At 46.4% G+C, this 144,179-nt stretch overlaps 2 long non-coding RNA genes across 5 annotated transcripts; one reads left to right on the plus strand and one right to left on the minus strand.

Moving 5' to 3' along the window:
* The first annotated feature begins 282 nt into the window (after positions 1–282).
* On the plus strand, positions 283–71,247 carry LOC135919447 (uncharacterized). 4 transcript variants are annotated; one of them, XR_011508750.1, is made up of 4 exons: positions 283–762; positions 11,785–11,852; positions 38,156–38,282; positions 39,336–39,458. It is a non-coding gene; the product is annotated as an uncharacterized lncRNA (long non-coding RNA). The 4 variants fall into 4 exon arrangements; XR_011508753.1 differs by lacking the exons at positions 38,156–38,282; positions 39,336–39,458 and adding an exon at positions 71,138–71,247; XR_011508751.1 differs by lacking the exons at positions 38,156–38,282; positions 39,336–39,458 and adding an exon at positions 56,407–56,560.
* A 48,232-nt stretch (positions 71,248–119,479) lies between these two features.
* LOC139049626 (uncharacterized) lies at positions 119,480–124,266 on the minus strand. Its single transcript, XR_011508438.1, has 2 exons — positions 120,673–124,266; positions 119,480–120,603 (listed from the first exon to the last, which is right to left on the minus strand). It is a non-coding gene; the product is annotated as an uncharacterized lncRNA (long non-coding RNA).
* Positions 124,267–144,179: the final 19,913 nt, after the last annotated feature.

Consider the following 144,179-nt stretch of genomic DNA (forward strand, 5'->3'; position numbering starts at 1 on the left):
ATTTATATGAACCCTACCTATATACACTGTAGTGAAGAAAGCATATCTGTCCTTGTTAAAGACAAGTCCATACTTTGTTATCGCTCTGCTGAAAGCCGCAAAAGCTTTTTTTGTGCTGTGTGCCAGTGCCTTAAGAAAGGGTTTTCGCATCAACTCCTCGCAGAAATCATCCTCCTCATTGTGTTTTTCGCAGTAACACGAAGTATAAGACATAAAAATGAAAACAATCGGTTCGTTTCCTTTGCAATGAACAGGTGCATAAAGCAGCAGGGTCAACATGGACATAGCGCGAAAGGTGGAGGCAAAAGACAAGTTTTCCGTTTTCTATCTATGCAGCATGCCCATTGCTCAAAAGTTGACATAGGCTTTCGCAAACACCAACCGTATCATATGCCGCGGCAACCTTCTCAAAGATGATAAACTTTTCAAGCTTCGTCGTTATGGCGACTTTAGCCACTTACACTTTTTTTCATTGTGCGATAGAAAACGAAGCTCCTACATTTGCTGACGCATTACCATTTCCTGGGCAAAGTCAAGGAAAATGTTGTTCTATGCAACATTTTCATTTCATGAATAATAGGCGGCAAAGGTCTAAGAAAACTAGACCGAAGCGAGGAATACATGGAGGCACCCGTGTGTCTGCAGAAGAAGTAAGACAATTGGCGGAAGCTCATAGAGTGCCTGGGGAAGTATATAAAATACTGCGAAGACACAGCCAGATCGTCGGTACAAATAGTGTCAATGATTTGGCTCTTCCACACGGTACGTAATTTGTTTTCTTTTTTCTAGCTGTTGCCACATCAATATTATCGATGTATTTGATAAGCTTGAACTGATAGACTACAAGGCTCAGTATTTAAGCACAGTCTTTTCTTTATTCAAAGCTCACAATAAATTTTGAAACATGCCTGTAACGATTATAGCACGCATCATATTCCTGTTACTTCAGTTCCCCCTTGAAAGCAATCAATAAACGTAGAGTGGAAGCTACCGAAATGACCGCAATCTGCCTAAATTATTCCACAATTGTGTTACACCATCCCCCTGTGATGTCACATTGTCCCTACATCAACGGAAATTGGCGTACCGTGGTCAGGTTTCCGTTGGAGCCAAGTGTCTCCTCGTCTTAATTCTTTTCGTCTTTTCGCCCCGATTATGAGCCACACATACATCGCAACACAATGCGTCAGCATAATAGGAAGTTCATCTGCATTCCATACGTGCCAGAAACCGCCGTGGCTGCTTAGTGGCTCTGATGTTGCTCGACTAAGAACGAGATACCGGGATCAAATTGCGGTCACGGTGGCCGAAATGCAAAAAAAAAACCGTAATACTTAGATTTAGCAGCGCGTTAAAATCTCCAGGTAGGCAAGATTAAATGCCGAGTGCACCACTAAGGCGTGGCTCATAATCCGATGGTGGTTTTAGCACGTAAAGCACCATAACTTTTTAAACAGATAACAGAAAATATTCTTTTACTACTTCCGTCCTAACCTCAAAGTAAAATATATATACATATAGTTTCCAAAAATACGTCCGCATTAAACGCACTGTCTACTTTGTATCTGTAGGGTGTTTTCGGGGCTCGGGAAAAGAAACAGAAAATTAGACGACGCTTAAGCTTCGCTTTTCAGAGTGAAACTGAATAGCATTCAAAAATCCCTGACTGCTTCTCACGCTTCCCGGCAACTATAGCTATGTAACCGTAATGTTTACTGGGAAACGCTGGTGGCGTATGGACGAAGGCGGGCTTTCTCGTGTAAACGCGGCGTCTTGCGTGGGTCGCGATGCGGCGAGGCGAGCGCGATTTAGAGGTGTTGCAAGGAATCGGGCACGCCGCTTTGTGGCCTTTGGGATTGTGGCGCGCCGGTACGCGCAAATCTCGGAGGTCATGGACGCTCTATGAATGGTAGGAACGCTGGAAAAGGGGTTTGTGTTTTCAATTCCCGCGTAACGGAGTCATGTTTTTTTCGCATATTCAAATTGCAAACCGGCGCTATCATCTCCGCAGGTTGTGTGTATAAGTCGTATATTACGATTTTTGTGACGCATTTTAGCTTGAGTAATGCAATTAATTCAGTGACTTCCTTGTGCTACATGGAGGATCTGCGTGGTTAGGTATGCGTGGTTCGCAATAATATTTCCCCAATTGCCAGAGGAAGAAGAAGAAGAAGGAGCACGGAACAAGCGTTTCTACCGACGCCCCTGCGTGTTCCACGTCGGGGACGTCCACCTCTCCTGCCATGGCGCCTACAGCGTCATGGCAGGAGAGGCGTCATGGCCCACGTCTTAGATGTTGTTGTCCCTACGGGGAATGGTCCCGAGACCGTCGTCGACGCGACGGCCTCAATAGTTGGCCCCTCTGAGGTCTACTGCGTTCAGCATATGGGAGGCCTCAACTTCCAAGTCACCGTCAAGAGCATGGCTTCCATGACTCTAATCGTCGATGCTGGCTGCCTTGTCATCGGTGGCGAGCGTTGTCCCGTCGTTCCCATTGGCCCGCAGGTAACCAACGTAACCTGCCTCTTTTTGCCGTCCTTCGTTCCGAACGAAGTCCTCGTCCAGGCACTATCACCATACGGCAAGGTTCTGTCTGTCAATGCTGGTCTCATGAGCGGACGACGTGGCGTGCTCACGGGCACACGCTTCGTGCGTATGGAAATGAGTGCCACAACCCCGGTCCCAAATTATCTGCGAGTCTCTGGCCATCGTGTGACGTTTGACTACCGCGGCTTGCAACGCGTGTGTCGTCGGTGCGGTTCCAGCGACCACTACCGTGCACAGTGCACCGCAGCGTTCTGTGGCCGTTGTGGCGTCCATGGCCACGAAAGCGACGGGTGTGACCGTCCTTGTCGGCGTTGCGGGGATAGTCACCCTACGGTCGCGTGCCCTGTGCGGCGTTCATACTCAGACGCTGCTACTGGAACCTTTCCCCCCTTACCGCCGGCGTCAGCTGCGGTTGCAACTGCGCGTGAGGCCATAACCAAAGAAATTGCACTGACACCGCAAGAACTAGCGTCAAGAAATGAAAAAGAAGAGGCATGCAGCTCGACAAGTCCCAGCGCGTCATGTTCGCCGGCCTCCTCTACTGAAAAAGAAGACCGTGACGTGGCGGATCGCAACACGCCATGTTCGCTGGCCTTCCAAGCAGCGAAGGACACGCGTGCTGTGGCCGAAAGCGCCTCCACTCCGGCTGCTACCATCACTCCTCCTGATCCCAGGAAAGTTTTGAACGCGGATAAAGCGCCTGACCCTGCGATCGCTGCAGTCGATGTACCCACGAAGTCTGCTGCGGCTTCATCCGCCTCAGTTGCATCTCCTACAGCGGCGCAGCCATTGCATCTGGGTGGGCCCCCGGCTGCCGAGGTTGTCGGCGACGATGAAATCAATCCCGCCGTCCTACCGTTACCGACATCATCCTCATCAGAAAACAGCTTCAGCCTCGGAGTTGATAGCAGCGTTGGACTGTCGCCAAGCCTGGATGAACTCGACATAAAAATGGCGGCCCCACGAGACGTAAAGCGCGCTCATGCGTCAGCCTCTGGCTCGGACGGCGGCCCCGATCGCCGTGCCGAGTTACAGCGGCCCAATAAACCTCGGCCTTCTTCGAGAGGGTCGAAGAAGTGACGCGTGGACTGCTTAACCCCTGGACTTGTTTCCGGGGCGCCGACTTGAACAACACGACCAGGTCAGTTTGCTGATACATTTAATTAATTATGGCTGACACCTTGAAGATTATTTCATTAAAGGCACAAGGGTTCCGAAGTCCTGTAAAACAAGCCGAAATTATCAGCGTGGCCCGCGCAAAACTGTGTGACATACTGTGTTTACAAGAGAGAGAAATAAACTTTATTTTGAGACCAGGCTTCTTGAGCCCAAAGGTGGGTGGCCTCCTCAGTCCAGGTAGCCATGGCTCGCTGCCGCCGCCCGAGCCCTGTTCACCAACCGCAGCTGGCTGTCAAGGTCTTGCGTCACCAGCAGAGCCTCCCACTGGTCTTTCGATTCTTCCTCCATATCCGCTTCTTCCTGGTTGTTATCGCTTGGTGGCGATGATGACGGTGGTACTTCGCGGTTATTTCTGCACTCCAGCACCATATGGCGCAAGGTGTTCGGCGTGTCCGGCGGGCAGAACTTGCAGTCTCGCCCGTAGATGCCCGGGTACATGGCGTGCAGCAGTGTTCCGTGTGGGTACGTTCCAGCCTGTAGTCTTCTCCAGGTTACCGCTTGGTCCCTACTCATCGTCTTATGCGCGGGCGGGTAGCGACGCCTCTGCTTCCTGTAGTGCGCCAAGATATCCGAGTACTTCTTAGATATGCGTTCTTCATCCTCTTCACAGTCGTCGGTACGCGTTCTCTGCGCGTCGGAGATGGCTCGGCGTGCATGATCTCGAGCCGCGGCGTGCGCCGCCTGGTTCCCCGTGAGAGACTCGTGCCCCGGTGTCCAGAGGATTTGTGCTGCTTCTATCTTGGTGGTGTTCAAGACCTGAAGCGCTGCCTTTCCACTCCTTCCGTTCATATACCTTCGGCATGCTTCTTGTGAGTCCGTCACCACGGTAACCATGGCCTTCTTGCACGTTGCGATGGCCAGGGCTATGCCCACCTCTTCCGCTGTGCTCGCGTCCTTGGCACGTATGGATGTGGCTGTAAGTTGTTCGCCCTTCTCGTCGACCACGCTGATTGCGAATCGGTCGTTGGTACTGTACGCAGCTGCATCTGTATATCTAACGTTTTCTTCTTTGCTGTTGGTGCGTTCCAGTATGCGCTTGAGCGCCTGTGTTCTCACCTGTCTCCTTTCCTTGTCGTACTCTGGATGCATGTTTCTGGGAATGGTACTTATGTGTAGCTTGTCTCTGATCTCGTGTGGGATACGCTGAGGTAGGTGCCTTTCATCCTCGACTTGGTAGCCCAGATCTTGCAGCAGGGCTCTTCCCGTCCTTGTCAGCTTTAGTCTCTCCAGTTGGTTGACGTTGTGCGCCTCCACGAGCTCTTCCCACGTGTTGTGGACTCCCATTTTGAGTAATTTCGCTGTGGACGTGGAGGGGGACAGGCCCAAGGCAATTTTGTATGATTTTATGATGAGGGCGTTTACTTTGTCTCGTTGACTGTTCTTCATGTCAACGTATGGGGTCCCGTACGTGACGATGCTCGTGAGCAGCGCTTGTGTCATTTTCGTGCAGTCTTCTTCCTTGAGTCCATGGCTTTTGCTCGTCACTCTTTTGATAAGGTGGGTTATTTGTTGCACTGTTCTTTGAATTTTTTCCAACTCTGCTCCCCCGGCCCCGTCCTTTTGAATCAGGAGTCCGAGGATGCGGAGCGTCGTAACATGCGGAATCATGATGCCTCCCACCTTTACTACCGGGTCTGGTATCTGCTGCGGTTGTCGGCCTCTTGTGCGCTTCCTTAGCACCAAGAGCTCCGATTTTTCAGGTGCGCACGTCAGTCCACATGCTTCCAGGTACTTTTCCGTAGTGTCAACCGCTTCTTGCAGAGCGTCTTGCTGTTGACCTGTCGACCCTCCCGTAGTCCAGATGGTGAGGTCGTCAGCAGATATTGCGTGACCAATCCCTTCTATTTGCTTCAGTTGCTTGGGTAGTGTGCTCATCGCCAGATTGAATAGCATCGGCGAAATGACGGAGCCTTGTGGCGTTCCCTTTCGCGGTATGTCGAATTTCTCAGAGCGTAAGTTGCCTATCCCCACTGTGGCTCTACGTGCTTTCAGAAAAGCTTTGATGTAATTATATACTTTTCACCGCAGTTATATACGTTGAGCTGCTGCAGTATGGCTTCGTGTGACACGTTGTCGAAAGCCCCTTTCACGTCAAGTGCGAGGATGGCTCTTTTGCTGTGCGTGTCAAGCTTGTCGATGACTTTTTCCTTAATTTGCAGCAACACGTCTTGCGCGGACAGGTGAGCTCGAAATCCGAACATAGTGCTTGGGACGTGTTCGTTGTCTTCGAGATAGTCGATCATGCGGTTGTGCACCATGTGCTCGTAGAGTTTTCCAGCACACGAGGTTAGGGATATAGGTCGAAGGTTCTGCACGCTGATGGGCTTGTTGGGTTTAGGTATCATGGTTACCTCGGCATGTTTCCATTCCGGTGGTACTTTACCTTGTTGCCAGCACTCGTTGATGTATTTTAAGAGCGCGTCTACAAAGGGTCCGTCAAGGTTCCGGAGTGTCTTGTTGTTTATTCTGTCGTACCCCGGCGCCGTGTTGCGGGTGAGCTTGCTCAAGGCCCTCTCGATTTCTGCTTCTGTGAAGGGCCGATCCAGTTCCATATTTGGCTTGCCTCGATACTCGTCGAAGTGCGAATCTACAGTTATGTTTCGCTCAGTACCAAGGAACTTCTCCTTCACTTCTCTGATAATGTCTTCCTCTTTCCCCGGGTGGTTGTGTATGAGTCGCTGCATTTTCTGTTTTGTGGCGTTCTTGTTCTCCTTCTTTGATAGGAGAGTCTTGAGCACCGCCCAAGTGCGCTTGCTGCTTAAGGTACCTTGAAGCTTGTTGCATGTTTCGCGCCAGTTCTTTCTTTCAAGTTGCTCAGAGTACTCTTGCGTTTCCTTGATCAGCTTAGAGATTCGAATTTTGAGTTTCCGGTTGCACTTGTTACGCTGCCAGCGTTTGGCGAGACCCCTCCGCGCCTCCCACAGGTGGAGTAAGTGCGGGTCGACCACGGGGGTGATTTGCGACAGCTGGATTGCCCTCGTATGCTTCTCGGCTCTTTCCACGACTCCTCTGATCCATATTGTTATGTCGTCTATCGTCGCATTAATGGCACTGTCATCTTTGCGAAAGGCCTGCCAGTCCGTGATCTTGGCTTTTCCTATCTTCATCGTTGCTTTGTGGTGCGGAATGATCGTTTGCACTATAAAATGGTCGCTACCAAGATTCTCGTCCATGCAGCTCCACTCATACTGTTTGAGTCCGTGTACGAATGTGAGGTCGGGGCTGGTGTTTCTAGATACACTGTTGCCGATGCGCGTGGGTGTCTGTGGGTCGTTGAGTAGCGTGAGGAGGTGTTGTTGGGCTACGTTGTGCACGTCTTCTCCTTTTTTCTTTGAGGCCGCATAACCGCAGGCCACATGGGGAGCATTAAAATCTCCAACGACTATCAGCCCGTTACCCTTGCTCAGCTTCTTCACCTCTCTCATAAGCTTGTCTAGATCCTTTAGGTGGTCCTTTGGTGGGCTGTACACGTTTAACACAAAGAGGCTTTGCTGCTGTTTTTTCTCGGGTACGATTTCGACGAGGGTGTGTTCGATGCGGTGTTGGATGTCGTGTCGTTGAGCGTTGATGGCTTTCTTGGTCAGGATTGCTGTCCTCGTTTTACCGTCAGTGACGTGAGTGAGGTAACCACTGACCTTGAAGTCTTCTGCTTCGGTTTCTTGTAAGGCTATAATGTCTGGGTCAAACTGCTTGCAGAATTGTACAAGGTTGCTACTCTTACTTCGAATAGAATGACAGTTCCATTGCCAAATTTGTTTACAAGAAACAAATTTTTTCACCATTGGACATGTCCTTACTTTCAAACGCACTTTTAACCTAGACTGTTTCTTCTCCTTCGCTACATCACGATCTAGCGGAGTTGGTATTATTATTTTCAACAGAGCTCTCTTGCGAGATCATCATGTCTTTTATGATGGGACTGGGTGAATATTGGCATTTGATTGTGTAATATTTCATTTAGGTTACGGATTTTGTGCATATATGGGTTCCGAAGTGCCTGCGCGGTTCTTAATGACCCGCGCAGGCCATTAAGTCCAATGATTTTTTCCGTGACCTGGACGTGCATTTCCTTGACGGCCGTCACGTGGTGCTCGTTGGCGATTTTAACTGCGTCTTAGACACGCGAGCAGATGTGCAGGGCCCGGGCTGGGGTCGCCCTGATTGGAACGCACGGGAGTTGCGTCGCCTCGTCCAGCATTTTTCGTTGCTAGATACATATCAACTTTCTCATGGTTCTTTATTTGCCTGGACCTGGCGACGCGGTGCGTCGTCAAGCAGGTTAGACCGTGCCTATGTGCCAAGCAGTTTAGCTCAGTATGTCACCCAATCTGATGTGATAACGTTACCTTCATCCCCTGTTTATATTTCCGATCACAAGCCAGTAATACTTGAAATTCGCTTCCCTGCTTCCTCATCAGTAAAACCCTGGCATCTGGACATGCGCGTTCTACATGACGCGCGCTCGCGCTCTTGTTTGTCACGAGTTTTGGGCGCCTCTGTTTCTAGATCTGACCGAGAGTCATGGGATGCGCTCAAGGTGCAGTGGCGTCTACACTGTTCAGTTGAAGGACGTGCACTCAGATGACTCAGATATCAGAGGAACTGGCGGATACTGCCACGAAGCTCCGCATCGCCCTTCGGGTCAATCAACTGACTCCGTTGATGCGGTCCTGGCAGCGTGAGCTACGGAGGCGTTTCCAACGCCTCATCGCGGCGTCGTCTTTGTCAGCTGCTGCTTGGCGATGCAGACGTAATCCGTGTGCGCACCCCGAAGTTCTGCGCTTTTCAAGAAACTCGCTTTTTAGACAGCCGAATGCATTTGGTTCTGCGGCCCCAAGAGCACTTCCTGTTACACCACCTCCTAAACGTGATTATTCGCTATTTGTAACGCATTTTGAAAACATGGCGCGTACGACCATGCAAATAGATTCTGGCTCTCAAGGACTTCATACTTTGCTTAGTGGGCTGCCTCAGGTTCCACCTGAGGTAGCTAACCGTCTTTGTGCACGACCATCAGCCGAGGAAGTGAAAGCAGCATTATCTTCTATGAAGCGTGGCTCGGCCCCAGGGCCGGACGGGTTACCCGTGGAGTTTTATCTAACGTTCTGGGAAGATATTGGTGCCACTTTCGTATCGGTTATCAGCCAATGCTTTGAGAACTTTGATTTCCCATTTAGTTTTCGGGACGGTCGTATTGTGCTGATACCTAAGAACGATCCGTCATCAGTTCGTCCAGAGGAATGGAGGCCAATGACGCTTCTCAACGTTGACTACAAAACCTTCACAGCTGTTCTCACCCGGCGCTTGAGAAGCCTGATGCCTTCCCTAATAGGACACCATCAGGCATGCTCAGTCCCTGGCAGAGTCTTTCGTTCGTTACTCGTGACATAATGACATACACGCTGACCAGGTCGGCACGTGGTCTCTTAGTTTCACTGGATCAAGAAAAGGCATTCGATCGCCTTGAACATAACTACATTTTTAATGTACTGACCTCGTTCGGCTTCTCGTCAAATTTTGTTGAACTTATTAGGAATACCTATTCAAATATCCGAAGTACATTGTTCCTTGATGGTCCAGAAAGTGCACCGATTCCCGTTACTCGTGGCGTTCGTCAAGGGTGCCCTCTATCCCCACTACTTTTTGTGCTAAGCCTTGAACCATTTCTGCGCTCAATAGTGAGAGACCCTTACGTATGCGGTCTCCCACTGCCTGGTAGCGGTGTTGTGAAGGTGACAGCCTTCGCCGATGACATCACATTATATCTCAGGAATGAAGATATCTTAACCCGTAGCCTTCGAATTTTGACTGAGTACGGAAATATTTCAGGTGCTGCGCTAAATGTTTCAAAATGTCGTTATTTGTTCATTGGTTCACCACAGACACGCCTAAGTCACCTTTTCCGTCTTCAAAAGAGCAATTCTCTTCGCATTTTAGGCCTTGACTACACCTCTAATGGCATATCAGACTCTGTGTGGCTCTCAATTCTTGAAGATGTAAGGCGAAATATTGAAGATGTTCAAGGTTATGATTTACCCCTATCAGAAAGAAGGTACTTAGCGCAGTCTGTATTTTGCGGCCGAGTGTGGTACGCTTGTCACATCGTATAGCCACCATTACGGGTTACTAGGTCCTTGCAATCCCTTCTTGGTGCCTTCTTCTGGTCGGGCCGTACAGAACTAGTCTGTCGGGCGGCGCTTGGGCAACCACGCTCTCGCGGTGGGTTCGCCTTCCCATCCGTGTCTGTCCGCTGCCGGCTGCTTGCTCTGCGATTTCTGCTCCGTCTGTTACAGCATGATCAGTGTCCAGCGCGTGAACTCGCTTGCTATTTCCTTGGCACGAAAATTCGCTACATGTTACTGGGCGTACACTTAAATCTCGGCCCACAAGTGTTAAACGCACCTACATTTTACTGTGCGGCCGTGGCATTTTATCGCCACATACAACAGGTATGTCCTGATGTCGACGTTCTCCAAAACCGCGTAGTAGATACTATGTCAGCCTTACTGCTTCCTCTAGTTCCCCCAGCGCGCCTCGCACGTTCCAATAATGTGTCGTGGGATGCGATAACGGCGTCATTTTTGCCTGGCCACCTACGCGACTTCATGTGGCGTCTAGGGTGGCAAGTGCTTTCAACTCGGGACAGGCTTGAGCGGTGGGGCGTTGTCCCATCTTCGCAGTGTCCCAATTGCCCCCTTCATGAATCCAATAAACACGTACTGCTGCAATGCGTCGTTGCCAGGATATTTTGGAGGGCCGTGCATACTGGATTTCGTGGGCTTTGAGGTAACCGCTTTATTACATCTGGTCGCTGCTCACGTGGCCGCTTCGCGCGACTTTTAATTGCTGCGGGGGCCTTCTGTCTATGGTGTAACCGGTGCGAGGCAGTTGCCATGGGACGTCGTCACCGCGCTCTGTTTCCATTTATGGGGAGGCTCTACTCTGAGCTACTGCCGTTTCTGTCGGAGGAGTTATCTTCTCCAAGGAAGAACGAGTTCCTTCGACAGTGGTCATGTCGCTTCCTGTCGGTGGCTGATGGACGCGTATGGCTGAATTTTCGTCGAGCCTGGTTCTTGTAGCCAGCACATCAGAATTATTCATTTAATGCACATAGAATGCTGGTGCCCGTGATTTCTGTGTGTGTGTCCTCTCGTATACATGATCATTTTTGTATATACACATCTCGTGCACATCACTTCAAAATTGTGTAAAGTGTTCTATCACATCATCATTGTATATAACCATTGTGTACACTCTATGTATTGAAAATTATTTTGTACATGTGGCATTTAGTCTATGTGTAACTGTGCCTTTTCGTGGGTATACGTGTTTATATGTTGGTGCGTGAGGACTCGGACACTACTTACGTTGACAACGCGCTGTGTTTCGTTTCTTACATGTTATCGTCCGGGTGGAATTGTGCCGTGATTATGACTCAGTGTTGGTATCGTCTCTTGTCGAAATAAACTTTTTCTAAACACGACGGATTTTGTGCGACCCTGGGCCCTTAACGCTATAACGTTAATATCATTTAATTTGGCCTGTATGATTTCGTACGCCACATATATAGTAATTGCTGTATTTTTTTTTGCGGCCTATGTACTGCCCGCGTACTAGTTAACTACTCTACCTTTCGTTCTCTCTCACTCTCTCTCTCTCTCTCTGTCTCTACTTTTCGAATGGGTTGATACAATGCTTTTATGAGAATTGTATATTGAGAAGCGCTCCCAAAATGATCAGGCCAGTTTTAAAATGTCGGCGACGAAAACAAACCTATTCAGCGTATGGTACATGATGGTGTCCGCGTACCTGACAAACAATGTTTTGCGGTAAAGTCTGAAAAGGTTTTTATAGGACAATTTCTAATGGATCTGATCACCAATCTCGCAGCTGCACTTTAACTCGTGTAGATACTGACGTTGTATCTCTTCCTGGCATGGTTGCTATGTTGCTGAATTCCAGAACAATATTATCCCCAGGACCAAATAACTTCCCAAACACATTCTTCAGCCACGTTGCAGACTTGATAGAGCGCTTTCTTGTGCATATTTTACGCAGGTCTTTAGTCTCCACCACTCCTCCTGGAGACTAGCGATCAGCGCGTGTTGTGCGGATGCTTCAGAAAGGTGAAGTAACTTTGATCAGAAATTGTGAGTTATTTTCCCTAACGTCATCCTGCTGCTAAGTTCTGGAGCATACCATAGCAAAGCAGAAACAAAATTCTTCGAACGTAAGCAATACCTTACAGTGGCACAAACTTGCTCTCTGAAGGGCATATCTAGCCGTAGTACAGTTACTCAGTTGGCTTCAGCCGTCCATAATTTTGCTAGCATTCTTGACAAAGCTAGTAAGATTGATGCTGCGTTCCTGGATTTTAGAAAAGCTTTTGATTTTGTTTGTCACACGACGTTATTTGAGAATCTTGAGAAGATCAGTTTTTCTGTCTGTCTAATTCGGTCTTACCATATTTAACGAAACTTAAACAGTTTACCAGTTTAAGCCATGTATTCTCTCATTATCTGCCATTTACTTCTGATGTTCTTCAAGGTAGCGCGCTAAATCATTTGTTAATTTGATTATGAGATAATAATCATATTGTAGATATAATTATTCACCCCATTCAAATCAAGTATGTTGGTGAGTGTGTTTAACTTAAAGAACTTGCGTACCATGAAGCTTAGGTGCTCTCATATTAATTCTAACCTTCAGAATATGCATACCGTTTCTAGCCACTAGAGTATGTTGCTTAATATTAACGAAACTGTTTACATGCATCTAAGCAGGAAAAAGTAAACTTTATTGTTTACTTGTATTCTTGCATTCAAGCAACTATCAGAAGCGGCGGAGTATAAATACCTTGGTGTTATCTAACACGTAACCTAGGGCCCTATAACGTAAAACTATTCCAATATGTTTTTATTCCAATCTCCTGACGTCAAACTTGCGTAACCGCCGACGCAAGCATCAGGCGGTCACCCGCAGGGTTCTCTGAACCGACCAATAAAACGCTTTCTTTATAGGCATATCATACTGACCGCAGATAAAGACGGGGACAGAGGGAGAGAACACGTAAACAGCACGGGCGGTAACTTTCAACTGTTTTATTCACGGCAGCCCGTGGGCTTATATAGGCATATAGAACATGCGCAGATCTCAGCAAACAAGAACACTCATCAGCCTAGCATGGCAACCACTTATCAAAAAAATATATTTCCGATTGAAACTACCTAATGAAGGTGTCACTAACACAGTCTTGGCCTTCCTTTTTTATGTGATAAGCCTCCATCAGTTCACGTGCAGTCTGGTCATGGCTTCTCCCCAGAATCTTTATCTTCTTAAAAAGATGTGCACAGCGACAGGCATTGCAGTGCGCAGGCAAGTGCGCCAATTCATCTTTCGTGAACTTTTGTTCATGTTCCTTGGCTCTATCATTCAGGCACCGTCTGGTAGTGGCTGGTAGTGGTACTGTCTGGTAGCGGTAGTGGTGTCTGGTAGTGGTACCGCCTGGTAGTGGTAGTGGCTGGTAGGCGGTCACTTTTGTTTACTTGAAAAACGAATAACATTGAATACACTGAGCGGCTTGTCTCACCTAATTGGCGGACAAGAGGCGAGGAGCACGCCAAAGTGGAAAGGGATTCGATGGGGCCGAGTGACTGCACTGAATATCGATAACCGGATGAAGAGAATGGTACCAGTGTCTGCGATTGGGCCAATTTCTCTTACTTAGCTTGCGGTGGCTGAAAGAAAATTGCGGCGGTATGCAACGGAAGCTTAAGAACGACACTAAAACGGATCGTCAGCAAATAATGGTTGGCAGAACGCGGTAGTAAACGTTCTGAAAGTGCTCGAAAACGTTACACAGCTGCGCAAAAGTTTTATTATACGCAAATAAGCCCATGCTCTCCGGCAGGTGTGAGTAGCCAGTGCCTCAGCAATCGGCGGCAGCCATCTTTTATGCTTTTCTGAACGGGGCAGCCAGCGGCTATTCAGAAAAAATTTCTGTTTTGTTCGGCATATTAATGCACGTTATCCGAGGCATATTAATGCACCTTAGCCTTAACCAATAGCCGAGGGCTAACAACGAAAAGGCGTCCAATCAGAAATAACTATTTTTCGTTTGCTCGGTCGAATCATACGTAATCGGTGTGTACACGTCATATCCGATTGCGAGCTATCGCAGTTTTCGTGACGTCGCGTGGCAGGCAGGTGAAGTGGGCGTGGCCCAAAATAAATTTTTACCAATTGCGGAGGGTTGATTGCAGAATTGGAATGGAAAAGTTTGGAATAGTTTTACGTTATAGCACTCGTAATCTGGAATAAGCGCATTTCTGCTATGTGCCCCTCCTCCCTCAGTATGCTTTTCCTGTTCAAACGAAACTAGATGATGCCTCCCCCCCACCCCCCAAAAAAAATGAACTTTTCAATTTCTGCTCTCTCATCAAGCCCGACGCAAGTATGCCGCAATTACCTGGGACACGCAAAGAAAACATTGTCTTAGAAAAAGTTGATTGAAAAGTTCGTTTTATATTATGTGTGCTGAATGAATTGTGGGGTTCAGCGGGCCAAAACCACGATTTGAACATGAGGAACCCCGTAGTGGTAGGATTCCGGAACAGCTTGAATCACCAGGGCTTCTTTAACATGTGCCTAAATCTAAGTACACGGGTGTTTTCGCGTTTCCCGCCACCAGAATGCGGCCGCCATGGCTGCGATTCGATCCGGAGACGTCGTGCTTAGCAGCCCAACACCATAGCCACTATGCCACCACGGCGTGTTCATACTATCTAAATATCGTTCAACTGACTCGATGACTAACTTATCAAACAAGGTATTTCAGCACTGAAATTCCGAAGCACAGTTCAACGGCTAAGGCTTCCTGATTAGGAATAATTAGCAGTCCCTTAAGAGGAAGCTTTAGCTTGGCCCCTACTTCAACACCGCTTATTCAAATGCATGCAAACCACCGAAATACTTTTCTGGCATAACCATTGATCAATTTAGCGAAATTTGCGGAATTTGAGAAATAAAGTTCAATGGTACGGACTGTGGGCAGCGAAATTTTGATTTGCGGCCTGAAAGTTTTCAGAAGAATTGTTATGCAATTTTGTTTTACAAAAATGGAAGCGGAAAGTTTAACATTTTTCCGTCTGCATCAAAAACAAATATCGCCAGTTTGTGGCTTGCAACCATCATAACATTCAAAGCGGATGAATTTGACAGATTAGTTTACATCTCATCTGAATTAGCTACAATGTTTTCAAATGTTTTGAAAGAGTACCACACATATACTACTGGTGGATTTGGAGAACATGTATATTACATCAGATTCGTCCGCATTAGATGTGCTATTAGATGTGATATACGGAATTGCGATATCATCTATTATTACTGAGCTAGCATTGACAAGTTATAAAGTTGTAAGTTTCGTTTTCTAAAAATGTATGAATTTGCCAATTTTTATCCTAAATACGATGGCCTAAATATTAAATCCATATCCAACAGTCACTACATTTTAACATTTTCTTTTGATTGCAAGAAACCTCATCACATTTAGTGAGTGATTGCCGAGCAAAGCAGTTTATCCTTTCCCATGTATTTTGATAGGAAAACCCACTCTAAAGCTTGCTCTTGATTCAAAAGGCGGCGGCACAAAAAGACAAGGACGGGGAAAATACGACAAGGAGGAACGTTGAACTGCCACCAACATGCTTGTGAACTGTTGCCGAATGTATATGTCCTGTCTGTGACACCGGTTATCATCTGCACATGCGTAAATATGCCAGCTCTCTCTGAAAGCGTGATGAAAGCCACGCTGAAACATCCCTCCTTAAGTGTAGAAATCAGAGATTCTGCAATCTCCCGTGTCGAACGCGTTTTACTCTTCTTGGTGACAAATGTGTTTTCAAGGTTGGGCAAACAGTCTTCGCAAGTCAGAAATTGACTTCCCAAAAAACCTTCAAAATGTTTTCCTTGACGCGCAATTTTTACGTTGTTTGCGTGGTCCCTTAACCTATCTTTAACAAATCTCCTAGTTTGGCAAGCGTACACTTTTCCGTACCCCATAAGAATTTGATACACTTGCGCATTTAACAAAAGACCGTCTCTGCTTTGTGCTGCAGTCAAGCTGCTAGGTTGCTGCTGGGTCAGTCAACCCGCAGAAGTTTGACAGCTTGTGGGAGGCAAGGAATTTGGCTTTAACGTCGTGACTGTGAGCCACCTTTTTGCAGAGTGTGCGTATCGCAGGTCCCTTCTATCTACGCTGTGGACGATCAGCTTGCCCCGTTTGCGAATTTGTGTAGGACGTTTTGAGAAGGCCATCCGCGACCGAAATGGGGAGGTGCTGAGTATTCCCGGCGCTCAGCAGCCTTTCGGCTTGATTATTGAACGCATCTGAGATACAGTTCGGGCAAGATTTGCCGAGAGGGTTCTTCAGGCACGTGGCAATTTTAACGACCTGAGAGTGGGCGGACATGAAAAGTGGAAGTGGTTGGTTGGCGCGCGGTCTATAGCAGTAGCAGACACCAACACATATCAACCGGAAGCACATATGTAAACATCTAATTTGGCCAGTGACTGGGAGTTCGTGAGTTAGGTAAAGCGGGCTCATTGCATCGTTGAACATAGCGAACACCTTTCTGCTTTCACATTCAGTGGCCTGCGCTTCACAATTCAAAACAACCACAAAATCATCGCCAAAGCGTTACACCTTAAGAACATTCTTGTCCGTGTGTAAAGCATGTAGGAGACGGTCGAAATGAGCAAGTACTTTATAAGGACTGGGGCAACGGAGGACCCAATGCATACATCCTTGTTTTGCAAGTGTGGTGTCCTTCAAACTGCGTGTACATTGATCGTGAATAAAACGTTAAGAGTTCAAGAAAACCAAGTACTGAGACCCCAGTTGCACTTTGGAAAGTCATGGAACCATATTTATCGATAGAATACTGATTCCTTTCAATGATGAGGTGATTAGGCAAGGACTAAAAGATATCTTTAATGGGTCAATTGAGAAAGCCGGAAAGCTCTTGTCAGTATTAGTGTTAAAAAATTATGTTACCTGTTTAGAGTCGCTTAAGATGAAATGGTCTTTTAGAGGTAAACCTGAAGATTTACGCGGCAGGAAAATAGCAAAAACGTGCTGCCATATTACAGATTCAGATGCAACCGTCCTTCTTGGTATATCAATCTTAAGCCTTTTCGCTCTAAAGAAGATCTTTTAAAACTTTTTGTGCTCTTATCGATCGCCTTCACAAGTTCAGAAAGGTTTACCCTGCGACACAGTTTCATTGCATGAGACTTCAGTTTGCTCAGAAATACCCAAGAGCGGGAATTGAACACAGAGGAGATGGCCCCTCTCGATTTCGATATAAAAATTACACAAGGTAAAAGAGCGAAGCAGCCCTCTTTCTCCACCGAGACAACGTGGAGAGACTCGTTGTGTAGAAAGGATGCTAGACGTCTAACAGGTGGGCGGATTCACAATTTTTGCAGCAGGTAAGGACATCAACACTTTGCAAGGCGGTCGCCTCGGTCGATGCGTGTCGCAACACCTGTCGCACAAAAGAAAGCTGTTCTAGCCTTGGCACCCTCGGCGGCATTGCAAACCTTGGCCCAAGGAGAAGGACGTGCGCATACGTCGGCTTGTAAAGTTACATCCCCTACGATGTGCACGGCGTGGCCCATGCTTACCCGGAGGAGACCAGAAGCTCAGTCTTCCCAGTACCTGTGGCCGGAGCAACTCCGCTGTTTGGTCGGCAAGAACGTAAAGGCACGCAGTTCACGTTGGTGGTAGGAAATGAGAGCCCTACGGCAGACTTGCATGCTTAATACATCTCGATACACACGTGCTTGTCGTCTCCATTGATATCGCAAGATGTTGACAACCCGCATTACATGACTGACGGATGGCGGGAGTCCAGCGAAGAACACGCTAACGTTCTTCAATTACTCGCTTGGCCCGGAGAGAGAAGGGAGTTCCCGAGCACCGCATATTGGCAACGCGATGCGTGAAATAGTAGCGCATAGGTCCGACAGACTACACGAAAAGAAAGAGCCCTTTGTTCAAGAAATAAAGTCGATTAATGTGGCAAATTGGGCGCGCTGGTACATATTTGAAAGGCGGCAGCGCAAAAAGACACGGACGGAGGCAAGATGACAACATCAGCGATGAACTTCCAACAATATGATTGTGAATGGTTCACCAATACAATGAACCCGTTGTTCGGACAGCACATATACATTCGTGAACCATTCAGATTGCCTGCCGACGCAGATCGGTCCTGCGCGCACGCTCCCACTCATAATCTGCCCCTAACTCGGGTGGTGTGGCTACTGTTATAGCTATTACTGTATTTTGTTTCTGGTTATGAGTTTTTCATGGAATGGTAATTTTATGTGTTTCTACTTTCGTATTGCATCAAGATTTTTATGTGCTTTTTACAACAAACGGCTTTGCGCATCGCAAACTGGCATCCGCCGCAGCAGGACAAAGCCGTTCATTCTTTTTCCGTTGTTACTTTAGGAGCTTGTAACAATGACTAGCTAGCCATGGAGATTTAGTGGCCTTAGGGGAACGCATGGGGCTAAAGGGAGCTGAGTTGAAGGCGTCATGGGATGAGGAGGAGACGCGAGTGTGAGAGAAATGGGCTGCGGAACGAGAATTTACTATGCAGCTACTATAATGGGAACGTGAAGCGAAGAGACGACTGTTTCAGCAGGACGTGCAAGCGCGAAAATGCGCTGCGGAACGAGACGTGAAAAGAAAGCTACGGGAATTTGAGGAACGGGTGTTTCAGTTGCGTCTCAATGACGCCGAGGCGGAAAGAGAACGTGCACTGAAAAAAGCTGAGTCCTACGCAAGCTCTGCTGAGCAAGCATTTGTTGCATGCTCCGAACGCCTTCAGTGTCTTTTGATAGAATTATGCGCCCTATAAGAGGGCAACAGAGAAGTGGGCAGTAAAGAGACCAGCGTAGGTTCTTACATGAACCTCATGCAGGCTGAAAATATATTTAGCTGCATGGCACAGGGAACTCTCAATGAAATTGAGGCACATGTTCACACCTGTGCTAGTAAAAGCACTTGTGATGAATAGGCAGAGATGCTTTCAGAAAGCCAGATGGACTGGGCAACAGTGCGCGTGAGCAGTGACCGCTAAGAGAGTTCGAACAGCAATGAGGTACGCATGCGAATCGGTGCGGATAAAATGACTTCGGATAAAGGTGCCTCTAAGAATGGTGACGGACTGGGCAAGGGTTCGCATAACCAATGGCCGTGAAGAATTCGAAGCGAGCCAGGAGAATGTCGCCCATTCTTCCGGTGTAGCACTGACACTGGAGATAAGTGAGTCATCGGAGTGGTCCTCAAACCTCCTGAGGTTTGAGGACCACTCAGATGGCTCATCTCAAGAAAGCGGGAGCTTGCCTGCCTGCGTCCATGAAGGCCACATAGGACATGATGGAAGGATGAGTACATATGTATTCGGTGAACAGAGTAGGACAAAATCAAAGGAAGAGGCCTGTGAATAACAATCCGAGTCGCATTACAAGTAAGCGCTAAGAGAGGACGGGCGCGTGCTGGGTCTGTGTAGATGCATGATGGAAAAAATTGATATATCGCATTGTTATTTCACTGAGGAACACAGCGGGGCCTTCTAACAGGGTAATATTATAAATGGCAGCAGAATAACGTTTCATTCCTGTTTGTCCAGTGGGGAGGCAGTTATGACTATTGATGCGTCACGTTTGAGAGGCGCCAGTTACGGTGACAGAGGCTGCAGAGTCGGGTGATTCATTCGCACAACACACTTACTCAGCTGACGAAAGTCATGGTTACCTCTAGGCTTCACTAGACATAAATCGGGATGCATGGAACGCTCAAACTCTAACCCGTTGCAACATGGTGAAGGAGATTGAACGGTTGAGCTTTTGACAGTGGCCCAGACGTGCATCTCTTTAGAGTCGTGGTAAAGCGGCTGTAGTAATGCCTTAAAAAAAGCAGGTCACACATGTCATCAATCTTGTCGGGGAAGAGATAACTTGAAATGGCTGGTACATAACCGGTTCTCATCTCGAGGTAATTGACCCTGGGCTGGACAGAATAGATTATAATGTATGGTACGTTTGCTTGAGCTTGTGAATTTCTTAGTGTTGTTTTGTGCACACGGGGAACTTTCTTGAAAACTTATAATGGTAATGTGCTGGACTTCCTCGCTCACAAGTCATAACTTTTTCATCAGAAAAACTTCTTCAAAAAGGGGCTTTTTTGATATGTGAAGCGCGCCAATATGGTGTCGCGGAAAGATAAGAAAAGAAGACAACGGCAAAGAATGTATATACGGAGGCGAGTCCAATACTGAAGGGAAGACGACGACGTCGAGGAGAGTAAAGCCCTAGTCACATAGTGCGATTTTGGGCGCCATCGGTCGTACGACCATTCGCATCGGCAGTCGCACTCAACGGCTAGCGTACGCGATGACACGTTCATGGGCGTGTTGAACTTGTGCGAAGACGGCACCGATTCTGTGGCCGCTGGCATCGGTGCGCACCTCTGTAGGGGCTGAAGGAGCGAAGTGTCCTAGAATCGGTGGGGTGGTGAGCATGGCGGTAAGGCGAGAAAAGGCGGTGGCCTGAAAGGATCCCCATGAAAACGGCACACTATCCTTCAGGAGATCTGTGAGAGGGCGTACTATGTTGGGAAAATTTTTAACCAAGCGGCGGAAGCAAGAGCAAACGCCCACAAAACTTCGTACATCTTTTGCGGACTGTGGAACAGGGAACCCTTTCACGGCGCAAATTTTCTCTGGGTCCAGTCGGATGCCAGTTGCAGTGACGACATGCCCAAGACAGCATTCTCACGATGGCTGAAACTGCATTTCTTGGAGTTGAGCTGTCAACCGGCCTTGTGAAAAACGGCAAGTACAGCTGAAAGGCGCTCAATCTGTGTACTGAATGAGGGCGAGAAAATGCATCATCTATGTAGCAGAGACCAGTCGAGCACTTGAACCCTTCGAGTAATGAGTGCATCATACGCTCAAAGGTAGCCGGAGCGTTGTATAGCCCAAAAGGCATAGCTTTTAAGTAGTAAAGACCATAAAGCATTATAAAGGCGGTCTTTTCATGATCTAGTAGGCTGCACAGCTGTTCAGTCTCGGCAGGAGTGAGATTCGGGGCGATCATTTTTCTAATGTCCTTGTCAGTACATTTGGCAGACCGGAAAGGCTCACAGGAAGCGTCGACAGGAAAAGTCTCAACGCAACTAACTTCTAAAGCACGGATTGTAGCCAGGGTGAGCTCTTTAGGCAGAATTCGCTTAGTGAGCCCGAAATTGACCACAGGGAGGTATGTGCGATTCTCTTTGATCCTCAGATTGTATGCGGGACAGTAACGCTGTGGGTGAGAACGATGGCAGTTATGGGAGCGAAGATGGAGTCACCATCGATAACTGGCACAGAAGTCGACATTTCGATGAATGTCAAGACCTGTGGTGGAACGTGAACAAAATCAGTCGCTCTTAGGCGAATTTCATGTGGTGTTGGAGTAACGTCCAGTAGCGGCAGGTCAAGACGCACAGTACTTGAGGAACAATCCATAAGCGCTGAATAGGTGGAGAGGAAGTCTAGGCCTAGGATGAGGTCATGGGGGCATTGGTAAAGTACAGTGAAAAGGACGATAGTACGGCGGCTGGAAATGCTCACACGTGCAGTACACATTCCGACAACGATCACCGTGCTACCGTCGGCGATTCGTACGAACCGAGTAACAGCAGGCGTAAAAAGTTTCCTTAAATGGAGGCGTAGGCGGCTGGTCATAATCGATATGTGCGCTCCGGTATCTATGAGGGCTATGACGGGTGTGCCATCAACTTGGGCGTCAAGGAGGTTATTTCTCGTAAACAGTGTCAAAGGAGGATTTTGCGGTGAAACCGACATTGCAGCACTACCTCGAGGTGCCACATTGCCTAGTTTTCCTGCTGGGACGGTCCGGTGTAGGTCGGCGACGGCGAGCGGTGAAGCTGGGGCGGACGTGGCTGGCGACGTTGAGGCGAGGGTGAACGAGCATAGCGGCGAGTCGAGGTAGTTGCGTCGGAAGCGTCGTTGAAGTGACTTGGTGAGGAACATCGAGGTGAACTTGAATTCTAGAAGGAGTTTCGAGGAGGCGACGGCCAACGGCTCCGGCATTGATGGCAAACGTGACCAATTTGGCCGCAGTAGAAACAAATCGGCCTGTCGTCAGGTGTGCGCCAGTCCGGTGGATTCCTGGTAGCGTAGGAATACCGGACACTGTGAGGTGGACGGCGATAGGACCGAGACATAGGAGCAGGGCGGGTGTCAGGGCGACTCAAGGAGCAGGCGCTGGGAAGACCCATATTAGCAATTTCCTGGCGAACCACGGACTGGATGAGCGATGTCACCGCAGTGGTGTTATTCCACGTCCTCTGTTGAGGTGAGGCAGGAAACGCTGCTCCGAGTTCGCGGCGTACAATTCTGGTCACGCTTTTGCTTGGTGGTGGATAGCTAGATTGGTCGGTGGGGTCGGTACAGGAAAAGGTCCCTGCAGTATTTGGAAACCGTGTAAACTGATTGTATATACGGCGACTCTTCGCCTGCTCGAAGCGGCAGAATTCCTTCATGATGGCGTCAACAGTCGACAAGTTTCTAAAGACCAGAAGGTTGAATGCGTTATCCGCGATGCCTTTGATAATGTGCCCAACCTTGTCCGCGTCCGCATGGACGTGTCGATTATATGACAGAGGGTTAGGAGATCATCAGTGTAAAAGACATACGTCTCGGTAGCAGTTTGGAAACGCGTGGCGAGTTGTTGCTTGGCGGCTAGTTGTCAACCGGTCGGATTGCCAAGGACATCGGACAGCTTTTCTTTGAACAAGTCCCAGCTGGTTAGCTCTCCCTCGTGTGTGTAAAACCACGTTCGCGGTGTTCCGTCGAGGTAGAACACAACATTGGCCAGCATTATAGTCGGATCCCACCTGCTTACCTTCCTGACGCGCTCACACATTTTCAACCATTCTTCAATGTCAACACCATCGAAGCCAGTGAACTTGCCGGGGTCTTGCGGCTGAGGTAGAGCAACGCACTGGGTATGCGTAGTCGGCATTGCAGCTGCAGATGCGGTGCCTTTCACTGGAAGCATGGGCTTAGGCTGGGTGAGACGTTTGCTGTGGAGCTGCGTGGCGAAGACGCGTACCCCACACGTCCATCAAATATAACGCGTAAAGAAGTATTTACGAGATGTATTTACAAGGCATATATAAACAGCAGCCGAGTATCCCGAGAGGCTGTTGCCACTTCGTGGTCTTTACCATCGACGACATTGTCCTGTTTTTCACCTTAACAACATACATGTATATCACTTTCGTTCTAATTTTTCTGAGCTCAGGTGCTGTAGGTCCCACCGTCTTTTGCCTGTTTCACATGATGCGATTTTCGTCGCACCGGAAGTGCGATTTCCGTCGTTTGCGATGAAAATCGCAGTCGCAGTGCCGACCCCCCGATTTTCGGCTGCGACCAACCGGTTGGTCGCACAGTCGCACCGTCGCACCGATCGCTGCGATTTTCCGTCGAAATTGCGCGGAGAGCTGCAAAGGAGCTATTTCGCTGGTTTGTTTTGGAAAATGGCGTCTCGATCGACAAGTGCAATCAATACGCGGAGACGTGGATCGTCGAATTCGGTACGTACGCGAAGGGAGAATAAAAAACTTGTACCGCAGATTGCATTCTCCGATTTCTATGCGTTTGTTGACACTCTGCACAGCAAATGAAGTGCATTTTCACGTTTGCTTCGTACGCCTTTGCGAGTTGTCAGTGCTAGGAGGTGTTCGATCCCCAGCAGACGACGAGGTCGCTACAATGTTTTGAGTAGCATGCAAAAATCGCGCTTACGGAGCAGCTTGAATTATTTCAACCTCGTCAAGGGCAAATGACAAGACAGCAAAGTACCCGAAGTTTCAACGTTGCGCTGAACGCGGTACCGTTCAGTTGCATTTTCTTGTCGGTTTTCAAGCACGAATTTCCCGATGCATCTTGAAAGCTTATCTTGCCTCTTATTAAATCTGACAGAGCAAAAGTGTAGGCTATCGTAATGAATTTGCTACGATAGCATTAAATCCGTGGCTTGAATAAAATATTACATGCACGTTTGGTTGCACCTCTTCGCTGGAGAATTTTTTTTTTCTTGCACAGAAACCAATAAACATTGACTATGTTGCGGACTTTGTATCCTTACTGCATCTGTATGAACACTTGCTCTGCAAGGTAACTAACTGCACAGCTAGTAGATTAAGTAAATACAGTGACAACGTACCCTCCTGCACAATTATGTAGAACTCGTGCAACAATGCGAAAAGCAGGCAAACGCCCTGTTCTTGTGTGGATAAAACAGTATAAAACGACACGCTGAAGAAAAGTAAATCTAAACTGTGCAGTGAAGTCAGCCAGTACAAGCAGTTCTTGCACGTTCACAGCTGATCAAGTGTGCAGAAACATTCATGCCTTACATGTTTCTAGTAAGTTTCTAATAAGTTTGTGATCACATATATTAGTGTGTAAACCCATATAACGATATCCGCTGCGATTACTATCTTTGTAAGTAATGAAATACCATGCTACTTGCAAGAACATATTTCACCTGAGGATTTTAGAACAAATTTCTGCATTTCAACTATACACAATATGTGGTTTATTCAATAAAAGAACACAAACTGGGCTTTTTTGCAATGACAAACTTATTCCAAACTTTACTTACATACAGGCAAGAAAAAAAATTATAGACAGAAATATTGTTCTTCAATTTGTTCACCTGCCACTGTGGCTATAGCATTCTGCTGCTAACACAAGGCGAGGGATTGATTTGCCAGCCATGGAAGTCGCATTTCGATGGGAGTCATAGGTGCGAAAAAAAGCTCTTGCACTTAGATTTAGTTCATCACCTTTTATTGAACCCTTACACTTCAAAATGCTATTGCACGGGGTCATGCTTATGCAAAATCTAACACCAATAGAAAGCAAAGCGCAGAATTGTAAAACAACCATCTTTCGTGATAATTCATGTGTGTAAATATTCATTGCATCAATATGTATTGTTCAACAGCACTGCACAAGTAAGCATGATCAGGTATAGCAAGTACTCTGTCAAGAAGCTGGTTATACAGATGTATAAATGTCAAGGCATGAATGGTCATACTACGTCGCACACATAGCACAAAGAAAACCTTTTTCAAGAGTTGTCCCTTCTGGCAGATATGAGTGGGCCATCAGCAGCAGAAACTTTATTGCAGGACATTGTGTAATACCGCTTATGAAAAAATGAACAGAGTGAAGAGGCTTTTAACCCTTTATTGACGAGTGTTGCCTACAGGCAACACACCAAAAAAGAATTTTTTTCTTGTCGAGTTTAAGTATCGAGTACGAAGTTCTAGCTAAATGTCTTCGGCCAACACTGAATGACAAGCAGCAAGCGTTGTTGGTTTAGAGCAGGAACACTGGACGAGGAAGAAGAAGTTTGGCACGTGACTCACTGTCTTGTGCAAGCAAGTTCAGAGGAGACAGGCCAATGCAACGTATGCAGCTGCATTGGTGTCGCACATCTGATGTAAAGCAAATGAAATGGGCACCTCTGGTTCACATATGATAAGAGCTGTCTATACAAATGGAAAATAAAGCTAGGTGGCTTCAATGGGGTGAAGCCCACTTCCAGTTTCCTGCCTGGGGTTTTCCCTCTATTGCTGAAAAATTTCTGCAAAATATTTTTTCTTTTTGTTGATTATACTTACTCTTGACGTGTTTTGCATATTTAGATAGAACAATAAACATGTTTTCTCGGTATTTATATGTCTCGTCATTAAAGGGTTAACAGCAGTACCTCATGCTGCTCTAATAAGAGGAACGATGTGCAAAAACATTTCTGGTAGAACACTTAAACTAACTTTCTGAAAGACAGAAAATTCCAGGTGAGAGTTGGAGGTACGTTTAGCCCACACACACCAACAACACGGGCATACTACAAGAAACACTACAGCCTATGGTGTATTACAGTCTGTGGGAAAGCTGTCTTATACAGAAATCAAAAATGATGCAACAAGCCCTCGACAACACTGCAGACTTTCTTGGCTAGTCTGGCCTCTCGCTTTCTGATAAGTCAGCTCATATCGACGTCAGAAAAAAAGAAATACTAGAATCAAGAACTACCCCAGATTGCACATAGTGATCCACATAGCTGGACAAATATGCCCGCAAGTCAACATCCACAAATCCTCAACTAGTGTAAGCCCATGACGGCAGAGCCAGCATGTGGGTGAAACAATTATGCAATGCCTGGACGCAACTTCCCCACCTGGTGAAAAGAATAATCTCGAAATAACGGGGGTGGGCGAGCGGATACTATAGAAAATCGCAGATGCTGTGCTTGTGTCCAAGGTATGGTACGGTATGAATTACCAACAGCACACAAAAAAGACAACTCCTCGAATACAGGCATCGGGTAGTAATAACAGGTCTTTCCAACTGTACCATGCTTGAAGACCTCTATGAGAAAGAGCTAACGAACAAGCACCTAGACAGAGTAGAGTTGCAGCCTGCAGCACAAATTCTTTGTCTCAAGAGCTCAGAACCTCGTCCCAAGATACTATGCCAGTTAGCATATGAGATGCAAACACCCCTCCCTTCAGGAAGGCAACCTCTGGAGTACGTGAAGTTGAAACACAACAGGCCCATACCATGAAATATGGGGACAAACAATTAGGCCAGGAGATTATATGCAGCTGCCAAACAAACACAGGAGGTTGCTAATCACGAAGATGCAAGCAAACATAAGGCACATATAGTACACTGATCTGGCAATAGCAGTGTAACAGTAGTATGACACTACATAAAACTAAACCCCATATAAGTGAGTACCATTTTAGGTCATCCTACACCTAGAAAAGCTGAACGGAAAGCAATCAAAGCAACACTTGTAATGCAGATTACACCCTGCACAACACCCTGCATGGATTCACCAGAAACTGTCTGGGCCTGCACATCACACAAGATTGTCAGGAAAATCAAGAGATTAACACGCGACTTGCCAGCACATGGCCAGAAATTAAATTAAAGGATACATAGCCATGCAGTTATTCCAGGACACAAGCGGGCTTATAAGCCTGACATAATAACTGAAAACTAGATGAGTTTGTGTGTATTCATTATTAACTAAAGTGCAACAGATAGACAACACACAAGAACGAAGCGCTCTGTGTGTTCACTTCGTTCCTGTCCATTGCATTTCTGTTGCAGTATAGTTAATGAATTCATAAGGCTGCACAGGAGAAGAATGATACCTCTGCCCAAGGGCCCGATCTCGCATCCAAATCCACACGTGTGCACACATACACACACAAATGTTGCAAGAGTGCATAGCATGGAGCAGTATCAACAGGATGACACTAGATATGGATGAGGACTAACTTTCAACTGAGGTTCATTTGTAAAAATGTGGCGAGTTGTAAAAGGGCGATGAGCAAAACGAGAACAAGGTGAAAGCAGGAGCCAACGTTTCGACAAGTGGACTTGTCTTCTTCAAAGTCCACGTGTGGAAACGTTGGCTCCTACTTTCACCTTGTTATCATGTTGCTCATCGTCTTGAATTTCCATCTCCTGCCTTCCCCGAATTTTCCCCAGAAAAAGAAAGACATCATTGAAGGATAGATAAAAATTGGTGCTTGATGCAGCCAAACATAAATAAATATGCTACAGAAAGAAAATAGAGAAAAATTCCAAGTGCAGGAAAAAATAATTACAATTGCCAATCCTGCATGCCAGCACCTTTCAAGAAACACTGTTGTTATTCCAATAGACAGACTGACAGTTTGCTTATGCAATGCAAGCACATTCTTCCAGTTCCATGCCATTGGGGAAAAAATGAGTTTCCTGGAAGGTAGCCACTTGCACACTTGGTCATCACTGTTTTTTTTCCGTGGACTTGTATATCTATACGTATTTTCCCCCTTTCCTGCTTTTATGTTTGGTTTCATCAAGCACTAGTCTTTATCAGGTTTTATTGCTGCACTACTTTGTGGTAACCTTTATAGATCACTGCACTTTCACAATAAACCTTTTAATTAGAAGTTAGCATACCCTGTTCTTACTGCTTCACACTGTAAATTCTTGCTACATTGGCCAAATAAAAGATTTTATAAGGTATCATGAGGGCTATTAAAGTGACTTGCTGCAGTCTAAAAAAAAAAACGAATAGCCTGGCTGCAAATGGCACCAAAGAACACATAGGACAAACAAGAAAACCGTGATGATCTAACAATCAAAAGTTTAATGTACACACCGAGGAAATGCTCGCTGACAAGCAATAGACTGAGCATACACAAAAAGGAGAAGCAAAAATTCATGTGCATTTCCTGACGGGAAATGCATCCATTTTTAGCGGGGGCCGTGATGTCAAGAATAACCCAGCATTTTTAGATCTACAGCTTCCGTAATTTCTCTAGGCAGCCGATCTGCACAGAATGCTAGCTTCTTTCTCTACGATGCACGCTCAGATGTGGAGAGTGCATTGTAGAGGAAGAAGCTAGCATTCTGTGGAGATCGGCTGCCTAGAGAAATTATGGATGCTGTAGATGCAAATACACTGGGAGAATCTTGTGTCAGCATGGCCGCTGTTACACTTTCAGAGATGGATGCGTTTCCTGTTGGGATTTGTATGGACACGCATCAGATCTTGCTTCTGCTTTTTGTGTAAATTCGATTTATTGCTTGTCGACCAGCATTTACTCGGCATGGTCAATAAACTTTCATTTGTTAGAACACCTCATGAGATTATCTTGGTATCTAGCAGAAAGGTGTTCATTCTTTTTAGAGTGAAGCTGTATATGCCTAGGCGAAACACTCATGGTCCGATCACAAGAACCCTAGCGTAGGGGTATGAGCCATTGTTTCGGGGGTTGTGAGCCATTGTTCGTCTTACATGAGGGACGGAGACATTTCTTGTTGGGTAGACATAGAAATTGCTTATGCATTTAACACAAACATTTATCTACGCATTATTCCAAGGAAGGGACACAGAGTGGGACGGGGTTAAGACAAGATCATGATGTCATAATTATCTTGCAGCAAAGGTGTGGCGGGCCAATGGCTACACCGATAGTGACGTCATTTCTCTCTAGCAGCAGAGCGCGCGTGCAGAAGTCTCTCTCAGACTTCCCTATAGGTTCAAAAATGTGTCCCTGTATTTAATTAAATGAAATGTGCAGCCCCGGTGTGTCACTTGGTAACTACAGTGCATAACTGAGTCATAAACATTATGATTAACGCATTACAAAACACAAATGCGTAACATAATTCAGAAAGACTTCGACGGACCACCTGGATTAACACAATGAACCGCTGCTCATTGCACTTTCGAAGGTGGTGATCTTGCAAAGTGCAATGTGCGGCATTCCAAATAAACAATGTGATAAACCGAAGCCAAACATGTGCATAACCTCATTAAGAAACACAGACATAACCAATAATATAGAAAGACTTTAATAAGCCATTGGAATTAACCCAGTGATAAAAACCGGGGCTGCACATTTCAGCTTCGCTGGTTTACCGTCTGTACAGGGTGCATGGGCAGTAACTTTTTCTGTTATTGTTTGTTAAGTATTGTATAATGTGCCAGTAAAACACGTTGGGCTAGTTGGTGCAATGTAGTGGTACTGCTTTTTTTTTGCTGTTTTTTTTCTTAATGTTGTGCCCTTCTTCCTTTTGTAACAACTTTTTTATTCCCCCTTGCATAATACTCCAACCTTGCAGCCTGCGAGGTATATAAATAAATAAGTACATAAGCACGTCATTCATTCATCTGCATACACCTCGCACCATTCCTTGCTCAACAAACGTCACTGTGTTGATGTCTCGCAGCATGCATCTACATTAACTGCCGTTTGCGTTTCGGTATGGTTTGTGAACAGTGTAATGCATAAAGATTACATGACATTAAGGTTGTGACCTATGCGGTGCATAAGCAAACCTTGCAAAAGATGACAAGTTGGATTGTTGAAAATAAGACAAATGGTATATATCGCAGTTACTTTAACAGCATTTAATTGACCACTTGACAAAAACTTCACTTCGCATAGATTCCAACACGTACACTGAATCTGCAGTTTTCTTTTTTGCTTATTAATGCAGTCGTTACTGCATGGCCACATTGTAGATTTGAAAACAAAGTGAAATAAATTTGTTTCTTGCAATATAACAATATGTGTAGATCACTGCGATTGTAACCCCAGAACTTAATACAAACATGCACACTATAGGACGCAGACAAATGTTCAGGACAAATTTCAGAATGTTTGCATTCTGATACATATGAAAGTGAACGGTTTCATTCCATGGCTGTCAATGAGAGGGAGAGAGAAAACTTAAAAGTGTTCGTGGAAGAAAAACGCACTGATAAGCTTAGACATATAGTCATTGCTTAACACTTTCGAAATGAATAATTATAGCTTGCTATCGACATTGAAGCAGCCATTCGACAGCAAGAAAAGGAATCAGTTTTTCCAGCTCTGAACATTGAATTGCAGGAAATGCATGCAGGCATAAAATTCTGACAATATAATGTATAGGAATACCAAATTGGAATAAATATTGAGGCTTGCATTTGTACTTTCTCTGGCTGAGCAATCTAGTTTGAAATGACTCCCATAAGCATGTCGTAACAATGTTGATCTAATATAGGTTAAATGCATGACTAGCTTAAGAAATCTGGACGATTGCTATAAATTACAGTGAAGAAACTATAATATCTAATAACATTAATAATATAATAATATTTATTTCCACAAAACAGGCTAACCGTGAGAGGCGTGCGAGGCTGAGCAGAAAGCTGAAAAATTCTACGGCAAGTGCGCCTGCCGTGGGCCTACGATCCTGCATTATGAATAGCGCGTATTGATATGGTCTTCTTGTTAGAAGTTTCGAGTATACTACCAGCGCGAGACACGGGACAACAAAGTGGACGAGAAGCGTGTCTTTTAGAATGCTATGTTACAACGTACAGGTTTCTACAAAAGTGACGGTAACTGCTCGAAACATTTGATGCGTCGGCTTTTGCGCCTTTAGAAATATTGAGAGGGGGCTCCCATATATATATTCACAGCGCAAGCACGGCGATGGACGAACCAGGCTAGCGCTAAGGTTGAATTTCACAACACAATTTTTATTCCACGTCGTAATCACACAGATCGTTTGAGGCTTCGTTCAGGGGCACACGCGGGCGTTCGGGTTGGTGCTTCTTGTTGCGTTTGGCGTAAGAATATGGCTAGGAGCAGGCACCACATATGCGCAATGACAGGCAATATACACGCATCATTTCTCTAGACGCTGACGCCGAGCACGGGTAGCGCGAGGATCTTGTTGGGCTGACACGACAACTTCGTGGCAGCCGAATTCCGAATACTGCATATACGGTGAGGGTAGCTATATGAACTTGTCGATAGGTCATCTTGCAGATTGTTGTAGCACAGGCAGAACAAAACGGTCATAGAAGGTAGATAAGGCAACACACACCGCTGAACCACCTACGAACAGTTGTTTACTGTTTACGTGCGCGATGTCGCACTGAACTACAGAAACCGCCGTCGCGCACCCCAAGACAAATCTTAACTAACGTTTTTAAATGAGTAAACGTACATATTATTTGCTTATAATCAAAAGAAGTCAATAATATTATAGTGTAAACGTTTTATTCACTACAATAAATGAATTATGCAGCGTGTGCCACGAAACCTGGCACTAAGCAACCCTGGGCGTCGCACCAGTCGCATTGTTAAAATCGCAATCATGTGAAATGAGCCCTCTAAAAATCGCATTGCGACGCGTGCGACAGCACCGATTTTCGTCGTTGCAGTCGCATCATGTGAAACAGGCTTTTCAGTTACTGCTTCGTCGCAATTTTCACGCAACATTTATGTACTTTGTACAGTGATACCCTGGTGGCATTTCATTAACATTTTACCTGCGCAATTGAGGTTATTCGTGTTTTTTACATGGATTTATTTCCGTGTTTCTCTATATTACCAATCTGGCTATCCAGTCGTTAGAGCCTTTTCTCATGCTTTATATGGCTATTTCTGGGCTACCCTATGCTGCAGGTGCAGGTGCAGAAATTAAATATTGAGCAGGGGAGATAAGCTGCATTCAGTACACAAGAGATCTACAAGTTTATTTTAGAAGAAATCAAACCTGGCTCGTCAGAAACAAATGATTCAGGTGTTTCTCATCATGTCCGACAACTTTCTAAATGATGGTATTTTATGTTGAGTGATGTTATTTTATAAAATAATTAGGGAACATGAAAATATATACATCTCGAGGACAAGAAGCTCAAACAAAAAGACAAGTCTACTTTGGTACGTCATTAGATTTTATTTCTGCTGAAAAATGTATGCTAAAGCTTCTACACATTTACGTGAAGTCATTCGTTTCCAGTCTATTTGTTATTGGGCCTTCTCACAGGCAGACGTAACTGTTATGCTGATGTGTTGTTGTTGCATCATTTTAATGTAATGTATTCAGAAGTTTTTGCGTGTTCACACACACCCAGCTTCAAGAGTTAATGTGTTCAAAGTCGTTACAAGGGTGTGCTTATGCCCTCTCTTTTGAGTCACTTTGCCTTCTAGCCATAAAGTTAAGTCACAAGGAAAGACTACGCTGATTCTTCTGGCTGAATTCAAATGTATAATTTTTTTTCAGATGTATTTACACTGGTAATAGTGCTGTAGCTATTGGCCTGTCTCAAGGTTGTATGCAGTTGTGCCTTATGTAATGTAATTATGTTTCATGTGCACGCATCTTTAGAGTAAATAAAGCTACATGAAATAGACAAGTCTCTCGTATTCTTTTGTTTGTGTTAGGGAAACTTTTGAGCGGGCACCGGGGCATGCAAGTATGAGTAGCAAAGCAATTTCAAAATGTCATGACTAAATATCCGCTAGACCAACGAAAAATCAATCATATTTTCATAATGAGTTTTGAAATCTCTGCAATCAGAAAAGGGCCACAATGTACTTTTGAATGTTGTAGCAATAATAACTGGTCAACAGAACTACCACAACGTCGTTTCAATGCGCCATCAATGTAAGCCAGCAACAATTCAACAAAACGAAGACTAGCTGCTTGAGCCCGATGAATGTTCAATGGTAACTTGTCAATTATTCAATATTGAGGCATACAATGGTGTTTCAATAAAATTTCAATGGCCAATATTCAAGAGCTTCCAACACTGAACCCAATGATATTCCAAATTATTCATGACTTTGAAATACAAAACTCAATATTGACCACTGGTATTTCACTGCCTTCACAATAATTTTTGCTAAAGTGCATAGTCTGGTGATCCCTTTGTTTCGTTGTTGCCAATGTGACGGTGCACTAGGTTACTCAGAGCAGCGGTTTCTAATTTAGGAGCTCTTCATTTGACCCGATATTTAGTTGTAAACCATCTCGCATGGCTTAATCAAATGAAAGAAATACCTTTATTTTGTACGGGACTCACTTCACAAAAGCTTTCTATTTTAGTTCGTTTGCACTTGTTAAACTATTTGATATTCGATTACAAGTTCAGAGGTACTTTCTTTTCCTTCGAATATTCGTATTTAATTGAATTTTATCACTCGGAGGTCCACACAATAAATTGTACTCATCTGAGGTATCGCGTCCAGCTTATGTCACACGATGTTTACCGAGTTGTGCTCTGTGGGATCATCTGCAGCAGCCGTAGCTAGGCTGCGCCCACTGCAGGGCAAAGGCCTCTCCCATACTTCTCCAACTACCCCGGTAGTTCGCCGGGCGGGTTCCGGAAGGGTAGCGATGCTTGCGAACAGGATGGCAAGAGGCCCGGTAGGGTGAAGCCCTAGTCGGTAAAGACGGCATCTCGACGGCCCGTCTTCAACTCCCGGTATAGTGGCCGATCTTCGCCCTTACATCGCTACCTCGAACTCTGGCCCTTATCCGCCAGCGCTTATAATTTTTCTGTTAACTTGGTCGATTTCTCTTTTCCTGATTGGCCCCTGGCAACTCCGTACACTTTGCCGAAGGAGTAATGTTCTTTTTTGTTTATATTTTAAGGTGCTCCACATTCTTGTGCTTTAGCGCGAGGCACATGGTGCGATGTTACGTGCGATCTGTCGTACGGCGTGTCGTGTGCGACTTGCCACATGCGGTGATTCGGGACATATGGTACGAATGAGCGAGCGGAGGGTAGCTCCACCAAGAACCGGTGCCCCAGCGAGGAAGTTCGGAATGCTGCGTAACATCGAACAGAAAGTGAAAGCAACTGCATTTGTACAGCTATCTTGTTTTAAACAAACAATGACAATATAAACAAATTCATTCGAGCACTGTAGACGCGTTTCCGCAAGGCCGCGTTAGCAGTATCGGCTCCGTTGACAGCCGCCGATGGCTAGGAGCCGGCAGGCATAGCTCGCTCAGCCATCGAATCCGACACCGGTAGCGCTTGTGACACGATCGCTTGCAGCTCGCATAACGAAGCGCCTATGTTAGTCGGCACAACGGGTACACATTTATGTCACGCTTAAAGCGCAGGATATTTTATTTCATTGGAGCCGACAGAAGCGAACGAGCATGCCAGGCGAGCTTGCGATCGCTTGGAGACCGTGTAGGCCTAGCTCGTCGGCCGTCTACCCGGGGCCGAGGGCCCTTGCGATGCGTCCGCAGCTAGTAATAAAGCGCCTAAATTCGTCAGCACAATCAATGCCTGAACATTTATGTTCCTCTTAAGAGCAAATCTGGTTAGTTTTCTCGGTGTTGTTAGTAGCGATGAGTACACACGCCAATCCGGCGAGCCGCTATTGCTAGCGCGTCTGCGCTGACCACGTCCAAGTAGAAATCACGCCAACGATTTATTATTTCGCACAACGTTTTATAACACGCACTTTTTAGAGGTCGCTGTAATCTAGAAGTTATTTCGTGTCAGAAACAAATTGTATCTTATTTATGTGCAGCCGTCAGCAGCGAAAGAGGCCGCCATTTCGACCAGCGAGAAAAAGACATGATCGGAGTAGTGAGGCGCCCGCTCGCCGGCCCCACACCTAAGGGTGTACCACGTGGCCATGACGTTCACGCTACCGGTGCTGTCATTGGCGAAATTATCCTGCCTAAGGTATACCGAACTTGATTTTTGTCAAAAATGAAAAATACCCGACCCTTGCAGGCTTCATACATCGCTTTTTGCGATGTTGACCACATATTCGGTGCCGCTGTTCTACACCCTTGGGTATTTGTGTTGAATGCTCAGTCGAACACTGGTCCTTCGCAAATGTGCCCGTGGCAGCGCGTAAACAGAGCCTCATTATCCCCATCGCAATTTCTCCCACTGCGGCACCACGCAGGCTAGTGCCGCTAGGCGTGGTCTCAGAGATTGCACCGGTGCAATCCCAGAGGCAAGGCATCCCTATGTGTGCCACGTGCGGCTCGAACACGACAAACACTGCTGACGTCGCAGCGTGCAATCTATTCAACCATGTCGCGGTGATGCAAACTGAAAGCGGAAACCAAACATCGTCACGTCGTAAACGCAAATGTGTCAGATGTTAAGGAGTCGCTTGTGTGGGATGCCGAAGTTTCTTTTGTAGTTTATCAAAATTACAGAGCGCGCTTGGTCGTGGATCGGTTCTGCCGCCCACAGTATCGTCCTCTTCTATGAAATGCTTGCGCGACATTGCGCATATTGCCTATTGCACATGTGCAAAGAAAAAGCACAGCACCAGTGTGTGGCCTCTTTGAGCTGCACCGATCCGAATTCGCGTTGCTTGCAGAAGCGAAATCAGCGCCGTTATCCTGTTTCGCCCGACCACAAGGACTGGGACGTGGCGCTGCCTTACGTCACGTTCACCTATAATTCATCACGGCATGATACTGCTGGGTATTCCCCCTTTTACTTACTCTTCGGTCGTGGCCCAGTATTAGCATTGGTTGCTTCCCTTCCCTTGATACATGATGAGTATGCCCGCGACGCCATCGTCCACGCTGACCATGCGCGCCAGCTTGCACGTACTCGTCTGTTGGGATCGCAGAAATCTCAACGACACGCTTACAATTGCCGCCATAAAGACAAATATTTTTCACCAGGCTCTCTCCTGCTACTTTGGGCCCCTTGCCGCTGAGTGAAGCTCTCCGAGAAACTCCTTCCGTGCTACAAAGGCCCTTACCCTGTTCTACGTCAAGTGACTAATGTCACGAGATAATCCCCGAGACCTCTATCATGCCACCCGGTTCCACATCACCTGACGTTGTACATGTCTCTCGGCTTAAGCCGCACCATGCTCTTACCGACGGCCCCGTCTCAAGCACCGGGACGCTGCTTTTTCTACAGAGGGTTGTGTTACGGTGAAACTGAGGTCAAGTTCGTCGATGGTAAAGACGACGAAGTGGCAACATTCTCTCGGGATTCTCGGCTGCTTTTTACATATGCTTGTCAATACATATTGTAAATAGTTCTGTACCCGTGACAATATTTATGTTGACGAGAAGTTGTTCTCCAATATGTACAAAAAGAACACATGCACTTACAGCACAAGAAGGTTCCCACCCCTGAAGAAAGCAGCGTCATGAGAACCGAGAACCGAAAAGTAGAGCTTGGTATGTTTGAAAACTACGAATGCCTGCATACCTACAAACAAACCTGTGGCATGTCATGCCTTGAATAGATGCCATTCCTAAATCTTGCACACAAATAAAGTTACCATCGCTGTCACTGGCTGCCTCATGGTACTCCTTAAAGTTTAGCTAGAAAAAATGCTCATCAATGTTAAAAACAAAGAGAACATGATACCCTATAGCGTTCTTCCAGAAATAAACAATGCACAGAACTTCTTATATAAATTCTACGGACACTTCGGCAATTTGGTGTACATTCATATTTGACAAACCACCCACACTGAGAAGGTCGAATTAAGGCAGGAACGCACATGAACGCTCATTCTTGTGGAAGGCTACAGTGCGAGAACCGACGGAGAAAACGGAGGCACACAAGGTACAAAGACACAGCTTGTACTTTGTGTGCCTTATTGGTCTCCGTCGGCTCTCGTGCTGTAGCATTCCACTATGCTCAACCAACAACCAACTAGTTACTCTACTCAACGCTAACCCAACTAGAAGTTTATTCGTGAATACAAAGATTTTAAACACACTGGCCAACTTCCCAAAGACAAATGCCATGCATGTGTGGCAGAAACTGTCCCGTACAACAAATAAAGGAACGAAAGACATGGCGAGTAGAATTAACACATACATCAAAAACAAAACAAAAAAGCCCAAGAAAACTGAAAGATTTTTTTTTTATAAGCGATAATACTTATTGAGAAATGCTGCCGCAACTCTTTCTCACTAAGGGTCCCAGAAATCTTGCTTCTGCATTTGTCTTCTTGATCAGTACATAATGCTTCCGTAATTCGTCCTATGTTCTGGTCTTTGCGATAAAACAATTGTTCTTTCTGCCCTTTAGAGTAGAAAAAAAAACATTTATTTTATCACAAAGGCCAGAACGCCAGAGGAATTACGGAAGCAATATTTACTGATCGCAAACGAAATAAATACATGACTACGTTATCTGTTGCTATTAGTAGGAAAGAGGTGCAGTTCTTAAAAGAGTATTCCTCGATGGTTAGAATAACTAATCGGACAAATTTATAAGTTTTAGTTTTTGACGCACGTTTCTTCCACATGATATGACCTTTCCTTTTTTTTTCTTGTATCACGTGGCTGTTTCTAAGGCACGCATGGCTTTTCATGTGTGCGAAGTTGACCAGTGTGATTAATGCCTTTGTCTTGAAGAGTAGACTTTTACTTGAGCCTGCGCTGGTGTGTGGTCCTAACTATTTGGTCGTCCTCCTCTGTTCGCGCTGCTGTTTCATGCACGCACGCATCACTTGGTTAGGCTGATAAACATCTTCATAAGAAAAATGAAATATCTCCTCTCTAAAGGTAGCCGTTCTTTTACAACTAAAATACAAAGCAAATGGAAAGCAAGCCTTCGCAGCGTCCGTGATGCAGTTGTTACACCACAGAGCAGCACAAACAATAGCTAAAAATCCCCACTTGTTGGAGATTGGCCACAGAAATGCGAGCTTCCTAGTGAATCAGCCTCATATCAACGGGTGTCTCTTGCACGGCGCCAAGCTGCTCTTGACGTAGGACACTTTGGCATCCGGACATTTGCTGCATGTGAACCCTGTGAGAAGAGAATACGTACAGAAAATGAGATTACGCAGAAAACACACTATACTGGCCAATAAATATTTGCCTCTCTTTACGAGGGCCATAGAAAAAAAGGAAGTAATGGTTCGCGATATCAAACGTTACCTAAGATACGCAGAAAAACGTTTGTTTCAGAACGGTGAAAAATATTCCCGGCTCTCTCGCAGAACTAAACACCACGCAACGGTGCGCAGCCGCTACCAAGGAAATATCTAATCTTTGGGTAGAGGTCCAGCAGCAGGAATGACCTAAAGAGACGCCGAGAACTATGCGAGCGTGACCGTGCCTTTACAAGTGAGAACCTTTATTGTTTCTTTGAAGTTTAGTATCCGCTCCCGCGTGTTTCCGATCATGCCGCGGGATGTGTACACGCCCTTGCGCGCATTGCGCGGTAGCGTCTGCGCAATGACCTAGCTTCATGCACGCGTCCTTCCTCGCCTCGTAAACGGTGCTCGACTACGGCGCTTATCTTGAGGTGCCAATGTGCCGACTGGCGATCCTTTCGCTTTTGCAAGCAACGCAATTTCGGATCGGTGCAGCTCAAAGAGGCCGATCAGCGGTGTTCTGCTTTTTCTTTGCACATGTGCAATAGGCAATATGCGCAATGTCGCGCAAGCATTTGAGCTTTCATAGAAGAAGACGATATTGTGGGCGGCAGAACCGATGCATGACCAAGCGTGCGCTGTAATTTTCATAAACTACAAAAGAAACTTTGGCGTTCCCCACAAGTGACTCCTTAGCATCTGAAAGAATTGTGTCTACGACGTGACGACGTTTCGTTTCCGCTTTCAGTTTGCATCGCCGCGACATGGTTGAATAGGTTGCACGCAGCGACGTCAACAGTGTTGGTCGTGTTCCAGTCGCACGTGGCACACACATGGAGACGTTACCTCTGGGATTGCACCGGTGCAATCTCTGAGACCACGCCTAGCGGCACTAGCCTGCGTGGTGCCGTTGTGGGAGAAATTGCGATGGGGATAATGTGGCTCTAAATATGCGCAGCCACACGCACATGTGCGAAGTTCCAATGTTGGACTGCGCATTCAACGCAAATACCCAAGGGTGTAGAACAGCGGCACCGAATATGTGGTGAACATCGCGAAAAGCGATGTATCAAGCCTGCAAGGGCCGGGCATTTTTCGTTTTGGAGAAAAATCAAGTTCGGTAGAATTTTGGCCGGATAATTTTGCTTCATTAAAGCAACGTTTTAAAACGAGCATATCCACGGCCTTTTCAAAGGGAATTTCAGTTTGCTGTATCGAGTAATTTGTTATATCCCGTTTCGTTAAAGGAAGCTTCACTGTAACATATACCCATTATTATCTTTCGTGTTACCTTCAATTACAGTTACCAAATCTGAGGTCAACCATCATTAGGAAGAAGGTAAATGATCTGCGAGTGCATCAGCCTGTGCAAGTGTCTAGGCCTGCTCCCTTACTCGTGAAGTGACCAATGCTCAATAATAAACAGCAACATAGCAAAACGCTAGGGTGTGCATCTCATTCATTTTATTTATAAAAAATATTTGTGACCATTGCCCACTTGTGCGCTTCATTTGCGGCATTATTCATGCTTGATGTTAAGCTTGGTTTAACGCGTTATCGCTTTTGTGGCCTTGTCACTATTTCAGTGATGCTCTGTTGAGTTGAGAAAATGGACCATATGCATTGGTACTGTCGGTGAAGCCCTGATTTTTTCAATATTGTGAGGATCAGGAATATTCCCATTCATTTATTTACCTAGCATGTAACAAGATACACCTTACTGATACACAATAATGAACCTTCATACACCATAATTCATTTATTATGCATGCTATCATGGAATGATGTTTTGTGTTTCTAAATTTGTATGCGTGCCAAAAATTTATCCAAGAAAAACTTCAGGGATAGTTCTGCGGGGGTCCTTGGTGCTATTCCATCAGCAAATCTGGATAACTGTTGACAAGTAAAATAACCTTGGTGTTTCCAAACCATCGCGTATGTGCAATCTATGTCGTATCCAGTCAGATCACTGAAGCTAAGCAACATTTCGATGGACAGTTGATATTGGAAGGACACAGACCATCTAATTTGCAATGATATGACTGAATTTTAGCTTCTATATACTAAAATGCTTTTATAAAATTGTTCTCCTACTGTAAATTGACATTTTTGGTAAGTCTTAGTTTTTTTTTTCAACTTGTCCCTCGGCCAGTGAAAACGTGGTGCTTTCCAATCCAGTTTTAAGGTGCTGAACGTTGCAATGAAAGTTAAAGAACCCTGACAAGTCATTGTGTCGCCACTATTTAAAGAGCTTTCAAATGGCTTGTATGTATTTCACCTCGGGGTCCTACAAGACCTCTCACTAAACGAATTAAATTACTGCGTTATGTAAATACTGATGTGAAAGTATCGTACCTTACTCTGCAACAGTCTGTTTATTTCGTTAAAAAGCGTTTTCAAGATTGCTACAACACGTTCCCAGATATTCCTGATACCCGTTTTTCAAACTGCATGATTTCTTTCAAGACGCCCTCAATCCCTTATTTGAGGGTAAATCATGGTCTTCACGACGGCTATAAGACGTCTTAAGACATCCGGCAAAATTGCCTCAAGACAGCTACAAGATGGCTAAGTATTTGGTAAAACCGTCTAGAGGTCTTGTAGATTTATTAAGGTGATTGTGAAGACGTCTTGCGGACGGCTAAAATACTAATCTGTCTTCAATGCATAGTCACCTTGGTCATAAAATATCAGTATTTTTCTTGTTTTCTTGTTATTAGGTCTATCACTTGACACGGTACCGTTAATCCCAGAATGATCTCTTAGTGGGGGAACAATAGTTAGCGAGGAGAAGATATTAGCGTCTTTGTTATAAATAGGACAAAGATGTTGGAAGAATCAGTTGCAATGCACGTTGGTTCTCTGCCTTATCGCCTCTCCCAGTTCGCCATCGCGTAGCCACTCAAATACTATTACTCATCACTCAATCTCGCACCTTACATAATGCCTGCAACATACATTTCTCACTGCACCAACTACTACGTTCAAGTTTTTGTCCACGTGCCTGAACTGTTACTTCTACAGCTTCCGTCTTTTCACGTCCAGCTAAATATTATAACGGCCTTCACAAACATATCGTTGACATCACCTGTGCATCATCATGTATTAAAAATCTAAATAACTATTTTTGTAGATAAATATATATGGGTTTGTTAGTAATGTTTTTTTGCTGAATCCACCCCTTATGTAACACCCCCTCGTGGGATCTTTAAGGAAATAAAGTGAAATAAAAGGAAAGTTTGGATGGGCCAAATGCAACATATTTGTTCAGAAATTCGCTATCAGTGTTATTTCCACAGAGTATTTCTGCTGGATAAGCCCAATCTATCGACCTAAATTTAAAATCACCATAAGGAACTATAAGGTTCTTTAAACCTAGCAAACACTCATAAAGAGCATGGTAAACAAGCTGTGATTGTTAAGGGGCCCATAAGAAACTCTTATGATGATCCACGAGAAAGATTTCCGGACTAGAGTGCAATGCATAGACTGGTTAGTGGTGATATGAATACCGCCACCCCGTGAGTCGTCAAGTCTATCTTTGAGAGATATCGAAGTTAGTAAATGTAAGCAGGATCTCGGAATCGAGTATGTACAAAGCAAGCGATGTTACCGTGAGGAAGGCTACGTCATTGATTGAAGAGGAAACGAGGCTTCAAAGCAAGTCATGTGTAGTTGGTGAGCTATGACTATAAATCTAGTGGAATTGAGCAAAAAAGTTGGCGAACGGGCTTTCTAGTTTCCTGTCCGACCGTTTCGAATATGTACTTTAAAATGCTTCGACTACGCTATTGCTCACCTTTCCTCTGGAGGGCCGCCAGGTAGTATCAGGCTTTACAATAATTACTTGTAACAAAATGTAATTAGTGCCATAAGTTTCTACGTTGATGATTACATCCTCTACCACAATATTTTTAAAGACGCATTTTCACCGTTCCGCTACTGGTGTAACACCTTGCACGGGAGTGTAGACTTCACCAGAACCATTTCGATAACATTCCATAGGCGTTTAGCACCTTCCATTTTCGCGTATTCTTCCAATAACTCCTGTCTAGAAAGAGTGCCTGAATGTTAGTACCTCGGACTCTTATTCTCCCATAATTTAACTTAGAATAAGCATACCGACGTAATAGGCAATAAATCATAAAAAACTCGCCATCTCCAACACACCCTTCCTGAGACTATTCGCGATAGTAAACTGCCATCGTACAAAACAGTAATCAGTTTGGAACCCTTTTCCTAAAACGGATCTTAACAAGATTGGGTCCATACAAAAAAAAACTGTTAGTTTTATCTATCGTCGCTACTATAAGAATGTCTCACCTTCATGTGACCTCTCAAATTAACCACTCTGGCAACACGTCGCCGGAACGAAAGCATAAAGTTTCTACACACCTTAATTAGCTCTGCACGCTGTACCTGCTTATAGAAATACTTTAGGTTTGCTGTACTTTCTCGCATACGCAGCTCTCACAATGTGGACCTTTTGTCATTAACATCCGAAACGGAAATGTACCAACATAGTTTTTTTCCCTCAACAATTGAAGTTTGGAACGCATTGCCCGGAAAGGTTCGTTCTTTGCCCGTGACCTATTTTTGTCAGCCAATCACATATGATGTTATCGCCACTCTTGCTACAAACCACGATGCGCTGCAGTAGGTAAAAATGAGTAAAAATAATATAAAATCAGTTGACGCTGCTGGTTTACCTGTCGTTACGTTTTACGTTCAACGAGCTTATGAGCAGAGGGGTCACAGACGTATTTTTAGTTGTTGCAGAATAGGCAAACAAAGCGAAGCTTGGAGATAAAAGATACCAAACTGCACTAGTTGGTTACGCACAAAACGAGTGTTTGGTGAGAATTCGTCTGTGATGCCGTAGTCACTGCCTCTAAAGTGTTTTTTCTGGAAAATAATATTTTCTTTTTATTTAAGGAACATGAACTTCAAAATTATGGGCATATTTCTGCTTTGCTTGTAAGAACCCAGCCTGTGCGCGCGCTCAATAGAGTTCCGGTCGATTGTTGTACTGAGATAACACCCGCAGTGTTCGAAAATTAGGTTCTCGCTACCCTTCCGAAATTTTCTCCTCAGCATCACTTACGCCAGAAAACACGAGAATATTGCGACACGATCTGTTTTCGGCGTCATCCATTCGAGAAGACAGCGACGAAACTTGACTTCTACATTCAGTAGGAGCCAACAAACGTCTTGCACCTCCGATGTTATAGTGCTGAGTGACTCGCACTCTTATTCAATTTTTCGTAGTCTTGTAATAAACGATTTCTCAGATAGTTTTATTAACAGAAAGTGTTAGTCGGATTGATTTCAGTTATTCAAGTATTGCCGCCTACCCAAATTGTATATATTTCCTTGCACTGACAACTTCCTGAGAAGCAGCTTGAGAAAGAGGGCAAGGATTGGCCTCAATACCACCAGCCAACAATAAAAATGGAGACTAACTTTACCATACGCTAAAGTCGATGGATACGAAAGCCTGGGCGCTAAGCAGACATTAAATAAATTAGTTACCAGCCGTGGTGGCTCAGCGACTACGGTGTTGTGCTGCTTAGCTCAAGGTCACGTGACCGAATTCTGGCCGCGCCGGCCGCATTTCAAGGCGGGGGGAGGGGGGGGGTTGTCCCGAGCATTGAGGCCACGTTAAATATGCCCAGGTGTTTATAATTAACCCGGAGTCAATGCCTCATAAATCGTGGTTTGTGCGCGTAAGACTCCAGGATTCATTCATTCCATGTGTTACTTGACATTCTCGTTCGAATCAGAATCAGAATTTATTATTAGAAGTTGGGGCACATTACAAGTATTTAGTATAGAGAAGGCGGTCCCATAGTAAAATACTGCATCGGGACCTCGTGTACAAAAAGAGTTATTACAGTTAACATCTCCAAGTAAATGTAGCCTATAATAAGGAAGTATACAAGCAGCAAGAAAAGAACCGTTACAGAACAAAATACAGAATTGATTACAAATAATACCATGGTTTAGCATATCTGAAGGAAGCAGGAAAAATTGTATGGAAGAAAAATATCAACAGCTTATTTACCACAATAAAAGAAAGAAAGTAAACAGAAAAAGTGCGAACAAAGAACGACTACACTAATCCTTGTCGGCAATCTGGCAATAATTAGTTCTCTTTTAAATTGTGATAACGTTCCTGCGTTTTTCATTTTGAGAGGAACAGTGTTCCATATTGATCTAGAAGTGAACTCTACAGTCTGTTTACCATAGTTAGTGAAGATTGTTGGTAGAAGAAAATTGTTATTCAACACAGATGCTGTGGTACTATGAATCATCAGGTTAGATGGTGAAAATGGGATAGGTAGTAGCGCATTATTTACAGATCTGTAGAAAAATATACCTACGTTGTATTTAGTGAGTCCAGAAAAGGTGAGGATGTGATTCTCGTGTAGTATGCAAGCGACATTAGAAAAGCGTGGAGTGTAAGTGATTATTCTTATGGCTCGGTTCGGAACTGTCTGGAGAGACGCAATATGAGTATTACATGTGTTTCCCCAACATATTATAACATAAGTAATGCGAGAGTGAACAAAAGATTGGTAGAGTAACGTGGTACGTGTGAAGTAAACGCGTGTTTTAGTGAAGATGCGCGCGTATACGATAAGCTATCTTCTTTTTTATGTGAGAAATATCATTGTGATATTTGAAACTACAATCAAGTAGAATACCAAGGAAAGATGAACATGAACTTGGAGGAAGATCGTGAGGACCAAATATGATAGGTGGAATTGATGGTATGAACTTGGAGGAAGGCGGTGAGGACCAAAAGTGATCGGTGGAATGGATGGTATGTTTCGCTGATGAGAAGAGAATACAACGAATTTATTCTTAGTTGCATTCATAGATAACATGTTAACATTACACCAACTAAAGATATTTTCTAAGTCAGCATTTAACTTATTATCGAGAGATGAGATACCTTAGTGTCATCGCAGTGGTGTCAACTGCGTACAGGATGCATTCTGTACGAAGAACGGCTTGTTTCTTCGTGTTATTTGTCGTCTCTTGTTTTGATGCGAAAATATTAGATGGCTTATGAGGTTGAGCACAAACAAATCGAGGGTTGAACTCCCACCAAATGTCGTGCTCGAGCGGCTTAATTTACTGCACCTTAAGCGTGCCTCAGTTAACTTCGCCGTTATTAGCACCAAACGTCCTGGGTTCGACTACCACTAAAGTCGTTGGTTCAGGTGACCTAAATAACTCTGCCGTAATTAACTGTGCCCTAATTGAGTTCGCCATAACACCAGAGGTCGTGGGCCCGTCACGTTAAGCGTGCAAGCGCACTGTTATTTATTTTCCTAGGCTACAGTGCCGGATGTGTTCCCTTTGGTTGCACTAGTACGCCGCCTAAGTACACCTGAGTATAAGTGAATCGATGAGGCTCAGATACCAGAGAGGATGTATTATGCTAATGTTTGGCAGCGACACATCCCTGTAGGGGAGGTTGGGCCCTTTCAGCGTTCTGTTCTGTACAGCGTGCAACCAAATCATATCGGTGCAAACATGCACGTTCCATTACATCGAAGGGCTGAAGCTTTCTCTATCGCACGTTTATTGCTTGTTTGAATTACCTCGCTTATAACATGATGGGTTTTGTCATATGGACCTTCGCTTGCTGCCTCGCTTGTCAGCTCCCCTGAGACATTGATACTAAAATTCAGTATCCAAAGAGCCTAGATGAACCCAAGCAAGATATGGCAGAGTCTACGCAGAAAATAGCGAACACTTTGTCAACATGTAACGAAATAATAAGCGCACTGGCAAATGCTGTGCCGATTCCTACCGACCTCGTCCCAATCGACAAACAGGCAAGACGCCGTTTTGAAGCTGTGACGTAGGCTGCATTGGTCGCTTTTTAGAATGTGGTGCAAAACGGATGTGTACAAACATATGTTAGCTTCATAATTTCATGCCCAATAATTCACGCCTGCTTTCGTTAAAGTAAAGAAGATATGCAAGGTAGGAAAAATAAAAACCGAAACCAGTGCAAGACTCGCCCTTGCTACATTGCGTGCGAATGCATATGCAGAAGCTCCGCCCCCATAGGTTTCTCTTCATATTCAAGAAAAGTCCGCGAGTATGGAGGTACGTTGCTCGAATCAGGCCGTTGGAGAATTTTATTGATTTATTTAATTAAATAACTGGTCGTTTCTCAAGAAGGCCGAGCCAGTTATTGAGGCACCAAGCTTCAGCGCTATGCTTGAACTCCTCGGCCGCTGTGGGATATCTTAGCACCACATCCAGGGGCAAAGCAGCCATTAACGTGATTCCTGCTGGACAGAAGCAACAGTTCCCGGTCACCTACGAAACATGTCACAATGGCGGTGTGATGAAGAGCGCCGTCAATGCTGCTGCAAATGTTGCAAATGGATGGCTCACGACGCGAGACTGACGAGAAGCCTGTGGGCGCTTTGAAAATGCACCAAACGCCTGCACGTGCTGGCTTGTATGTAGTAAATTTTTAGAGATATTCTATTCTACGGCATGCCATTGTGATCATAGTATGAAACTCAATGTTTCTGGAGTAATGATGTGTGTGTGTGTGCGTGTGTGTGTGTGTGTGTGTTTGTGAGTGTGTGTGCGTGCGTGCATGCATGCGTGCGTGTATGTGTGTGCGTGTGCATATTAACTTAATTATATATAAACCGAACATTGCGGCAACGGCGAAAATATAAAGCCAGAACTCCATACGAGCGATTTTGTGCCAGATGGCGACAAGCGACGGCTTCGAAATATGAAATCGGCCTTCAGGCAAGCAGCTGGCTCATTCTTGTCGATAGATTGCTCAGTTCACGAAATGAATAATTCGTTGCCTGGAGGTGCTATAAGCGACTAACCATTAGCGTGAAGCCAGCACAGGAGGTACATCAGTGACAAACTACAGATTTTCGCATGGAAAGAGCAAACGAGTGAATGTTGATACGTGCAAGGATAAAAACTCACTGCAGTACCTTCACAAATTGTTATTTTGTTCTGCGCACCAAAGCAGATTAACCTAAATAATTTTAACATACGTCACGCCACTTTCGGCGCGTGTTTTCTGCACTCATACAAGCTACGCCAAGGAGACATCACTGAAGGCAGCGGCTCGCTCGGGGTGCGATTTGTAGGTCACAAGCGGAATCGAAGGCCATCACCAACGCAGCACTTGCCGCCATCGAGGGCAAGAGGGCTTACATGGGGCTTAAACTTAATCGTTCCCCGCAGGGGCGTTGCGTCAGCAGGCGTTTGGTGTGTTGCGACACCACGTACCCGAGCACACGAGGGTTGGACCCTACCGCATCTAGCCGTGCGTGGCTTAGCCGTTTCTGGGGAAAGGGGGATCCAGGGGGTTGAGCCGATGCCAGGTGTTTGGACCTTTAAAGCCCCCCGGCAGAGGCAACACACCTCTTCGGCCTCTGCTTCACATAGACGGCACCTCCAGAATGACCCACCTGGGGGCAATCGGCAGTCGTCCTTTCCTGTCTCTCTATCCTCAAATCTTCGTCTTTATCTCTCACTTTTTGACCTTTCCTGTCTTCTTCTCTCTTCCATGTACTTCCTTTCTCCACGGCGGCAAAGGTTAACATTGTGTGGCTATCCTACCTTGGGTACACCATATTTGGTTATAGTGACGGCGTACGGCTGGTGTCGTGCAGACTTGTATGCAAGTTCTGCCGCGTGCCCTCGTTGGGCTCCGTGGTGGGTTGTCGGCACTGTTGCCGAATTCCTTATGCCTAATCATGGAAAATTATTTACCCCCACTTCCTGATCGCCCTCCTAAACGAGGGCGCACCGAAGTCTTTCAATTTTCGGGCAACCGAACGTGAAACTTTCCCCACTTTCACGTCGTCCACTCTGATCAATCTGGAAAGATGGTGAGAATGATCTCACCTTTTCTGGTAGCGAAATCTCTGACTGAAGTCTTTGGACCTGGTTACAAAGAGTCGAAAATGGCAAGCGGCGATCTCCTACTGGAGCTTCGTGACAAGAAACAGCATGAAAAACTGCCTAATCTGGTGTCCTTTGGTGATGTTCCGGTTACGGTTACCCCACACCGTACCATGAATACCACCCGCGGCATCATCTCCGATGCTGATTTGCTAGAGCTATCTGAAACTGAACTCCTGGAGGGATGAAGTGATCAGAACGTCATTAGTGTCACACGAATTAAGATGAGGTGGGAACGAAAAGAAATTCAGACAAAACACCTAATACTTACTTTCGGCTCTAGTGTTCTGCCCGACACCATCGAGGCCGGGTACCTCAACATTCGTGTTAGGCCATATGTGCCATATCCCCTGAGGTGCTTCAAGTGTCAAAGATTCGGCCACAGCTCACAGAGCTGTCGAGGCCGGATGACTTGTGCCAAGTGTAGTGAAAACGAACACTCCTCTGAAACCTGCCAGAATACCCCACACTGTGTCAACTGTGATGGCGAGCATGCCACGTACTCGCGGTCCTGCCCGTCTTGGAAGAAAAAGAAATTGTGACCATGAAAGTAAAGGAAAATATCACTTTCGAGGAGGCACGCGGGCGGGTTTCATACCTGCCCAAGAAAAGCTTTGTCCATGTGACGCGTCAGGGCGCAGTGACACAAAGGCTTCCAGCGGCTGTCCGACCCACAAACAGTGAGTCGGCAGTTACGCCATCTGCCCCCGCGGCGGTTGCAGCTAGCGCTGCTCCATCAACCAAAAAGAAGGCACCATCGACCCCGCACGTGAGCGCAGCCGAGGCTGCCTCAACCTCCCAGGTTCCTTCCAGCACTGGCAACAACCAGCGTAGCCCAATCCCACAGGCAGCCCCATCGACATCCGGGCTGGTGGGCGCAGGGGCCTTGCCCTCTGAGGCGAGGCTCTCTCAGGAAACTTCTCGCTCGCAAGAGCGCGTGTCCGGCGCCTCACATGAAGCAATGGACACTACACCTATAGTCACGGTGCTCCAAGCGCCTAAGGGGTGGCGAGGTTCCCTCGAACGCTTCAAAAAGGGCAAAATTCCTGTTACAGGGCCTGGAAAGAGCTCTGTAACATGAGGCATCACTTCTTTTTCTGTATGCACAGCACCAATTTACTTTAAATATGGATACACAAGTAATTCAGTGGAACGTCAGAGGTCTTCTTAGAAACCTTTATTATGTGCTAGAACTCATCCAGAAACACAATCCAAAATAGCTGTGTTCACAGGAAACACACTTAAAATCCAAACACACAAACTTTCTCTGAACGTATGTTACGTTTCGCAAAGATCGCGATGATGCCGTCGCATGATCAGGGGGTGTTGCGATTGTCATTCATAAAAGTATGGCCTGTCAACCCTAACAGCTACAAGCGCCCCTTGAAGCAGTGGCGGTGCGAGTTGTTCTGCTAAACAAACTTATCACTATTTGCTCACTTTATATACCCCCACATTACAAACTAAGCAAACATGACTTTCAGTCCTTTATAGATGAATTGCCAGAACCTTATGTTGTTCTTGGCGACTTCAATGCACACAACTACCTGTGGGGCGACCCTCGTATAGATGCGTGAGGACGTCTTGTTGAACAGTTGCTTTTTTCTTCTGGCGCGTGCCTCTTGAATAAGAAGACACCCACATATTACTATCTCGCAAACAGAACCTTTTCTTCAATAGATCTTAGCCTTGTTTCCCCGTCACTACTGTCAGAACTTGAATGGGAAGTTAACAACAATCCTTATGGGAGCGACCACTTCCCCATACTGCTAAGAACATATAAAGAAAACGAATATCTACCACAGGCTCCTAGGTGCAAAATCGATACAGCCGACTGGGAGAAATTCCGAACTTTCACTAGTATCTCATGGAATGACATGTCTTCTTTAGGAATTGATGCTGCTGTGCAGTATTCTAGAGCCTTCATTATAGATGCCGCACCTAAATGCATATCTGAAGTGGCTTTGCATGCAAACGGCGCGTTCCGTGGTGGAACGACGAATGTAGGACCACCCGTAAGAAACAAAACAAGGCGTGGGGGTTGCTACGCGCCTCTCCTACTGCGGAGAATCTTATTGACTTTAAGCAAGTAAAATCCCAAGGCAGGAGAACAAGCCGACTGGCTAGAAGAGAGAGTTGGCAGAAGTTCTTATCGAGTATCAACTCGTATGCAGATGAGGTGAAAGTCTAGAACAGGGCTTACAGCATAAGAGGGCGACAAATGTACTCCCTCCCTTTGGTAAACACACAAGGCAATACCCTGCAAGACCAGGCTCATGCTCTCGGTGAACACTTAGATTACATGTCTAGCTCCACTCACTATTGGGAGAACTTTCTTAAATATAAAGCAATAGAAGAACTCAAGCCTCTGAATCGGAAATGCATGCCAAACGATCCTTATAATCGTCCTTGTACCATTGCTGAACTTAAAGTTTCATTGTCAGCATGTCGGAGCTCTGCACCGGGACCCAATAGAATTATGTATGGTATGCTTAAGCACCTGCACTCCGACACACAAACCACGCTACTCACACTTCTCAATACTATCTGGACTGCTGGTTATCTCCCATCAGAATGGAAGGAGGCTATTGTGATCCCTGTTTTGAAGCATGGTAAAGACACTTCATTGCTTACTAGCTACCGTCCTATAGTGCTTACGTGCTGCCTCTGTACGCTTTTTGAAAAAATAAGCAATAGCCATCTCATACATCTCCTAGAGTCCAGTAAAATGCTTGACCCATTTCAATGTGGTTTTCGGGAAGGACGATCTACAACCGACGATCTTGTGCGCATCGAAGTGAGCATTCGCGATACCTTCGTGCACAAGCAATATTTCTTATCTGGATTTCTTGATATGGAAAAAGCATACGACACAACCTGGCGGTACGGAATCCTGCGCGATCTTTCCGCGCTAGGTATCCGCGGCTATATGTTAAATATTATAGAGAGCTACCTAGAGAACCGTACATTTCGAGTGAAAATAGGTCCTGCACTGTCGCGTACATTCATAGAGGAAACTGGGGTACCCCAGTGTGCCGTACTCAGCTGCACGCTCTTTGTCGTAACGATGAACACGCTTCGCGCATCCTTACCACCAGCTATTTTCTATTCCATCTACGTAGACGATATACAAATAGGTTTCAAATCCTGCAACCTCACAGTCTGCGACAGACAGTTACAGCAGGCCATAAACAAGGTGTCCAAGTGGGCAGACCAAAATGGATGTAAAATCAACCCCCACAAAAGTTCTTGTGTTCTCTTCACAAGAAAGAGAGGCCTGGTCCCAGACCCTTTTCTAACAATGGGCGGACAACAAATTTCTTTTAACAAAGAGCACATATGTCTAGGTGTTATACTTGACTCCAAGCTTAGTTTCATTCCACACATAAAATATCTAAAAACAAAATGTCTATAAACAATGAACTTACTTAAACTCCTATCCCACACAACATGGGGTAGTGACAGGAAGTGTTTACTGAATCTTTACAGGAGCCTAGTTTGATCAAGATTAGATTATTGTGCCGTAGTTTAACACTCTGCCGCCCCGAGCGCGCAAAAGATATTAGACCCTGTTCACCATCTGGGAATCCGCCGGGCCACTGGCGCATTTAGAACAAGCCCTGTTGAAAGTCTGTATGTCGAGTCAGATGAGTGGTCATTCCATTTTCAGAGAACATACAACAGCTTCACCTATATGCTGAACGTGTGCTTTAATAAGGAACATCCATGTTTCACAACCGTTAACGAATTGACGTGTGAAACACTTTTTCGTAATAGACCCTCTTTGAGATTACCTTTCTCGATAAGTGTAAGAGAACTTAGCGAAGAAATGGACGTCCTGCTTCTTGAACATCGCCTAATGCCTGCAGCTAAGCTATTACCGCCTGGCAGTGGCAGGTGATAGCATGTGACGTATCCTTTGTAGAGACCACAAAGCACACTCCTGAGCTTCAAATTGCCATGCCTTTCCGTGAGCTTCAATTGAAGTACTCCTGCTCCGAGTTTTACACAGACGCGTCAAAATCACATGCCGGCGTATCCTACGCTGATGTTGGTCCCTCTTTTACTGAATGTGACGTGTTGAACCCCATAACAAGTATCTTCACTGCAGAAGTCTACGCAGTACAGAGTACAGTACAAGATGTAAAGAAACTGAAACTTGAGAAAGCCATCATATTCACATACTCGCTAAGTCTTGTAAAAGCATCCATTTCTTTTCAAAAGCAAACGAATCCTGTCTTCAATGAACTCCACTCACTCTTATGTAACATCTACTTATCACATAGGCATGTAGTAATATACTGGGTTCCTGGCCATAGAAGAATTGGGGGAAATGTGCTTGCCGACGAGATCGCAAATCAATAGCGTCGCATGGTATTCGTTCTGCTGCTGTCCCTACCATAGACATGAAGCCTTTCCTAAGAAACAAACTGCGAAGCCACTGGCAGCACTTGTAGGACGCTGAAACGAGTAATAAGCTTCACCTAATTAAGCCGAAGTTAGGTTTCTGGCACCCAACTACGAAAACACGAAGAACAGATGTCCTATTCACTAGACTGAGAATAGGACACACATTTGGCACTCATAACTTTCTCTTGACCGGTAACGAGCCTCCAAACTGTGGTAGATGTGGCCACCGGCTGACCGTCCTCCATGTCTTCCTGGAGTGCCTGGAAGCCGAAAGAGAGAGGAGGAAACATTTCCCTTTTGCATTCCGCCATTGTATTCCCCTGCATCCGGGTATGTTTCTTGGTGACGAACGGCTTTTTAAGACCGGAGCAGTCATCGCGTTTTTGAAAAATGTTGTGCTACATGTCACAAACCCATTAATTTCGTAGCGCATCCTCTTTCCAGAGGATGCCGCTGTGATAGTTCTTTTTATATAGCACATGCCTCCAGACCCTCCTGCCTCCAGTGCTCTAACGAGGTCATGATGCTCTAGTGAATTTTAGAAACTTCTGCATTTTTTTATCGTATCATTATTTTGCAATGTACTTTAATGCTCATAGTACTCATCATTTTTCATCGGTGTAATTTTATTACACGTACATTTTACGCACTTTACAGTGACTATATTTTAGGCCCCTTTACAGCCGCATAACATCAACTTCTTAGAACCTATCACCCCACTAAGAAATCACTAACATTTGCATGGCACTCTTTGGCCATACCTGGCCCTTGCACCAATAAAAGCCACGCATTCATTCATTCATTCAAACTTAATCGTTATCGTTATATTTCACAACATCACGTCGCCCTGTTATGATGAATAGCACCGCCAGCTGTGTTGCCCACGCTGGACATCGATGGTACACCAGGTGCGACCAACAGGAAACCGTCGGCGTTCGGAAAACGGCCCAACCGCCTCCACGCACACATACCCAGTACTACAACTAGCACATTCTTACTGGACCGCATACCCAGCAGTTCATATACGCACATACCTACAGGACCCACACCCTGTGCCCCTTTGGGTACATTGGCCCAAATTTTTGAGGCTGCGTTATCTCGGAAACCGGCCCGATGGAGAACAGACAGGCTAAAAAAGACTTCGTCTCTAAAATAACCTTAATTTAGCCAAGGTTGGCAGATATCCTATCCATACGACACCCCCTCCGTGGTCGTTTGTTGGAGTGGACCGAAATGTTTCACCTTTACGTGGATGTACTACGTCAGCGCTGGTGCATCGCAGGACGTCCTCATTGTCACGTGATCTACGGTCTTCAGAGCAAACCGACAGATTTGTCCGCCGTATTAATTCCAGGTAAAGTGTTAGATTGTTTTAAGCGGCACCAATTTTTATTGCAAAGCGTTCTTCTCTGAGTCCTTCAAGCTCTTTTCGAGCCTCTCTGGCCATTATCCTAAGCCAATCCCGAAGATTTTGCAGGTCAAGATCATTGTCAGTACAACTAATGAAACCGGAGTATCATTAATCATCGTCCACGAATTCCGCCCGAAATAATTGAAAAGCTTCGGGCCCCGAAAGAAAGTTCCTAGATCTGCATAAATATCCAATACATCATTGCGCCTCTTGAAGTGTTGCTCTGCATCAAACTCCTGATACCTCTTTCTCTACATTTATTGTTATGCTTGTAGCAAGTAGTGTGAAGGCGCGCTCGATTTGATTTGAGTTGTAGCGTCTTTAGCAAACGATAAAAAAAATTCCCGTTTGCCTTATTAGAGACATGTGCGTTCCCTCGGTTCTTGCGTTACTCCCAGAAGGCAATTCACTAGCTAGTTCACTCACTATAAACAATGGCTCTCGCGCAGAGCCTAGTAACTCGTTGCCTCGAGACCCACCATGTCGCCTTCACGGCGTCTGAATTCTCGGTCGCGGTGGGTGCGTTCCCAGAAGAATGAAATCCAGTCGTGCTCCTGTACTTGGATTTAAGTACACCGGGCGGCCAAAATCATTCCGGAGCCGCAGCAATACCACGTCCTTCATAACCCACTGTGTATCTTGAAGACTCTATACCCCAAATTTAAAAATTCTCCGAAATATATACGTCATATAATTACACACATGGGTAAGGCTGCCTCCTAGTTAGTGGATTGACAAATATTTCATTTCAGCATGCATGTTTGTACCAAACGCTGAATAGCTCGAAGTATTTTGAGTTGGCAATAGACAAGCACAGAAAAGAAAATACACCACTTCCTAATGGAGTTGTATGAACACTGTTTTACTTTAGCCACTGCCTCCTAGACTTTCTTCGTCCTTGAATTTTTGTTATATTTTTTGGCGCCACAACCCCGGACTAAAACGTTATCTAACTCAAACCAGTCTTATTCTTGCGATGGAACGATGCCAAAAGAATAAAATAATGCGGAGCGTTCCGGAACGGGCACAATTGAGATACTCTACTATACTCCAGATACACACCGATCTTCTTGCCTATGAGCCCGAAATGGTATCAAAAATGACGTTTTTGCCAGGGCTCAGTGCACATTCAGTAATCCGCGCAACCCACTCATGTTAATTTTTGCAATCCTTAAAGGTCACTAAGATAATCACATTGTAGGATAACGGTAATTGTTCTGCAATAAACTCTGACCTCGAAGAAGTTACTGCTTTTCTTCTGACTTTTCAAAGTTTTCACTCGAGGCTAACTGGTTACTCTTTAAAAACAAAATGCTATACCTGTCCACTAAGCATGTAGCGAACATTGTCGTAACCGAAAAGAAGTTATCCTCATGGTTCGACGTCACATTGAAACGACTGAACAACAACAAAAAAGCTTTTCCGTTCAGAAAAACGCTCCAATGGTGCATGTGCGTGAAGCCACTATTGTGCTATAGAAAAAGAATTTGAAAGACTCGCACACAAAAAACTTGCCTTTTTTTACAGACATTGCCCGCTATGTTACAAAATAATAATAAAAACATCTGAAACACCATTCATCCCAGCAGCCCCCAACCATTAGCATTGTGCGACTAATAATTCTTACGACTAATGTATTATTATGCTATCTTCTGTTATGCTGCCAACTATTTTACAGTTCTGTTGTAGTTACTAACCGAAGGTCCCATTTTCAGTATCAATACTTTGGGACCCTCATCTGTATATTACATTTATATACCTATGTTTTGCATACGAATAAACTTCAACTTCAACTTCAATAAAACCAGGCAATTCCCGGTGATCAGGACACTAAGCATTTGAAGGACTTCTTTTCTTCCATGATTGCCGCCGAACCAGTCGACAATTTACCTCCCTTTCCTTATATCGACGATACCGCGATGCCGGGCGTCAAATTTTGCCTGAACCGCATAACAAAACTAATCGACAAGTTAAAACTGCCTCCTTTGTGTGGTTTAGCCGGTATCAACGCCAAATTAGTGAAATATACGATATGAACTGCTAGTGGGATACTATGCCATATTTTCCAACAGTCACTGTCAACACGAGTGGTACCGGAAGAGTGGAAAGTTGGAAAGATTCACTTACTAGCATTTGTTCGAAACTCATAGAACATGTGATCTGCTCAAACATAGCCAAGTTCTTAGCCCTCAATAATTTCTCTCATTCTGGTCAACATCGCTCTCGTGCAGGACTCTCATGTGATAGCCAACCAACGTTATTCTATAACAATATTGGTTCCAGCCTGGACTTAAACGTACCCGTCGATGCTCTCTTAGACTTTGAAAAAGCATTCGATAAATTTCCCCATCTACGTTGACTCCCAAAACTTTCTCAACTAAACATTAGCACACCTGTATACGATGAAATTTGCAGTTTTCTTGCCAATGGAGAACAATTTGTCTATGCTAACACCCACTCATTTAACCGATCCCCGTAATCTTTGGTGTGCCACAAGCTACAGCTATTGGACCCCTACATTTTCTCGTTTTTAATAATGACCTGCCAGCTAATATCTCTTTTAACTTTCATCTATTTGCAGATGACTGCATCGTATATTGTTCCATTAAAAACAGCGCAGACAGTAATCTACAAAACTACCTCTACCTTATTGAGTCATGGTGTGGCACATGGTTAATGTGCATAAATATAATGGAAACTTCAGTAATATCTTTCCACCGCAGGCCGGATTACCAGCCAGCACAATGTATCATTTACGGCTCTGCAATATCATCCACTCAATCTAATAAATATTTTGGCATATCGTTTTCAAACAATCTCTCCTGGTCAAGACACGTAACTAACACAAACTCCGCGAATCGCGCTTTGGGCTTTCTTCATAAGCACTTAAGGCTCGCTCCTCCATCAATGAAAGTAATAGCTTATCTTACATTTGCTGGCCCGAAGTGAGAATACGCATGCGCTGTTTGCATGATATGCGCTGTTTGCAATCGCATGCGCTTCACGTATATGATTATTATTGCACAAGCGGTGCATCATCTCGTTTAAGGTCCCTTTTATCTACTTTCCATTCGGACTTGTCGGATGTTTATTAGGGTGTCTCAGTCTGCTTGCTATGGCCCTTTTAGTACAGGCTTGGGTAATTCTGGCCCAAGTGTAACGCTTTCTTTCTATGTATGGCGTATGGGACATGGTGAAAATGTAGGGGCTCGTAAGACATCTTGCGCCGGCGCGCCAATTTTTATCGCGAATAATAGGTCGTTTGTCACTGTACTCCAGATGGCAACTATCAACCACATACACAATCGACTTGAACTGTGCATATTCACCCTATATTGTGTAAGGAGCAAGATACATGTAAACTGGTAGCGAACTTTCCACAAGACCGCCCGTCTAGAATTATGGCAGCGTGCTGCAACCGTCGCTATGTGTATGTCATCAGGATCACTTCTGTAAAAAAGTAACGAAAAAAAGCGAGATGTCACTCGCGTAAACAAAAGTGAGGTCGAGATGATAAGCTCCTTGCCGCGAAGATATGAATTTCTTCAGGGGTCGGCAGTTCGACCGCTATGCCAGCAGTTATTTCTCTCTCAGTTTTGAAGTAGTCTAAGCTGACGCGCTACAATGTCATTAAACTATACGTGTAGCGTGCGTCTGAAGGTGACTATAATTAGGCTGTTATTGACAGCAATTGCTTCTGTACTTTCCTTAGGAACGTGAGAAAATAGGATGTGAATAAATAACAATGCTAGAAAAGCTTGAAAAGCAAGTTAACTTTTCTTTCCCTAGAATAAAGCAACTAATATACAAGACCAACCAAACCATTTGTTTCAACAGATCAAAAGTACTATCGCCAGCACAGCGGTAATTTATAGCATGCAAAACATTTTCGTCGAATAATCACAATACCATGCGCTGCAATCTTTTCATATGAAACAGTTGTCAGATACGACAACGTTGCACCATAATATCAGTTAGAAAAGACTTCGACTTATTAAATTTGCTGCGTGCAGGGCACCCAGAGACTATGTTACGGAGAGTGAACGAACACAACGCGACGTTTCTTCGCCCAGCACTCCGATTTTACCATCGCGCCGAGACAGATTGCGTCGGATGTAGCAGCGTGAACATGTATGATAACAAAAGACCCACACGCGGATTTTTCACCTCTAAATGCGCTCGCTCAGGAATAATTTGAAGTGAAACGTTGCTACATCATGAAAAAAGAAAAACTCAAGGAAATAAGAAGTTGCAGTTTTACCAGAAAGGAGAAGTTTATACTGCGATAGCAAATTGGCAGACAGCCATACGAAGTAAGGATAGCACTTCTATCGACCATATCAACTTGCAAAAATTCACTTGCTAACTAGATAAACAAGCCTTGTGCCAGCGCTCACAGCAAACATGAACACATCACATTAGATAACTGCGTACACTCGCTGTCGAAATGCTGCTGGCGTGACCATGCGTAGCAACAGTAACGACCGAAATGACATTCGTGCCGTCTATTGCTTCAATGCAAAGTGAGCGCCGAGAACACACAGCACGCGCAAACCTACAAGCTATGGATGCACCTAGACACTGCCCCCAACGCAGATGGCTCTGAAGATACGACCGTGCGACTGGGCGCAGGAGCCGCATACGCAGCCGCAGCAAGAGTATAACGCAAGCATCCTCCCACCCCACGCTGCCTCGCAACTAGGTTGGCTCGCGCGAGAAGGAAGACGGCGCTCTTCCTCTCCGCTATCCTCCCTTGCGGGCGGGTGAGGTTGAGCCGCAATCGTCGGCTCCCCTCGCACGCTTTCAGTCACGCATACAGTGTAGGGTGCACGGCAACGGTGTCATCGCCCTTGGACATCATGTTGACGCCGACGGCAGAAATGCGCATGCATTGTCAATATAATTGCTATCATGATAAAAAAACTCGCACAAAACCGCCACGTTCAACTAATCAACGCTAGTCCGCACGGAATGCCGTTGCATAGCTGGCTTGCCTCTGCAAGACATCTCTTGCACCAGAATCACTGGTCGGCGAGGGTCACTAAGTACGAACTTATACATTGTCAAATAGAAAAACATAATTTTTTTCCGTACACCAAAATTATTTGAAACGCAATATTTCGTTTTATGGCAGTATTCTGGTTAAAATTGTGAGAATTTATTTTGTGTTTTCGCTTAGGAGCTCTTGTTTCAGTGTTTGTTCTCGCCCAACCTAGTCGCCGTCAATTATGCACGACTATGTGATGTGTGCGGCAATAGGTTACTTCGCGACCTATTTAGATATACCGTGTAAGGGATTTTCTATCATGACATTAAATTTTCCGATTTTTTCGCCATATAATGTGACGCAAGAACGGAAAGCGACTGTCAAGAAGGAACGTATATCCCAACTAACTTCATACTGGCGCGTGTATTTGTTTGTCTTATGTTTATGTTAAAGAGGCGGAGGCAGCAGCAAGTGCTGCTGGCAGTTGTCGGATTGAATGACGACCGCTTACTTCGCACCGCCTTTAGACATGCATCATTGAAAATTCCAGGTGTCGTAACGTAGATGTTCCTCAACATGCGACAATAATCCATTAGCACGCCTACTAACTCATAGGCGAAAGGCCCGCCTTTTTAAAAGTGCGACTATGGCAAGAAATAACCTGTTATATGATATCGCGAGCGCATTGTCACGGAAAAGAAGAAGCACAATAACAAAGCCACGTATTGAGAGCGAATGAAACTCTCGTGCCAATGTTCTCTCACCAAGAGCAAGTAAATGTTTTTGCACAATTAGTGCTTGGGAAAAAGACCGAAGCTGCGCCACTTACCATACTCAAAGATGTCATGTTAAAAAAAGAACATTACAAAGACGAACTATAGACCTTCTCTTAGGTGTTGTAGTTTCCTACAATCATCTAACGAGTTTATCAACAAAAGTGGCAGGGAATTCCACTAAATGCTACTAGTCAGCATTTCATTCTCACTCCACGCTAGACTTTTGCTGCTTTCAGGAGCAAGCATTTGAAATGAAGCTAAAACATTCCGTTTGCGCTTATCTTTTCCGTATTTGTTCGCCCAAGTTTCGTGCATCGTACTGTCCTTTATGCGTCTGACTGTCCTGGGCTCTTCTACACGTGCTTGCCAAAGGTGCAGCCAGCCTATTGTTATCACCTTAGAGCGCAGCATATATCGGGTGAACCTCGAAAGATTGACGATGTATTGTGCTATTGGTGGCACTCGCAAAAGCGAAAATGTGCGGGATATCGTGGCATATTGCGCAACAGTTTAAGGAGGGGACGTTGCTGTAAGCACGCACCGAAATTGTGCTTTCACTTTCGAACAAGAGTATCTTTCATTACAGCTTGGGGCTGACATGCGTTTATGAAAAAAAAAACGTAGCCTAAGCCTAAACGTAGCCTAAGAACGGATAAGCTATAGCAACATCTTAAAGCACGTGGTGTCTGTAAACACTGTAATCGTATACGGCTTCCAGGAGGCACTTCTTCGGTGCCTATGAATTACATGGCGAAATCACAGCAAATAAGCTAGAAGTTTGGATCGTTAAAAAACAGAAAATTCCCGGCAGGACCAACCTTCGGTTGATGTCTTCGTAAGCCATAACTGGCGCATAACTACTTGATGCAAGCTGTAGATTTCAGTGACAAACCTGTACCTCAGGTGCCTTGCTCCATCTTGGAGAAAAAACGAACGATATTAGTGCGAAAACACTATATGCCCCACTTGGCGACAAACCGGTGTCGTCGTCGGCGGCATGACCGATCGACAGTGCGAAAAAATGGCGGATGGTGCAAATAGCAAAACAAGTAAGAAATGCTCGAATTGACGTCAAGTTTATTAGGGATGGTCCTGTAAACGATGGTAATTATTGGCTTGTCATCTCCACGAAACAACAAACTAACCAAATTAATCTGTTTGACTCAGATGATGAATTAATAAGGCCTAATTATTCCGCAGCAACCCTAAATGAATTCTTCACGTCGGTATTTCACGTCCCTAATCCCTGCACTATGAAACTTTTACCTGGCTTCTCGGCAAAAACAATGCCTAAAGTGCAAATAAACTCACATGGCACATCTAATCTAATTCGGTCTACTAAAATATAGTCCTCGGCTGTCTGAGACAACATAAACATCAAATTACTTAAAAGCACTATAACTCTCCCTACTTAATTTTTGTGCGTTATATTTAATCAATCCTTGAACACAGGAAGCGTGCCCGATGATTGGAAAAAAGCGAAGGTAGTTCGCATTATTAAAGCAGGAAGGTGCGATAACACTACTAATTACCGTCCCATCTATCTAACCAGTGTCCAATCTTAGCTCCTTGAGCACGTTATAGCAACTAACCTAATGGATTACCTAGAACAAATCATTTGTTTCACCTTTACAACACGATTTTCGTAAATGTTTCTCTTTCGAAACTCAACTAGCCGAACTTATGCACGACCTAGTAATACACATGGACGATCACCTTCACATCGATGCAATATTTCTAGATTTTTCAAAGGCCTTCGATCGCGCGTCTCAGAACCATCTTCTTTCAAAATTATTCACCCTCGGTATCCACCCCGAGATTATCAAACGGATTGATAGTTTTTTAACAGGTCGCGTTAAGTGTACCTATGGTAACAATTTTCAGTCAACCCTTACCAGTGTAACTTCCGGTGTTCCCCAAGGCGCACGTTTATCTCCTCTATTGTTTTTCAGTTACATAAATGACCTTCCCACTAACATATCAACGAAGCTGCAGCTTTTCGCAGACGATTGTGTTCTTTATAACCCCCTTCATACATCTAACGACACAAACGCCCTATACACGACCTTGACACTATCGCTTCTTGGTGCGAAAAATGGCATATGCCTCTAAACGTCACTAAATTAAAAGAAATATCCTTCACGCGCAAACACACTACCATACATCCCACTTATCGCATTAACTCGGTTCCTATTGGCCACACAGATATATTTACAAATATCAAGGTTCTCTCTCTCTCTCTACTAATATCTAGGAGTTTATATGACGACATCACTTTCATGAGTGAAACATATTCAAACAATTCGCTGTGAAGCTTCACGCACACTAGGGTATTTTCGACCTCACTTAAAATCCACATCGTCTGAAGTAAAAAAAAATACTAGCAAATTTAACGTATGGGCGACCCAAACTTGAGTACGCATCATCCATCTGGCATCCCTCGCAATCTTATCCCATCGACGACTTAGAAGCCGTACAAAACCGCGGTGCTTGCTTCATTACGGCACAATATTCAAGACTTATCAGCACAACCACCATTGCTCGCTTCACGGCGCGTAACTTCTCGTATTTGCCTCCTGCACACTTTCTTTTACTTCACCCAATCAGGACACGCCCTCTTAAAGCACCCGTTCAATAAAGTGCCGGACGAAGGCCATGAGCAGCTCATTCTTCCCTCATGCCGTAACACTTTAGAACGCACTACCGGATAACATTGTTTCGTGCAGCAACCGCAAAACATATCGCAAAAAATGAAACGATTTTGATAATGCCAACATAACTACCTAGATACCCCGCTTGTCTTATTAATATTTATTATCGCCTCGTTGGCACGGTTAATATGCTGCTTTTCCTTCTTTTTTTGTGATTTTCTATCCTTTTGGGTGCCTATTACAATCAATGTGGACTTTCTTATGCTACTTTCGTATGAAGCAGTGCAACTTTGAAGCATGCCCGCCCCCCCCCCCCCCTTATATTATAATACCTTTGGGGCCTTAAGGTTGAATAAATAAAAAATGAAAAAATGAAAAATGCAACCAAACAACGTCCGTGTACTGCCAAGGAAAACTCAGATATTGACAGCCCCATAGCCGAGGCTGAAGTTCGAGCGGAGTTCATCATGCTCAACACGAAATCCGCGCCAGGCTGGATGGAATCACCTATAAGATCCTGATCAATATCGGTGATAAATCTGTCTCGGCCCTCACCAAGTATGTTAACTGCTGGGAGCAGGGTAATACTCCACGCCAACGGCAAACCGCCTACGCTGTTATGATGCCAAAGCCGGGAAAGAAACGTCAATTAGGAGTCTCAGGCCTATCTCATTATTGACATGTGCTGGCACGTTCGTACGCCACGTCATCCTCACAAATCTAACTATATAAATGATAATGGCATTTACCTGGACCCCATGATCGGGTTTACACCAAAACTGTCACGAAATACATTATGTCAGAAATCAAACACCAAATAATAGATGCGGGACTTTTAACACTGGCTACCAAAGCAATCCTTCGCCTTTACTTTACGAAGGCCTAGGATAACATCACCCACAGGGCTATCTTAAAAAACTTAGAAGACCTAGGAGTGGACAAATAAACCCATGCGCATGTTAAAGACTTTCTGTCTGAGCGTATGACGCAAATAATATTCGGTATAGTTAAATCGAAGGACATAAAACTCGGGAGACGGGGCTCGCAGCAAGGATCGGTCTTATCTCTCTTTCTATTCAATATAGCTATCATTGGCCTTCTAGCAGAACTAGAAGATACTGGCGGATTACAGCATGACATATATGCCGATGATATCTCTCTTTCGGTAACAGGTGAAAGTGATGGGCAGATAGAGGAAACTCTCTAAACGGCGATACACACCATCGAGAAATATTTCACGGATAAAGGACTGAGATGCTCGCCGCAGAAATTGGAATTACTTTCATACCAGCCGACATGGAAGGGCTGTAAGAGTTCTACGGACAAATCACACATCACAATTTCTTGCAAATGGCAACCACGTACCCAATGTTGCAGAGTCAGAGTGCTAGGACTCCGCGTTTCAGCGAACTGTCACAACCGGGAAACAATCAGAACACTAGAAAACAGCGCACAACAAACAAATAGACCAACTAAGAGAGTAGGTAATTGACATTATTGGATGAAAAAGAAAAAGCTGGTACGACTAGTCCAAGCTTTTGTCATTAGTCGAACAGAATATGTAACCCCCCCCCCACCCCTCCCCAAATGTTTAAGTAGCAGAAAAGACAAAAATAGAAGGCATCATTTGACGGCCATTCAAACAAGCCATAGGAATGTCGACAAACACATCGAATGTCAGGCTCCTAGACTTTGGTGTCCTCAACAAGCTCGAAGGACTCCTGGAAGCTACGATAGCGCAATACGAAAGACTCACAGAAAGCCCTACTGGCAGACACATATTAACAGGCTTGGAATAAAATACACATCACAGTATGGCACTGGCATCCCAGTAAAAATAGCAACGTCAATCCAAATAGGTCGCCATGCTTCGGGTTAAAACGGTTATGGAAGAATTGTTACCGACATCAGCAAGGGTGAGTATGGTACAGCGACTGATCGGCGACAATGTTAGGAAGAAACAAACATTGGGAAAAAAGGCGGTTTTTAATTAAAGCGAGACCCAGTTAGATTAGTTCATTGAAAACAAACACCTATCAATTTTATATGTCCGTGACGGGTAAAGAAACGGCAAGTCTGTTATGTTTTCTTACTATCAATAAATGTGTTTATTTCACCACCTAACGTAAGAGTAAGAGTTGACGCCACTATGCCGCTATCACTTGCGATGCAACGCAGCTCTTGAATTGTACAGAAAGGCACGCTTGTAAGGTGCGCTTGTTACTATATGCCCCCTCGCACGCCATGCTAGTTTGCTTGTTGACGTTTGTCTGAATTTGGTGACGCCGGTAGCTAAAATCGTGTCTTAACCTGTTCATGAAAAAGTAACGAGTTACAACCACCAGATAATTGTTTAGTTTCTTTGGTGGGACTGCGCTGGCCGACGGGTTTGGAGTCCGATGACAGGACCAGCACTCTACACCTAAAGCTTTCGTCGGCCTCTAAGGAAAATATGTTTCCCTTGCAATATGCTGACCTTGCATCGCTTTGCGTGCTGAAAGCTCGACACGCCCGTCTAGTAGAATTGTGGGACATGAGATTATGCAGCTCTAGTGGCAGGCCAGTAAAACGAATTTCGCGCCTTCAAAAATAAAATGACGTCACTTCTTTTTTTAATGGATATGGCGTCACAATAATTTTTCATCCGCCCAAAGTGTTCCCTAGTCACACAAATGGCGCTAGGGCCCATGAACTTCTAGAGGCCCTCAATCTTCAGAAGTAGCCTCCTTACTAACTCATATATTATGCGCTTTTCCTCCAATAACAATTTTATACTCCCTATGGTGTATAGGAATTAACTATGGTTCACAAAGAGTAGCATTTGTTTTCATCAAACTTTGGAATTCATTGACTTTTAACATTAAATGTGCCTTTTCTATATCGTCATTCAAACATCAGCTTCACAATTTCATGTTTAAACTATAGCTCGGTTTATTGAATATGTCTTTTACAACACAATTCAGTTCTGTCGTTTCTAATACTGGTTGCTTCGTTTCTTACACCAGCTTAAGCATTATCCCTATTGTTTTATATTTCCCAGTGTATTATTATTATTTCGCCTCATTATGTATTTGCATTTGTATTTGCATTGCCGTATTATTATAATTCGCGGCCTTTTTGCTGTCAAGCAGTATTAGTTTTTCTTTAACTTTATAAAAGGTTCCCCCATAGTGGGGGCTTACACTATGGGACCTTTTTCTGTACTAAATATCAATATTTTTGTATGTGCACTAAGTATTCAATTGACTTTAAATTTCAAAAAAAAGAATAAACACTTCTCTCCTCCTCGGATCCTCTCCCGCACTCGGCGCAGCCTCGACAGTGGCGCCGCCTATGCTGGCCCTGCCGTAGCAGACGTAGGCGAACGCGATATCGGAGGAAATCCGCGGAAAAGTTCGTTCGAGCCTGCGGAGCTGTTTCTGAGTCGAGATTTTGCTTCGTCACTCAGTAAATGGCCTTTATAATGTCGTGTTGGAATGGAGCAAAAAATTGCGAAAACGACTTTAGCTTAGGCGCACAGACACCGCCTGCTGAGAGTTCGTGTTGCTGAAACACGAAGCATGCACACGGAGTGCTCAAATACGCGCGTAAGTTTGAGGTTTTGACTGCGTGATAGTTTGTGTACGTGGTTCTGTAGGTTCATTTACGTACCTGCAAAATAATTTCGTTCGTCCAGCTTGGGAAATTCCAACTGTCTGGGGCCAGCAATTCCTAGCAACAGGGCTGCTTCTTCTCCGCGCCTTTTACAGATGTGTGCAGCACACGCATGGGCTGTGGCGGCCATGAGCAACATTTTCACACGTAGACAGTAATGATAATTTGAACACCGTAACACCACATGAAGTCGTTATTTATGTATTTATTACAGTGCAAGTGGTTGGAATTTGATAGAAAGAACCAACTTGATGGGACAACTGAAAAGAGATTCCAAAAATAATTATCTCCCTCTCCCCTCATTAGTGCCAGTAACACTTCTGCTCTATGGCTTAGTTGTATTTGTACACCGAGTTCGCCTGTATTATTTTGCGTTTTAAGTTTTCACAGGGAAGTAGTGTTGCATTAATTAGAACACTCAAGGCACACAAGACAAAGAAAAAAAAATTGATTCTTGGGTTTTACGTGCCAAAACCACGATCTGATTATAGGCACGCCGTAATGGGGGACTGCGAATTAACTTTGACCAGCTGGGGTTCTTTAACGAGCCCCCAATGGACTGGACACGGGCGTTTTTACACATCGCTCCCATCGCATTTCGGCCGCCGCAGCCACGATTTGATCCCGCGACCACTTGCGATCAATCCGTCTGCGCGTATTTTCGACGCACTGGGCCAGCAATTGCAGTAGGAGCAGTCGTAGCGCGCTTGAAAGAAAGAAAAATATACAAAAGAGCGCCGCGTGCTTCCGCGTGACACAGATTGGCCAATAGGGGAGCGGAGGAGGCTGGGACGACAGGAGGCGTGGAGGAGGAAGCGCCGGGGATAGCGGGGTGGCGGAAAGGTTTAAGAATGGCGCTACTCATGGAAAGTTGAGGGGCTATATGAACTGACGATGAACTCTCGTGCTTTTAACTTGTGGACTTCTATGGAAACTTAGCTACCACGTATATTTACCTTGGGCATACCCCACAACGTCAAGAATCAGCTTATTATTCGACCACTGTCCAAAAACATGCATTTCGAACACCACCCTGAAACACGGGAGAAAAAGGCAACGTCTACACTCTAAAAACTAGAGAGGGTATCGCAGGAGTGAGGCGTCTGATTTACTCTTCAAAGCGTTGCTATACTCTCTCAAAATGCCGAGTGGAGTGAAATGCATTGTTCACTCCGTCACCAAGGAGAGAGTGAAATGTGCGTTTCACTCTCCCCTTCAGAGAGAGTAGAATGGCCGTTCTACTCTCGCGGCAGTAGAGAACAAAATGTAGCGTAATCTTCTCCTTCCTCTGTAGGAGGCTGGCCCCGAACATGGCGATGTATCAGTCGCGCGCGCTGAGCAAACACACCGTTTTGCTTCTAAGAGACCAGGCAGCCACAGTTCAAAGGAACGCGTAGCGAGCGCTCTACTTTTTTCACTCGGAGTAGCTCCACCGCGCACGCACTCAACGTCGCGGAACACAGCACCGGAGAAAGGTGATCCGTCCAGCGAGCAGCAACGAAGGCCTTCCAACGGAGATCGTGTGTCAGCAATCTCGCGTCGCCGGAAAAACGCGGCAGTCGTTCGTCATTCGTTGGATATAACAACAAATCCTCCACGGTAAGTGAATTCTAACTTAGATGCACATACTGCGTTTATGATGCTATCGCCAGGAAGTGGTCGCGGCGCTTAGCCGACGCAATTGACAACGGAATAGGGGAATAGGCATCGCGCGCTGTGTCTCTCGATGTCAATCGAAAAAGCCAGTCGCCGCGATAATGTGATTTTATCGCTTGCCGCTATCTGTAAGAGCTTTGAAAATCGCAAACGCTGCAAGAACCATGGTATGTTCAATAAGACACGGGTTGAGAGGACGCTTAAAATGGTTTGTTCACCAGCCCATGATTCCGAACTTATGCGGAGCGTGCTTAGCGTGCGTTTTGTGCGTTCGAATTTATTCAGTTTGGCAGTCTACTGTGTACGCAATGCTGTTGAAATAAGGAGTCACGTAACAGAAGGCGTCATTTTGCTGGCGGCATGCTTTCGTTAAAAATAGGCCGGGCGCTTCACGGTGTCTCGCCCATCGGTAATCTGCGACCACTGAAGTTACGTGCAGCACCAGTGCTAGGTAGAAACTTTGCCGCAGGCGTTCAGCTGCATGCTGCAAAAGTTCAGTTGCGCGCGTTATCTTGAACTTACTAAAAATGCATGAGGAAATCATGTTTTATGCTGAATAAAGTATAAGCACCATGTAAGCAATCTTGCGCGCAACAGCGACAAGCCATGCGATGGAGAGGCTGTCGCGTTCGCTCGTCGCCTGCAAGTCGTACGTGTACTCCGTCCGAGCGACGATTATGAGCGATGCCTCCCCGGTGTTGCCGGTATGAGGGCTGCAAACAATCGTCGCAACTAGCGTGACGCGCGCTTTAGTAATTTAAATTTATGTATTTTACTGTAAAAAGTAGCATAAAATATTTCCGTAGGTCTTGCAGTAGGTTCTTATTCTTGCACGTGTAAAAATTCAATCGTTTTCTCGTTTTGGTTAAAAGGGTAAACAAAAACCCGGGGCACTTCGCCGACCAAATAAAGATTTAAAAGAAAAGAAGACGTTTCGGCTCCCACACGGGAGCCTTGTTCACTGGTAAAATAAAAAATAAACAGGTGTTGTGTACGTTGTCCCATGCGCGGATTGCGACTACGTGTACATTGGCGAAACTGGTGACTTTGAAAGGCGTCTCAAACAGCACAATTATGACGTCAGAAAAGAAAATGTGAAATCCAGTGCCTTGGCTGAGCATGCCACTTCAAGCGGCCACACAATCGACTGGGGGAAGGCACGTGTCCTTGCCAGGGAAAAAGGGCTATCTCGACGCCTTTATCTTGAATCCCTCATGATCCAGACTACGCCACACACTCTGAACAGGAGCGATGGCAATCTGCCGTCAGTGTATGCGCGCTGCCTGCGTCACGTGTTCTAGACTATTTAAGCGAGCTGCTCGAGCACCTTTGTTTATTTTACCAGTGAACAAGGCTCCCGTGTGGGAGCCGAAACGTCTTCTTTTCGTTTAAATCTTTATTTGGTCGGCGAAGTGCCCCGGGTTTTTGTTTACCCTTTTAACCATGTTTCATCCCGACCAGACGGGCTTCCGTCAAACTCTGAACTTCGTTTTCTCGTTTTGTGCGGCAATCGGTAGTATTTGAGCGATGTACACCCAGTTCCACCTTCGCGCTATTGGCTAATTGCTCATAGCACTTCCGGGAGAGGAGCAACGATTTCTAAATTTCCAGAACCGAGCGATCTGTTCAAGCGACCGCCCGTTTTGTCGCTCGAAGCCGCCGCTCGTCGCCGTCGTTCACTAAATCGCTCTCATGGTCTTTAGCCCCTAAGACTGTACCGTTTTTGCTCATGTATTGAAATGGTGTGATTATATGTCTGATTTTATATCTCCTGTTGCAGTTTTCGAGGATGGTGCGAATCTGAAAGGGTGCTTATGTTCACGAACTCGGTGAATTTTCAAGCAGCGAGTTATGCATCGGCATCGAATACAATGGCTGCTGTGTGTAATTACAATCGTAGGAGCGTTTTGCATAGGCTTATTGTTTTGGACATGCTTGTGCATTTGCTAATATAGGTTGGCGTTTCAGAGTTTTGTCATATGAACAGCTAAATCACCATTCCGCTGGGGATTACAAGAGTAATGTGTACAGTCAACAGCAAAAGTTTGCGGGACGTGCGAGCGCGTGGCGAAGCGACCCTCCTCCCCTTCTAGCGGTGACCCCTGGTGTCGACACCAACGCCTGCACGCATGCGCTTCCCTCCCAGACTGCAAGCGTGCATATTTCCGCATTTCCTCCTTGCGCGCCGGCGATATACGAATGTAGCCGCGAGGTAGCCCTCTTGCAATATGCGCTGTGGCGGCTTCGACGGGCGAAACTGCGTGAAACGAGTTTAGAAGCATGAACTTGCGGCCGATTTTTGTCGAGTCATGTGCGCTGACGCATAGGGCCGGCCCGGTGGCGAACGCAACAAGTCATTTTTCTTTTTCTGTGCTTCACCTTCTCGTGGCCAATTTTCATTGTTTATTTCTTTTTACGAACGGTGCGTTCTACCGCAGAAGAGCGTGGCAGAAGACGCGCTATATAGAAGGAGACCGGCAAGACAAAAATGGACAATTTATTTCCGTTGTATACTAAACGAAGTTCTGCCCTTCGAAGCCGCCACGGCGCATATCGCAAGTGGGCTACCTCGCGGCTACATTCGGATATCGCCGGCGCGCAAGGAGGAAGCGCGGAAACATGCACGCTTGCAGTATCGGAGGGACGCGCATGCGTGCAGGCGTCGGTCTCGACACCAAGGGTTCACCGCTAGAAGGGGAGGAGGGTCGCTTTGCCACGCGCTCGCACATCCCGCAAACTTTTGCTGTTGACTGTACATCTTGATACTGCATGGCAGATCAAAATGTGTTTATCGCTTTAATATTTTTAGTAGCGAAATAAAGTATCAAAATGAAACGTTGCTTCAATTCTGTGTTACCAGTCGTCTGTCGTACACACACACAAAAAAGCGTTGGTCTATTAGACTAATAACTGTGGTCTATAACATGAACTTTTACATGCCATCAAGAATGTAAAGTGCTAAATTTCAAACTGCAGCAGTAGTCGAGTCTTTCGAAATGAACTCCATTGCGCACCTCATAAATGAAAATAAGTTCATGCCTTTTAGTAAGCTTAGATGCAGGCCGCAGGGAACTTTCTTGTTATTATTGAAATGTGGGTAAGCTTGCCATAACAAGCCTCGTTGCCCTTTATTATAGGCACGTCCAGCCAAATTCATTCAACTGGAGGACCATATTTTCATCCCTACTGAGCATCATGTTTGCAGATATGATTCTCAAATTATGGCTTGAGCAGCGGCACAACCAGAGATGGTGTGGGGGGCACACTGGGCACGTGCTTAGGATGTGTCACAAGTGGTGTTTGCGACGCAGACTAATTAATGACAGACCTATGACATCTGACAATGACCAATATTCTATTTATTAGCAGGAGTATTTTAACATTGGTGTCGAACGAGGATGAACTGTCCGTTATTTCTTTTTTGTTTAAATCTAAAAATGGAATTGACTGTTGCAGTCATTTAGATGTCGTGCATGCATTTCAGTAGGAAGACTAAGAGCTAAGACTTTGTTAGTGCCATGACCTTGACTGTCTTAATGTTGGTTACTCCATGTGCTGATGTTGACTTTTGCACACGAAATTTTTCAGGAGCCCGCTTTGTATACCGCAACATGGCAGCTGCAAGGACACAATGATGTCAAAGCGCCAGCCCAGCGCGACTTCACGAAGTGCAGAGGAGCGCACACCAAAGAATCAAAACACATTGCCATGCAATTTGGACAAGAAAATGAGAATTTGGGTATATTGGGTGTACCATTTGACTGAATGCCAAGAAAATCAAAATACAGTATGTCACAAGAAGATGAAAATTCTCACGTGCTCCAGACTGTCATCTTAACATGGTTTATTTATGTAATGTCTCTCATGGGAAAGTCAGAATCAAGTACGCTCTCTGGAGACAAACACATAGTAGTTAGTGCCAGTGAAAAGTTAGAAATGTGTTTTAAAAAAAGCTGATTACTTGTGAGAAGTGTCTGCCTTTTGTCTTGCCTCCCAACAGATATATCCACGTGATAAAAAATAGTGGTACAATGAAATTGCATATTTGCTTAGTGACATGATACATACTTGCGATGAGCACGGCACCTGTGTTCACTAAAAAGCAACAGCTCATGATTGGTTAGGCTCTTGGTAATTTTTAACAGCTGTAATAGCTTACATTTAAAAGCATGTGAATGCAAGTGTGCATATAGAAACCACTGTGATTCTGTATTGTAAATGCTGACATGAAGGAGGCCGATTTTCATGTCTTCCTTTTTATCTATTTTTTACACTTAGGTTTAGAATTATGGCTTTTAGGTTCCAGAAAAGGGAAGCGGGGGGGGAGGAAAATCCAATGTTTAAGAAGTCATTTTTGTTTATGTGCATGCTCATGAAATCTGTTAATTAGAACTGCTTGAGCCTCCCAAAGCGAAAGCCAGCAGGAATTAAGGCATTTAACTGTACACTGTGGTGCGCACCTTACGTCTTAGAAGCGGGAGAATCACTTGGAATTGAAAATTATTTTCAAAATGTAAAATTGTGGTTTCTTCAATCTACTTGACAACGAAGTATGCTAGTAGAGATAGGCATAAGTTCAAGGCAAAGAACTGAGAGCATCTGAGTAAAACACTTGTTCATCAATTGGCGGATGTGAACATATAGTGCTAAGCAAAAGCTTCTTAGTTTCTTGGCTTCTGCAGACATAATTCTTCTGGACTTAAGATAGAGTACACAGTGAGGTGATGTATTAATCTTCCTAGACACATATGTACTTGTTTTGAAACGAAGATTCTGCAAGCGCGATAATTTTTTTTTACTTTAGCGCATCTTAATCACTTCAGCAGAAAAAAGCTTTGGTTTCAGGTAGTTGGTTCTTTTTGCAAGTATATGCACAGTCGCATGTAAAATCCCCGTGCATAGAGAGGATATATTGTCACGTGGTAGTGGCGGCGAAGAAGACTGAAGAAGACGTGTCAATACCCCCCTCTTAAAAAGCATCGTCCTGATGCTACAAATATAAGAGAGCGAAACACAAAAGGACACTTATTAAACATAAGTAACAAAACAACGAAAAGTCCAAAGGTCAGTTACGCGAAGCCCCAAAGTTCATTAACGCTGGTAGTACGGCTTGACTCGCACAACGTGGACTATTTCAGGTTGTGAGCGCGCCGCTGCGATAGCGAAATGCCGTGTGGCACGACCTCATATTCCAGTGCGCCAATACGTCGGATGATCTTGTACGGTCGGAAATAGCGACGCAAAAACTTCTCGCTCAGTCCTCGCCGGCGTATAGGGGTCCAAACCCATACACGGTCACCGGGCTGGTACTCGACGAAGCGTCGTCGGAGGTTGTAGTGTCGGCTGTAGGTCCTCTGCTGGTTCTTGATTCGCAGGCGGGCGAGCTGTCGGGCTTCTTCGGCGCGCTGGAGATACGTAGCGACGTCAAGATTTTCATCGTCAGTGACGTGCGGCAGCATGGCGTCGAGTGTCGTCGTCGGGTTCCTGCCGTAAACCAGCTAAAATGGCGTGATCTGTGTTGTTTCTTGCACCGCCATGTTGTAACCGAATGTTATGTACGGCAGAACCGCATCCCACGTCTTGTGCTCAACGTCGACGTACATTGCTAGCATGTCGGCGAGGGTCTTGTTCAGGCGCTCCGTGAGACGATTCGTCTGCGGATGGTAGGCAGTGGTCCTCCTGTGACTTGTCTGGCTGTATTGCAGAATGGCTTGCGTGAGCTCTGCTGTAAAAGCCGTTCCTCTGTCAGTGACGACGACTTCTGGAGCACCATGTCGTAGCAGGATGTTCTCGACGCTAAATTTCGCCACTTCGGCTGCGCTGCCTTTCGGTAGAGCTTTAGTTTCAGCGAAGCGGGTGAGGTAGTCTGACGCCATGACGATCCACTTATTTCCGGATGTTGACGTCGGAAACAGTCCTAACAAGTCCATCCCAATCTGCTGAAAAGGTCGGTAAGGAGGCTTGATTGGCTGCAATAATCCCGCTGGCCTTGTCGGTGGTGTCTTGCGTCGCTGACAGTCTCGGCATGTCTTGAGATAACGGGTTACATTGGCGGTTAGGTGCGGCCAGTAATACTTTTCTTGTATCCTCGATAGCGTCCGGGAGAAACCGAGTTGCCCAGCGGTCGGATCGTCATGTAGGGCGTGCAGTACTTCTGGACGCAGCGCCGTCGGAACAAGAAGAAAGTAGTTGGCGCGGACTGGTGAGAAGTTGTTCTTCACGAGTAGGCTGTTTTGAAACGTGAACGAAGATATTCTACGCTTAAATGCCCTAGGGACAACGTCGGTGTGCCCTTCCAAATAATGGACAAAGGCTTTTAGCTCCAGGTCCTCTCGTTGTTGTTCGGCGAAGTCTTCAGCGCTTATTATGCCAAGGAAGGCGTCGTCATCCTCGTCATCTTGCGGCGGCGGGTCAATGGGGGCGCGTGATAGGCAATCGGCATCAGAGTGTTTTCGTCCGGATTTGTATGTTACAGGGATGCCGTAATCTTGTAGTCTGAGGCTCCACCATGCCAGCCGTCCTCAAGGGTCCTTTAAGGTAGCTAGCCAACACAACGCGTGATCATCGCTGACCACTTTGAATGGCCTGCCATAGAGTTAAGGGCGAAATTTCGCTGTAGCCCAAACGATGGCGAGGCATTCCTTTTCGGTTGTAGAATAATTGCCTTCCGCTTATGACAACGACCGGCTAGCGTAAGCTATCACGTGTTCATGACCACCTTTTCTCTTCACTAGCACGGCACCGAGGCCTAGGCTACTGGCGTCAGTGTGTATTTCGTTATCGGCGTGCTCGTCGAAGTGCGCAAGTACGGGCGGCGACTGCATGCGTCGTTTGAGTTCTTGAAATGCGTCGGCCTGTGGTGTTTCCCACTTGAACTCGACGTCAGATTTAGTTAGCTGTGTCAGCGGCTCAGCGATGCGTGAAAAGTCCTTGACAAATCGCCTGTAGTAGGCACACATGCCAAGAAATCTACGCACTGCCTTCTTGTCGATGGGCTGGGGGAACTTTGCAATGGCAGCTGTCTTCTGTGGGTCGGGGCGAACTCCAGACTTGCTGATGACGTGGCCTAGGAACAGAAGCTCATCGTAAGCGAAGCGGCACTTTTCTGGCTTCAGAGTGAGCCCTGATGACTTGATGGCCTCTAGTACTGCTGCAAGCCGCCTAAGGTGATCGTCAAAATTTCCGGCGATGACAACGACGTCATCCAAGTAAACGAGACAGGTCTGCCACTTTAATCCTTCTAATACCGTGTCCATCACGCGCTGGAACGTTGCAGGCGCCAAGCACAGTCCGAATGGCATAACCTTGAACTCGTAGAGGCCGTCGGGGGTGATGAAGGCCGTCTTTTCGCGATCTCTTTCGTCGACTTCTATTTGCCAATAGCCAGACTTGAGGTCCATTGACGAGAAATAGTTAGCATTGCAGAGCCGATCCAATGCGTCGTCAATCCGTGGGAGGGGGTATACGTCCTTTTTCGTGATCTTGTTCAGACGACGATACTCGACGCAGAAACGTAGGGTTCCGTCCTTTGTCTTCACCAGGACAACAGGGGATGCCCACGGGCTTTTTGACGGCTGGATGATGTCGTCGCGCAGCATTTCGTCGACTTGTTCTCTTATAGCTTCGCGTTCTCGCGGCGAAACTCGGTAAGGGCTCTGGCGGAGTGGTCGAGCGCAGTCTTCGGCTATTATGCGATGCTTGGCGACTGGTGTTTGTCGAATCCTCGATGACGTCGAAAAGCAGCCTTTGTATCATTGGAGCAGACTTCCGAGCTGGTGTTGCTTAATCACAGGGAGACTTGGATTAATGTCGTAGTCTGGTTCGGGAACCATGGTCGTCGGGGTAGATGCGGCGGAATCCGAGAGGACAAAAGTGTTACTGGTTTCGAGAATTTCCTCGATGTACGCGATCCTCGTGCCCTTGTTGATGTGCTTGAACTCCTGGCTGAAGTTTGTCAGCAATCCCTCTTGCGACGCAAATTTCGCCGTCTAGCAGTAGACGTTGGTCGCCTTCAATGACGCCTTCTACGTCAGCGGGTGTTTCGGTGCCGACCGAAATAACAATGCTGGAGCGAGGCGGGATACTCACTTGATCTTCGAGCACACTGAAGACATGGTGACTACGAGGGCTCTGCGGCGGCATCGCTTTATCTTCCGACAGCGTTATTGACTTCGACTTCAGGTTGATGATTGCGCCGTGTTGGTCCAGGAAGTCCATACCGAGAATGACGTCTCGTGAACACTGTTGGAGGATAACGAAGGTGGCAGGGTCCGGTCATGAATGGTTATTCTTGCCGTGCAGATTCCAGTCGGCGTGATGAGGTGTCCTCCAGCGGTCCGAATTTGAGGGCCTTCCCATGCAGTTTAACTTTCTTCAACTGCGCGGCGATGGGTCCACTCATGACGGAGTGATCGTCTCCTGTGTCCACTAAGGCGGTGACTGCGTGGCCGCCCAGAAGCACGTCGAGGTCGGTGGTTCTTTGTCTGGCATTGCAATTAGGTCTTGTTACGTTTCGCCTACGACGCGCGGTATAGCCGGCGCGGATGCAACAGACGTCGGGGCTTCGTTCAAAGCGGCGGACATTTTGGCCCGTTCGGAGCTGCCGCAAAGCCTCCCCGCCAAGCGCGTCCAGGCGTGTTTCAGTGCCACGTGTCTTTATGTGTGCGTGCGTGTGTGTGTGTGTGTGTGTGTGTGCCCACGCTTGTCAAAGCGCGGCAGCCGGGTGGAGGAGCTCCCCAAGTGTGAAGCGAGGAGGTCTGACAGGCGCCGGCCCGGCTGATGCGTCACTACACTCGTCTCAACATGTCTCCCAGCTCGTCCATGCCTCGCTGTCACGTGGCCTCATCCCGTTCTTCTTGCCCGCGACGCCGAGAGTATAAGAGCAGCTGCTCCCGGACGCGAAGAGAGAGGCTCCGATTTCTTCTGTTGAGTAACGTGCTCTCCCATCTCTCCACTTCGGTCGACCTGACCGGTCGCTCTGTTGCAATGCTAGAATAAACAAGTTGTTCTGTTAGCAGTCGACTCATGCTTTGCCAGGACCTTCGGATGCTGCTAGTTGTGCCCCAGGCCGCCAGGCCAACGCTACCCTTGGGGCTTGCGACCCATTTGCAACAACTCGTGCCAGCGGTGCGACTGCAATAACGGGTGTCAGCACTGTGGTTCCAACAGCTGGTTGCCAGCGGTGAGATCGCGACAACGGAATCCAGCAGCGAAGATATGCGGTTGACGGTATGCTGAGCAGCACAATGACCATCCGGGAGCAGTGCAACGAGCCCTGTGGGATGACTGGTTGCCTGCAGCGGAACGACTGCGCTGAATTCTTGGCTGCGACGTTTGGTGAGTGCGGGATTTTCTTCTGAGTTTTGCCAGGCTTTTGTTAGTGTCAGAAACAGAGCTGGTAATTGTGGTTGTCGTTGCTGCCGGGTTAGTTTGCGGCAAGACAATAGTAGGCAGTAGAGAAAGCAGCATTCGGAGCAGCCATGGATTTGAAGTCGTTGCGCAAACCGAAATTGCCGGAGCTTGCAAGAGAGTTGGGTCTGGATGTCTCAGACAAACTCCGAAAACCAGAACTGCTAAGGGCTATTCTTGAGTTAGGAGCTGAGGATGACGAGCTGTCGGAATGCCTTGAGACCATTGAGGAGAGGGAGACGGCAAAAAAAGAGAAAGATGAGCGCGAACGTAAAGAACAGCAAGAGAAAGATGAGCGCGAACGCAGAGAACAGAAAGAGAAAGATGAGCGCGAACGAAAAGAGCAGAAAGAAAAAGAAGAGCGCGACCGTCAACACGCTTTGGAAATGAAGCGTCTCGAGGTAGAGATGGAACGCGCTCGTAATGGAAGTGCGGCACACGGTGCAGGAGAACGAGTATCGTTCAAAATGACTGACCTGATGCGGCCGTTTAAGCTTGGAGAGGACATTGGTTTGTTCCTGCTTAACTTTGAGCGAACGTGCGAGAAGCAGGGGTTCTCTCGGGTAACGTGGCCACAGCGCTTGCTCACTTTGTTACCCGGCGAGGCGGCCGACGTAGTCGCTCGCTTGAAGAGAGAGGAGGCAGAGGATTTCGACAAAGTGAAATCGAGTCTGCTAAAAAACTACAGGCTGTCAGCGGAGGCGTTCCGTCAGAAGTTTCGGGAAAATGAGAAAGGTAAAAGTGAGTCGTATACAGAGTTTGCCTACAGGCTTATGTCAAACATGCAGGAGTGGCTCAAAGAAGAGAAAGCGTTTGGTGACCACGAGAAAGTTCTGCAGTGTTTCGGGCTGGAACAGTTTTATAGTCGGTTACCTGAGAACGTGCGGTACTGGGTCTTGGATAGGCCAGACGTTAGTACGGTGGCTAGAGTCGCTGAGCTAGCCGAAGAGTTTGTGACGCGTCGGGCTCGAGGAGCTAAGGACGGTCAAAAGGGTGAATTTGGCTCCAAGTTTGAGAGGCCGAAGTTCACGCCCATGAGAGCAAAGGGGAACACACGTAGTGCGGATGCGAGTGAAAGCAGTCCGACCGAACCTAAGGAGACGGCGGCAACCGAAGCCGAACGCAGAAAGCGGTTCGAGACGAGGCAAGCGCACGTGTGTTATACGTGTCAGAAGCCGGGTCACTTTTCGGCGCAGTGTCCAGAAACAAAAACAAAAGTCGTGTTTTTGTCATTATGCAGCACTGACGAGAACATGAAGCTTCTCGAGCCTTACATGCGAGACCTCCTCGTGAACGGGAAAGAGTGCCGAGTGCTTCGTGATTCCGCAGTTACAATGGATGTAGTTCACCCCTCTTACGTAGAACCCGATATGTTCACGGGCGAGTGCGCATGGATCAAGCAAGCCGTGGAAGCTCATAGCGTGTGTCTGCCCGTAGCAAAAGTGCTTATTGAAGGACCTTTCGGAGCACTCGAGACGGAGGCGGCAGTGTCATCTATGCTGCCCCCCCCCCCCCCCAGTACCCGTACCTATTTTCGAACAGGTCCGATCACCTCCTGCGCGAGAAGGGGCTTTTGTTTGGTGAGGCTAGCGTTCAGGCCTTAACCAGATCGAAGGTTTGGGAGCTCGCTGCAAAGGCGGTAGTTGCGGGGCCGACGTTGTCGAACAATGAGAAAGGGTCAGAGGCGCAGCAAGCTGATATTCAGAGCACGTCCGAACTGAATAAAATTGAGCCTGTAGCGTTGAAGGCACCAGATACTGGAGAGGAAATGCCCGATGCGGGAAAGTTAGAAGAGCTGTCTGCAGATTAGCTCATCGCGCCTACGTCAGACGGACTTAACAGATTGCTAAAAGCGAGCCGGGTGGCTTTGATAGCCGAGCAAAAGAAGGATGGCAGCCTAGAAAACATACGCTGCATTGTCAAGGAAGGTATCGCCAAGAAAAATGCTCGCTTTGTGGAAAGAGGTGGGGTCCTGTACCCGAAGTATCTAGACCGCAGGGGAGTGGAGTTCGATCCGCTGATCGTGCCTCAGTGCTACCGTCAGGATCTGTTGCGCTTGTCGCAAGGGGGGTTCGTGGTCCGGACACCTAGGAGTTAAGAAAACTAAGGACCGTCTCTTGCAAGAGTACTATTGACCAAGGTGTTTTCGTGACGCAGACCACTTTGTGAAGACATGCGACACCTGTCAGCGGGTGGGCAAACCAGGGGACAAATCGAGGGCGCCGTTGAAGTTGGTACCTATCATTACGGAGCCTTTTATACGGCTCGTTATTGATACAGTGGGACCTCTGCCGGTAACAGCCACGGGGTACAGACACATTTTGACTGTGATCTGACCAGCGACAAAGTTCCCTGAAGCAGTGCCGCTTAAAGAACCCAGATCAGTTGAGATAGTCAATGCGCTACTGTCCATATTTGCGCGAGTGGGGTTTCCTGCGGAAATCCAATCAGATCAGGGCACAGTGTTTACTAGCGCTTTGACGACAGCCTTTCTCGAAAGGTGCGGGGTAAAGCTGTTAAACAGCTCAGTGCACCACCCCCAGTCGAATTCCGTTGAGAAGCTCCACTCCGTCATGAAGCGCGTGTTGAGAGCATTGTGTTTTGAACATCAAACTGACTGGGAGCTGTGTCTGCCTGGGGTGATGTTTGCATTAAGGACCGCGCCGCATCCGGCTACGGGGTTTTCGCCAGCTGAGCTGGTGTATGGTCGCTCGCTGCGGTCTCCGCTTCGCATGCTTCAAGAATCGTGGGAAGGCAGGGGCGACGACCCAGTCGTGGTGGAGTACGTGCTTAAGCTCCTCGAACGCTTAAGAAGGGCACATGAGTTGTCAGGTGAAGCAATGGCAAAGGCCCAGCAGAGGGCCAAAGTTTATTATGATCGGACAGCCAGGGCCCGTCGTTTTGAGGTGGGCGATGAGGTCATGATATTGCGTACATCGCTAAAAAACAAACTCGACTTGCTGTGGGAGGGCCCAGCATGGATTGTTCAAAAACTGTCGGACGTTAACTACGTGGTGAGTCTGCCAGGAAAACGGAAAGCACAGCAAGTTTACCACTGTAATCTGCTCAAACCCTATAAGCAACGGGAAGCAGTGGTGTGTATGATGGTAAACGTTCCCGAAGAGCTTCCGGTCGAGCTTCCAGGACTAGGCTCAGTGACGAACAGGGAAGACACCGATCAAGTCATTAGTGACTTAATCAGTAAAGCACCGCTTTCGCCTGAGCAGAAAACCGAACTACACCAGCTCTTACAAGAGTTTCAAGGTCAGTTCTCTGAGAGGCCTGGTAGGACTTCTGTCCTTACTCATGATATAAAACTTACCTCCCCAGAGCCAGTACGATCCAAGGCGTACCGGGTGTCACCCCGCCAGCACGATATTATGGAGGCTGAGGTAAAGGAGATGCTACAGCTCGGTGTTATTGAGGCGGGTGAGAGTGATTGTACCCCCCCCTTTGATTTTAGTTGAGGTACCGGGCAAGGAACCTCGTCCTTGCGTCGACTACCGCAGGCTTAATTCCATCACTAAGGATCAAATTTATCCGATCCCTAATATCGAGGAGCGCCTTGAGAAAGTTAGTAGCGCTCAGTTTATTTCCACCCTAGATCTTGTCAGGGGTTATTGGCAGGTTCCACTTACAGAAAAGGCTAGTAGGTATGCGGCGTTCATTTCACCAATGGGAACATTCCGTCCTAAAGTGTTGAGTTTTGGTTTGAAGAACGCGCCGTACTGCTTTTCAAGCCTCATGGATAAAGTGTTGCGGGGACAGCAAGAATTCGCTTTACCGTATTTAGACGACGTAGCGATATTCTCCGCATCCTGGTCTGAGCATATGGCACAATTGCGGGCAGTGCTAACCCACCTGCGCGAAGCGCGATTGTCAGTCAAGGCTCCCAAGTGCCAATTAGCACAGGCCGAGGTTGTCTACCTCGGTCACGTGATTGGTCGGGATCGTCGCCGCCCCTCTGAAATAAAGGTGGCCGCTGTGCGAGACTTTCCGCAACCGCGCACGAAGACTGATATTCGGTCGTTCTTAGGTGTCGCCGGCTACTATCAGAGGTACATCCCCAGGCACTCTGATATCGCGGCTCCCCTGACAGATGCTCTAAGAAAAACAGAGCCCCAAACAGTCGTCTGGGACGAGACAAAGGAAAGAGCTTTTAGCACCTTAAAGAGCGCCCTAACAAGCCAGCCTGTGCTACGATCGCCAGACTACACGAAAGGGTTCGTTGTTCAGTGCGATGCTAGTGAGCGAGGCATGGGTGTTGTACTGTGCCAAAAGGAAAATGGAGAAGTGGAACACCCCGTCCTGTATGCTAGTCGTAAGCTGACCAGTCGTGAGCAGGCGTACAGCGCCACCGAGAAAGAGGGTGCGTGTCTCTTGTGGGCCGTTCAGGAATTGTCATGCTACCTAGCCGGCTCGAGGTTTATCATTGAGAGGGATCACTGCCCTCTGCAATGGCTGCAGACCATCTCTCCCAAAAATGGCCGCCTCCTGTGCTGGAGCCTCGCTTTGCACCAACATTCCTTTGAGGTGCGTTACAAAAAGGGGAGTCTCAACGGTAACGCCGATGGCTTAAGTCGAAGCCCCTAACGTAGGAATCAGCCTCAGAGTTGTTTGTTGCTGATGTTTTTCTTCCTGAGGCAGGATTTTTAACATATTGCTTTTGTTTAGTGTTTCAATGTCATGATGTGCTTTCTAGTTCAATTTTCCAATTTGTGGACGCGTTCTGAGTGCTGCTAGACTACTGTAAGGAACTAGGCAGTACAAAAAAATGGGAAAGAGCATGGCAGGGCTTAGTGAAGGTTGTGCCGTGCTTGCTGACTGAGCGGCTGAGTTTCGGCGCAGTTCTAACGCTTGCTGGGAACGAGAACAAAAATGGCAACTCTCCTGAAGTCACTTTGCAGTGTCCTGTGTGAACCTGAACGTGAGAACGAGGCCTTCTCTGTGCGCTGCGCTCAAGAAACGTCGAGGGACGACCGACTTCGGTTATGAGCATCATTGAGCGACATCCCTCCGGACAGCGGATGCAGTCCCCTGACCATCGGGATCTCCTTCCCCCGGCGGGGTGGTCTGTTACGTTTCGCCTACGACGCGCGGTATACACCAGAACACCGTGAATTCAAAGGGCGCCGCCATATTGATGAGCGCCGGTCGCACCATCTATCCCAAGAGCCGCGAAGTAGCAGGCCTGGGCTGCCACGCCGGGAGATGCGACCCGGCGCGAAAGCGAAACTTGGGCTTTTTAGCTCGGCGGAAGGCGTGTTTCGCGTTTTTTCTAACCTGTCATTTTCGCTGTCTGGATTCAATCAAACTTCAAGACCTCATGCAAGTCCGCAATGGCCACACTGAGTGCTGTGCAGACTGCAGAAGCGAATACATCGGGTAGGTACGCTATTACGTTTGTACAAACCGCGCGCTATATGCTAGAACACGTGTGAGCTTTTTGGCACGTAACCTGTGAAGGAATTTACAGCACTGTGTTGGTGTCATATATTATTAAAGCACGCAGAACACTGTCATCTGCACTTTCAGTTTGGTCTTGTTTGTCATGGTCTCTACTGGGTTGGCCGCGTTTGGCAACCAACTGGCGAGGTCGTTTGACTGTCTGGTTAGCAGACGCCTGCCCTTCACCACCTGCACATTGAAAACAAAATAGATGTTATAGTAAGAAGGGCTGTAGTTCTTTCCCATGCCATCACTGTTGCGAAGATATAAAGTCCTCTCAAAATGAAATAGAAAATACACCAGGCCAATTGTATCGTGCAACTACTTAAGAGTAAAACATTCAGAACAAAAGCCTACAGCACTCGAACAAGCAGCATATGATGCTAAACCTGCACTCATTGGAAAATGAGGTACTACAGTAATTATAATGTTCAACTACATGTGCAGTCAAAGCCCGTATAACAGGGCGAGCATGACAGATGCAGGTGTTGTACAGTTGCACAAACCATGACAGGGCACGTAAAATTACCATCCCTACTTAAAGCTGCATCATCAGGACCCCTTTGGTACAAGACATCAATCGCACCTGCATTCCAAGAAATTAGCCCCACCAACTGCAGCTACCTGGTACCAGACCTGTTTCGCTTGTGCGAGGCCATCGGATTGTTGGCGCTCCCTTAGAAAAGAAAACAGTAAAAAAAAACTAGTGAGAACGATCAAAATTTTGTTACAAAGTACAAGAATAATTAAGCACCTTATTTTCCTCGCCATATGAACGGAAATATTTTGCGCTTTGCCTCGCATAACAGCCCGCACGCAGTTTAGAGCTCAGGAGGCTCAAATGAATTTGTTACGAATGACACCTGCAACACCAGCTCGTAAAGGTAGGTGCGCTGCAAGAACACCTTCGGCGACAAGTAGTCGTCGTTTACGTTTTTGTGGACGCATGCTACGTGACGAGCAGACTTCGGTTTACTTTCATTAGCAATAACGCTCACCAGCAAGGCCTACAACTTGTTCACGCTTAATTGTCATTCCGTGCACCAGCTGCAAGTATCGCTAACCGCAAACTCAACTGTTCCGCTTAACCGTCGGGAGCTCTGCCTGAATGAAAACACGAAAAGGCTTGCCTTTTGTAATAGCCAAGGCGAAGCACCGGCGCGGGATTCTACTCTGTAGGCTTGTTGCCCAGAAAGTGCTCGGAGCAAACCTGCGTATTACGTTTGTAGGGCGCAAAGTTGAACGTGGCACCAAAATATACACAGATCGAATACTCACTCGTGCATTTTCACTGGGTTGGTAGTTCTTCCTATTCACTGCAGCTATCCACCGGTGGCGCAGCTTGGCATTCTTCGTTGCGGATGGAAATCGGCGCAGGCTGAAAACACCGCACCGGCACGATTCCCTACGTGTGTTGTGCTCTTTGCAAACAGCACTAAGCAACCTGCTCCTTTTCCGCTGGTTGTTTTGGCTTCCAAACACAACGCAATGATGCCCAGATGACTTCTTCTACTTTGGATCAGTGTGAACGGGCACATTTCCGCACTTTGGAGCCCTAGAGCTGGCGCTTGCCATGTCTACTGGTCGCCGGCGAACACACTTTGGCAGCCCAGTACAAAATAGCGCCGGTCGACCGGGCAACCCGGGTGCGAGAGTATGCGTTCGGTTAGTCTGGGTGCGAGACTAGCGTGTTCTGGTCTATAGCCGGCGCGGTTGCAACGGACGCCGGGGCTTCGTTCAAAGCGGCGGAAATTTTGGCCCGTTCGGAGGTGCCGCAAAGCCACCCCGCCGAGCGCGTCCAGGCGTGTTTCAGTGCCATGTGTCTTCGTGTGTGCGTGTGTGTGCGTGTGTGCCCACGCTTGTCAAAGCGCGGCAGCCGGGGAGAGGAGCTCCCCAAGTGTGAAGCGAGGAGGTCTGACCGGCGCCGGCCCAGCTGATGCGTCACTACACTCGTCTCTCATCTCGTCCGTGCCTCGCTATCACGTGGTCTCATCCCGTGACCTAACTTCTTGCCCGCGACGCCGAGAGTTTAAGAGCAGCTGCCCCCGGACGCCAAGAGAGAGGCTCCGATTTCTTCTGTTGAGTAACGTGCTCTCCCGTCTCTCCACTTCGGTCGATCTGACCGGCCGCTCTTTTGCGATGCTAGAATAAACAAGTTGTTCTGTTAGCAGTCGACTCATGCTTTGCCAGGACCTTCGGATGCTTCCAGTTGTGCCTCAGGCCGCCAGGCCAACGCTACCCTTGGGGCTTGCGACCCATTTGTAACAACTCGTGCCAGCGGTGCGACTGCAATAACGGGTGTGAGCACTGAGGTTCCAACAGTCTTGGCGTCGGATCGCGGCTGCGTCGTGTTGAACTGAAGCTGGAACGTCACGTCGTCCAGTCGTCTTTCGTCGGTGTAGTCTTGGCTTCCTGACTTATTCGGGACGGCGGCGTGTCGTCATTAGGTTGTCGAGATGGTTTCTTCGTCGTCTTCGTCGGCGGCGGTGGATCTTCGTCAGTTCGACGAACCGCAACCGCACCTCTACCGGTTGCTGCTTTTAGTTTTCTGGATATGGGCTCGCTGACGGGCCGCGGGCTGGGCCAGTGTATGGTCGGCGCTGCGGCGACAGGTAGCGGCCTGGTGACGGTGAACGGGACGGTCGTCGAGGGCTCCACTGAGTAGCGGCGAGGTAGTCGGCGATGTCACGAGAGCGTTCGCCTTCCCGAGGGCGCGGTGCATCGACGGCGAACCCTCGCAATCCCAGGTTGCGGTATGGGCATCGGCGGTATACATGGCCGTCTTCGCCGCAGTGGTAGCAGAGCGGGCGGTGGTCGGGGGCTCGCCAAATATCCGTCTTATTCGCGATGCTGCGCTGGGCGACGGGTGGGCATGCTGGTGGCGGCGGTGGTGGACGACGGAACTGCCGCGTTACAGGGCCCTGGCGTTGTCGCGGAGGGGGACCTTGACGGCGGGTGACGGCGGCGTAGGTCATGGCTGCCGGCTGAGGTTGCGGTGATCGTAGTTGCACCTCAGGGACTCCAAGCGATCGCTGAACCTCTTCTTTGACAATTTCAACAATTGGATCCACTTGGGATTGCGTCCTTGAGTAGAACTTCTGCAGCTCCTCCCGTACGACCGCTCTGATAGTCTCGCGTAGATCCTTGGTAGCCAGTGATTGAACCCTGGCCTAGTTTGTAGAGTTCGAGCGGCGATCGAATTGCCGGTTTCGTATCTCGAGGGTCTTCTCAATGTTCGTCGCCTCACGAAGAAACTCTTCGACGGTTTTCGGTGGGCGTCTTACCATTCCGGCGAAAAGATCCTCCTTTATACCACGCATCAATACGCGGACTTTCTTCTCCGCGGCCATATCCGGGTCGGCGTGGCGGAACAAACGGCTCATTTCTTCCGTAAAGATGGCAACGTTCTCGTTTGATAGCTGCACTCGGGCGTCCAGCATAGCTACAGCCCTTTCCTTGCGCACGACGCTGGTAAAGGTGCGCAGGAAGCCGCTACGGAACAGGTCCCACGTTGTCAAGGTGGATTCCCGGTTCTCAAACCAAGTTCTGGCGGCGTATTCTAAGGCGAAGTAGACATGCCGCAGCTTGTCGTCTGAGTCTCAGTTGTTGAATGTCGCGATACGTTCGTAGGTATCCAGCCATTATTCCGGGTCTTCAGTCGCTGCTCCATGGAAGGTTGGTGGGTCCCGAGGTTGTTGTAGGACAACGGGGAACGCTGGGGCAGCCTTTGGGGTTGTCTTGACCACGATCTTCTTTGTCGTCTCAGGTAGAAGTCCGTGCTCTGGGGGCAGTCCTTGCAGTCTTCGGCTAGCACGCTGGTCTTGGGCGATGCTCGTTCTGTCCTCGGGCTTCGGGCTTGGATCGCGACTTTGGGGGGCGTACGGTACATGAACGCACAAGCACCTCCACCAGATGTCACGTGGTAGTGACGGTGAAGAAAGCAGCAATACGGTGGAATACAAAACGAGCTTTTATTGGGTGAACCTGTGCCCACAAAAACAGGCTAGACTTATAGCACAACGACAGCAGTGAACACGGTCGGCGATCGTCGAAAATCTGATCAATGGGTCAAGCGCGTCGGCTTTTATAGAGCAGTCGTCGAATGTTCCAGACTAATCATTCGGACCCGCGTGCCTTCCACAACGTTCTACAGCATTCGCGTCAGGTGATGAAATCAGATAACAAGGTTCGGCGACAACAGACAGCGAATAGAAGCATCGATAACTTTCCAGAAACTTCGGATACATGCAGGTGCGTCCCACGCTGTGCGATTACATTTGTTAGGCGGCGAAACGCGGTTGCCCGATAAAGATAAGTACACGTGTCAATATGAAACAGGAGGGTGCCATTCTCAGTTTGTTTTGCTTCTTTGTCGTTTTCATGCACTTCCCTGCCTTTACTTACGCTGTCACCTTTGATGTATCATGTTCATCACATCTGATTTTTGTTTCACACCTGAAGCCATGCTATACTTCAGACAGACTGCAACCGCATATTCGGCGAGTCACAATAATTGATCATGCAAATATGCAAGCTGCTCCTCAGAAGTGTAGCATTCTTACCATAATGGGAATGAAAAGCTGCCATATATGACAAGAAATTTGATGCGCAAGATTTTAATGCCAATGCTCCTTGCAGTTTTATACTCATTTGCTACACACTAGATAATATTGTAAACTTAATTTTGTTTATTTGTAAGAACGTGTAATGGATTCCAACAGCACCAGGAGACTACTTTCGTGAGGAGGCCAACCGAATAGGTAATATAATACGCATCTGTACTGGTTTGAGACTGGGCAGGATATTGCTGCAGAACAATGACAAGACACACTTAGAAACAATTGGGTGCAGCCCATACATGAGTAACTTTATGTAAAATATAAGCAGAGTGAGCTAGACCTGCTGCCTTACATGAGAATATAGAACACATTTCTAAATGCACGGTACTCTCAGTCAGGAACATCCATATGCTGTCCAGAATCTTGTCAAATGAGCTGCAGTCTTAGGATATAGCACACAAAAATGTTTCTTGCACAATTTATCTAATTTACCAGCCCCATACATTGCAACTCATCTGGTAACCTCTGCCAGGTAAGTGCACGCGTTTTGTGTCCGAAATGCGTTTGCTGGCCAGTAATGTGGCATATATTTCTTTTCGATCACAGTGTCAATACTTTGTGAGTTTGCACATGTTTGTTCTATGTTTAACTTTCAATTGTATACTTTATTTTTGAAAAGATGGAACCAATTGAAATTAAAAGATATTTAGACACTGCAATACTGATGAAACTATAGAATATACTTATGTTTTATTACAAGATGTGTGCTAAATTTCATAGGCATCATTGTAATATGATTTTGTGTTTCTCAGTATGTTTCTCAAATTATTCAGTTTGTCTTGTGACGGATCAATAAAGATATTGACCTTTTAAGCAAAATGTTTCATGTGAATAACTCAGCTACTACAGATTACACCCTATTCACCAAGCATAGGTGCAGAAGCTGCTTATGAAGGAATAAATTGTTCCCCACATGTAAGTATTGCGAATCCCTTCAAACGTGAACATGGATCTACATCGTGCTTTCACACTATTGGGAAGAGTACTAGTACTCTGGTTTGGAGGAGTACAAGCACTCTGTTTGGGGGGTTATAAACACTCGCCTTGGAGGAGTAGAAGTACTCGGTTTGTAGGAGTACAAGCAATCGATCCGCGGGAGTTCTATTACCCCTGTGGGGAGAGTATTGGCACTCTGTGGAAGAGTACTAGCACTCCCTGTGGGGAGCGTATTAGCACTCTGCGGACGAGTACTAGCACTCCCTATCGGTGGAGTAACAAAACTCTGTCAGGAGGAGTTGCCCTACTCTCTCTCAAAGAGGGCCGAACTACTATCAAAAAGAGAGTGAAATATGGGACAAGCAGTTACTCCCTCAAAGAGAGTGCCCGGAACTCTTTGTTTTTAGAGTGTGTATACTGGAGAGTGTAACACTGTCAGGACGTGCTGTACGTAGACGCGGCAGAGTACACGACTAATCAGGATGTGCGTATTGTTGCAATGAACTCGTAGGGTTATCCTAATGTTAGCGGATCTATTAAAACAAAGAAAGCCGAGGTGGCTGAGGAATCGGACATTATTCTCACAATGGCTTCCACACTGGTCACTGTAATAGTGAGCAACTCTAAACCGCCATTCCAAATTACGCAAAGGGGTGCATTTCACCGGAATGACAACTAATCTTGGCAAACTCTTCGCAAGCGGGTTGTCCGCATCACCTGGGTGCCTGCGCCCTCCTCCCTCCCCGCCAACGAGGCGGGCGACACCGTGGCTCGAGGACTCACAAGCGGAGCCACCGGGGCGCCGTGGGTGGGCTGACAGGGGACCGGATGGTTTGCTGCGGGCAGATAACTAATCATTACAGATGGGGGAAGGTGCGCTTTCTCCCCGCAAACCCATCCCTTAATAAGCAGCAGGCGGTTGCATGGTGCCTCCTTCAAAGGAATACCTATCCAAATCCGGTGACTTACAATCAATATTATGAAGAGCAGTATCCGGCCAGATGTTAATTACGTCATGAAAAGGCGAACCAGGATCACGTCTTGGCCTGTCCTCAGGCGCTCAGACAGGGCCGAAAAATTAATGATGGAAAGCAGTGGGTGACCAGGCTGCTCAATTTGGCCACCGAAGACCAACGCTTGGACCTCTAGCCGATCAAGGACGCCGCCAGAGCTCAAGGGCTTCCGGCCGCCATCTAGGTGGGGTCAATCATGATTTATCATGATTCAGCGACAATCATGATTTATAGATTCTTTACTGCAACCATTTTCTCGCTTCACGTTTTTTTTTGTTCATCACCGTAAGCGGACGTCCTACTCTGCAGTTTCCCTTCAACTTCCATCGCCAAGACCGTGAGCGGACCCATAAATATATCTGCAAATATATTCTGCCAGACTCTTTCCAATCCAACAGTCGCTAGCAGCCGCCCAAAACCATTGAAGGTAGGCTAATAATGTCTCATTTTAAATAAGACTGGCTATGGAAGTAATATGTGATTGCCGTTCCACAAAGTAAAATCTCACGATCAAAGAAGTCAACTTAACGCAGATGCGTTATCTTGCTAGAAACAACCTGGATGGTCTTCTACTCGATCCAGAAATGCAACCTTTTTGTTAACGTCTGCAACAACGCATACTTAGGCTAGTGTAGCGACATTTCTAACGCCGTTTATCACTACGTATTGGACTATGGTTTCTTCTTTGACTGATGCATGAGTCTTCATTTCAAAGGGAGCCACCTGCATCTCTTCACAGCCCACCTGCGCTTCCTTTTCCACCCTTCATATGTCTTGCCTTCAACAATGCACAGTACTCAAGATGGAAAACATGATTTCAGAGTACAGGTAAAATCCACAAAGCGCAAACTCAAGAAATCAGCGTAACGCCAAAAGTGAAAAAACAATAGAGTGATTTTTTTTGTTGCAATAAAGAAGTAATAAAGCTTCGGGCAATAAAAAGAACTTAATTCGAAGTTGCAGGTTTGCTAGGCGCCATGAGGCGTTACAGCTTCTTTATTGCGCCAGTTTTTTCTTTCTTCGTGTATCTTTTGTGCAGCACAGAAAACGGAGGTCCTTCATCTGCTGTTGCCATTCCAATTCCAAGGCCAAGCCCAGGTGCGGGCCCTTCGAGAGCACGAGCAGCTGCTCATCTTCTAAAGCCTGCTATGCGCGTAAGGAGAGGCGCTGCTTTAAACGGAGTTGGTTCCCGCGATGTGAGCATCGCAGATATGAAAGAATTATTGCAAGCACTTCGATGCGATACACCGCATTTGATGAAGCAACAGAAGACACCTCATGCCATATTAAGGAGGGCATGATGTTGGAGAAAATGCGTCTAATACGTACGTAAAGCATTTTTACATATTATGACCTTATGTGCGAGTTGAAATAGGCGAATGCATTATAACCTGTGTAAAACATGAGCTGGGAATATTTTTGCAAATGATCAGGCCTTGTGTGAAGCAAACAACTAATTCCTCACGGCTTACCGAAATAAACGAAGGCCTCCGAAAGTATCTGTAATAATTTGGTACGAATTGATTGCGTTAGTTCGAAGTAAGTTGATGGTTTGTTTACTACATTATAGTATAAAAGCAAATGTCATTTCAAGTGGCCGTCGGTGCTTCCTGAAAATACCTGGGTAGCATTCCTTGACCTCCTTAGCCACTCGTTAGTTTTGACGTTGTAATTGCGACAGAGATTGCGGCAGTACAAAAGTACATCAAAAAATTGTGCTATAGCGTTCGCACCCTTATGCGGTGCGCAATCATACCAACGGAAATAGCGACACGTGTACTCATTTATCGAATGACCCTATTGCATCGCCTAAGAAACGTGATCGCTCAGCGCCAGACACGCCTGCATGCATCGGAAGTTTCTGGAAAGTTATCGATGGTTCTATCCGCTGTCTGTTATCGCCGAACCTTGCGTAATCTGACTGCATGTATGCGCGACGCGAATGGTGTAGAACGTTCTGGAACATAAGAGGGAACGAGTGATTACTCTGGAACTTTCGATGGTTCATGTATAAAATTTGACGCGATTCATCCGTTTATTATAATTTCGACGATCGTCGTCTGTGTTCGCCGCAATAGTTGTGGTTGGAGAGTAGCCTGTTTTCGAGGGCACAAGTTCGCTCAATGAAACACTAGTTTCACCATTTACAGCTTGGCTGCTTCCTTTACCGCCAGTACCACATGAAAATATGCCTGAGTCTTTTTGGCACAAACTTCATCAAATAAATACCTCCTTTCAGCGACAGACCGTGTGGTGTAGGCATTCACACTGAAACAAATAATGTGCATGGCATTCGTGACTTCTTTGCCTTCAATGAGGCACCGTATGCGCGTTTCTGAGGTGTCTATATTGCGCATGATGTCCCTTAGCGACAGTGACTGTGAAAAAATGTAGAGCCATTTTGAAGCGCTAAGCCAAATGTGAGCTGATGTGAAGGACGCATTTGTGCTCTGGGGTTGTACACTTTCTGTGGACGTCATGTTGAGTCGCCTTGCGCGCTACCTATAGGCGACGGATCTTGTAAATTGCTTCACAGATGGCGGAATTCACTTGGAAGCACTTGTTGCCTGGCCTACCAACGAAGAAGCTGCAGCGCCAGTCTGAACAGCAATTTGTAATACTAGGAAACCGGAGCATTCCAGCAGGCGTAAAGTGTGGGCTGGAAAAAAGACTGAAGCTCTGCGAATTACCAAAGCTCGACTACGTTGAGCTTCTCAGCTTGGTAACGAACACTACTGCACGTGAGACTGTAGAAAACAGAAACAAGTTTGTTCAAGAGTGTGTCGACTGCCTGTTGCGTACAAAGCAAAGAGTCCGTGCATATCGCCAAACCTCCATTATCATGTCGCTACGTGCTGCGAACCTCAAAGTATTCCTAGCGGATAAGGAAGGTGGCTTTGTTGATGTACCCACTGTCACCCACAACGAGAAGGCTGACACTGCCATTGCAAGCAACTTCCAAGTTGCGAACGTGAAGCCGTCAAAGATCAAGGCGGCTGCTGCCAAACTTTGTCAAGAGGCCGGACCTGAGAAGCGAGCGTTTTCATCGCGGTGGAGGAAGGGCTTAAACCTATCCTTCTTCTTCTCGGCAAAGATTGCCAAAACAGAAGTTCGCTTCCGCGTCATCGTTTCAGATGAAAGCACTGGGCAGCGCCTTGTAAGAAGGCGCCTTGTGGGAAGTAGTCGGCAGGATCAGAAACGCTGGCTCACCGGGTGCCGCCATCGGCTACACCGAAGACGATGGGAAGCGCATGGCGACCAGCACTGCCGCGTGGACGCACCACCGGGAGGCGCATCCCAAACCTACAGCATCACCTCCACCACAACTTTTAAACACGCAGCCAGACACCGCTGTTCATTCCACACGACAGTCTGCGCCAGCTGAGCTGCTGCGACGAAAACGCTGCGAAGCTCGGTGTTCGCAGCAGCTGGCCGCTGCAGCTGCAGCCGGGAAAGTTTTCGCAGATTGCCTCCCCACCTGCCCCGCTGTAGACCCCCACTGCGAGATATTTTTTTACCGCCACTGGTCTTGCATTCTGCGTCAGCTTCCGACACCGTACCAACACTTCCAGAGACCGAGCCCATTTTCGGTCCACAGCAGTCAGTGAAACGGCTCCCAAACTCATTATCACCGGATGCATGAAGGCGCCGATGCTAGCACTCCAGGAACCCGACCTGTCCACTGATCCTAGCAGGCAGATGCTTCCTGACTCGACGGAGCCACATCGTTGGATGTCGACGCTCTCGTTGGCCAAATTCATGGCCGTTCACACCGCGCTGAAGGAGACCTCGCTTAAGGCCACCATCATCAAATACTTGCCCGCACGCGAAAGAAGCGCGAGACACGCAAGACACCGCAAGAGACGCGTGAAAGCGCACACGCGCAAGGCATGCCGTTTTTGTCTAGCTCGGCTGATTCGAGCGCAACAGCGGGCCTCGATCAGTCAGCGGCAACGTTGCGAAGAAGCATGCGACGATTGAGCACGACGCGCCAATGCAGCCTCACTAGGTACAGTCTACAGGATCTCCTGCCGTGCTTTGCCAAGTGCGATGAGATAACCGCCAGCGAGATAGGCAGCCTGAGTGCAACACTCAGTGCCAACCCTTAGAGAAGCTGGTAGCACACAGGACGGCCTTAACGATGTTTTGTTAACGGTTTTACATGAACTAACCGTTTTCCATGATCAGCGCGCCCTCAAAGCCACCTGAGCTACCTTCGGTGGCGCGGCCTAATGTAACGAAGAGGAAGGCGCAATTGGGCAGCGCGCTCGGACTGCGAGCGGGGCAAGACGACGATACAGGGAACAGACGTCCTATTGAACGGGCGCTGTATTTGTTCTCTCCTTTAGAACGTGTATATATATATACTCATCTGCAAAGAAGCACATGAGTCATCGCCGACTCTTAAACAGCGTATCTTATCTTACTCCTATTAAATGATAAGTACCGGCATTACACCCACATATGCACCGGCGGCTTCGTTCTGTCGAAGAGTTCTACCACAGCTGTCGTCATTTCAGCAAAAGCAACCACTATAAAATTGAAAGCATCTCACTTGACAACGTGGATGGCAGCAGGACTGGGAGCGCTTCATGTCGCAGTACAATGTATTACTGACGAAACAACGCACAAATGGTCAATTTTCTGCCACTCAAAGACGGCACTACAGTGTTCATTGTAAGGATTATGGCGCGGTCCTCATGAACAGTTGGTATTTGAAATCACAGATGCCCCACACTACATGACTGAGAAAGGACGCAAAATATTTTTTCACTGGCTATCAAATAACTGTGGTATCATCGGCAATGATCAAGCTTCTAGTTCAGCTGATGAAGATATCGATCCTGCTGTCTAGGACAGAAGCTGCAAGTATGCTTCGCCTACTTGAACGTCAATGCACATAAGAGTGGAATCAACCACATTTTATGCCCGCCCGTTTATACACCCTGGATCCAACTTAACCCCTGTATTCATAAATGCTTCTGAACGTGACATTCATGCATGAATTGATCTAACTTATGCCTGTCGTGAACGCGCCGAATTTTTTTGTTTTTGTTTTTTCGTTGTTCTTTTTATTCTCCTCTCGCCCTTTGTCGTCTTTAAAACCTTTACATCCCCAATTCTAGTGCAGAGTAGGAAACCGGAAACTCGCTTCTGGTTTACCTCCCTGCCTTTCCTCTCTCTCTTACTTTCTCTCTCTCTCTCTCTGCAGAAAAAGAAACGTTTATGTAGAGCACTCCTACCAGATTTTGCTATGGCGAATTCTACTGAACCACCTTTTATTTTCTGAGAGTAAGCCATTCAGTAAATGCCGCTGGGTGTGTGCCCAATCTTGTCGAATTCTCTAGACAGACTGCAGGACATTTACAAATGGATACATCACTGGAAATCAGTAATCTTTTTAATGTGCATCCCATACGGAGATTGCCTCTTTGGAGTCCTTATATTACCGCTTTTATTGAATTTGAGTTTTTTACAGTATGCGCTACTCTTACATATGGAGCACGGAATACCTAAATGTAGCTATATTTGTGTCGCACTTTCCTCTGCATGCAAGTGGGATTACGGATTCTCCCACGAAAAAGCGTCGTACATCGCCTTCGTCCACATGGCATCGCTGCGTAAACGTATCACTCTGCACGCCCACCTAATTTGAAGTTTGCATTTTGCCATGGCTCTCCAGTAGTGTTATTAGTAAACAACAATTGCATGAGGAAAGTTGTGGCCTTCATGGCGGGTTATCAAAAACAATAGGTCTGATTACACGTTGCACACATAAGAGGAATGTAAATTTATCGCTGGTTGTGCAGTATTTAATTGACTACTTCCATAAAGTTTGCTTAATATAAACTCTAACATGTGCGCTTGGTTTGGATAAGTTTTATTATTATTGTTCAGTTATAGCTTTTATCAACAATTCATGCTGTTCTTAACTTTCGACGTTGAGTCTGAAATATAGATTGAGAGTGAAATTATTCACAACTACCGCTGCATAGGAGGCGTTTTGCGCGTACTCCACTCGAATACAAACACACTTGTATCATGTCTCGGTTTGATGATGAAGTAACTTCTCCACATCTAGATGTTTGCAGCTTCACTAGCTGACAGAGCGCTTAGCACAAGCGTTCCGGTTTTGCACTTTTTAGATGATGTTCACGTCAGTTGTTTAGTCCGCAAACGCACGTATCCGTGTTCTCAGCATGTTTAAAACAGACTGCACCACATTAATAATACATTGCTGATACTGTCTAAGCTAAGTGCGCAAGATTTGCTTCAAAAACAAGTCATACGAATGACCATCAATCATTCAGTCCTAATCTTCAACACCCGTGGAGGCTGAGTTTCTATGATGTTTTGTAGTTGAATTGAATGCCGCTGGGTCAATTCGTAGCTGCAGCGCCTTCATTCTGATGCGAGCAGAATGCGAAAATGATAATTTCTTATTAAGGCCTTTGATGTAGTTCAAATTGATATGATTGCCGACTACCACACGCACCATGACTCACATTACGGGACTTGACTTTTAATCCTGAGGTTTTTTTTATTCGATCTTTTCAAATAGGCACGCAGCGGAAACATGGGAGGTCGTGAGTTCTCACCGCAGAAGTATCAGCGCCGTTGCACTTATTTCATTGTATCCAACAGAAAACGCTTGGCTGTTGTCGAAGCTATCTTCTGGCATGCAAGTGCTAAAAATACCTGAATAACAATGCAATGTTTTGCAGGTGCTTGCAAAATGAATAGAGAAACTGCTATTGTAGGGCAGGCTGTTTTAAGTGCACCAGAACCCCAGCACGGTGAAGCGTGTGAGCACCGCAGGTCGAACGTGTACAAATGGGAAAAAAACACGGCTAATAAATACTCATTCGCCTCTGTGCTTAGATAATCACATTTTTGCATCCACATTTTCGAAATAAAGATAAGTACATGTTTCACGTTTCATTGCTGTATTAGATAGCTTTTGAGGGGTAATAATAAATGGCTCCTTAATTCTCTAAAAGCGAGGAGAAATAATTACTTAAACAGCATTGTTCTAGTAAATTCGTTTGCAACCAGAAGCGGAATGCCTTTGGGAAGCTTGCTGAGTGATTCACGTGGTATAACGTCCCAAAGCCACACTTGGGCTTTGAGAAACGCAACAGTGGAGTATCCCGGAAAATTTTCGTCCACCTTGGGTTCTTCAACGGGCACATAAATCTAAATAGGAGGCGGTATATGCGTTTCTTCCTCTTCGAAACATGGCTGCCGTGGAAAGAAATATAACGCGCGACTCGTGCACTGCAGCAAAATGCTTTGGCCGTTCAGCTACGGTGGCGGCTAACAGTGGGGAAGCTGTTTAATGGACTTGCAATATATTTAGGATATCGTGGGGCAATTTTAGCGAATGTGGTGTAAAGCTCTCTGAAATAAAAATAATTTAATGGGCAGAGCATTGCGCCTTGTCCGCCGTGAAAACATAATCAAACTAAACTTTCAGACGAAGGCCTACGACAACTATAATAAGCTTCACTAGTCAACTGTCAAATGTGAGCTCGAAGGGAGCGCTTCTATCAATGTTGAGCAAACTGAAAAGAGAACGACACTCCGACGCAGGCAGCCACTCAGGATCCTCAATGGTTTCTGTGAGTCGCGCATTGTAACAGCCATTTTCAGCAGAAGCATGCTTACGTACTACAGTATATTTAAGCCAAGGCGAAGAAAAACACACAAGTAATAAATATAGAAGTTCCTGCGCAAACTACACAGATGAGCAAAAGAAGTATATGTATCTCATGATAGGGACGGCAGGGATGAATGAGGGAAGAATGCAGGGCACAGATAGGAGTTACGAAATATGGATGTCCTTCGTGCGCCACTATGCATATCACGCTTTGAGCTTCGGTTCAAAGAAATCAGTATCAGGGCCCTGAAGTTGTAGAAGTAGCAGACACAACATTGAGGAGAGGGGGCAAGACTGAATACGAGAGGAATACTGGTGGCAATGAGCAACGGTAACCCCCTATCCTAAAATTTGTACATAGGCGTGACGAACCTGTCTCATATTTCTAGGAATTTAAAGAAGGCAGACTGTGACGACAACGCAAAAAGGTTCAAATGTTGATGTACCCACTAGGTAACCTAAAGACGCGGCTTAGGCCCTGTTTGGTGTGTTTTTGAATTCCCGTATTAAAAGAAACTTACTTGAGCTATCCACATTATGCACTTCAGTGAATTGCTCAAGCGGGTCACTTTCTTTATGTCTAGTAACCTCTGGCTTTCAATCTTTTATTCTTATGAGATAGAATTGATGATACAATATAAAGTTAAAACGTCCAAACCTCTAGCTGCTTGTTAAAAGGGAATTTAAGTTTCTGCATTACAATGACCAATTATTGCTTTACATTCAGTTACAACATACAACCGGTGGTTTCTCTGCTCCGTTCGCTAATGTAACTGTTTCTTACTTTTCAGATGCAGTACAGAAGTTGGAAATAAAAAAGGCTATATATCCCCAGGAAGATTACCCCGCATTCCACATAAGAAGTTTTTCACCTATATTTGTGGCCATGGAGGCTACATTTGTTCAATAGCAAATATTTTTGGTGAAAACGTAATTATTGCAGCAACTAAATATTCAGCCAATTGCCTAATGGACTACTCAAATTTGAAAACTAGCTCCAGCATATGAAGGGCATGGGATGGCATGGCATCAACTTTCCTACGCGTCAATTATTTTTTGGAGCTTTCAGGTTGTCCTTTAAAGAGTGTCATCTTGCGCCAAGTAGGTTTAATGTCACTTTTTAAATGCGTGATAATTATACGTGTCTACCCATCGCGTTTGCTTTGCATACTAAGCTCAATGGAGTTTATTTATCCTTTGACTAAAACCTGTAGCGGCGTTCGAATTCTCAACTTCGTTACAAGATTGGAGTTCTACGCATTTACTTGTAAAACATGACATTGAAATACTTCATACTTCTGTCACTTCACTTTGATACTTTTGTCATGTAGGGGTTTCTGAAATATTTATTTCTTTTAGGGCACAAGGGATGTAGTTTAGTGGAGCTTATTCACCCTTTATATATAGCTATATGTAGGCAGATGTGACTGAGAAAAAAAAGCTGCAATATAGGACCTTGATTGGCTGCTGTAATGTTACGACCCCGGTTCACGATGACAGCAAGACATCAATAGCAAAGTATACACATGTGTAAAGACAAGAGTTATCACTCTCGTTTTGGAGAAGTGCCGTTTTTAGAGCGATAGCTCTAATACTCCAAGTACAAACCCAGAAAACCTCTAGTTCCGTAAATATTACCTTCAAACACAGCCAACGTTAAACTGCGGCTTAGCCTGCCACTACAGGCAGCAGCTGCGTACGCCGCGTGGGCGCCCATACCTTGAAAGCGATTAGCGATGTGTACAAAGTGCGCCGAGTGCTGGTAGCTTCCCATGAGCTGTGCTTTCGACGGCTACTTTGCGTTGAAGCTAGACGCAGCACGAAAGTACATTCGCTCACTGCTGCTAAAACGCCGAGAAGCGTCCGTGCGTTGTCTTGCGGCACAATTGTAGATGCAGTAGTTTCTGACGGCGCCGAGCAGCGCCTGTGTCCTTTCCCAAAGAAAGCAAAAGCGTGCTATCGCTCGACAAACTTGATTTAACCGCGTTCAACCGCGGCAATTTTCGGTCACGTCGCCAGTCATGCAGGCGTTCATCCCAATCCTGAAAAAAAAAAAAAAACTTGGAGGACGCTTAAGCTTCGCCTTCAAGAGTGGAACGTGATAGCGCTATCGCACCCCGTTCGAAACGCCCACTCATTCACTCGGCATGCTCTTGAGTCACACAAATACGAAACGTGCGCCTGAGCAAGCGGAACGAACCAAACAACCCGGTGTCTCATAGGGAGAAAAGATCTGTGCGAGCCAAACGTCGTGATCGGCACGGACAGCCGAGCCGCGACGCGCCATAAAGGCGGACGCGGTCATGGGGCTGACGTCTGGATGGGATGATCCTCTATCTCGCTTGGGAGCACCACGCGGACGCATGACTCGTCGCTAGCAACACGGCACACATCGCAGGGGACGCTTTCCCACCAGACGTGCTACGGTGCAGCGATCACGTCAGAGGCGTCCCGCATCGGACGCTGCACATAGGAATCGCTCTGTGAGCGGAAAGAGGAGCCGCGTCGCCTAAACACGAGGGTTGGAGGGAAGCACGCTGGAAGTTGGAAAGGGAGGGAGATAGGAAACTTAATAAACGCAGGGGTATTGGGGCATCCTCGCACCGGTCCCTGCACGGCCTTAATGCGCTGAAACGAGACGAATGGGAGAAGCGAGCGAGTAACGTGCCACCGGTCGGGGCAGCACCGTACATTGCGAGAAGGGGGTCTTCTGTGTTTGCCGCAAGGTGGCTCTGCGTGGGCGCCAATCGCTGAATGAAAGTAGCGGAAACATACTTCGCTACGCGTTTAACTGCGACTTCTGTAATTTACATGCTCATAAGTACCGATACACACCGCAGTATAACTTTCTACGGCACGTTTCTAAGGCGACACCGCATTCACTAGAGGCGGTTTTGTCCCGCTTTGAAGCATGGAACTCATGGCTGAGTGGTAGCGTCTCCGTCGCACACCCTGGAGACCCTGGTTCGATTCCCACGTAGCGCATCTTGCAAGTTGTTATAATTTGTGAATTATCTTGTGCTATTTTTCGCTCACTGTCAATGCCGCCGACGCCGACGACACCGGCTTTTCTGCGACAAGAGCTCCTTAACCCTGTCGCGTTATAAAGATCACCAAGGCTCAGTTTTCTGTACCTTTCGTACAGTAGCTGCCAGACACGTTTGTGGCTTCTGAACCTATTATCGGCGCTTTATCGCAGACACTACGTGCATTCCATCGCTGCTGATGCACTTCACGAGAGGCAACGTCACCTTTGTGTGGGTTGCCATTGCTGCAGCTCATAATATGCAATTTCCTTTACTTGGGGCCACACACAGGAAATTTCATATTACGAGCTGCAGCAACGCCTACACGCACCTGAAGTGTTGGCCCATTTGGACAAACAGTCTCTAGAACGCTGCACACTGTCGTCAGCAATGATGGAACGGAGACTGTGCTCTTGCAATCCGCCTCTTTCATGGCGCGACAGCGCATGCGCCCTGCCCTAGCGGATTAGTCGCGAAATGTTTTGGAAGGGTAACGCGCATGGCCGCGCGCCGGGAAATCCCCCCCCCCCCCCCCGCCCCCACACACTAAAAAGAAAAGAAATGTGCTCGAACGCGTGCTGCTGCAAACATTCGTGCCGTGCACCGCGTTGAAACTCTACTTGTATCTCGACGTCGGTGCGGTGCCGAAAGCGTGCGTAGCGTTAGACCACAACTCCACTTTAATAGAGAATGCGGCCAGGGCATCGTCCTAGTTTTCCGGATTGCACCGTGAGCCAGCTAGTTGCCGCCTTTTACGAATGGTTCACTAGTTTTACGAAAAACCCGTGCGTTACATTTGGGTGGCACTTAAATACATCACGATGCCGACGAAGTCTTTTTGCAGCGCCGGTCCTCACTTGCTGGTGTTGGCAGCGCATTCCTGACTGCACGTACTCGTAAGGCCCGGCAACGCTGGGTTAATACAAGACCGACAAGACGCTCGGTTTAATGATTGACCGACTATTGGGCGTCACTGAAATCTTTTTAACATTCCAGGTCGAGAACGAAGCAAACGACGAGCGGGAATTGTACTGCGACAGGCTTTCTTGTTGAAGGCACCGGCAAAATCAGTGTGCCGACAATCGTTGGACCGAACCCCGCGTGATCGGCCGTCGAACCGACAACACAATAGCGACAGCGTCTTCGTCTGTATATGTAATTATTCGTGCTCAAAATGAGTCAAGGGCGCCGATTAAGTTGAAATGCACAAGCTTTAACCCTCTCAAGCCGTGCCCACGAAGTTTGAGGAAATGTAGATCCTGTTCAGTGAAGCTTAACCTGGCGCCGTCGTCTTCGTGCACTGACTACCGGCGGCCCTGAACTGAAATGTAAGCAGTTAGGTAGAACGAAACTGCTTTTCTAGTTCAATTCTGGCCTTAGCGATTTGAAATCAGCTACACTTCACCTCGCACGGCGCGTACACAATAAGCGGCGACACAGCGCTTTGCCATCAGGGCATCGGGGCGCTGTACGTGGGTGGGCCTGTACGTGTTGCTTTGCCGACATATTTCTCAATTTCACAGATGCACTGTTTGCCTCTGCGTGAAGCGGCAAACAAGAGACGGTGTATTCGGTAGACAGCAGCACAAACAGCCGCCCCACTCATTTATACCAACGCCGTGTGAGCGATGGCATCCGCGCGTTGTCGTGAGAGAACATGGCCTACAAATGAGCACTTACGCGAGCACAGTTTTCTCTAATAATGCTCTATGGCACGTTAAAACTGTAAGTCTGACGGAGATAAAGGAAAGCGAGAATTAGTTCATTAACAGCCAGTAATACCAGTATATCTGTCTGGATAACAGTTGCCGTTATTTAAGTGGTTCGGCTGCTCATATTGACTCGTCTCAGGGTGTAACAACATGACACATATGCACAGTTATGCATATGTTGCTACATTTTGACACTATTTTACATCAGCGATGGACCACTTCCACAATATTTGACGGTAACAACGACCTGCGGCTGTAGATGTCAATGTAAACAAGTGCACCACTTTAATAAATCCGATGCAGAAGGCTGCACTCGAAGACATATTGAATATGCGAAACGTCTAAATAATGTGTCAAAAGAATACAAAAAGTGATCTTAAACTGCAGAAATCAGTGACAAATTCCAAGGTAGCCGTGTCACCAAACGAAACTCAGCGTGCCTTTATCGGCCGCACTGTTTGCAGAACAGCGCACTCAGGACTGCTCACCCAGTAGTCATGGCTTCAGTAATAATATGCTGTCCCGAAGAAGCCATTAATAAAGATCGGCGATCCATGAAATGCACAACCGACGCGCACCCAACGTGGGCGCAGGTACACAAATCAACCGGCGAAGGCACCGGGACCCTTCCAAAACGTTTTCAGCGTCGTACGGAGGAGGGCAGCACAGGAAAATGAAAGAGGCGGGTTGCACGATTGGATTGAAAAAGTGATTGCCTGTGCAAGCAGAACGATCTCACGTACACATGATAATTACTCTACTGTATACAACTTTAGCAAAAAGGAGGCGTTTACTCCTCCGAGGTGCAGGCACACGAGCATCCACCAATGGACGCGCACTCTGGATTAACGTCATGAGCCAGATGGCCGGTGACCCCACCGATGGAGGAGAGACAGCCCGCGCTTCGAACTGGGCGAGGTCGCATCGGCTGTGTGCTTCAGCCCCTCGTCAGAGTGAATTCCAGAATTGTTTGTGATGGTCTATCATACCCGCAATATTACTGTGAGCTTACGATGCGGCATTTGTGCCGCGTGCGTTTATTCTGAGCCGTGATACGTGAAGGAACATTGCAGCGAGCATCGCTGGCGCTGCACTACGCTTTGCTCTGCGCGAACTGGCGAGATTGCAGGCTTGAATATAATGAAAATAATAATGAAAAGGAAAAGAATTGTTAAAACACAAATCCGAAAAAATGTAAATTTTATGCTATTTAATTTCAAGAGTATTTATTAAAAACGATGAATGAAGCATTTCTGCATCTTCCTGCCTCGACCGTATTCTTTCTCGCCTCAGGTTTGTAATGGTTGCGATAAATGCATTGTTCTATATAAGTACTGTTTCCATAGCGACTGATTCAGTTTTAGCTTGGAAAACGAGTAGTAGATACGTCGTGTACATGTGACCAAGCGCAAAAACCTTGCAGAGCAGCTCTGTACTTGTGTCACAACGAAGCTAAAGAGCAGACGACGGGCAGCGTTGTAGAAGGCACGGTGTTATTTTTCTTTCGCTATCCGGAATGTGCTCTAGCACATGAGAGCTCTACTACATCAGTCATCAAAATCCAAAAGTGTCTATTTATATCGAGAATTACGCGATTCAGGAGCACAATTTTTCGAGCGGGACTATTTTAGTAGCGGAGGCAATCGGCTGCCGCGCTTAGGTCAACTGGGCGGGGCCTCCCATTTTTTCTAACGTTGTATCCGACTATAGTGATAAAGAACGCCTTGTCGAGATATGGATGGATATAAAATGCCGCCCACATTTTATTGTCATTGCTTTGAAGTTATCAGTGATCTTCCCACCCTAGGCTAGTTAAAAACATATCTTTACCGGTAATAGCGCGCTCGAGCCGCAGGTTGCAAGGAGTTGACTTGGTGGTCATATACTAGCCAGGAAAACAGCGCACCGACGCTCACTGCCTGTTTGCGTCACCTATAGAGTCAGCTGCTTTATGTGAAGATGCCAAATGTTTAACTATTATGCAGTACAACCTTTTAGAGCACATAACGTACTCTAATGTAGCCTGGTATCTTGATTCTAACACCTTTCTTCTCTCCTGCCGTGCGAAAATTTTCGTGCGAAACACAGCTTCTATTATTTAGTCATGACATCGTAGCAGCTTTGTTCCGAGGCCTTATTCGGCACGGTAGTTTTCTGGAATTTTCTAAGGCTTTCAGCGATGTTCCTCACCAACTACTTCTATTAAAAACCTGCATTTTGAACATTGCCCGGTACATCCTCAATGGTATCGAATGCAAAAAAATATATATATGGCGTTTCCCGTTCCAAAACCACGACCTGATTATGAGCGACGCCGTAGTGGGGGACTCGAAACATTTAGACCACCTTGGGTTCTTTAACGTGCACCTGAATCTGGGCACACTGGTGTTTTCACCCTAATCGAAATTCGGCCGCCGTGGCCGGGATTCGATCCCGCGACATCGTGCTTAGCAGCCCAAGACAATAGCGACTAAGCAACCACGGCTTTTCAAAATTATTGCCTCCTTTGTACTACAATATCAAACAACAAATGGCATTTGAGAAAAGGTAAATTAGTAAGTTTCCAGCACGAAGTGTCAGCCTTACTGGGCTGATAATTTAAAATTCTTTGAGCGTGGTGAAGGGTTCCACCCTCGACAGCCATGCATGTATACAAACTTGTGCTTTCTGAATTTCTACAAATCTGCACATACACTCTCGACGAAGCATTCGTGCAGGCCGAGCATCCGGATTGCAGTGGAACAATGACGGCAGTACACAGTGAAGGTGAACTAGCATAATAAGGTCAAACGACAGTCCATCATCGTTTTCTAGAGATGAGTATCTAATACCCCATGAATCTAACGGAAAGCCTTTCTTGATGGTCCTCCGATGTAAATCGCAAAAGAGGGAACCAGCCCAACAATATAGAAATACATGATCTATAGTATCTGTTTTCTTACAGATTATGCAATGCGACCCCCACGGTAAGAAAAAAAACCACGATCTTCTAAAAAAGTTTTTACAGGCAACGTACCCGTGTGGAGCCTAAAAAAGAAAGACTTCGTTTGTGGCGTTACTTGCATTCTTTCCACCCGCTTAAGCACGTCTTGTCCTTGGCCTCCACTGTATATGGCACTGTACATTGGAACAGGGAGTACTACATCGCATATATCTTTGTACAGCGTTTTACATTTCACTGAGAAAAAGTACTCAATTGAAAATCTAACGGCCGAGAACGGCCCACTTAAAATTACTTCTTTAAATAATCCACAAACAGGACCGGTCATATTCTCTGCACAGACTGCACAGCCAGGTAACGCGGTCCTTAGCCTGAATTGGCACACAATGAGCAAGAAAATATCGCTTAAAACGCGGAAAAATAAGACCCAGTTTATCACCTGTCGTGTAAAGAGGTGGGTCATTCCCAAACCTCTGTGTTTAGCCCGTCTGAACAAATTCGTTCGTCTGCATCGTTCCATATTCGAAGCCCCAGAAATACTGCGACGACTTGGTGCAACTCCTGTATATTGAACCTTGAGAAATGCAATACCTGCATTGCATACCAGAGTTTTGGGACAAAAACTAGGTTGCAAACTGTAGCTCCCGCCCCCCTCTTGCAAACATCGAGAAATGCCCGCCTTTCAACTTGTCCTCTTTTATCTGCGTTTCTCTTGTTTGCTCTTGCCAGTGCTAATCGTTATTTTTGAAATATTCTAGCAGCAGGCCTAGGTATTTACCGGCTGTGGTCAGCCATTTGACGTCGGCGAAAGTGACCGGGGTCTAAGGCCACTGTCCACGCCAGAGGCCAAGGCACTTTCCTCAGTTTACCAGGCTTGCAGTTACCTTGCCGAAACCCTTCACTGTTGCGATAGCTGCAGCTACACTCCATTGATCTGTACAACAAACTGCGACTTCTTCCACATACGCCAGAATTTTATCTTCCGATGCATTTAATCTGCAGCCGTGAATACTACTGTTTTCAATGAGCGCTAGGCACATTGTTTCTATATATATAGTGAACAGAAGGGGACTCAGGGAGCAGCCTTGGTGTACAGAATGCTTTAGGTTAATGGGAGCCCCACTGACTTGTTAAAAATTAAACGCCTAGTGCAGTTACGGTAAGCCAAGCTAAGCCCATCTCTAATGATGGATCCGACATTATTGTGGTTTTGGATGGCAAGCAAAATGCGGTAAGGTACACAATCAAGCGCTTTCTCAAGATCGATCTGTATAATTGCTACCCATGCTTGCATAATGTCGCAGCACTCCATCACTCGCCGCATCTTATGTATACTAGTCACAATCAAGCGCTCCATAATGCCACATGTTTGATGGCGACCAACCAATTCCTTAATTACTTTCTGCGGCCTCCTTGCTAGCACTCTCATCAAGATTTTATAATCACAATTAATTAGTGATATGCGCCCCCATGAGGAAACCAATTTTAACTTCTCAGTTTTTTCTATCTTTGGTATTAATACTATATGCGCTTCCCTGAATGACCGTGGCAGGACGTTCGGGGAAGGGGGGCGAGCTTATGTTGAACATTCATCTATAGCCATCGCATATACACTTGCTTCGTAAGCCTTATTAAAAACAACTGTAAGCACGTGAGCGAATTCTTTTTTAAATGTCTTTTAAAACGAGGCGCTCAGACGGTCGGTCCCTGGTGACTTGCCGAGATTCAGGTTTTCTATAGCCTTTTCAAGTTCCGATTGTGATATGGGTGAATCCCGCAATGTTCTGATGCCATCGTGCAGCCGTGGCATTCACTCAATAAATTCTTCTTTAAACCTCTCTGCATTCACAAGTCTGAAAGCCAAAAGCGCTTCGTAATGTCCCATGCTGCCATCGCCTGTCATTTCTTTCCCGTTATCTTCAAGAACATCTATACAGTTCCGCCGGGCGCGACTTTTCTCGAGGACCAGCGCGCGTTTTGTTGGACATTAAGCTATAGCCATCGCATCTACTCTTGCCCTCACTAGCACTCCGCGATAACGCTCGTTATCATAAAGCTCCAGTGTCTGTTTGATACTACGCGGGTCTTCGGCATACCCAACTGGCGTTTCGCATTCAAGCGCTGTTAGCTCCTCAAAACTAATCTTAAGCCCTTTCTTTTTTTTTTCTGGCTTCAAATAATTAAATGCTTGATCTTTCTATCGCTTTAATTTTTATCTGTTGCTTGAATAGTTCCCACTGATCTCCTATTTTGTCCTCACTGTGTTCATGCATACTCTTCAATTTCGTGCATCACTGCTAAATTGAAAGATTCATCCCTTAAAATATTTAAATTCAATTTCCATTGCCCCCATGAGAAACTCTTGCTCTCTTTGTTTGACCGTATTTGACAGTTTACAAGGCAGTGTTCAGTAAACGAAATCGGCGAAACACCATAACTGCGACACTTTGGGATCGTATCCATTGAGAGGTACAGTCGGTCCAAGCGCGCATGGCTGCGACACCGAAAATTAGTGTACTTCACAGCTTGGGAGCCCTCCAGCCATTCTGCAATATCCTCTAGCTCATACTCTGCAAGCATTTGTAACAACTGCTTTTGTCTCTGACTATTCTACCACTTGACCTGTCATTTAAATTCAAAACACAAATAAAATTCGCATCAAACAAGCTGCTTATCAATGAACCAATACTGTCTTAAGTTAGAAAAGAAATTTACTTGTTCTTGTGCTACACTTGGAGCATAAACTGTAACACGCCCTGCAATATCACTATATGTGGAATCACACAGCACAAGTATACCGGAAGAACACGAAGAAACGTTTTTCACTGACAGTCCTGGATTCCTTCGAACAAGCAGGACGCACCCTCCGGATCTGCCGATTGTGTGGCTCACAACGGCGTGGTACGGTGCAGTGAACCTCCGCAACATATTTGCCGTCTCCTCTTCCCCTTACACTTTCGTCTCCTGCGCAGCCAAAACGTCCAGATCTTCTTCCACTAACACGCAGTACAGTTCACTTTGTTTTTTCCTAGAGGCGAGACCTCGAACGTTTAAAGTGGCGAGTGTAAGTGACGTTTGAGAAGCCATCGTTGATTTCTGGAAAAGGTAGGCCCGGAGCATGGCGCTTACATTGCGCTTCTAGGTTAATGCTAGACGCCTCCGGGACCACCCTGTGAGACGTTCTCACCACTTTGCGAAAGTGGCTTGTCACCAACTTTCCAATCCGCCGTGCACCCAGGCCTTGCCCTGAGGTTCGTGCGTCTACCCGTTGGTGTTTTCGCAGGCTGTCTCTCGACGCTTCGCGCGCCGACCTTGTCTCCTTGGCTTGTGGCGTCTTCCTGGGGTCTTTTAACTGCCGAGCTGACGCCAGTACTCGCCGCGACGCCGCTGGCATTCGGTGACGCGCCGAAAGTGTCCAAGTCTGCACTGGAATTATCGGGGACGCTTTTCACGACTCCCCTTTTAGACATTTCACGTGTAGGAGTTTCGGCTACTTGAAAACTTACTTCTTTTGTAGAGTCGTCTGTTCCCTCAGTCGTTTTTGCCGCAGAGTCCGGCGGGCTGTGTACGGCCTCTAATCGATCTTAACTTGCTGGGGTTGAGGCATCGCAATGTGGCCCAGTTGTGCTCACATCCCCGCTACCGTTCGCTGCGTCCTCCGCCTCGGTCACGTCCATAATGTTCACCGTTGAATCCTCATCACCGGCCGTTGCGATCACTGTGGCGTAGGAATGAACGCACTCGGCGTCGATGTCATCGAAACGCCGGCAGTGTGAGCAACCTGGCACCTAGCACTCGCGACGCACATGTCCCGAACCATGGAAGGGCGAACACTGCATAGGCCGTCCTGGCGCAACCAACAGCGCTATTTCACCGGCGACGCGAATCTGTTGTGGCAGGTCGTCAACCTTGAGACCACTCTTAAGCTTCAGGAGAACAGTCCCGGTACTCAAGCCTTTCTCGGTCACTCCCTCCACACGCCAGCGTTCCCGAGTAACCTCGGTCACCTTGCCAAACGCCGCCAGCGCCATACACGCGTCGTCGTCGTCCGCCACCCCGTATAGCAACCAATGAAGCCGAAGCCTCACGTGCTGCTCCTGGGGGTCGATGACGAGGCAGCGTCGCCCTTTCACCTGAAGTTCTTTCAATTCAGCCAACTCCTTCGTCGCCTCTGGGCTGTTGAATGTCACCGCCCACACATGATTGATCTGGTAGGCACCCAAAGCCACAACTTCAGGGAGCAGCCGTTCCTTGTTGAAAGCGTACCGGAAATCTTCGACCCTGAAGGGCCACGCTCGAACATCTCCTTGCAAGAACAATGTGTTCAAAACGACGCGTCCTGTTTGCAAATGCGGTAAAACAATCTCAAAATCCTTGTCGACTTCTGCTACCATCCTGTTACCGCGTCCCGGGTGGGCCGCTGAGACCACTCGTGAAGAGCCCGACATTTCGCGTCCGCTCACCTCGGTGGCTGAAGAGGATGTCAGATGATGCCTTACATTAATAAGGTTTTACACAACCTCAAAAGAGGTGGCCAGCAGGCACAACGTGCCGCTTGTTTTTTCTGCGCCACTCAAGTTGGCGCAGCTGTGCCCCCGCATCTGCGATGAAGGTCAACGCGGTTGCAAAAAGCAGCATGACGATGTCTTCGTCAGGAGTGGTATACTTTATTCCCCTGCCCTGCGGCAAGTGCTATATCGGTCACACGGGGCGCTACCTCAATGACCGCTTAAGGGAACACTCTCAAAACTTAACAAAACAAGACAAACTTCCGAATTTAGTTTCGCATGTGATGGTTTGCGAGTGCGTGCCACGGTTCAAAGAAGCAAAGGTTGTAGGCAGAAGTGCAAGCGCTAAAGCTAGAGTTTTGCTGGAAGCTTTCCATACACAAAAAAAGACGGGTGTGTGCATCAGCGATGTTTCAATAAATTTGTACTTGGCTGAGCGCACACTTCTGTATCGATTTGAAAAAACCGTAACATATGGCTTTTCATTAGTTGTTCATATGTTCACTTCTTCCTGCTTGGGTGTTTTATCATTTCACTTCCCGTGACTGTTTGCGATATTGTGCTAAAGAAGGCTGGCGCAGTTCGGTTGTGCGCATGTGTTGTGATTCAATTAAATATTGAACACTTTTCAAAAATTAAACGAGTTGTCAGTAGCGTTTCCTCGCCATCGTGTCGTCTTTTTACCGTGTGTTCATCCTTTTTAGCGCTACCATCAGTTTTAGAGAATGCATCACCAACTAGTCCAGCACCAAGTTTTATAGATCTAATGTCTCGTACATACAAGGCGTGCTGCCACTTTGTGAAAAAGCCGATCGCGACATAACCAAAGCTGAAAAGGTCGGGCACGTGCTTAAGGGCATTGCTGATGAGGCCTTTAACCTGCTCATGTGCAAAAGCAGGCAAAAAGCCGACGCATCTTGCAGCCATTCACCAGACTTCTCAGTGCTGCCGCAACGTTCACGTGTGAAGACAACTCGCACTTCAGCACGCGTTGCCATCAGAGAATGTGGTGCGAATCTTTCGACGTGAACTGGATGTGATGATTCCCGTAGCTTTCTGTTCGCGTAGCCCTGATGCCACCACTTTTCCGGTTCCCCTCGTACAAACCATCGTTCGCCAAGAACTTGAAAACATTGGATCACATTCTGTTTGTGCTGTCGGCAATCCCAGAGCTAACGAACGCCTATCTACTATTTTCGCTCCACCCCGACGCTTCTCCCCCCATTATCGCAACCTGAGTGAGTGGAGAACTGCGCACGATCAGCCGATATGTTTCACCTGTCGCCGCATTGGTCATGTCGTTCAAGACTGTCGCAACTCGTGGCCCTCAACACCTCGCACGCCGACAAACCTGAGCTGTTTTAATGCAAATACCCGCAATGTCTGACCCACCGCCAAGTCTAACAGTGCCGACAACTCTGCTAGAAACAGTCGCTCACCGTCGCGGCGCGGACACCAGTCTCGCTCACCGCAAACACGTCGCCCATCTTCTCATTCCCAGGAGCCACTGCGCCTTTTGTCTCCTGTGGTTTTTGGTCACATACTTTCGCAAAACCAAGAAATGCAGCCCTCGGAGGCGACGCTGCATTGCCTACTACTGCAGCAAATCCACTGTCTCTGGCCACAAAGAAAAGCGTAATCGACGTTAAAACAGACGGCGTACCTATCCGAGCACTCGTCGACATTGGAGCGCACGTTTCTGTGATGAGTGCTGCTTGCGTAGACGTTTAAAGAAGGTCCTCACCCCAGCAGCTACCCGAGTGTTTCGTGTCACTGCGGCGACGGGCTCGATGTTCTTGGAATGTATACAGCGCGTTTAAGTATAGCCGGCCGCCCTACTTCTGTTCTCTTTGATGTGATCGACAACTGCCCTCTCGACATTACCCTTGGATTGGATGTTTTATCAATTCATTCTGCTCTCATCGACTGCGCGACCGGGATTATTCAGTTAGAACTGCGCCAACTCACTGGTGCACCGAGCACCGCCCCACCGCACTTGTGCTCGCTTCACGATGTGCGTCTGTCAGCTGGGGCAGTTACCTAGGTCACTTTGAGCGCTCAGCTTCAGGTTCCTGACGGTGAATATGTGCTTCGCCCCATCATCGACGTGCTTTTGAACCAGAACGTTGCTGTTGCGTATACGCTGCTCACGGATACTAGTAACGACGTCGTTCTAGCCCTTCGGAATTTGAGCCTGTGCCCTCAGCTGATTCCGGCTGGCATGTTCTTGGCCAGTGTTTCTAGTGGTTCCAAATTTGACATCGAGAGTCTGAATGCCGAGAGTGTTTTATTAGCGCCATCTGCAGCTCACAGCTCTGGTCCCTTAACGGATGACCTTGCGAAAACGATTGCACCTGACCTCACCTCGGCACAGGCCACGGACATACGTCTCCTACTTGAATCGTACTTGAATCTTAGAATTAGGCGACAGGCCAAACAGTTGTTGTTCATTACCGTATAAAACCTGGAGGCACGAATATTATTCGTCGGCTTCCCTATCGTTTATCGCATGCTATATGTCGAGTCATCCAACCAGAAGCGGGGAAAATGCTCCGCAAAGGGGTCATCGAGCCATCAGCCAGCGCTTGGGCTTCGCCTGTTGTTCTTGTGAAAAAGGAACGTGGTACCTAGCGTTTTTGCGTCGATTATCGCCACCTAAGCAAGATCACGCGAAAAGACGTCTACCCACTACCACGCATCGATGACGCCTTAGACTGCTTTCACGGAGGTAAATATTTCTCGACCATCTATCTTCGATACGGCTACTGGCAGATTTCAGTTGATGAAATGGACCGCGAGAAGACGGCGTTCATCACGCCAGATGGCTTATATGAGTTAAAAGTCATGCCCTTTGGTCTATGCAATGCTCCTGCGACATTTGAACGTATGATGGAATCTATCCTGTGAGGCTAGAAATGGACCACCTGTCTTTGTTACCTTGCGACGTAATTGTTTTTTTCCCACGTTCGACAGCCATATTACCCGACTCGCTGCCATTCTTGCGGTCTTCCGAAAAGCCAGCCTCCAATTGAACTCCACGAAGCGTCAATTCGGGCACCGTCAGATTACAGTGTGGGGACACCTCATTGACGCATCCTGTGTCCAACCAGATCCGGAAAACGTTCGCGCCGTACGTAGTTACCCTGTGTGATGTTCTGCTTCTGACGTGCGCTGCTTTGTTGGCATGTGTTCTTATTTGCCCCGTTTCTTCAAAAACTTCGCCGACGTTGCTCGGCCTTCAACAGGTCTTCTGAAAAAGAACATGACATTCTCATGGGGCCTGGTGCAGGCTCACGCGTTTGCCCCCCTCATCAAGTTTCTGACCACCTCATCAAGTTGATCCATCTGCACCGACTCAAGTCCCCGCTGACGCAAGCGTCCATGACATCGGTGCTGTTCTCGTTCAACAGCAGAATGGTGCCGAGTGCGTGATAGCTTACGCTAGCCGCCTGTTGTCATCTGCCGAGAGTAATTACTCAATTGCCGAGCGGGAATGCTTGACTTTAGTTTGCGTTGCCGCCAAGTTCCGGCCATATTTCTACGGCCGCACTTTTTCGGTCGTTACAGGTCACCACGCACTCTGCTGCATGTCTTCCCTCTGCGACCCTACAGGATGGCTTAGTCGCAGGGCTTTGCGGCTCCAGGAATTTTCATTTATTGTCAGTTACAAGACTGGACATCTCCACAATGACGCTGACTGCCTCTCTCGTCACTCCGTGGATCTCCCTGATCCTGCTGTGCATGATCCGGTGTTTTGCGTGATGGCTTCTACTGACATGAACGACATGCGCGCTAAACAGCAACGTGACGACTCTTTACAGTCCATCATAGCCGGAGTGCAATCTGGCAGCACTGACGGCACGTGCCGCAAGTTTATGTTGCATGACGGTATCCTCTACCGCCGCAATATGACCCTTGACGGCCCTGAGTTGCTCCTTGTCCTTCCTCGTCATCTGCGATCCATCGCGCTCGAACAACTTCACGATGCACCGACGGCGGGACACCTTGGAGTTCTGCGTACATACGACCGCGGGCGACGCCGGTTCTTCTGGGCGTGTCTCTACCGGTCCGTGCATCGCTATGTCGCAACTTGCGAATTTTTGATGCAAGTTTGAGATGAGTCAGAGTAGAGAATGATGCATCCTCAAATCCGATGACTGTTGACGTTGTGCACGTTTCGCGGCTCAAGCCATACTTCGCTCGCAATTCTTCGCCTACCTTGCACCGAGAAGGTGCTTCACCACCCGCGGGTCCTGTTACGGAAGGATGAAAGAAGACAGATGAAGAAGAAGAAGATCGCGAGACGCTGGCGGCTGCGTGTTGTCGGTGGTCAGCCATATTCTCTACTCTGACTCATGCTGTATTTATATTGTAAATACAGTCTTTACATACTCCCTACATCCCCGTAACAATATATTTGCTAATACAGGCTAGCTTGGCCACAGGCAGCATGGTGGATAGTCTACCTTAGCCGCATTGCGTCGTATTCTTCAGTACATTGATGATCGTCGTCTTCGTCTGTAGTTCTGCCCATAGCACCGCAACATTACATCCGGCGGCGAAAGCGGCGATCTGGCACCTGCTAGAAATGGGCCGAGTGTTATGGCTTGAAGTGGGCAACGTAGACGACTTTGGATGAAGGTGACAATGCGCAAGCATCGAGTGGGGCTACTTATGATGAGGTCACTGACTTACCGGAAAACGTCGTAGGCGCCAGAGTATCGGCAAATCAGCTTTTCTGAGAGGCCCACGGGTGATGAGGGAATCCATAGAAAAACGACATCGTCCGGACTGAAGTGGAACCTCTCGATGGTGGTTGTCATAAACAGCCTTTTACTGTGCCTGCGAGGCAAAAGGCGAAGACAGGCAACCTGGCCTGCCCTTGTCACTGCGGCTATGGCGTCGTTAGCCTACTAAGATGGGGACTATACAATGTTTGAAGAGCATGTTGAACGACAACGTTGGGTCACGTCAAAATAGGAGGTGGAAGAGCGAGTTGCGAGCGCTGTCATGGCGCGACGGGAATGTCACGAAAAGAAACGCAGTGTCGCAGTCACGATGATCTGATGAAACCTACATCGCACGAATATCGGTTAAGCTGTTATGAGTTTGTTCTTATTGGCGCAACAACTAAGCAATTCTTCAATAACGCTAGGGAGAAAGTAGGGACCCCGGTCTTTCAGAAGTTGGCTCGGAGCTCCACGGTCTAAAATGAAGTCTTGCAGTACGAAGCCTGCCCAGGTCGGCATAACTCGTATGATGGCGTAACGGGTCGAACAATTGATAGCAAACGCAATTCGTTTATTTCCCACACTTCACATTGGGAAAGGGCCAAGGCGATTGAGGTCACCGAGATTATATGGTTGGGAGGGTATATCAATCGGCTTAATAAAGAATCAAGAAAGGAGCAAAGCCGCCTTTTTACGACATTGGTATGACTCGTAGGCAGCGACATAGCGTCGTATAGAACGGTAGAGCCCATGCCAGAAAAATCGTCGCCAGAGATGGGTCCTAGATTCTAGAAGCACCAAGGTAGCCAATAGTGAGGACATCGTGGTGTTGCCGGAGCATAGTCACCCAGAGATGAGATAGAATGACGATCAGCAGTTCGTTCGCCTCGAGGTGCACATTCTGACGGAATACTGTGCCATGCGAAAGGACGAACATAGGAAGTGGAGGGCGAAGGGAACGCATCACAAAGGCGGCTGATGAGGTATTCTAGACTTTACAGGCGTGAAATAGTGGCATAATCCAGATGCTTCATGTAAAAAAAAAAAACTGTACGCGAATTGCGTGTTGAAATAATTGATGAACTCAGAGAGAGAAAAGAAAGTCTAGAAGATTTAAAAGAACTGAGACAGGAAATTAAGGACTTAAGAGCATTGAAAGAAGTAATCTAGGACATTGTAGCCAGAAAACAAGGTACTTAATGTGCAAAGTAACTAAGAGGCTTGAAACGTACCAGCATTCCAACAACTTAGAAATCAAGGGTTTTCCTGTTGATGCTGAGCCAATAACTATTATAAAGAATATTGGCGAGTTTGTTGAAGAGGAAGTGCAAGATTCTGATAATGATGTCTGTCATAAAGCACCAACAGTGAAACATAACGAACTAAACGTAATCGTCTTATTTGTGCGCTGCATCAGAAGGAACAGTTTTTTTACTAAAACATAAAAGGAAAAAATATACCAGAATGTTTCGCTTTGATGAGAATCGTCTTATATTCAATAATGAGCATTTGACAAGACAAGGTAAGCAGTTACTAAGTGCTGTGAAAAAAAGGAAGAATGAGGTTGGTTTTAAATATTTCTGGACCACTGGAGAGAAAGTAATGGCACGGCGCAATGAAACATCTCCTATTCTGCATATTTGCAGCACTGAAGATATCAGCAAGATGATAACTTAATATTTAACTTCATTTCGTGAGAAGAACTCTTATTGGGTTTAAGTACAGATATGGCTTTAGTCAATAACTCTTTATATTATGATTACGTTTCATTTGCAAATATATCTGCGGGTTTACAAAAACATATTTAAAGCTTTCATTTAAACGTGAAATACATAAAAAAATAACCAAGATAAATTTGAAGAATTGCTCCAACATACCAACACTAATCGCAATGTTCTTGTATTTACTGAGACATGGTTATCTGATAAGGACTACCTGATACAGCTCGAAAACTGCAGCCGTACCTATGCAAGATGTCGCGTTCTAGCAGCATATGTACAAAATGATCTAAACTAGGAGAAAATTGCAGATTACTTGCTAATTAATCACACCGTTGAATGCCTCACTATTCGTCTTCAAGCCGGAACGTTTTCAGTAGTCTACAGACCACCCTGTGGCAACAAAAAAGAATTATTTTCCGTTGTGCATAAGCTGCTAGCTTATCTCAGCGGCACCGGCAAAATGTTTGCCATACTAGGTGATTCGAACAAAGGCATGATCGCTGAAAATACAATAACATGAGAATAAAATCAGCTGCTGTACTCTTACGCATGCTCGAATATTGTAACCTTGCCAACATGAGTAACAGCACACAGCCAAACCTTATTAGATGTCTGTATCACTAACCTACATGTTTCCTCTGTGACTGATGGTGTCATGTCCTCTGATATAATCGATCATCTTGCAATCTTTTGTTTTCTGCCTTTTTCGTAGAAATACAAGAAGAATGTGCCTGTATATTCCTACCACCTGATCGATACAACAACGCTAGCCTATTTTCTCTCGCTTATTCCTGAAAAAACTGGGAATCTGAACTGAAAGGTACCCGAATACGGCATACAAATAATTTTTCGATAAATTAATCGCTTGCTTCGACATAGCCTTCCCGCAACATAGTGCTACAAAACGAGCCCAAAAAATAGAAAGCCAGGGATAGATGTAGTGCTTTTTACAAAAATCAAAAACAAAAATAACAGTACCATACATTTTTTAAAACACAAGAAATGAATCAATTAGCCAACTTCAAGGAGTACCGTAACCAGGTAAATTCAGAATTAAAGAAGGTAAAGAAAAATATTAAAAGGTGTTCTCACGCATATATACGAATCCAAGGAAAATTTGGCTGGAAATTAAGAAGATATCTGGAGGAAAGTCCATCCCTGAAGACCTACGAATAGCTGCAGTTAAGGGTACTCTTGCAGGTGAAGAAGCATTTTCTATCCTAAACACTCACTTTGTTCAATGCTTAGCAACATTTCTGCAGCAGATCCAGAAGAGATAGGGAATAGTGTCGTGAAACCGACCGTGCAAAATTACTTAATGTTATTTCCGGCGACACCAAGCGAAGTAGAAAGCGTGACAAATAACTGTAGGTCAAACAGTGTTGCAGGTTTTGCGTAAAGTATAAAATATAAAATATGTGTCTGACATTATCTCTAATGTATTAGCTCATATTATTCATAAAATTTGTGAGTCCGCAATTTTTTCTAGAAAACATAAATAGCGAGAGTTTGCCTGATTCATAAAGGTGGTGCCGACCATAGTGTAAGCAACTTCCAACCTATATCAACACTACCTCTTTTTTCAAAACTTTTTGAAACCGCTCTAAACGCTCACCTAGAGGGTTTTTTAAGAAAATATGTTATTATTAGTAGGTCACAGTATGGATTAAAAAATAAATCATGTGATGATGTGCTCCTAAAAATAAAACATCAAATACTGCGAAACGTGGAAAACTGTTTAAACACAGTGGGCTTATTTCTGGACCTGCGTAAGGCGTTCGATAGTGTGCATCATGTTATACTTCTTTTCAAACTGTATGCCTGCGTTTTACGTGGTACAGCTTTGGGTTTATAGAGAAGTTACTTAACAGATTGTTACCACTTTGTTTCACATATACAGGCGACTTCCTCACTTCTCAAAATACAGACTGGCGTGCCACAAGGATTCATACTTTGTCCTGTATTATTTAATCTTTATATGAATGACCTTCCTAACATTTATTCCCCACCTAATATCATCATGGACGCAGATGATACTAATATTTTCTTTGCTAATCCTTCCCGGCAATGCTTAGGAAAAGAAATGAATGATTACTTAAATTTATTATCTGAATATCTGTACATCAACAAACTACAATTGAATGTCAACAAAACCAAATACATTATATTTAAACCAGTAAATAAGCCATTGCCTGTTAATATAACCGTTCTGTTTCAAGCAAAAAGGCTAGAACAAGTAACGACGCAAAAGTTTTTGGGGGTATGGTTTCAAGAGCACTTCTGGTACAATCCTGTCAATAAGCTTAGCATTAGCATCAATTAGCAAAGTATTAGGCTGTATCTATAAAGTAGGTGATCTAATACTATTATGGCTAAATGAAGCAATATACTACGCCCTTTTTTACTGGAAGCTAACTTATTGTGCCTTGATTTGGGGAACGACAGCAGAAAACAATGACATGTTATTAAGATTGCATGAACAAGTAGTCCGAATTTTTGAAAACTAACATAGAAGGCCGTGTGACTAGAACCGGTAACGCACTCCCTCACCAGAGCAGGATTGTCCACCCTGGTGCAGTACTGGGTCACAACCTCCTATATGAATACAACAATCAAACCCCGGCTCTCAGTCCCCAGCAGCTGCGAAGCAACTGACCACGGCGGCAGTCAGACCTGCGACGCAGCAGAGGGTGCTAAGAATCCCTAGTTCCAGACAGGCCGCCATTGGAATCTGGACCTGGCAACGTCTAACGCTAGAACGTTATCTAGGGAGGTGAATCTAGCAGTGCTATTGGAGGAATTAGAGGGCATTAAATGGGATATAATAGTGATCAGTGAACTTAGGAGAACCAAAGAAGCATATAAAGTACTAAAAAGCGGGCACGTCCTGTGCTACCGGGGCTTAGCGGAGAGACGAGAACTAGGAGTCGGATTCCTGATTAATAAGGATGTAGCTGGTGACATACAGTAATTCTACAGCATTAACGAGAGGCTGGCAGGTCTTGTTGTGAAAGTTAACAAGAGGTACAAATTAAAGGTAGTACAGGTCTACGCCCCTACATCCAGTCATGATGAACAGGAAGTCGGAAGCTTCAATGAAGACGTGGAATCGGCGATGGTTAAATTAAAAACAAAATACACCATACTGATGGGCGACTTCAATGCCAGAGTAGGCAAGAAGCAGACTGGAGACAAGTCACAGGGGGAATGTGGCATAGGCTCTAGGAATATCAGGGGAGAGTTATTAGTAGAGTTTGCAGAACAGAATAATATGGGGATACTGAATACCTTCTTCCGCAAGCAGGATAGCCGAAAGTCGACTTTGAGGAGTCCATATGGCGAGACTAGCAATAAAATAGACTTTATACTCTGCGCTAACCCTGGCATCGTACAAGATGTGGAAGTACTCGGCAAAGCGTGCTGCAGTGACCATAGGATGGTGAGAACTCGAATTAGCCTAGACTTGAGGAGGGAACGGAAGAAACTGGTACATAAGAAGCCGATCAATGAGTTAGCGGTAACAGGGAAAATGCAGGAATGCCGGGTAAAGCTACAAAACAGGTAATCGGCTTTAACTCAGGAAAAGGACCTTAGTATTAAAGATGTGAACGACAATCTTACGGGCATCATTAAGGAGTGTGCAATAGAAGTCGGAGGTAACTCCGTTAGACAGGATGCCAGTAAGCTATCGCTGAAGACGAAAGATATGAACAAGAAACACCAATATATGAAAGCCTCTAACCCCACAGCTAGAATAGAACTGGCAGAACTTTCCAAGTGAATCAACAGGCGTAAGACAGCTGAGATAAGGAACTATAATGCGGATAAAATTGAACATGCTCTCAGGAACGGAGGAAGTCTAAAAATAGTGAAGAAGAAACTAGGAATAGGCAACAATCAGATGCATACGTTAAGAGAAAAAGGCGGCAATATGACTAATAATATGGATGAGATAGTTCAAGTGGCTGAGGAGTTCTATAGAGATTTCTACAGTACTAGTGGCACCCACGACAATAATGGAAGAGAGAATAGCCTAGAAGAATTTGAAATCCCACACGTAACGCCGGAAGGAGTAAAGAAAGCCTTGGGAGCTATGCAAAGGGCGAAAGCAGCTAGGGAGAATCAGGTAACAGCAGATTTGTTGAAGGATGGTGTAGCATAGCCATGGCGTGCTCGCAACAACGCCAGACCAGTCAAGCATCAGCGTAGTCAGTAGAACAAAATGAACGTTTATTCAAAGGTGTAGAGCGTATTTATAAGTAGCCGAGTGGCAGGAAGATAGAAAGGAGCACGTGTTAGTAGTGATAATCCGAACTCGAAGGATCGCCAGATAAGGCGATAAAGGTGCGTGCACTTCGAAAATGCGTTAAGTTGCAACATTCCTTCCTCCTCAGAAATGAAAGCGTTGCACTGGCTTGCGTTCTCTCGTTGAGCGTCTCAGCGTTTGTTGGGCGACACCTGTATGCAACGGGGCCACTGGAATATCTGGTGCCGCAAAGTCTGGAGAACGGGTGCTATTTATGCTATCTTCGGCTGGTCGCTTCCATCCCCCGGAGCAGAGTCGGGCAGATCCGGCGTTCCCCGAGCTCAGAGGTAGAGGACGAGCGCGCAAGCCAAACGTGCGACTCGCTCTCGGAGGAGGCAATGGCAGGTGCTAAACCACGTGACTACTACCAACGTCCGATGTTTCGCTTATCGAAAGCTCCCGGCGCTGCCGGGAAAACCGGCGGACGCGCCGGCGGGACGAGCGTTCGTCGCAGTGGCCTAGGTTGCCTAGGTTACGGTGGGCCGTCGCCAACAGCAGCGACGCGGCTCTGCGATGACGTTTCAATTTCGACGACTGCTCCGACGACAGGGCTCGGAGCGCCTCAGAGCGCTCGAAAGTGGAGGAGAGCAATCGAGAAGAACCAGCCGAACGCAGGGCGGGCACCCTCTTTCAACCAGCCGAAGACAACGCCGCTCGCGAGAGCGCTCCAGAGCGCTCAGAAACGACCAGTCGAAGATGGCATTAGAATGCGCCGAGCAGTTATGCCTTCATCCAGATTCACCGTTTCTGGATGCTGTAGGTGTGTTGCTTGGTGCGGCTCACTGCGATGTGTGGTGGTTGTAGTTACTGTCGGTTTGTCCCCTGGTACTTCCTGTCGCGGGCGGACCTGGTCCACGTGCCGCTGGATGACTCCGTCCGATGTTTCCACGGTCACCATTCTCGCTCCCGACGTCGCCTTCACATGACCGGGCGTCCACTTGCTCCCCACACCGTAATTGCGGGCATACACTTCCCTTGCAGGTAGCGGCAGCCAGTCATCTTGGTCCTCTTTTGGTCCTGCAAGTGCTGGAGGAAAGCATGTGTCCAAGCGTGAGCGTATTTGATAGCCCAAAAGTAGCTCTGCTGGGGATTTACCCGATTTTTGCGGAGTCCTCCGGTAGTTAAAAAGCAACCGTACTAGGTTCTCTTCAAGTTTTCCTTTCGTCATTTTTCGAAGACCATCTTTTATCGTTCGTACTGCCCGTTCCGCCGCACCATTAGACTGGGGATGGTATGGAGCGCATCGAAGGTGCACAATGTTGTTGTTTGCCACGAACAACGCGAAGTCTTGACTGGCAAATGGGGTCCCGTTGTCAGAAACGATCGTGCGCGGTATTCCAAACCTGCTGAAAATGCCACGCAGACAGTCAATGGTAGTCTGCGTTGAGGCATGTGACAAAGGTATTGCTTCGAGCCATTTGGTGTGTGCATCGACTAGTACGAGTATCATTTTTCCGCAGATCGGACCCGCGTAGTCAATGTGAATACGGGACCACCTTTCGCCTGTTTCAGGCCAGTTAACGACGGGAGCTGCAGTTGGCATCGGCAGATTTTGCACACAGAACTGGCATTGTGCAGACACGTCTTCAATATTTTTGTCGAGGCCTGGCCACCAGAACAAAGAACGAGCGACAGATTTCATTGCCGGTGAACCCTGGTGCGTTTCATGTAGAAGATGCAGCACTCGCTCCCTAGCTTCGGTCGGTATTATAACCCTATTACCCCAGTACACCAGTTCATGTGCTACGGATAATTCGAGCTTGCGGTCAAAAAACGGCAGTACGGCCCGGGCCATTCCGTTCGCGTTTCTGGGCCACCCATGTAATATGTACCGTTTCACCTCGACCAGGACAGGGTCAAAAGCCGTTAATGCTTTCAGCTCACGCGTTGTTATGGTGCCTTTGTTCAGCTGGTTTAGCGACAGCACATATTCGGGCGGCACACCGTCATCGTCAGATTCCGGAGATCTTTGCGGAAGTCGGCTGAGGGCGTCAGCGTTCAGCATCTGTCGTCCTGGTGCATACTGTAGCCGGTAGCGGTAGGCCCCCAGGTGGAGTGCCCAACGTTGTATCCGTGCGGCGGCCATAGTAGGCGTCTGCTTGTCCGATTTCAGCAGGCCCAACAATGGCTGGTGGTCAGTCACTAAGGTAAATTCCCGACCTAGAAGGTAGTCATGGAATTTCGTGACGCCGAATACCAGTGCCAGTGCCTCTCGCTCGAGCTGCGAATAGTTGCGCTCCGCCTGCGTTAATGTTCGCGAGCGGAACCCAATGGGCCTGTGAACGTTACCGGTCGTGTGAAACAAGACAGCTCCCACACCGTACGGAGACGCGTCACACTCCAGTTTAAGTTCCTTCGAAGGGTCGAAATGAACTAGAACCTTGGCTGTTTTAAGGCTTCGCTTGGCAAGATCAAACGCGTGCTCTTGCGGCTGTTTCCATTGCCAGCGTGCGTTCTTTTCAAGCAGTTGATACAACGGGCCAAGTGTGGTTGACATGTTCGGCAGAAACCGCGCGTAAAAAGTGATCATGCCCAAGAATGAACGTAGCTCACTGACATTACAGGGGCTTGGTGCCTTCATGATAGCGTCAAGGTTTTTTTCTGTCGGATGAAGCCCATCACGGTCGATCCGATGGCCTAGATAAGTTACTGCTGGGCTGCGCAAGTTGCATTTATCGAACCTTAGCTTTACACCGCGCTCTCGGAAGCGCTGTAAGACGTTTTTCAGCCTTTCGCCGCCGTCACTCGCTTTTTCGGAAATGAGCACATCGTCAAGATAAGCCTGTGCTCCTGGAAGGCCAGCCAATACCTCATCCATTTTCCTTTGGAATATTGCGGGCGCTGAGGCTATACCGAAAGGAAGTCGATTGTAGCAAAATAGCCCTTTTGGCGTATTAATGACGCAAACTTTCTTCGCGTTATCGTCTAGCGCCACTTGATTGTATGCATCCCGTAAATCCAGAGTGCTGAAATAGTCCCCATCGTGTAATCGGGCAAACATATCCTCAATGATTGGCAATGGGTATTGCTCAGTTGCACACGCTGGATTTACTGTGGCCTTGAAATCCCCGCAGATTCTTACTGCGCCGTCTTTCTTAAGCACTACGACTATGGGCGTTGCCCATTCAGAGTGTGCTACCGGCGACAGCACGCCCACAGGAACTAAACGGTCTAGCTCGAGTGACACTCGCTCGCGTAGCGCGTATGGAATGGGTCTGGCCTTGCAGAACTTGGGTACGGCGCCTTCCTTCATGTGCAGGCTGGCTGGAGGACCCTTGATTAGCCCCAGTTCCTCGGAGAACACGTCGTTGTAGTCATTGAATATGCTGTTCACGCTGGATTCGCTCGAGTCATTTGTTACCACCGAGGTCTCTACAAAACTAACCACTGGAGCACCTGCGCTGTTCAGCCGCTGGATTAAATCGCGACCGCAGAGGCTTGGTCCCGCACAGTCCAAGACTGTCAGCGCACACTCCACTGTCACCCCTTTATGACAAACCTGGAGCGCAAGCTCCCCAAGTACTGGAAGGCGTCCTGTGTAGCAAGATAAATTGAGACTGGACGGTTTCAGTTTCGGCCACTGCTCACGGTGCTTATAGTATAGTTCACGCGGGATGACACAAACGGGCGACCCGGTATCAACTTCCATGCTGAGCTGCACACCGCACCAAGCAAACGTTCGGCGGATCGGCGGTTCCAGACAGCTTTTTCGTTGGGATACCAAAGTCCAAATGTGGGCAGTTTCGGATTCCTCGTCGGATGAGGCTTCCGTCCCCAAGAGGGTGTTAGTTTGGGCTGTCCTTGCAGTGCCTTGTTCTCGAGCCCCGCGACTTCGACATTTCCTTGCAAGGTGACCACGTCGTCCACAGCGGTAACAGCGAGCGTTAGACCAGGGGCAACACGCGTCATTATGTTTTGTACTACCGCACCTTGCGCATTCTTGACGTGCGGCAGCCCTCCTCTCATCCACTAGAGTTTCTCTCTGATACGCCTGTACTTTTAGCACGGGTGTCGTTGCCGGTCCGATCATCTCTTTTACATCACTATCCGCAGCCTCAGCTGCAAGGGCCATCGCTTCAGCGTCTTGTAGCGTGAATTCCCGCTGTGCCAGTAGCTGCTTCTGCAGGGCACCTGACCGTATTCCACAAACAATGCGATCTCGAAGCATGCGATCCAAAGCACTGCCAAAATTGCAATTGTCAGCTATTCGGCGAATGTCTACCAGGAATTCATTAACAGGCTCGCCCTCCGCTTGACAACGACTGAAAAACTTGTAGCTTTCGGTGATTTCGTGTCTCTTGGGACTGTAGTGCTCACTCAAAACTTCGACGACTTCTTCATACGTCAATGCATTTGGCTTGCGTGGAGCCACCTTCCCTGCCAGCACTTGGATCGTATGCGTATTTAACGCAGCAACAAGCAATGCTCTTTTCTTAGTCGAGTCTTCAATCGCATTCGCTTCAAAGTATGCTTCTACTTTTATAAGGTACGGCTTCCACTTATCTTTGCCTTCTTCGAAGTCGGGAAGTTGGTGAGCCATGATGACCTTGGTTTCTCGGTTCTGCGTGGGTTCCGGTTCAGCGTCGACTTTCACTGCATGGGCGATGTCCATCCTCGTCGCCACTGTAGCATAGCCATGGCGTGCTCGCAACAACGCCAGACCAGTCAAGCATCAGCGTAGTCAGTAGAACAAAATGAACGTTTATTCAAAGGTGTAGAGCGTATTTATAAGTAGCCGAGTGGCAGGAAGATAGAAAGGAGCACGTGTTAGTAGTGATAATCCGAACTCGAAGGATCGCCAGATAAGGCGATAAAGGTGCGTGCACTTCGAAAATGCGTTAAGTTGCAACAGATGGTGTGCAGATAGTTCTAGACGAACTGGCCACCCTGTATACGCGATGCCTCATGACTTCGAGCATACCGGAATCTTGGAAAAACGCTAACATAATCCTGATCCATAAAAAAGGGGACGCCAAAAACTTGAAAAATTATAGACCGATCAGCTTAGTGTCCCTTACCTACAAAGTATTTACTAAGGTAATCGCAAATAGAATCAGGAACACCTTAGAATTCTGTAAACCAAAGGACCAGGCAGGATTCCGTAAAGGCTATTCAACGATGGACCATATTCACACTATCAATCAGGTGATAGAGAAATGTGCGGAATATAACAAACCCTTATATATAGCTTTCATTGATTACGAGGAAGCGTTTGATGCAGTCGAAATCTCAGCAATCATGGAGGCATTTCAGAATCAGGGTGTTGACGACCCGTATGTAAATATACTGAAAGATATCTATAGCGGCTCCACATTCTCCATAAAGAAAGCAACAAAATCCCAATAAAGAAAGGCGTTAGGCAGGGAGATACAGTCGCTCCAATGCTATTCACAGCGTGTTTACAGGAGTATTCAGAGACCTATTTCTACGTGTGAGAGACTTCTACACATAAAAAACACAAACTTCATACTGTCAGCATATCCACTTCTCGATACCAATTACGTAATCAAATCAGAAAAATACTATTTACGCGTACTAACTACTGACGTCAGGATAGAAACCATCAAATACCAAGACTAGAAAACATCATTGAGCGAAAAATTCATCTTTTCGCCACTCATTTTAAGCAATGTATGAACATCCTTCTCTTACATTATCAAATTACTTATCAATGAAATGTTATCGCACTAAAAGTTTTACGCACTATATATGTGTGCTTTAATCTGCGCTGTAATGTGAATGTACAAACAAACAAACATTGAAGCATAAATGTTTTTTCATATATTCATTGCATTATGTACAATCTTCCTTGTTTATTTGTATTTTCTACACCGTACTTACCCGTTCTTGTTATATTTGCTTTTTTCGTACATTGAACTTTCCTATAAGCAGAACGCGCTTTGGAGCAAGAGCCGCTGTCAGACCATATGTCCTTTAGCTCTTGTTTCCTCTTCTGTATTGAAGAAAGAAATAAACTTCAGACTTCAAGTAAGGTGCTGTTGTTCGTGGCCGATGAGATTAAAAGCGGAGAGCATAAAAAAGCTGGCAGATGCGTAATCCTCGTTCGGGAAGTCGGTGGGGTACCGAGACAATCAGTCGGCGTCCTCTTGTATTCGGCCGGGCTTGCATGCCATATTCTATTTGAATTCTTGGTGACGGAGAGCCTAACGGCGTAGGCGACCAATGGGGCGTTTGAGGACCGATAGCCACCAGATGGCGTGGTGATTGGTCATAACAGTAAAAGGTCTGCCATATAACTAGGAATATTTTCCAGACGGTCCTCACAAGTGGAAGACACTCATGCTTCATCAGGAAAGAACACGTGTGTGTAGTCGGTCATAACCGTGCTCATTAAGAGCTAAACCAGGGCTAATTCTATGGGCGCCTTGGGCTAGAGCTTAGGTATAGTAGCGGCGCCTGGTGGCGGCACGCGAAGCGTTATCTGGGTAGTGGAATCTTGGGTTGTATTGAGCCCTGGCTCTGCCTAAGCACGTTTATAGCCTGAGTTTTGCGTCGGTTCGCACTTTTTTTGGCCCTGTTGCGAGTGCAAAAAGGCTCGCCACTTCTCACAGACCACGCCGACCACGCTGCGAGCTAGCCGCAGCCTAAAGTTTAACGAAAGCGTAGTTTCCGTGGGACGTAATGCTGGAAGCAGAAGGAATCGACGACGCCGATCCGGAGGTACCTAGCTCAGCCTCGAAAAAGCGTCACCGTCGTTACTGCTGCGTCGTGGGCTGCCATGAACAAGAAGGCCTGATCCCATGCAACATCAAATTCTACAGTTTTCTTTCAAGGCCTCATGAAGTGGAGTGTCGGGCGCGCTGGATATAGCTGCAGTTCGTCGCGCTGGGTAAGCGAAACTTCATGCCTTGCTGACTGCTTCGCCTGTCTTGAAGCTTGCTTGACTATCTGCGTTCTAAAATTCGGTCTTTAGCACCTATGGTCCTGATGACAGGCCGACATAGCAGCAGGCATGGCTGGTGACTGATGATTCGAGACCCGGCCACAGCGACAACTAACAATACGACTCGTGCGAAATGGTGAAGTGACCAGATGTGTGCAAATGACCACTAATGGTTGGGCTGATTCGGTGACAATTCACTACCCCACTACGGGCAGCGCAGGAGAGTTAAATGTGCCCATCCTTGGCCTCAAGGCAGCACGTTGAGGCAGCGCCGCAAGGTAGTATTGATTGCAGCACATCGATGTTCGAGCGCTGTCATTAAAAGCTACATCAAGTGAGCAGCGCACGAGCTCGCGCTGCAACGCGATTCGCACGTACCGTACTGCGAGCTCATATGCATTGTATCAGTTATTTATCAGTTGCTAAAGTGACAGATGGCCGCTGCTACACTGCGGGCATAGCTACTTAACTAGCGGCATGCAGTCAACAAAGATTGTAGGAGGCCCAATGTTTCGCGGCATGTCGAAAGACCGCTGCCGTCGCGGCGCGTACCGTCGTGCGCTCGAGCAGCTCCGTACACATAATGTCTGCTTATCGCTGCTGTGAATTCATTTATAGCAGGCATTTCCTCGCGTTTGTGCGCCTGAATCTAGCGGCGTGGGAACCTTACCTGAAGTTCAACTTCGTACGCGACTCGCTTCACTTGCGATTGGCACCGCAGTAAAACTTCGCCGCTTATTTCTTGAACGGGGTACACGTATTCGGCATTGCATAATTTCTCGCCTTTATGCAGCCTGCCATTCCTTCGTTACGTAGGTAATGAATTATCACGGCCTTTACGCCAAGCGCTCCAGTAACCATTGTCTGTTTTTGCTGCCGGGCCCACGGTGACCTATAGCTATGTTTTACGAGTGTTCCCACATGTTGTTGAAACTGCTATTGGTGGCTGGGGATGTGGAAACTAATCCCGGTCCTCCCCCCTCCTCTGCTGCTGACAATTCCAGTGATATACTTGCCGCGCTTACAGTTTTACTATCCGGGCAGTCAACAATCCTTGAGCAGCTAGGCTCTACGTAGTCCACCCTTGAAGAGCATGAGAAAGCATTTGCGCACCTAAACGCTAGGCTTGCGAAGATTGCGACAGATTTCCAGTCTATTTCAAATGTGAGATCTCAAATTGACAGTATACAAAGCATTACCGCCAACTGCCCAGTTCAAGTATCTACTTTGACTGCCCGAACGGATGACATTGAAAACATGTCTCGCCGAAGCAATTTGGTGTTCTATGGGCTCAAAGATGCGGAAAACGAAAGCTGGAGTGATTCTGAAAAACTAATAGTTGATCACTGCCAGGAGAACCTGAATATAACCATCGAAAGCAATAACATCGAACGAGCGCATCGTCTAGGCACATTCAAAAGAGAAAAGCACCGCCCAATCATAGTTAAATTTCTGCAGTTCAAGGGCAACGCACGCGTTTTATCATCAGCTTATAAGCTTAAATCGACTGATTACGCAATCAGCGAAGACTTCTCCCCTAACACCCGACTCGCCCGTAAACGCCTGATTGAATTTGCGAAAACTAACCACATCCCCTACAAGCTCCGTCACAACAGGCTAATCTCTAATGGTAAAACGTACATCTTTGATCACACCGCTGAGAAAGTGCTCAAATGTAAATCATAGGAGCCATCAATTACCCCCAGCAGTAACGCACGGTCCAAAAAAGATCATCTGTCCCTTTTTTACACTAACACTCGAAGTATAATACCCAAGCGTGATTCCTTATGTAGTATTATCAGCTCATCATCTAGTAACGTCGTTCCGCTGACTGAAACATGGCTAAATTCATCAATATTAGATTCTGAAATCCTGCCCGAATTTCCTGACTTCGGTATATTCCGAAAAGAGAGACCTGACGGCTGCCGTGGCGGTGGTGTTCTTATCGCTGCCAAGCGCCTTCTAAATTGTTCAGTTGTTAGCGTTGTTAGGTTGGAAATGACTTGGGTGTGCTGCCATGCTTCATCCCCTCGCGTACTCATCGGTATATGCTATTGACCGCCTGATCCGGACAGTTCCTTCATAACGCTCTTTCATGACACGCTCGATTCGCTAATCTCATCTTACCCACGCACTCCCATTTTGCTTTTCGGCGATTTCAACTTTCCGTCCATAGATTGGAATGATATTGCTACGGAACAGCCGCCACAGTGTGGCTGCACTGAGGCGCACCCTAACAAAAAGTCAGGCATCTAGTGAATTCCTAAACACATGCTTCACTATCGGCCTGTCTCAAATTGTTTCTGAGCCCACCCGCACGACTGACCATACATTAAACATTCTTGACCTTATTTTGACCACTCACCCTGATGAATTATGTGCTCCTTCGTACATTACGGGCCTTAGTGACCCCGTTGTACTTCACACTACCTTTTCTTCCAGCGTTACCAAAAGTCCTAAATCCAAGAAAGTACCAACGCTGTACGACAAAGGAGACTACATTAGCATGAATCGTGACCTTCTTGTTTTCCATAACCATTTTGCTTCTACCTACCACTTACGTACTGCCGAGTCGGACTGGTCTCTCTTCAAGTAAGAAATCCTGCGTTTGATTCGACTTTACATCCCTACCATCAGCATAACAGAGCGAAAACGTTCGCTGTGGTTTAATGTTACAATAAAGTGTTTTAATAATAAGAAAAAGCGCCTTTTCCGTTCTGCCTAGTTATCTAACATCAAATGTGCCTGAAACAAATACCACACCGCTGCCAAGCAATATTCCGATTTCGCTACCCAAACTAAGCTCCGGTTTTTTTCCACTACCCTCCCTGAAATGCTACAAAGCAATCCTAAGCGCCTCTGGAAAACGATCATTCCTGATGTTGACACTACTATTTCTCTCATTGACAGCACTGGCGTAGGCGTATCCGACATACCCCATGTCTTGAAACATGCTTTCTCTTCAGTTTTTACTAATGAAACAGCTCGTGATTTCACTGATCCTGCGCCTTTGCCACATCCACCAATGGACGGCATCACCTTCGACGCACATGGTATTGTTAATATTATCGACTGCCTAAAATTTTCATCTTCCTGCGGTATCGATGGAATTAATTCCAAAGTCTTAAAGAATACTAAACATGTTTGCAGTCTTATTCTTTCCCTCATTTTTCAACAGTCGCTTGATACAGGCTCAGTTCCACATGACTTGCGAATTGGGAAGGCCATTCCAGTTTTCAAGAAAGGTGACCGATCATCCCTAGGTAATTACCGACCCATTTCGCTAACCAGTGTATGCTCTAAGATCACGGATCACGTCATTTACTCTAATGTTGCCACATTTCTAACATAGGCCAACTTCTTTCATGCAAACCAACACGGATTCCGGAAAGAGCACTCATGCGAAACCCAATTAGCTTTGTTCCTGCATGATATTCATTCCCATCTTGACAGAAATATCACAACTGATGCGCTATTTCTAGATTTCGAGAAAGCTTTCGATGAAGTACCTCATTCCCGCCTTTTACTTAATATGTCTCTGTTAAACCTTCATCCTAGTGTCTTGAACTGGATTCGAAGCTTTTTAACTGACCGCATGCAATTTGTTTCCGCTAATGCCTTCTCATCATCCCACTCCCACGTTCTTTCAGGAGTACCTCAAGGCACAGTACTTGGCCCCTCACTCTTTCTAATATACATCAACGACTTGCCTTCCACAGTAATCTCTAGTATCCGCCCTTTCGCGGACGATTGCGTACTCTACCGCCCCATAACTAACACCGAGAATGCTTACATTCTCCAAAATCCCCTGGATAACATACAGCAGTGGTGCACTAGGTGGCTAATGTCCCTAAATACTACAAAGATCGTACAAATTTCTTTTCACCGCCACCGAAATTATAGTCCGCGTACTTATAAAACTAACGATACTGCCATTATTTCCACTAACTCTTCTAAGTATCTTGGCATTAACCTTGCTAGTGACTTATCATGGTCTTGCCACATTAAGCACATAATAAATTCATCTAATCGAGCAGTTGGGTATCTCCATCGAAACCTACGCATGACACCTTCTTCCTCAAAATACTATCTTATAACACATTTGTGCGACCTAAACTTGAATGCGCTTGCGCAATATTTGACCCCCATCAGCCTAACCTTATCTCAGCCCTTGAATCTGTTCAGAATCCTGCCACTCGCTTTATTCTTTCCCACTACTCGCGATACTCTAGCATATGGGCCCTGAAGTTGCAAATAAAACTTCCTTCTCTCGCTTCCCGTCACCGAATTTCAGGTGTCTGCCTTTATCACAGGTTTTTCCATTGTTCGCCCCGTGACAGCAAGCTCATCCTACCAGTACGTCGAACACCCCGCACAAGCCATCCAAACAGCGTCATCTAGCGTCGTTCCCGGACAAGTACATTTCAGAAATCATTTTTGTCCGCACAGCTTACGACTGGACTGACCTTCCCTGCGACTTAGCACTAATCCCTGATCCAGCCTATTTCAATACTGCCATCGAGGAAGCCATGTCATCATCATGATTCTCATGTAACATTCATTGTTAACCGCCGTTCTTGCGCCCACCCCTCATGTAATGTCTCGCCAGGGACCCTTGAGGTTCAAATAAATGAATAAATAAATAAATAAATAAATAAATAAATAAATAAATAAATAAATAAATAAATAAATAAATAAATAAATAATCTTCGGCACCCGATATTCGCTGCAAGACGTGGTACAACACAACCGAAAGTGGAGGGTCCATAGTGTAAACGTGCTTTCCGAAGCAGACGACCGAGCTTGGTACTACCCAGTTCAGGAAAGAAGGCGCTTTTTAGCACCATTTTCGCAGCGCCCCCTGGGCAATGCAAGAGCCCCATAGCCACTGGCATCTGAGCGGACCTCATTTGGACCGGACAGGTTGAAGTAGGCAAGGAATCCGAGGTGGTCAGAAGTGAGATAAGCTGTGAAAAGGCAGAAGTTTGAGCGGGGCCCGGAAAATGGAACCGCTGTTCTAATATTGTCAGTCATGGAACGTGCAGTATACGATAAATTTTTCATAAACCGCTCATAGTAGAAGCACTCGCCCCCAAAATTTAGGACGTCCTTATCACAAGCTCATATTGGAAGATCGATGACTGCATGAACTTTGACTGGACGGGAGCGGGTGCCCGACGAGGCGACACGATGAACTAGAACGGTGATTTGTCGGTAGCCAAAGGGGAATTTCGAAGAATTTAGCTGTAGCTCGGTCGCACGAAACGCCACTCAAAGTGCGTATGAGAGGCGTTCAAGGTGTTTCGGCCTGGTTGGAGAAAACACAATAATATTGTATTTCGTCTTTTCGCGGTCCATGGCGTCAACGGCACTCCACCAATAGCCGAACGCAAGTGTATCGTTAAACAATACGTCGAACCATGAAGGAAATCTTAATCGTTGTCAATACGTGGAAGTATGTAGATAGACAGTTTTGTTTCTGAACTTGTTTAGCTGTCGATAATCTACGCAGAATTTTCCGGTGTTGTCCTTTTTTTTACGAAGACAACCGGAGAAAGGACTCAACGATGGTTGAGTAGTGGCTTTAGTAAGCATCTTATAATGTTCTCGTTGTATAACTTGGCACTCGCTGTGTGACACTCGATAGGGACGTCCGCAAATAGGCATTATATCACCAGTATGTACGCGATGCCTCAAAAGAAAAGTTTGGCACTTAGGACAACCGTTAAAGTAAAAAAAACAAAATGCGGGAGTCAGAGGTGAGCTGACGACGGAGGTCATGTATTTTGTGAGGATGGAATGCTCGCGGCAATCGTATTGCGTAAGTCATCATGTTCTGGCAGTGACCTCGCGGCAGAATTATGCGCGGTCGAAGGACTGATGGGAGACTGATGAAATGAGAGCAACAAACTTTGTAACTCCTGAGATGACGAAAGTGTGGTGACGGGCATGGCTTGGGGAAGTACTTGTAGGCAGAGAGCAAAATTCAGTAGCGGAAGGCAAGTTTTCTTGGCCTCGACTGTCCAACGGTTTGGGAAACAGCGACGCTATGCGACAGTAAGGCACTGGTAGAGACAGTTATTAGATAGTCACGATCCGGTACACAGGGGCTGCACACAGCAGTGCCACAGGTCAGTGCTTGCGGTGGTAGACGAGGGTATAGGCAGGACAAGTGGTACGACACCAGTTGAGCAGGTAATTATAGTTGAGTTGGAGGAAAAATATTGAAGTTGAGGATCATGCCCTCAGGCCAGTTTTCAAGTACGTGAAAGAAAACAGAGACGTGGCGACCACCGACGGTCACGTGGGTGGCAGACTTTCTAACCACAGTCGTAGGTCCTCCATCGGCGACCCGTACAACTGAGGACTTAGTAGGTGTGAGCGGTGTTTTTAGCCGCATTCGTAGATCAGCGCTCATGTTGGAGATTTGTGCACTGGTGTCGACCAGAGTAGCTACTGATAGTGCAACTCCTTCAACGTTGAGTGGGTTCTGATGCATCAGCAGGGTAAGCAGGGGATTCTAAGGCAGGGTGTCCAATGCAGCCTGACTTCAGGGAGCAGCAGCTGTCCCTGTCGGTGGACACGTGTACAGAAAAATGCCGCAACAAAGAAGTGCCGGGAGGAGGCGAGCGGGAGCGACGATGACGCGGTGACTGCAAATGGCTGGAGCGCCTGGTCGATGTAGAAGCTTCACGGTGCGTCGGGTGATTTGGAGTGGCATATTGTAAAAGTGGATTGCCCTCATAGCCGCAGTAAAAGGTGGAGTGAAAGGGACGAAGTCTAACGATAACGACAGTAACTGGCAATGTGTCCTACGCCCTTGCAGGGAAAGCAAATTGGCTTATCATCGGGCGTTAACCTTTGCTTTGGGTCCAGAAAGCACCGAAACGTCATTGGTGATCGAAGAGGCGGAAGGGTAGGGATCATCCCTACTGTTCTTGATTAGGAGCTGTTGTGTAAGCCCCATCTGGTCAGTTCGTATTCATAGGTTTTATGTAATAATCGAGCTGTCCTCTTGAAGTAGAGGAGCACGTTTGTGAGCATCACTATCGGGTCCCATCGGTTGTGTGCTACGACCCCCTCATACGTGTAAAGTCATTCGTCAAAGGTGTGAGTGCCACTAAATGTCCAAAGATCCCATGGCTGGGGAAAGATTACCGGCGGTTGTGGCGCCGCGGGAGCGGTGGAACAGTCGGCGTAGTAGGATGGCAAAGGACAAGTGAACCATGCCGTTCCGTCCTGCGCCGAAGCCCGTCACTTCAACTAAAAATGAGAGGTGTATAAATAGAGATTAAAGAAATTTTAGTTGCTATTTACAATCTAGCTCGGGCAGAGCCAGTATGGCGGATAGTCTTGCCTACAAGCAGCGCGTCGTCCTTGTCGCACTAGTGATGGTGCTCATCTCCGGCGGCCCATTTTGCTCGTAGCAACATGACACTACCAATAAGCCTTTTTCGAACAGGACAGCGACAAAGTGTTCAGTGCGCTGCTGCAAGAACTCCATTGTTCACGCTAAAAATCACGTGGTTGTTATCGAAGCTGTTTTTCTTGCATGAAAACTGCTGAATATGCATTAAAATTAGTGCACTTTCTTGCAGGTGTTGGTAAGAAGAATAGAGCGAACATCTGCTCTTGAGCCGCTTCTTTGAAATGCCTCCGACCGGAGGCATTTCAAAGTTCTCCGAACGGAGAACGTGGAACGTAGAACTTTGAAATGGTAGAGAACGCTAGAAAGGACTACGATGTGGTGGTCGGTGGTTCTAATTACGGCCAGTGCTCATTCCGATGACCCCAACCATGGCGCCATCGGCATCGGGGATGGCTAGTGTGGGGCAGGCGTTCGTTAAGCTTTTCTTGGAGCGATGTAGGGGTTTGCGGCTCATATTAAATACGTGGTTTCCGGTATCAATCAGTGCTGTCACGTGAGCCGTACAGACATCGATATCAATTCGGTTTCGGTTGGTAGGGAGCGAAAATAAAGGATTGGTGAACTAAACGTTGATTCAGCATTACCTTTTAGAGCTGCGTGGTCTAGTTTTTGTCTTGGAAAAGTGGTTGGTTGTTGGAATATACTGGCGTTGAAGTTGAGTTGGAGGGGACTAAAGGAATTTGGGGAACGCGTGAGGGGAGCGGTGATTGTCCAGAAGAAGGTCGGAGGCAAGCTCTTATAGGCGGGGGCCAATGAGAGGGCATGGAGCTTGGTAAAACATGGAGATGACTAGCTATAACAGCATTGACTGGATATGTTTGAAATTCGGCGGCTACAGAAGCAGATTGCCCTGTTGTCGGTAATTTTCCCTGTTGTCGGTAATTTTCGGTAACTCCCTAGTGCGTCCATTTTACATCAGAATAAGTTCAAGGAAAATAAAAAGCAAGGGCGCTATAGCGTAAAACTATTACAAACTTTTCTAGTTGAACTCTGCAATCAGCCCTCCGCTATTAGAGGGCTGAAAACTTTTTTGGAGTAAAACACGTTGTGGGGCTAGTTGGTGCATATCTTTCTATAGATGAAGCAATAATAGTGACGGCACACTCAGAAGGAACAGAGAAAGGACAAGGTGCGTCCTATCCTGAACCCCATTACGGCGCCTTTACGTCACTAAATCCGCAATATCGCCCATCTTATATGAAGTTAGATACTGATTATGCGTGATTTCACCATAAATATAAAAATAGTTATTTCTGATTCGACGCATTTTCGGCATTAGCCCTCAGCTATTGGTCAAAATTTTTCGGGCTGCACCCACTTCACCTGCCTGTCATGCGACGGCGCAATTCCCCAAGAACTCCCCGCGTCAAAGGAACGTGACACATTAAACGTGCATTATTATACCAAACTGAATTTTCTTCTCAATAGCCACAGGCTGCACCATTCCGAAAGGTATAAAAGATGGCTGCTGCCGATCGCTCAGGCACCGGCTGCTCCCATCTGCCGGAGAGCATGAGTTTATTTGCGTATAGTAAAGCATTTTGCTTGGCCGTGTAACATTTTCGGGCACTTTCTGCACGTTTGCGATCTCGTTCTGCCTATTCTTATTTGCTGAGGCTTCCTTATAGCGCCATTGTTATGCTTCTGCTGCATGCCGAGGCGATTTTAGACCAGCCACCACAAGCTAAGTAAGGGAAAACAGACCAATAGCTGACGCCGGCACCACCCTATTCATCCCATTATCGATTTTTCAATGCAGTGGCTCAGCCTTATGTAATTCCTTTCCGTTTGGGCGTACTCCTCGCCTCTTGTCAGCCAATTAGATAAGATAAGCCGCTCAGTGTAGGCAAGGTCATTCGTTTTTCAAGCAAACAAAAGTGACCTCCTATGAACCAGAAGATCGTTTCATTGGTGTGTTCCGACAACCCTGCGGGTGACCGCCCGATGCTTGCGTCGGCGGTTACGAAAATTTGACTTCAGAAGATTGGAATAAAACATACTGGAATATTTTTACGTTATAGGGACCCATATCGCTGACTCTCTGCAACGAACCAGCTGAATACAGAGCATGGGCCATTGCTCCTCGGATATCCGTGCTGGCTAAACGCTTCGCAGCCGGAGCATGTTTGTAAACCATCTTGCCTCAGACAACACAGCAGTTTTCGATGTTTAGATACTCGCTTTTTGAAGTTATTGTCGAGAAACTCGGATTTCAGTTAAGGCGTCAATGATACGGAAAAACACAAAGCGAAGAGTGGGGCCAGGCTCTAGAATGTTGCTCCCACTGCTGCTGCTCATCAGAACGTATGCTCGGGCCGCCGCTAGAGGTGCCCTCATCAGTACTGTAGTTACCTTTCCAGGGTGAGGTTTGTGATTTACCGCAAACCGATGTTTCGCTATACGGTGCTCGGACGACGATGATAACGCCGGTGGGGGGCGCATGCTAGCTTACAGTAACTAGAGCTTTCTGTAAATGGCGTCGTAAATAAATCCTCGGTAAATTGTTGCTCCCCTTAACATTATTGGTGGTACCATGGTTTGTAAGTTCATCGGCATGGGGGCCAGCGTGTCTGTTATAAGTGTCGTTCTTCGCTGTCGGTTAAAAAAGTACATTCATGCCTGCGCCGGACTCAGTTGTCCGAGTTGTCGGCGTTACATCGCTGTTGTTCACGACCACTAATACCATTAGACATACTGCAAGCAGCAATACGACAGATACCCTCTCTTGCATGAAAAAAACTACCAATGATAAATACAGTTTAGTGCTCACCGACGTAGCGCACTGCTTTGACAAACTCGCACATGGTGTAGATTTTTTTCCCCTATTCAGCTCATAAAATATTCGTGCGGCGCTCTCAGTTTTAGTTGCATCTAGTTATTACGACGACTTCTATAGGCATCTCATTCGAAACAAGACGGTGCCATACAGCCACTTTTTCCACTTGAACTAAACCGGTATTTCATAAATGCATGGCAATAAAGCATCTCGCCTTTTCCGCCGTGATCATGTCGCTCTCCAATAAAACATCCGTTTCTATACTATGTAGTTAAGCACGCAGGCAACGACTCTGGTTGTATCAACCTCTTCTGTCTTACTTTTCATCAATACTGTAAACTAACTCTTGACTGCTCTGAACTGTATCCACTGTTAATGAGTTAATGCTGAAATCCACCTAATATGCAACGCTCCTGTTGTTATCGCATGACTCCAATCACAGTGACCCAGGTCATAACTGTGTAAGCTGCAATCACTTTATTCGCCTGCCACGAAAAAAAAGTGCGATGGTGGCTTCGTCCTGCTTGTCAGGAGTCCCTGATGGTTCGTAACGTTATGCTAACACACGGTGGCAATGTTGCGCACATACTATTGACGATCACCCGCACCCGCACATGCCATCCCCTTCCTGAATTGATACTGATTACGGCGGTGGTCGCGCAAGAAATCTGATTGGCTAACACTCGCATTCCGTAAGCTCACAGAGTCGAGCCCTCCTCCATAGACGACTCCTCGTTCACAGAGTCTCTGCACCTGTACAGCGAAAAAAATCCCGCAGAATGCATCTCACTATGACTGTAGAGGTGAATGCAATAACTAATCACGCAATGTAGCCTCACATCATGTTAAGAAAAACACCTTTATTTACAATCGTTCCGGCTATACGTTACACGCAATGTCTCCGGAATCAGCACATTATGAATTGAATTGTTTATTTAGGCGTTCAACGAGAGAAAAGAATAAGCCTTTTGTTTATTGCGCAATAAGATAGGAAGAGAAAAAGATGATGAAAATGGATAAAAACGACCCGAAATGGGATCATGAACAAAATAATTAGCTAAATAGTAATAATAAAACAGAGGCCCTGTTCCGGTTATGCGCAGGGGCGATGAAACCCTAACATCGATAAGATTGGGTCGTGTGAGGTGACAGGCAAAGCACATGCAGATTGAAATAACTGACACTGTAAGCCCACCAAGCGACATTGCTATTGTAAATTTTGGTAAAGAAACTTTTGGCGATGCCGGCTAAAGCGCTTTTTTGCGCCTACTCATGGACATAAAACATAGTACGCGTATATAGGAATAAAAAACAGTAAAGCTCTAGGTATTAGCAATTTACACACTAAGCATATAAAATACGTATTACCAGTTCTCTTTCCTCTAGAAGTTACAACTTGAACTCAATTTTAGAGGCGCAGTTTTGCCACGTACAATGAAACAGTGGTATCAGTTATTGCAAAATGAATAAATGAACATAAATGACCGAAATAACGCATTCAACTGTTGACGAATATCGGTACTGCGCGTTTTTTTTACAAGATATATAGAAATACCAATTTTTACTCCGATGGCTGAATACTTTACTAAAAAGAGTACTTACTGATTGGAAGTACGGATTCAGGAAAAATAAAATAAAACAGGGGAACAGAAATGACTTTGCTTACTCTGAAAGAATAAATTTTGCAGAGCTTCAATAATATACGCTCCACAGGCGACAATTTTGTTGATTTTAGCAAAGTTTTTGACGGTCTTAATCATGAAATACTCATTTGGAACCTTTCTTCGTGCGGATTTTTTGGGAATCCGCTGTAACTGCTGAAATCATATCTGAAGAACCCAAACCAGTACGAGTACCTCAGGAAAGGGTTCTACGGCAACTTTTATTGCAAGGAGTTCGAAGTACCCCCTTGGCTTGGTCAGGAATCATAGTCCGCGGGAGCATACGCTGCTGTGAATATTTCCGCCAAGTTTGCAGTCTTGTGCGATGCGTGGAGCTTGCAAGCATAGCGCGAAGTCGCCCTCCTATCAAACGCTCTCTAGCAGAAGGCTGCTCCTCCATCTTTTCTGGGCGCTTTATTTCGTAATACAGGAGACCCGAACACGCGGCTGCTATTGGCCAGTACGTCACAACAATCAAGATGGCTGTTTGAATCAGTACGCTTCTTTCTACTGTTAAAGTGTATACTTATTGGGGATATTTATTAAACAGGCCAAAGTAAGCAAAAATCTGTTTTCGAATTTCGATAATAATTACGTACTTCTGGTAGAAGCCCACCATCGTCTGCTCGGGCTCGGCAGTAGCAGCCAGCGTACTAAGTAATCATTGACCACTCTGCTTATTGGTGTCGCAGCCGTCTCCCCCCCTTTTGAGTAGTTTTAAACAGTCAACCAGTTTCGAACCACGGGAAGATGAAGGTCAGACCACACGGGCGCTTGCCAACGCGCTCTCTCTGCTGGCCAGTCCTGCCTTGACAGACTTCGCTTCGTGGTGAGAAGTGATAGCGCTTCAACATGCGCAATTCGGATGTGGCTACTATGCTTTGCTTCAGCTGGTGATGGACAAAGCTGGTCCTCACCACGCACCAAGGCCATACTCTAGCACATGAGCGCGAGCACGCAATCATTCCCTATCCTGCGCAAGGAAAGCGCTGCGCATGCGCACTACGGCTACATGCAGCTGCGCTATTGTATGTAGCATCTAGTCTTTGTTTTCTCGCGATTGTCATGCCCAGCAGCTTCTTTAGTTTGAAACATAAATACTCCTTGGTATATACAGCGACGAACTATGAGAAACAAATATCAGCCGTGTAAAACCTTTTCTTTCTACCCCTTTTCTGCTGTAAAGCTGTACAAGAATGTTTGACTGCGATGAGTCTTTTGTTGGAATCGTGTGGCAGGCTTCCACATTGCCCTGTACAATGGATTCACCGACAACATCGCCAATATTCTGCAAAATTTTCTGGAGACTTTTTTCCTCAGAAACTTGAATACATTTGATTTCTGAGTTGTGTTTCGTGATTACTGCTCCAGTTTTGACATCCTTAGCGCATTGGCTTGCACCTGTTGTTTTAAGTGTGCATCTTCAGACCGAAGGCGAGCATTCTGAACTTTAACATCTGTGTTTTCATTTTGATTCGCTATCATGCAAGCTTTCATTTCATAAAACTTCGTTAATGATTTCGGTGCTAGTTTTCACTTGCCTGCTTTCTGAATTCTCGTTCCAAGGAAACGCGTATTTCGCGAATTTCCTGCTTCACTTCTTTCAACATTTTCAGCATTTGAAGATCCGGTACGTGTCATGTTGTTTCATGTCAGAGGACTCCCCTTCCCCCCAAGCAAGAAAACGAGAACAAGGCAACATATGGCAGCAGGAACAGCAATGCTAAGGAGAGAGGGAGAGAGAAAACTTTATTTGGTCCATTAAGGGTTTAGCATTTGGTCCTCGTCTTCATCGCTGCAAACGCTTGACCTTGTTAGCAGGGTTGGGCCCCTAGTCCAGGGCTCCACTGAGCCGCACTGCTTCGCTTGCGTGCTGCACCATTGCCCTTTGGGCGGCGAGCTCGCAGCTGGTGAGTCGGCTCTCCCACTGCTCCGCACTCGGGGTTTTGTGTTGGTGGAATGTGTAGTTACGTTTACACTCCCAGGTTATGTGGTACGAACAGTACAGGAGATGACGAAGAGGCGAGCAGTGGGAAGACTACGAGGATGATTGGAGGCTAGCCCGGGCTGTTGCCTCTTGGCCAAGTGCGGTGTATTCCCTTGTAAATATACTTGTATATAGCTTTTTGTCTGCGTCTTCCTGCGTAACATCTCTGGTGAAGGGGCTGGGTATCGATCCTAGTACCTCGATGCCAGTACTTGAAATAGGTCATAAAGAGTAGATGAATACTGATGCAATTTCTAACCGCTAAGGACGGAATGCGGTACACAAGCGTAAGCCGTGTTTCCACTGCTACCGCCGCTGTACAATGAGACATAAAGGTTCCAACATCCCCTCTCATCCAGAGCTGCTATTAGTGGATGTCATGGTAGCTGACAATCGTAGGACACAACATGCCAGGGGAAGAAGTGCGTAGTCGCATGGTTCGGTCATGACCGCAGACTCGTCAGCATGAGTGTGGACATCTGTAAGGAGAGAATGCGATACACAAGCGTAAGCCGTGTGTTCGCCCGGCTGCCACTGCTCTCAAGTGCCTTGGCAGCAGCGGCAGCTTTGCCATCTTATTTACTACCAGTTTCACTGTCTTATTGCTAGTGAATCAACTCATACTGAAATAAATGTAGTTAACCTATCCAGTTACCTAAAACAGCAGTGTATAATTACATCTCGAACGCGGTCTGTGCGGCATCCATAGATCCAAATATTGCGAAAGTACATACGCCAGAGCACGACAAAAAATGCCAGGACAAAAATTGAGCAGGCTGAATGATTTTAGCCGAGCTTCTCCTTGTAGTAGTGTACACTGAGATAACCGTTCCCGAACTAACAGAGGCTAGCGTTCTGCCATAGGAAGTGGTGGTCAGGCGCTGTTATTGTCAGCACTTATAGATAGAATAACACTGCCTGTAGCAGCAATAGAAGCACTACAGATTTCTGCATGCGTTGTGTTCCTGAGCACGAGGTCGCTTGTTGAATTTCAGCTGTGGCGGCCGCATAAATAAACCTGAGCTTTACAAGTGGTTCCATCATCCTCCACTATGGTGGGACTTATAATCAGATTGTGGTTTTGGAAAATAAAACCGTTTAATTCAATTAAAACTACCCACGAATGCTAAAGCGGTCAAGTAGTGAGTCACTGTGTTGGTACCAAAACAGCAGATTATTTGTGAATGTACACTGCGAAACGGAAACGCCCTTGAAACTGTCAGCGCAAGAGCAGGTGTCTGTCCATATGGCATAAAAAATGTTGAGGTCATAGGGGCCATAACCGCGATTATGAGGCACTCCCTAGTGGAAAACATCCGTTTATCTTAACCACGTGAGGCCCTTTAACATGCACACAGCGAGCGCTACGCGAACGTTTCAGCATAGAACTGCGGCCCGCGCGGCCGCGATTCTACCAGCGCCACACGAAAACCCTAACTAAACCACCACGACGGCTTTAGGGGCATAAACAACTGTGTAATACATTAAAGATCCTGCAAAAATTATAAAGTGCTAAAGACGGTGGCTTATTTTATTTTATGCGTGCAGCACCATAGTAAAGAATGTTAACGTTCGGTGTTAAAAGAAAGAAGCAGTTAGAAACAAGCATATGCATGCATGTATAGGCAAGTGTTAGGCTCCGAAAAATGAAAAGCTGGGTCTGTTCTGCGAATGCATGTGTGAACAGGCTAAATGTAGAAAAAAGCGGGACACAAAAGGACATGAAAGTTTGCAGGCTAGGCGCTTGCTTGTATTTAAATGCTCAAAAGAATAGAGAGGTTGCACAAAGACATAGCTGCCTTCTTACAGAAAAATGTCTCGATGAAAAAACGATTTCATCGCATCAGTTGTACATGTGACAGTTAATGGCATGGAATGCTTCAGATTACCTTTACTGAAATAAAAAAAGCAACTTATAGAAATTTCTGGCTGAAGAAGCAAATGCTTTGACGATGACGCAAATGCAACACAATGCCTACAGAAATCTAACGCCAATGACGCAAATGCAATTGTATAGTTATGCAATGTTTAAGAGAGGCACATCTATTTCCAACTTGCTGCGAGGCCCAATTCAAAGCGATGCAGCCACGCAGTGAGTTCATTAGATGCAATGGCCGTGTCTGTTGTCCTCTGCACTGGACTTGGTGCGACCACTAACACGTCACAGTTCCTTAGCTCTACACAACGACAGCAATGTCAGCCTTTCGCATTCCACGTCGTGACATAAACTAGCACCCTTTCACAAACTTGCACGGGCATCGTGTTCTGACCTGGCAGTGACATACCGACTTAACGCAACACTACAAGCAGATTCAGTAGTTTAGAAACATCCATATCAGCTCACAGTTGTCCTGGTGTTCCACTGTCACATCGCGTCGTCTCGCCGACCCTTGCTGCTGGCGAGTATCAAGCGTCGTTGGCATTTGCGAGCCGGCACGGTGCTAATTTTCGCCCCACGGTTCGCAGCTAAAGGAAACCCTTCTTGTGCGCGACATTTTTTTCGAGCCTCCATATCTACCCCTCAATGTATGCTTTCATCCAAATTCATTATTGACTTGTCTCAAGGCGTTGCATATGAGCTCCACAGGCTGCAATTGCAATTTTGACTACAGTGACTTTACTAGGTGTTTCTGCGCGAGGATAGGAAAGTGCTTGTCCAGCTTTGTTTGTTTACATATCTCCCGTCTTCTCCAAGAAGTGGTAGCCCTGCATTACCGCCTGCGTGTCCCCTATTTTGTCTTCGCCATGGTTTGCACCGTTTTCGAAATTAAGCGTGAAGGAAACATTTCCAGGTAAGTTCTGCAACACATACTGGGTGATTCCAGATGCCGCATTCATTTCTTTGGATAGCTATGAAAAAGACATTCAGGCTCGATCGAGCTGTTGCCTTGCTGTGGTGGGTGCAGCAGCACTTGTGCCGCTCACGTGGCCCTCGCTGACGAGTACGAGAGTCAGAGCAATCAGTTAAGGTTTGAATGCTAGAGCTTTAAAGCAGGCTCTCTTAACAGCAATCGCAGCGCTACGTCCCTACGTCACCTGATCTGTTACGTTTTCTACGTGCGGTAAACCTAACACACGGAACGGTTTCAGGGAACGTTTGCTTTGAAACAAACGCGCACTATTCGTGCTGCATCTTTATTCATCATGCCCGCGTCGTGCGCTTGAGTGCCTGCGGGAAGCGAGGGAACACTTCTCTTCGTTGAGTTGGAGCGTGGTTTATACATTGCATATATTTACTGCAATTTACACTGCCCGTAAATTCCCGAACGCTATATCTGTCAAATATTTTAATAACCTTCTCACCTTAGCAATACTCCGCTCTTCAGGCAAAGCAACAACTTTCTAGAGCACAATATCATATTGCTATTGCTCAATAAAGAGTGGCGCCAAAGTCAGAAGACGATGTGACGCGTCGAGCTGAAATCGCTCTCGACAGTCAACTTGTTTGTGTATCGTTGCCTTTCCTGTAAATATATAAAAGGTATTGCAAATACACCTTTATATCTGACTTCCACAACGTAACGATATCTTCTTCTCCCTCAACAATACGGGGTGTTTCTTTAGCTGTACCAAATTTTTTGAATATTGGCTATGGCAGATAGCAGAATTCTAACCCTTAACCTAAATTACTCGATAATGCGCCCACTACTTCTAGGAGACATCAAAATGTTCAGTTGTATAATTACCATAATTGTGCTAATTATAGTTTTTAATTAATTACTTGACGCCAAGTATTTCGCCCGGCGTAACCACTTGAACACCCGAGAATTTGTTTCAAGTTGATACGCCATGCTAACTCAGCGGCTATTATTCGTACATGAAATATGTGGCATAATGTAATTATT

The sequence above is a fragment of the Dermacentor albipictus genome, chromosome 9, assembly GCF_038994185.2.
Source record: "Dermacentor albipictus isolate Rhodes 1998 colony chromosome 9, USDA_Dalb.pri_finalv2, whole genome shotgun sequence".
In the NCBI taxonomy this organism is placed as follows: domain Eukaryota; kingdom Metazoa; phylum Arthropoda; class Arachnida; order Ixodida; family Ixodidae; genus Dermacentor; species Dermacentor albipictus.